Below are 144,179 nucleotides of genomic sequence, written 5' to 3'. Positions count from 1 at the left end.
TAGCGCACACAGAGACGTACCAACAATCCACCTTGACGTGCACAAATCGTCGGTGGAATCATAACAGGGAGAAGTAACAGTGGTGGAGAAAGAACCTTTGGCCACACACCATAAGTTGACTTATGGAGTATAGATCTTGGTGTACGTTTACAAACTGTCGCCACCACACTTTGATGGCTGTAAAAACAATGTCAAAAAGAATATACGTGGTTTTAACTAGCAACTCGAAATAAAAAGATTTGACACTTAACGTTATCGTAGGCTTCAGCGACCATAGTCAGCTAACACAAAAGTTTCTTGGTGCAGTACTGGGTCATATTTCCACTGATCATACAAACAATCTGGCCACGTTAATAGGGACTTCTACTGCGTCGTGGAGGAAACGGTGGTTTGATCAGTGATATTTACAGCATGACACAGTATCATACCCAAAAAATTTATTGTTAGTGAATCTCTTATTTATTTTCGGGTACGCGATTGCAGTTTCAATACACATTGAAATCATGCTACTGCAGCATGCCGTCAGAGGTGGCGAAGTCAAACGGTGCAGCCCACTAACAAAGTGATGTACCGTGCGGGAATTCGTTTTCTGCCTTTGAAGGAGAACAACTACGCAACAACCAAAGCTGATTTAGTGGAAGTCTAAAGTAACATCATGTGACACAACTGACTGGTGTTTATGATGCTCCCATGTGGCCAAATACATACAAATGACTACAAAGTGGCAGGCCATCAGTGAGGGAATGGGAACCCAAGAGAAATTGAGACCCATGTGCAACTGCAGCGACAACTCAAGAACAGAAATTAGTCATGGATGTTTTCAGCAGACCGACCGATGTGGACGAGCGGTTCTAGGCGCTTCAGTCCGGAACCGCACTGCTGCTACGTTCGCAGGTTCGAATCCGGCCTCGGGAATCCCCTTCGGTTAGTTGGGTTTAAGTAGTTCTAAGTCTAGGGGACTGATCACCACAGATGTGAAGTCCCATAGTGCTTACAGCAATTTGAACCACTTGTTTTCAACATCGATTATTCGAAAATCACAAAGGTCACTGATTGTTGTGTTAAATAACTGGTTATGCCTATTAAGAATTCCCACCAAACTGAGAAAACAGTGATACTCTTGAGTTGTTTTAGACTAATCCAATAGGGTTCCTTAATCGTCCAATCACAACAGATGAAGACCGGCTGCATTGCTATGATTCTGAGACAAAGTACCAAAGTAAGTGAAACATGAAAAGGAGAACACATAAAAATCATCAGGCAATGTGAATGCTTTTTCGCAGTGCCGCAGTATGGTGCTAATTGGCTATGTGGTGACGGTCATGCCATCTCAGAAGCATATGACAACATTCTTTGAAGACTTTTGGGGTAAAGTATCATTGGAAGCTGCTCTATACAGGACACTATCACACATACTGCTTCTTTGGGCTATCAAAATTTGTCCCATCTTGCAGTATACACACGTGACCCAGAACCCGCTTCGGAAGCTTCTTTCAAGACATAGAGAAGCCATTTGCCGGCCGCGGTGGTCCCGCGGTTCTAGGCCCGCAGTCCGGAACCGCGCGACTGCTACGGTCGCAGGTTCGAATCCTGCCTCGGACATGGATGTGTGTGATGTCCTTAGGTTAGTTAGGTTTAAGTAGTTCTAAGTTCTAGGGGTTGATGACCACAGCTGTTAAGTCCCATAGTGCTCAGAACCAGAAGCCATTTTTGTGCCATGCGTTATGAAGATGGGGCTATCACTGAGGCTTCTACAAACAGTATTTCTACCATTTTACCTATCGCTGGTAAAATATTATCGTAACTGAACAGGTATAAAAAAAGCTTAAAATCTCCAATCCTCACCAAGTTTTTATGGTAGCAGCTCGAAATTTTTCTAGGTTGTAATTAAAAGATTATGTCTACCACTCAATCTTTATGCGGGTCTGTCGAGATGAGAGGATGGCACGCCATCACTTAACTGTCCTGGCACGGTCTCCACTGCGAATGCGCCTGATTGCCGACGCAGGCGCAGTGGCGAACGTACCTAGCGCCGGATTACAGGGGGAAGCTGCGCCGCTCGCAAATTGCATTTGTTCCGGTCGTCTGGTGCGCGAGACTGCGCCGCCGCGTTTCTTCTCTGATGAAACGAAATTCTCATCAAAAGGATCGCAAATTCAATATTGTTGCCAGCCGCCCAGCCGGCGCCGCCCTATCGGCGTCGCGGCGCACGGCGTCGGAGTTGTTTTTGGTCTCGTCAGCAAAAAATTCGACGCTCAAAGAGCAGCCTTTTAATCGCGAAATTTCAGGCCTGCCCCAAATACGCGGCCGGTGTAATATCATTTCCTTAGGGGTTGCCCTGCTAGATTTCCCATTGCACGTAAATGTGTATTTACTTATGGTCCACTAGATATCGCTCCCTTTGGGGATGGTGTCCTATTCACAGGATCGGCTAATTTTAGTAATGGAGGGTGATTGGTCATTTATACGGAATCCTCTCAGTGTTCAGGTGAAATGTTTGGGCTAGTTGTGACGTTTCAGGCTTTGGCCTACCATGGTGGGTGACATCGTCACTTCTAGATGCGTTTCAGTGCGTTAGGGTCATTCACTGATAAATAAGTCAAATTCTTTCAAAAATTTATTTTAACAATTCTTGCCTGTAATACTAATAAATAAGGAAGAATAAACCTTTAGGGATATTAAATAATCTCTCAGTAACAAATATAATTTATTATCTTACAAAATCACAAAAATATTAAGAAAACACAAAAAATAAAAATAAATCAAAGTCTTGGAGCGAGTGGCTGTAAAATGGATATCCTTTGGTCACAACAACAATCGAGATCACAATAACATTTGTTTATTATGACTGGTTTCGGCTCGTGTTAAAACATCCTCACATGTTTAAGCCCCTATGGGTGGTGCTGGCGGCTGCCCGGTTTTTCGTGGCTACCCCGATCGTACACTGCATCACGAGAAAAAAAGAGGAGCCACCAGCACCAACCACAAGGGCCCAAGAAAGCTAACGTTGGCTTTAAGATAAACCAAAGCCGGTCGGAATAAACAAATGTTACTGCCGTCTCGACTGTTGTAAAAACCAAAGTAAAGCCCCAGATCGCTGATCTCCACGGACGGTGTTGTCCAGATTTACGAAAATGGAATTCGTTGAAGGGTTCGTCACGCCACTTCTGCAGAAGATTTTATAGCAGTGTCAAGACCACATACGCGCTGCTACATGGACACGGGAACACCCACTTAACACACATGCACGTGTCGGCAGTCCATTGCATTCAGTAGTACTGAAAACAAAGGCTTCCGAAGAGGAGCAAAATGGTCTAGAACGTTTACCGACAACGGTAGGAGGGCAGTAATAGAATTCATAGAAGAATGGCAAAAATTGTCGAAGAGCACTGTATGTCCGTTGGCACATAGGATTCTAGGAACGATGCCGTTGGCCGCTGGTGCAAGTTCTGGAAAGGCACAGATAATTGCCGACACCGTTTTCCAGCAGCTGGATGCTCCTGCTATTGAAGACGAGCGAGTTGCTGTGGCAGACATTGCCTCAGCGATCCGACTGATCGTCGGAATTGCTATGCATATTCCACGCACTCCGTACACTTGTGCCGTTTTTCGATGAATTTCAGTTCCCCGCACTAATTTTTCTGTAATAAAACGCAGTACAATCCTTCGACGCCGCTCTCTCCCCTTCTTCTAAAACCTACATATCTATGCTTCCAGCAATACTGAGTGCTCTGGACGGTCGATGCATGCCAGTACTAGCTGTGTCGTCACTTGGGTGTGCGCTCATGTCCCACTAGCGGCAAGGTTTAGGTTTTCAGAGGTCTTGTAGGGTCCACATCTTCTTCCGCACGCAAAGACGTAACGATCCCTCCAGTGGTTCTCATTTTACAGCCACAGGTTCATTTACTTTTGAACGAGCCTAATACAATTGCTTTGGTCTTCGGTCCGAAGACTGGTTTGATTAGCTTCCCATGCTTGTGTCTAGTTACATGTCTCCTTATCTGTACGTAACTGCTTCAACCTACATCAATTTGAACCTGCCTACTGTAGTGTTCTCTCCTTCTACAGTCCTTATCACGTATACTTCCCTGCAACAAGAACGGTATTATTCTTTGAGGCCTCAGGTTGCGTCGAACCAAATTATTTCCAGTCAAGTTGAGCCATAAACCTCATTTTTCCTGTCCTAATTGATTCGTAAATTCTTCATAAGTTACGTGATTTTATCTTTAGAACTAAATTCCAAAACCTTGTAACCATTCCTTATCTGTACTGTTCATCGTCAACGCTCCACATCCATATAAAATTATTATCCAGACAATTACTTTCATAAAAGACTTCAAAACAGTAACATTTATAGTAGCGTTTTCCGGGAAAGTTTTCTTTACGACTGCTAGTTCTTTCCACTTCTGTCGGTGTCTCTTATTTTTCTGTGGATTTAGAAAAGACGTTCGAGTAGTATCATTGATCAGTATCCTTGTACATTTTCCTAGAAATACCTAATTTAATTCGGCCAGACACCAGTAATCTTGATTTATAGTCATTAATGTTCATTTTATAACTTCTTTTAAAGACCCTACGAATTCCATTCATCTGATCTTCGAAGTCTTTTGCCATCTCTGATACAATTAGCGTAGACAAATCTAAAAGTTTCTAATTTTCTCCCTCAGATTTACTGTTATTCCAAAATTTGTAGTTTATTGTCAAGAGATACCATGTTTAAAATCATTCGACATATCGACTGCACATTTGCCAAAAATCATAACCCATTACAATATGAAATTTATTTCTGAAATTCAACTTCACTGTTATACAAATAAATACACTACCTTGAGTGACGTGTGGAAACTTGTGCTGAACGGGACTCGAAACTGGCTTTCTCACTTATGGTAAGCAGGCGTCCTACCAAGCATACTCACAGACTGAACCAAACCTCCATATGTCACACACTTATCTATCTCCTCTCATAGATCATTAATTCAATAACAATCGTACATATCCCGATTCCCATGTAGGTTTTGCAGCCAGGACAGAAATAAGTCATAGCCTATCGTTCTCATTTTTCTTTTGGCAGTACATATATACTTATTACAGCTAATAAACAACATTATTTCCAGCTAAGATTGCATGTTGAATTACACCGTCGGGGGAAAAGAAAAACGCAACAGCAAGAAATTTCTCACGTAGAGTAACGAAATTGTGGGAATAAATTTCTCTAGGTAACATATTTAAATAATTAACACTGCAAGACCACAATATAGCTGCCGGATAAACCATTACAAATGTGAAATTCTTGTTCATTAATGACTGGTGTAACCGCCCGAATGTTGTGTACAAGCATGCAAACCTGCATGCATGTATTGTGAAGTACTGGTGCCGGGTGTCAGTTTGTGGGATGGAGTTCCATACCTGTTGCACTTGGTCGGTCAATACAGGGACGGTTAATGCTGTTGCGGATGACGCTGGAGTTGTCCAATGATGTCCCGTAGCTCCTCGATTGGAGACAGTTCTGATGACAGAGCAGGCGCAGCCAACATGTCGACACTCTGTAGAACATGTTAGGTTAGAACAGTTTTGTGAACGAGCGTTATCCTATTGGAATACACCCCTTGGAATGCTGTTCACAAATGTCAGGACGGCGAAATCGCATCCCAGACCATAACTCCAGGTGTATGTCCAGTGCGTCTAGCACTCATGTTTGTTGCAGGCCTCCAACCGGTCATCACTGGCACCGAGGCAGAACCAGCTTTGATCAGAAGACACAAGAGACCTCCAACCTGCTCTTCAATGAGCTCTCGCTTGATACCGCTGAAGTAGCAAAGGCGGTGGTTTGGGTTCATTGGAATACAAGCTAAAGCACGCCTGACTCAGAGCTGTCTTTGAAGTAACCGATTTGTAATCGTTCCTTGTGTCGCTGTGGGGCAAATGAAGCTCAAATTGCTGTTATCAGAGGCATATGCCGAACAGGATGGTCTTCCTTCTCGGTAGTGCCACGTGGCCGTCCTGAGTCCGGTTTTCTTGCCACCGTACATTTTCGTGACCACCGCTTCCAGAAGTCGTGTACAGTGGCTACGTTCCTGTCAGATCTTTCTGCAGTATCATGGAAGAAATATTCAGCTTATCGTAGCCATATTACACGACCCCGTTCAAACTAACTGAGGTGTTGATAGCAGCGTGTTTGCCACCTCAAGGGCATTCTTGACTGACAACTCACCACGTTCTACGTCAAAGCTAACTAACGCTCACGACGCTGATATCCATCCTCATAGTGACGGTTCTAACGCCACTCTGATGCGACCTGCGCGAAATTTGAATAGACATCATCTGTCAGGTGTAGAAACACGTCATCAGCTTCTTCTTGGTACTGCGAGTTTTTCCGTTGATGTATAATTACACTATTATTTGATAACGATATCCTGACCGTATTAAAATGAAAAATATATTTAATCTCTCCGACGACTGTGGCCGAGCGGTTCTAGGCGCTTCAGTCTGGAACCGCGCTGCTTCTACGGCCGCAGGTTCGAATCCTGCCTCGGGCATGGATGTGTGTGATATCCTTAGGTTAGTTAGGTTTAAGTAGTTCTAAGTCTAGGAGACTGATGACTTCAGATTTTAAGTTCTATAAGGCTTAAGGCCATTTGAAGAACTTCTTTTATTTAATCTCCTATAATATCAGAATATTTCAAAATATTTCTTTAATCTGTTGGATATGTACGCTCCTGTCTTCTTACGCTGGCATTATTAATCCGAATGTATGTATAAAGGCAGATATATGTATAAAGGCATTTACGATATAGGACGCATTACTTACATCTTAGGAAGAAAGATTTGGGGCGTGAAGAGCTCTCGACAACGAGATAAGTAGAGACGGACCACAACATCGATTAGCTCAAAAGCGGAAATGGAAATCGGCCGTGCCCTTTACGAGGAAATCTCTCCTGCATTTGGCTTATGCGATTTAAGGAAACCAAGAAAACCTGAATGTGGATTGCCATACTGGGAGTGGAGCATCGATCCTCGGACACGAGTGCCTCTATCCCAGCACTACTCGTGCGATCCTGATTTATGTAGCATCAGCATACAGCGAACGTTGTAGAGACTCTGGCAGCTCATTTACGTTAATTATTTCGAGTTACTTCTAATTTCTCTCGTTTAGCGTAATAACTTGTCACATTAAAGATTCGTGATTTTCTACGTCGACTGAAAATCGTTGACTCCAGGGATTTAGTAGGAAGACGTCAACGATAGTCTCCTCATATATGCTACATCCATATTATATTTTTTGAATTAAAGTCTCTATGCCTGACTGCAACACAAACCTTAGCAAATATGGTTTCTTTGTGTCATTTGTTTTTGTTTATGCATGTTCTCAGTAGGTGGCAGCATCCGTTTCAAAAAAGCTTTTTATCACATTTTCAGCAATGGTTCGAGAAATATGTAGTATTTCTGTTTATTTATAATAATGTGACTACGAAGTGTTTGGCGGCGGAGTGCTTGCATAAAAAGTTCTCGGTGTACTTGCCGCTCCAAATTTGGATAAAATCTCGAGCTTTCGATGACTACCTCCGTCATCTTCGTCAGGGGTGAGACTGACTGTCGTGGACCGTTTTTTCTCCTTTATTGTCATTTCCATTCCCCATCAGGGGCGGGCTGGCAGCAGCATAAGCGCTGCTCTTTACCCAAGAGACATAAATAGACAGGAAGACATTAAGAACAATATAAAGGAGATAACATGACGTGATATAGAAACAAAAAAGGCAGAACAGAAGCAAAGAAGGCATACAAAGCGGTGATTGTAAATCGGAGATAATAACCTAAAAAAGTATTTTATACAAAAATACCACACACTACATTAAAAGGCACCAGGCAAAGTACGGCCGGAGCATAAAAGTTCGTAGAACGAGTAAAACAGCCACATGACGGACAGCGTAGCAAGGAACTTCCATGGACGATAAACAGGTCGAGCACACAATTAAAAACCCACATCACTAGATGGCAATAACAATAGTGGACCGGTGAGACTTCCGCTTTCATGATCAGTGGACGGCTTCTCATTGGCTGGATGACGTCACGGTGAAAACGGTGCGTACGGAGGTGGCGGCCTCTATAGATTTGGTTTGCGCGCTTTATCCAGCGTTGCTTGCAGCGCCATCCATCGCAACAGGCGGAGAACTGCGTGGAATGTAAGAAGTCTCCCTCTGCGCTCTTTCGTTATCAACTGCGCGCTTTCATGCATTGCTGAGTGCATATCCGGAGTCTCTGTTGAAATTATTTTCACATAGTCTAATTTCAAATGCTTCCATGATGACAGAGTCCCAATAGTTTGAAGCGTGAGCAAGTATTCTTCTTTCATCGAATAGGATCTTATGTTTATTTAACAAACGATGTTACGCTGCTGCTGATTTTTATAGATACCTGTATTTCTGGTGACGCTGATGTTCCACCCAGCGACCGGCAAGAGTTCTCATAGACAGGCCCACATAATTTTTGCCACATTCGCAAGGAAAGCTGTGAATTCCCGGTACTCTCAGGCCGAGAATATCTTTCGCAAGTCGCAACATTTACTTAATCTTCCTGGGTGACCGGAAGACTGGTCTGATTCCCTGCCGGCTCATGACCCTACCGATGTTGCTGGTCGTTGCACCGTAGAATGGTAGCCCGGCGAAGTGTCGGTCCTCTTGATCTGTTCGAACAGCATCCTTCCTAGATTTCTTCGCCAGAGTAGATCTGATATCACGATCAGAATATCCATTTTTTTCTGAATACCATCGTCAGATGGTAAATCTCGGAGCCGAGATGATCCTTGTCCGAAATAGTCCTTGTTCTGGGTACCAAGGTATTCAGCATAGCTCTCTTCTGAGCTGGGTGGTGACAATTACGTGCGTTTAGATATAAATCTGTATGCGTAGGGTTAATGTCCGAGACGTCCATCTGATTTTCATCGTCACGTCATCCAGCCAACGAGAAGCAGTCCACTGCTTACTTTTAGTAATGTTTACAATACACTGAGATGACAAAAGTCATGAGGTGCCTCCTAAAATCGTGTCGGTCCTCCTTCTTCCGGGCGAAGCTGGGGCAGCTCTAAGTGTATTGGACTAAACAGGTCGTTGGAAATCCCCTGCAGAAATGTCGAGCCACGCTGCTGCTGCAGCCGTCAATAATTGCGGAGTGTTACCGGTGCACGAACTGACCTCTCAATTACGTCCCATAAATGTTTGATGGGATTCATGTTGGAAGATCTGGAGAGACAAATCATTCGCTCGAACTGTCCAAAATGTTCTTCAAACCTGTCGCGAACAATTGTGGGATGTGACATGGAGCATTATCTTCCATAATAATTTCATCGTTGTTTGGCGACATGCAGGTCTATTAACCATAAAAATTTGGTTGTTGTTTGGGATAATGAAGTCCATGATTGGCTGAAAATCGTCTCCAAGTACCCGAACAGAACCAATTCCCGTCAACGACAGGTTCAGTTAGACCAGAGGTGCCAATCCATTCCATGTAAACACAGCCCACACCATTGTGGAGCCACCACCAACTTGTACAGTCCCCTGTTGACAACTTGGGTCCGTGACCTCGTGGGACTACACCACACTCTAACCCTACCATCAGCTCTTACTAAATGAAATAGGGACTCATCTAACCATGCCACGGTTTTCCTGTTGTCTAGATTTCAAACGATATGGTCATGAACCCGGGGTTGACGCTGCAGGAGATCTCGTGCAGTTAGTGAAGGCGCTTGCGTCGGTATTCTGCTGCCATAGCCGTTTAACAACAAATTTAGCAGCGCTGTCCTAAAGGATTTAGGCGGCTATTTCTCTCAGTGTTGCTTGTCTGTTAGCACTGACAACTTAACGCAAAGGCCGCTCCCCCTGGATTGTTAAATGAAGGCCGTCGGACACTGCGCGGTCTGTGGTACGAGGTAACACCTGACATGTGATTATCTCTGCACACTCGTGACACTGTGGATGTCGATGTATTGAATTCCATAACGGTTTCAGAAAATATACTATGCATCTTGCTCCAAGTACCAGCCCGCGTTCAACGTCTGTTAATTCAAGTCGTGTGGCCATAATAACGCCGGAAAGCTTATCACGTGAATCACCTTGCATAAATGACACAGTAAAAACGACAGCTCCGCCAATGCACTGCCTTTTTGTACCTTGTGTACGAGGAACTACCATCATCTGTATACGTGCATATCGAAGTCCATGATTTTTGTGACCTCAATATACGTCGTACTTTCCTACTAAACTCTACAATATCGAATAAGTGATTGTTTATTACGTGACAGCACTATAGAGACACAGTTTTCCAACGTAGCGCTGGGTCTATTTTCGGCATCGGTATGCTGTTTCACATTCTTTATACCAGAATATGAAAGAGCATACCACTGCCGAAAATACACCCAGCGCTACACTGGAAAACTGTGTTGTAATTTGTAGATGTTTAATATTTATTTTTCCGCCTGTTACACATGTTTCAATTATTTTCCGATGTAAATGGTATTCTGTCAGTGCATCTAAAATTTTGAACGGTCAAACCAATATTTTTTTTTAAATTTTGTATTTTATTCTTATTTATTCCCAGTAGAGAAATCCAACGACGTTGCTGGCCAATGTAGAGTTTGGCAAGCCACCCGGGGTGGCTGAGCGGTTCTAGACGCTACAGTCAGGAACCGCGCTACCGCTGCGGTCGCAGGTTCGAATCCTGCCTCGGGCATGGATGTGTGTGATGTCCTTACGTTAGTTAGGTTTACGTAGTTCTAAGTTGTAGGGTACTGATGACCTTAGCAGTTAAGCCCCATAGTGCTCAGAGCCATTTGAACCATTTTTTAGAGTTTGGCAAGCATTAAGACAACCAATACGAACATTTCATTCACCAAATCTAATATCAGGACTGACGAGAGTAACTACAATTAACCCAGTGAGCAATGAAGTATCATTTCGTGAAGAAATGGTTTTCGATTATAGGACGAATGGGAGCGTGGTATTGAAGCAACGTTTCATGAGAGTCAGACATCATCTTCAGACGCTGAGGGGTTCCTATGGGATGTAATCTTGTAGGTCTACTGAACCGCAGCCTCCTCTGAGATAAAGTGTCAGGTTGTGCATCCATATCTGTGGTGGTTGTAGTTGGAACCGGCTTCGAATCCTAGTGTCGGCTACCCAATTTGTCCGCTGCCTGCGCCACAGGATCATTATTCACATGACATAATTCAAAACCTTTCGAGTACATATACGTAAAGCATTCCGTGTCGTCCTAGAACACATAAGACGTACTTTAACTGTTTCTTTGAGAAACGAGTTGTCAGTTTTTTCTCATTTACGGTGTATAATACGGTCCATTTCTTACAACCTCTTTCTTGAGGGCACATTACACTTCGATCTTCTTAGATTTTTCACGATTGTGTATCACAAAATATATACTTAATTTCCATCGAAAGAAATTTACATTCTCTAGTTTTATTTCACCTTTTTATGTGTGTGAAACAAGTATTAATAACGTTTTGCTCTTGATTAATGTTCACAATTATCTTCAGGAAACACACAGAGGCTTCGGTTTATATATCCACGTTGTTAATGACAAACGATATAATCATGAGAGGTGGTATTCTGTCTACAGAAGTTGCCTCCATTGGTACGTAGTTAAAATTCATAATTTCCATTTTTATTACATATGAGGAATGTCAGCTGTGTGTGACGGAATAATGCGACTATTGACATCTAATGGAAATTGGACTACCTGTTGGTGCGTATGCAGCGAGGCAGTGTGGCATTCGTTTCAATTAATGTCGGTACGCAGCCGTGTCTGCGGGCTATTCACTGGCCAGGTACCCGCTACACACACGATGGCTCGTTGATTACAGCGCCGAAGTACTACTGGCCTTGCAGAGATTCGTAGCTCCTCATGTCAATCCCTCATGCCACAGTAATTAACTCAGACTCAGGTATTGCGTTCTGCAGACGCTGACCTAGAAATCGATAACTGTAGCACGAAGCGAACGTCAATTGTTTCTGCGCTTGCTTATTCGTCATAAACTGAACGAACGCGGTAGGAAAAACAGAAGGAAACAACAGATCAAACCACATGTGCTAGGCATTGTCGTAATATTCCCCCTTCTTTTAAAACTGATTTTCGCGTTTTATATAGCTTTGCTGCAATAGAACAATTCCTTCATTTATTCTAAAAATTAGTGGTTGTGTTCTATGGCTACATATTAAATTACTGGAAGGAAATAAAAAATCAGCCAGTGGCTAAAATTAAAAATTGTTACTAATTGTTTGTACATGATTGAGCTTCTTCTTTAAAGTCCTATTGTAGGGAAGCAGCATAGTCACGCCTTATAAAATTCACATCAGTCTTTCCATTGTGTGCCAGCCTAGTCCGCTGTAACTAGCTCTGACGTCATAAATATTGCGCAATACTTTAAAATGAAGTAAATGACCTGAATCGTTTCTAACATGTCAGGAATAATACAAAATCAGTATTTGTTGGATATCAGTTCAATAACTTTAACCATTTTCGAAATTTGGATGTTTTTCTGTAAAAATCATTGGCGCAACCGAAAAGAGCTAGAAACTTAAAAATTTATATTTAGGTTTCTTTTGCGTAATAATTTAGTAGAAACAGTATTCTGGATCTCACAAATGAAAATTTTAGTTGAAATTTATGATTTTCTGGTTTTTCTCTTAGAAATTAAGGAAGCAAGATAGATTAAGTAGGCGAATAAATAAAGCTAGGATGTTTAAATTTAAGTAGAAGGCAGATCCGCTATAATCATAAAAATGTGAAAAGTTTCAACAGAATAACTATAAAATTATAGCTGTTGCGTATCTCCAAAGAGCAAGTTCAGAGCTCGTCTACTGCATGTAGTGTAATTAAATTATTTCTCTCGCCCAAAATATTTGACTTAGCCACGTCAGACTTTTACTATGATTACTTACTCGTGTGCTGATTGCACAATTAAATTGAAAGCTTCATCGGCCATCAGCAAAGGAAGCAATGATTTATTCGATAACTTAAAGTGGTGCATTACTAGCCCAGCAGCTAGTTGGGAGAGCAGATTTGATCAGGCGTTCCCTTAGCCGTCCGCACCGCGGCTTTATAAGTAAGAACGCTGCGCGAGAGGAGGAAGGCCCCAGTTCTCTCCAGACGCTGATTAGTGCACCACCTCTGCCGGGTGTCGCGTCGCGTCGATATCGTTGATATAAACAGCCTCGGATGCAGTAATAAGTTACTTGGGATACGTGTAACCATGAAATCGTTCTCGAGTGAAGTGCTAATGTTGGGATGACGTTAATGATCCATCTTTAGTTTGCGTATGTCGTATTTTCATGTGCCGCCGCAGGACAGACATTCTACCATTATGAGCGTGGCGTTTGATGAACATTATCATCAAATTCTGGCGAGCATTCACTTAAACATTTAATTTGAACAGTTATAGTTGCATCAGCGCATTAGACTCTGAACTGCTCTGGTAGTTGGATTGTGTGGATTCTTTTAGGTCTGTGACTTTCAGAATATAGTGAACATTTTAGAGAGAATGGTCTTTGATTATGAATACCAGACAATCTCCTAATTCCTCAGAGCAATAAGCTGTAGCTATAAATGTTTTTCTCAGGTGAAGTGGGCGCTAAGAATTCTAATTACAGACTTCACGTTTTGCTAATCACTTTCTGGTTGCCAATATTGTACTTAGGGAGCCAGTGTTGCGAACAGCAAACAACAGCATTAAATAAATAATAAGAACATTTAACAATTATTCCACCCACCGTCCCACATATGGTGCATCGGCCGGAAAGCAAACTGAGTAAAAGTGAAAGCGATTTTTAAATATTTGAATTCGGAAGTGAAATGCGACACGCAACTGACCAATGGAACAGTGATAGACAGTGTTACGCGTGCATGTGGACGACGCAATTGGATTAACAACGCATCTGGATTGTCGGAGCTGGCGCTGAGTCTAGCTGCACTGCTGGCATCGCGAGAAGCCAGTCTCGCCGCACCGCAGTCATCCGTCGGATCTACCGGAGCCACGTCTGTCGTTGCGGGCTAGCCCACAACACAGCAGTTGTCGAGGTGCCGTCTGCAGTTCAACGCGCCGCGTCACATCAGTAATCCTGGTACGCCGCGCCGGCAGCGCCATACGTCGTGCAGAAGGAACTAAGTTAAGCGAAAAGCTGTTAAAACTATCACTAATCTGCACTACAAGACTGTCGGCGATGGATCCGCAAAAAGAAACAGAAGTTAAACCTAAATCAGGACCTATGTCTGTTGAAGGAACTGTAAATTCAGACAACGATTCAACTGAAAATATGCATTAAAATAGTAATGTTAAAGCGAAATCCGAACTAGTGTCTCCTGACAGTAGTGTGAAAAAGGGCAACGATTCAATAGTAGAGACCCCTGTAGTAAAGCAGAAATCAGAAAGTGTTAAGTTATAGGATGATAGTTTCTCTGATGAATTAAAAACGAAAGTCATCACAAATGGTAGAGTTTAAAAAGGAGAAGTTGGATATGACTGATCAATCAGAAGTTTCATTTAGTTTTGATGATTCTGGTGTTAGAGCTAGTTTTTCGTCACCTGAGTGTGATAAAAAGCCAGCTAGTGAGCAACCCCAAGATACTGGAGCTATTGATTTAAATGTAATACTACAAGCAATAGCTGCCAGTAAAGCAAAAATGTCAGCCAGTAATGCTAGAATGACAGCTGAGTTAAAATCTGATATAATTGAGGTAAACAACAGGATTGTGGCCAGCTAAACCAATTTTAATAAACGGTTTGAGGCAAGGGACAATAAATTAGAATCCAATAAAGCTTAATTATAAACATCCTTCAAGACTGGCTGCAATAACTTGAAAGAGGATCTGGACAGTTTAAATTATAAAATTGATTACAACCATGAGGATATTAAGAAAAAGGTTGCTCAACAGTTATCTGAGATGTATAAAACAGTAAAATCCGAAGTTGCTTAGGTTCGCAAAGACTTACAAATGGAAGATGCGAAGCTGGAGCACAAGTTAACAGAAAAGATCGAGGCGGAATCTGAACTGTGCTCAGATAGGTTTAAAGATAATAATATAAAAGTAAACATATGTCAAGCAGAAGTAGACGCAATCAAAACTGATACTACTCATATTGTGCAAAGAGTAGATAATATTGAAATGAGAGTAGAAAATGTTAGTACTAACATTGCTAACATTGAGAGTAAAGTGGCTTCAGTAACTTCTGGTAATGGAAGTATGCTACAAGTTGTAGCTGCATATGGCGCTTTTATCGGGTGTCGGCAACTCTTGCGGTTCGATCCAGATAAAAATATCCAGCCGCTAGATTTCTGGAACGATTTTGAAGATGTGATTCCACCAACTTGGTCCGAACGAGAAAATCTCATTTATTAGAAGCCATTTAGCAGGTGACGCCATGCGTTGGTCAGCTGATGTTATGTTGAAGTGTAAAACATTAACGGAATTTAAAACAGTTTTCATTAATGAGTATTGGTCTAGCAATAAGCAAAATGAAGTGTTGAGAGAATTTTGTTGTGGAAAACGCTTCAATGCAGGCAAGGAATCTATTAAAGAGTTTTCCAGGTCATGGATCTCACGTTTGTCACATTTGGCCGAAAAGTTAAACCTGAAATGATAATACTAGGTCTTGAAGCCAACTGCCATGGTATTAGCAAACTAGAATTATATCTGCCCCTAGAGACAATCTGGATCGTTTCATTGAATATTTGGAACGTGTAGAGCGTGTGGCTGCCAATGAGGAGCAAGCACATAATAACAGAAATGCTAATAATACTAGTAGTAATTTTAAGAACGAGCGGAATGGCAATGTAAACATCAGAACAGTAGGTGTTCACCATCCTAAGAGAGGTAGGAATTGGAGAAATAATTACCAGAACCAACAATGGCATCCAAATGATAGTAATTTTGTTCCTAACAAAAATGTACAAGTAAACAACAGTGTTGAAAGCAATTCTGTGCCAGTTAACTATAATGCAAATAAAGATAACAGTAGCAGGCAGAGGCTAGAAAACTAATTCCCGTCTATGAGGATATTGGCGCTCACCAGGCGGTTGCTTTTCCTAAGCCAGTAATTAGAGTAATTAGTATGACAGATCAGAATACTCAAATGAGGATTCGGATGATGGGTCGGTAGCATCCAATGATACTGCAGAAATATTAAACCACTCACAGTATTTGATAGATACCGTGTTAGAGACGCTTTCTAAGTGGGAAGAGAAAGAGAAGACGCAGCAGTGTAACGGTAGGGAAGAGGTACAAAATACTGAATTGTCAGATGAAGAAGCAGAAGAAATTCATGCTTATATTTACGATGAGGGTGATGTGCTCTTATCTAAAGCGCCTGTGCAGGATGTTGATACAGAACTAATAGATTTAGGACAGGAGGTAAGTGAGATTGTAGAGGACAGCCTGTTGTGGGTCGATGAACCCAGTAGCTGTGACCAGTTGTCACTTGTGAAGGAACCCGACGATAATAGTGAAAGTGGTTTAGCTGTAACTAGTGTTATGCCCGGTCTGGAGGCGCAGAGTCGCTCAGACTACAGTAATTTGGGTCATGTTCAGCAAACTAAATGTAATGAAGTCGTGCGGTGTTTCGATTTAAAATTAATAGACGGACTGGAAAAGGCAGCTGAAAATGTAATTCAGGAAACCCCTACGCAATTTGGCCTAAATGTAATGAAGACAGATGTCGATCACTTTAGTTGGAGACAAATCCAAAAGAAACTATTGGATGAGTTTGAGGAACCACCTGTACAACCTAGAATAAGCCACCCTATAATAATAGTGAACATGTTGGGTATCAATGTACGTTGTCTCTTAAACAGTGGAAGTGAGGTGAGTGCGATATCTCAGTCCTTCTTTGATGCATTACCTAGTAAAGACAAGCTTACCGTAATGAGAGTATCAGGACTAAGAATAATTGGTGCTACTGGCAAGGTGTCAAAAACGGTAAAACGAGAAGCTTTGCTGCCCTTTAACATTTATGGTAATTTAATTGATCATCCATGCTTAATTGTAAATAATCTCAGTATTGAGGTTTTAAGTGGCATAGATTTCTTGTCAAAATATCAGAGTGTTGTTGACTTTGAAAGAAGCCAGTTATAATGGTCTTGCCGATAACTGGAGTAATTACGGTGCCTTTTATTGATAAACATATAGTAACTAATGATGAAACTTGGGAGCTGCCTATACGAGTTCTGAAAAATAGGAGATATTGGGACGAAGGTGTTAATCTTAGTAAAAGTAAGCTAAACACAGAAGAAGGGGAAGAAGCAATTATTTTGGACAAAATTCTGTAGGGAGGAGGTTGTTCTGTAACCTCTACACAGTGTGGCAGCTGTGCAGTCCCAGCTGGGTGAAATCTTCTTTTCCATTTCAGGTCTCACTCTATCTTCATCTTTCCTATCCACCAAAGTTTCGACTCCTTCTTTGCAATACAAAAATTTTCCGTCATGGCAATCAGGACATGAGTTCTGTAACCATTCTATCCACCGATTAGTGAAGAAAATACCTAATGTGACATACCTAACAGTGACATAAACAACAGAGAAGTATGGTGTAATTAAGATACAAAGGTATTTGAGTAACAAGTATGTATAGAACCCTGGTAATATTATAAGTACAAAGTTGTTGTTTTATTGGAAATGGTCCACTAACAGTAATTTAAAAAGATATACAAATTCGTGTACAAGCAGGATCTGAATTGGCAGTGAAACCTATTGTATGCTGTAGACCTAACTAATTAATAGTAAAAGAGATTGCTTAGTGTTATGAAAAACATGCAGGTAAGTTATGAGAATGAACTCACCTAGTGTAGCAAGGAATGGCAGTGTAATAGAATTGAACAGTGCTTGTGGTTGAGACGTGAAGGACACGTCCTTGAAATATTTATAAGGTTGTAGCTGGCCGTTATTTGGTGTAGTGTGTGACAGGACACACCTACACGTATTGAGGTTATGAGTTGGAGGCGTGAATGCGACCATAGGTACCCTTATGTAAGATGAGACAGAGCAGCTCATTGTGTCCTATAGGTTTAAGGAATTTAGCATTACGCTCGGCCATAATTACTTAATGCACTTTGATGGTAGGTCGAGAGAGACTACCTGTGGTTTCAGCATCCAAACAAGTGGAAATGGATTGCAACGTGAGCAAACTGATCTGTTGCAATACACTATAGATGTGAAATAAATGTGCTATCCTATGTGTTAAATGTTAATAGAGTGAGTGTTAAATAAGTACATACACTAGCAATATAATTAAGTAACGTAATGGCAGACGTGAAACATTATTTATAGCTCAGCATAAATACACTTCGATGAAGTAAGTGCATAATTGCAGATGTGGAACTGACACAGCAGCAGAGGACCAAAAAGTGGATTTAGTGGTTAACTAAACGTAGTGTGTTTTGAACACTCAGAACTGTACTGTTACCACAAGTTACTCACATGTACAAAGAGGCTGAGAAGACAACTGCTAATCAAATATACTCATACTATCTCTAAGAATAAGGTAATCGAAGATGAGTCAGTTAAGTAAATAAAATACAGATTTGTCAGGAATGTACCGAGCTTTGGTTCAGTGTTCCGGCCCAGAAATAATAAATTGAGATTAAATAGGATTTATGATTGTATGCCTTGAGCATAGATTTTCTCTAGTACGTGACTAACGGCGTTGTGAGTCATTTGTTTACCGATTTATGACAGTTAAGTAACCATGAGAGTAAAATTGAAAAAGTTCTGTTAACTTTGTTCCAGTAACATATTGAAAGATAAAATGTATATATCCCCATTTCATTGCGACCCACCCTTAGATATTAAGTGAACAGAGTCTGAGGCACTCTTTTTGTTTGTTCTACAGGACAAACCAGATAATGGCAGCCTGGTAGCTGCGTAAAAGCGTGGAGTGACTTGGACACAACTCACAGTGACCCCTCCCCTTTCCCCATGTAATTTAGAGAGAACGTAAAGGACGCACCCCATAGCTTCTTCCCCTCCTCTACCCTTGTAAATGGAATTGTGTTGAACGCCAGCCAAAGCGGCTACGACCACGTGTGTAAAATTGAAATTGGCATGATTTGTGAAATTTTCTTTCAGGTTTAGAAAAGACTGCTAAGATATAATTATCTGTTTATGTATCATGAATAACTGTGTTATTTTCTTTGAATTTGTGTATGTAAAAATATTTACTGACAATTTAATGGATTTAAGATTTTCATAATTTTACATATATTTGTGTGTTTGTCTGTCTAAGGCAAGATGTATGCCAAAGTGTTTCATTGATTTGGCTTAAATTTTGAGCGATAACGTTGCTTAAGAGGCAGTGAACATGCCAGCAGTTTAAATAATTGAAGTAGGTAATAAGTTTTCTTTTAATATTTCTATATGTTTACATTTGAATTTTAATTTTCAAAGGGAGGTAAGCTGTACTTTTGCTTCCCTTTTTGTAATTAATTTTTTTTCGTTTACATTCAAAAAACTGAAGTAGAGGGTGATGTAGGGAAGCAGCATATTCACGCCTTATAAAATACACATCAGTCTTTCCATTGTGTGCCAGCCTAGTCCGCTGTATTTAGCTCTGACGTCATAAATATTGCGCAATACTTTAAAACGAAGTAAATAACCTGAAACGTTTCTAGCATGTCAGGAGTAACACAAAATCAATATGTGTTGGATATCAGTTCAATAACTTTAACCATTTTCGAAATTTGGATGTTTTTCTGTAAAAATCATTGGCGCAACAGAAAATAGCTAGAAACTTATAAATTTATATTTAGATTTCTTTTGCGTAATAATTTAGTAGAAACAGTATTCTGGATCTCACAAATGAAAATTTTAGTTGAAATTTATGATTTTCTGGTTTTTCTCTTAGAAATTAAGGAAGCAAGATAGATTAAGTAGGCGAATAAATACAGCTAGGATGTTTAAATTTAAGTAGAAGGCAGATCCGCTATCATCATAAGTGAAAAGTTTCAACAGAATAACTATAAAATTATAGCTGTTGCGTATCTCCAAAGAGCAAGTTCAGAGCTCGTCTACTGCATGTAGTGTAATTAAATTATTTCTCTCGCCCAAAATATTTGACTTAGCCACGTCAGACTTTTATTATGATTACTTACTCGTGTGCTGATTGCACAATTAATTTGAAAGCTTCATCGGCCATCAGCAAAGGAAGCAATGATTTATTCGATTTATTGGTACATTACTAGCCCAGCAGCTAGTTGGGAGAGTAGATTTGATCAGGCATTCCCTTAGCCGTCCGCACCGCGGCTTTATATGTAAGGATGCAGCACGAGAGGAGGAAGGCCCCAGTTCTCTCCAGACGCTGATTAGTGCACCACCTGTGCCGGGAGTCTTGTCGAATAGGTATCGTTGATATAAACAGCCTCGGGTGCAGTAATAAGTTACTCGGGATATGCGTAACCATGAAATCGTTCTCGAGTGAAGTGTTAATTTTGGGATGACGTTAATGATCTAACTTTAGTTTGCGTATGTCGTATTTTCATGTGCCACCGGAGGACAGTCATTCTACCATTAAGAGCGTGGCGTTTGATGAACATTATCATCAAATTATGGCGAGCATTCACTTAAACATTTAATTTGAACAGTTATAGTTGCATCAGCGCATTAGACTCTGAACTGCTCTGGTAGTTGGATTGTGTGGATTCTTTTTGGTCTGTGACTTTCAGAATATAGTGAACAGTTTAGAGAGAATGGTGTTTGATTATGAATCCCAGACAATCTCCTAATCCCTCAGAGCTATAAGCTGTAGCTATAAATGTATTTTTCAGATGAAGTGGGCACTAGGAATTCTAATTACAGGCTTCACGTTTTGCTAATCACTTTCTGGTTGCCAATATTGTAGTTAGAGATCCAGTGTTGAGAACGGCAAACAACAGCATTAAATAAATAATAGGAACATTTAACAATTATTCCACCCGCCGCCCCACACTATATAGGCCTTTCTGCGTGTATTACAAATTCTCATATACCGAAGACTAATAATATTTCACAGATAATATCTACTTTTGTTTAAGCCTTCACCACTTTTAAGGGTCATATAGTCACGATGAGTGTGTGTTTCACTTTTCTTATATTCAGGATTGCATTTAAAACCGCACATGTAACGTAATATGAGCACCGAGCAGTGAGAAGAAAAACGTACGTCTTTCAAGATATGATATGAAAACCTATCAACCACTAACGTGCAAATATCTTCTTTTCACACATTTTAATGTTTCTCGCCATTACCGGCTTCCAACGTTTTGTTCATCATAAAATGGCAGCTGGGTATTTGCAGGGGTAACTGCTTATCACCTGTTCAATGCTTTGAATTGTAACTGTAAGTACACATTCTATACGTTTACCACAATTGCAACTTCAGTTTATCCTCTATTTTCATTATCTTTCCGGTAAAAAATAGCACTAAGAAATATTTCCCTGTAGAGCACCATGGAACTCACGGTACTCAACACCAGAATAACAGTCGGCTATATAAATACAATGGATTCGCACGATAATTATGAAAACTCCCAGAAGCGTTTATGGCAAGAAATAATAAGCCAGACGACATACGTCTTGAAGTTGGTGGTTGGTAGCTGTTTTTATACCTCAAAACAAAATCAGACAATCCTCATAACCTCTATTAACAAAAATGCCGTAAATCATTTCTTACTTTGGTTTGGCAACAGAATAAAATAAAAATGAGTGGAACATGTTAAAATAACGTAAACAAAGGTGCTATTGTACATTTCAATATATATTTTGTTTTCCAAGACTTAACAATCATCGGTGACTGACACATGTACTTACATAGCCATGTGCACAATGTGCTTTTTAATTGTAAACTGTTTATTTCCGTCAAACCTTTGCGTAATATGCTACATTTTTCTAGAAATAGGACAGCTTCGAATGTTCAAGTTATTTAACAAAAATTTTTCATGACAGCAAAGCCTGTCTAAACCAGTTAACAAAAATAAATAAAATGCTATCTTGGCTTTAGAAAGTTTTTTACCAACTAAAAGAGATCGCTCCTTCTCGTTTCTCATCAGCCTTTTCAATGAATATAGAAATACTCTATGTTTGCTGCCATAATACATGACAGGTTTGGTCATTACAACACAAGGCAAGCGGAAGTGGGTTTCCGGCCTAGGATTTGTTTCTTTTCAAAACCGTAACTAATAACGAACGAAAAAAAATGCAGAAATACCCTCTAAGACCAGACAACAACGCACGATGTAGGAATAGTCGGAATGTAACAGAAATCGGTTGATGTGATATACACAATGTGATCAAAAGTATCCGGACGCCCCCTAAAACATACGTTTTTCATATTAGGTGAATTGTGCTGCAACCTACTGCCTGGCACTCCGTATCAGCGAACTCAGTTGCCATTCGACATCGTGAGAAAGCAGAATGAGGCACTCCGTAGAACTCACGGACTTCGAATGTGGTCAGCTGATTGGGTGTCATTTGTGTCATACGTCTGTACACGAAATTTCCACACTCCTAGACAGCCCAGGGAGCGTAACGTTATAGCGGGCATTATCATCCTTAAATTCAGCCCAGGATGGCTTGCCATGAAGTGGAACATAACGGTAGACTATCGTCGACGTACCCTGTGGTGTAAGAGTGTTGCAGACAAGAAACAAGGGGTCCTCCGATGAAAAAGGCATGCCTGAGTGGCCGTGTGGTTCTAGGCGCTACAGTCTGGAGCCGAGCGACCGCTACGGTCGCGGGTTCGAATCCTGCCTCGGGCATGGATGTGTGTGATGTTTTTAGGTTGGTTAGGTTTAAGTAGTTCTAAGTTCTAGGCGACTGATGACATCAGAAGTTAAGTCGCATAGTGCTCAGAGCCATTTGAACCATTTTGAACCGATGAAAAGAAATGGTGCCTCAGATCACCACTCCTGGCTGTCAGACTGTGTGGTAGGCGACGTCAGGTTGATCGCTATCGCATCGCTGTTCAGACCTGGAATCTCACTGACTGGAGAGAATTTTCTTTAGTGATGAGGCACGCTTCGAATTTGGCTCCGACGAGCAGCGAAGACGTGTCTGGAGACGCCTCTGACAGCAGTGAGATACCAACTTAACTGTCGCCCGCCATACGGCCCAACAACCAGTAGTGATGGTCTGGAGTGGCACTTTCTTTCATAGCAGGACCTCTTTTGTTGTCATCTGCAGCATCCTTACAGTACAGCGGCCCGTCGACGATATTCTACGTCCCGTTTCGTTGCCCGTCACGGCAAGCCATCGTTTGCTCACATTTCAGAAGGATAACGACCACTTGCACGAGACGAGAGTTTCTACTGCTTGTCTTCGCGCTTGTCAAACCCTAACTTATTTAAATTAGATTTCCAGTTCTCTCTTCAGTTGAGAACAGTTGGAGCAATATGGGTAGGGCCCTGCAACCATGTCGAGATTTTGATGATCTAACACGCCAATTGGACAGAATTTCTCATGATATCCCTCAAGAGAATATACAGCAACTGTATTAGTCAATGTCAAGCCTCATAACTGCTTGCATAACGGCCAAACGCTAAAATTGAATAACCCATCCAATTTTTTCTGAAATTTTAATCGTTTGTTTGTCTGTACATGTGATACACATATACCAATTTCCGAGCCATTCGGATAATTCCTTTTTCTTGTCTCAGAATATGTACTGACATTGGGGAAGTTAAATAGAAATTGTTTCTTGTAAGTAATGACACATACCTCGTATACAAGGTGTCCTGTTTATCTTGACCATCCTAAGCAACTGTTTGTCCACATGCAAATTACAAAATGTTTCAAGCAAATGTTCTTTAGCCGTCAGGGGGACATTACAGGGATTTATTGTCTTGTAATCACTTGGTTTCAGGCCGTAAATTATCAATAGGTGCTCGATCTTGTTGAAAGATCCAGTCGCCAATCCAGTCGCCATTCCCAAATTGCTCTTCAACAGTGGGAAGCAAGAAGGTGCTTAAAACATCAATGTAGACCTGTGCTGTGATAGTGGCACGCAAAAGAACATTGGGTGCAAGCCTCCTCCATGAAAAACACGATTACACCATAACACCACCGCCTCCGAATTTTACTGTTGGCACTGCACACGCTGGGAGATGATGTTCACCAGGCATTTGCCATACCAACACCCTGCCATCGGATAGTCGCACTGTGTACCGTGATTCGTCACTCCCCACAACGTTTTCCCACTGTTCAGTCGTCCAATGCTTACGATCCTGACACCAAGACCTATTCAAAAATGTATCATAGCGTACCATTCACTAAAACACAACGTTATTAATTACCTGAAACAGCACTGACGATCACGCTCCCGGCCCTCAGTGCAGGTACTCGGCGTAATGGAACACTTCCACGTGCTGACGTTGACAGAGGACAGATGTAAACATAAGTAGAATGCGCACCCGTCATTCCGTCAAGTACTGTCGGTTGAAGAGTTCTGTGAGTAGAATATACAGCAACGAAGATAAGGTAGAAATGCTACTCATCTTTGGGTATGTGAGTTAGCAGAACAGTAATTGCAATACTGTTTTCTTATGTACGGGTACATTAGCAAAGTAGTTTAGTCCTTTGAAATACTGTTGTGTAGAGTAGGCATACAGTAACGGCTATCCTTCCTACAAACTGCATCGACATAACTATTCTTTTGTTATTGTTGTTGTTATTGAAGGTAGGCGAAATGCTACGCAGGCAGCGGAACTGTACAGAGAGCGATATCCTGGCAAGAACCCACCTTCACGATGGATTTTTTTCTCGTCGTGTTGCAACGCTTCAGGAAACGGGAAGTTTTAACCCACGACAACGCAATCGTCGTAGCACACGTATAGACTAAACTGCCGAAGTTACTGTTCTCGCTTCCGTTGCTATGAATCCATTTGTGAGCAGACGACTGCTTGAACACGAGATTGGCATTCCGAAAATCAGTGTATATCGTATTCTTACAAGTCACCGGTTCCATCCTTACCATGTACACGTACATCAAGAATTGCATGGGAATGACTTCCAGAATTGTGTACAGCTCTGTAAGTGGGCACAGTTGCAAATACTCGCCAACCAGAACTTCTTCTCCCATGTTCTGTTTACCGATGAATGTTCCTTCTCAAACAAAGGGCAGGTAAACACAAGGAACATGCATTATTGGTCCAGCGGCAACCCACGATGGCTTCGACATGTGCAATATCAGCGTCAATGGAGAGTTAACGCCTGGTATGAGTTGCTTGCTACTACAATTATTGGGCCTTATTTCATAAGTGGTAGTCTGAACGGCACAGCAAATGCCAACTTCTTCAGACGAATTCTTCCTCCTCTTCTGGATGAAGTGCCTATAAGAACCAGAATGCTTATGTGCTATCAACACGATGGATGTCCAGCACATAATGCCTTGCGTCCACGTCTTGTTCTGAACCGAAGGTATCCTGCCAGATGGATTGGTCGAGGAGGAACAGTCTCCTGATTTAAGTCCTCTGGGCATTTTTCTTTGGGCATGCGTTAAACATGTTGTCTATAGCGATATTTCAACAACCCCAGAGGACATGCAGGAACGTATCGTGCTTGCTTCTAATTCTCTTCAGAAGCATGTAACGCCGGAAATGCATATCCTCCTATTTTCATCTATTGTACTATTATTTTTTTCCTTGTTTTGTTACCTCAAGATATGACATTTCTGTCTCTTTATATATTGTAATTGTTTTACTGTTTATATATATATATATATATATATATATATATATATATATATATATATATTTATGCACTCATGTCGATGTATAATTGGTTTGTTTCGTAAACACTATTTGTATTTTTACGCTGGGTCTTGCTTAGGGAAAACTGCTATCAAACGATTACGTCGACAGGTCGTGTGAAGAATCAAAGCGTGTAGGATCTTTGGTAGTGTTAACTCTGCCGCGTGGAGCGCGGGCAGAACAGTGGGAGTCTGGCGGGAGTAGCGAGTGGGGCAGGTGTTGTGTGACGCTCCCGCGAGTTGCCGCGCTTTCGGGGTTTGGCAGCATGTAATTGCGCTCGACTCGCGATGATAGTTTCTGACATGGTGTCGCGGACGGGAAGCATTAGCTGGCGCACATCAAGAGCCCGTTTCGCCTGGTGACCGTGTCGAGAAGAAGGCGTGTCAACATCCAGCTTCTGCAACAGCGACGGCCGACAATGAGTGACTGTCGCCACCTCCTCGATCGACGGCTTCAAACTTTCAATCAACCAACAAGGAAGACTAAAAGCACGTAAAGTTTCAGAACTGTATGGCAGACCTCAGCTTTTCAAATTGTTCCATTTGCCTCGCAAAATTACAGCAACTTAGCATGAACCTTTGTTGCTCATTGTCCCAATTGCATTGCCAAGCAGGGTCCCTTCCTTTTCCGAAATGAACCCGAGTGTCGTTGAAATTCAAACGCCAGCATTAAAATAATATGATTAGATTTCACTGCTTTAATTTCAAAGTTCAGTAGCTGGCTACAATATTTAGGTTACACGAGCACAAATTTAGAGTGCGAGTTTTGTTAGCATATTTTAGCTTACCTGTGACTGCAGCTCAGCTTGGTACGTACTAAATTTTACTATTGTTAATAGTTCAGAATCATTTAATTCAAGTTCAAAGTTAAATCTCTTGTTTCTAAATTGCGTAGAGTCAAGTTGCTTTTGAAATGATTGTTGAGGTAGTCCAAGACTAACCGTAATTTACTGGATTTCGATGTGCTTCAGAAAGAAAGCTCACTATTAACTTCAGTCACTAAATTAACTTTCGATTTTCCGGTTTTATTAATTCTTTTGCTAAATGAAGTCAGAGTGTAGCGAAATTTATTACTTCTGACAAACTTTCAGTTTTCACACTACACGTGTCAACCTTCAGTTGCCACGCTTCTAGTGTTAATTATATGTGTAATAACCTTTCCTTTTCAGTTACTATAGTAATTGTCCTTAGGACTGGCGACCGTGATTTCCCCCAAATCTCAAATATCTAATTACCGCTAGTTAATTGTTAACGTAACGGCCGCACATTTACTTTCTTTATTAACTTTACCCCTTTTCAAAATTAATTTCCACCAGTTTCATTTGCATTTTTCCTTTCATTTAGATGTAACCCTTTCCTCCCTCTTTACCGATAGATTAACTTCGGTGACGATTCCTTTTTCCCAAATTTCCATTAGGTACACGCGGTTTAATTTTTCACTGTCATTAAGGTCGATAAGTGAGGGGGGAGGTTACACGTGGCGACCTGGTGACAGGACAATCTTCAAATTTGAGGTTGTTCTGGACACGAATTTTGCATTGTGCAAATCTCGTAACAAAGTACTGGTTACGAAATGGTCGATACGTCAGCGAGAATATTCGTGTGAGGAATCCTAATTAGAGTTGAGATTTTGCATTTGTATTGAAAATTATTAAAATGAGTGAAGGCAACAATTACCAAAATTTGGTAGACTTGGATACGGAACAATCGGTCGAACAGTGGGAAACGCGCACAGCGGTACCCATTGTTCCGGGGCAGGCGGCTAGCATGAAAGATGCGACCGCCGAAACGCAACAAAGAGCAGAAATGGAATTCCAGACTTTAGAAAATGTTTCGGAATCGGAAGTGAAAATCAGATGCGAATCCCTTGATGACGAATACGGGGGGACAATGAAAGAGGAAGCCGCTACGGAAGTAAAGCAGGTGGTTTCCGGGAATTTAACTGATTTATTGAATGTTTTGATTAACGAAATCAAGAGTCAATCGGCAGAAATTAAAGATCAGGCTGCCAAGCAAGAAGCTCAGGCTGCCGAGCAAGCAGCTCAGGCTGCCAAGCAAGTAGCTCAGTCTGAAAAAATTGAACGAATGCTAGACAATCAGAACAAAGCTATTAATGTTGTTAACAACAATGTTGAAGTTGTTAACACAAAAGTTGATAAAATCAAAGACGATATTGTCGTGATTAATACCGAAATCGGTAACCTTAAACAGGAAATGATAGGCGTTCAGGCGGAAATTGCGAGCATAAATACTCGTTTTGATTCCGAAATTAGCAGAATCGAGAAAAGTGTAGGAGACGCAGTTGCTCCGATCATCGAGAATAAGGTGACGGAACAAATTCAATTAGTGAGAAAAGAGGATCAACAGAAGGTGGAAACTTTAAAGGCTTTAGTATCCGAAGTAGATACCAAAGTGACGAAGCAGGTTAACACCTGCGAAGAGAAAAAGAGGGAAGTGGAAACGCTTGCGACAACCACTTGCCAAGTGATTACGAGGGTGTCGGAATTAGAAAGGAAACTTGACGAAAAACAGAGCTATGTGCCAATCTGTGCACATAGTTCGGAGTTGTTGACGAAAGAGGAGCGGTTTGACCCCTTGAAAAAAGGCGGTATACACCCGACGGATTTCATTAAAAATTGTGAAAGAGTTTTACCCAGATCATGGACTAATGAGAGAAAAATAAATGCGGTTATTGATGTGTTGGCTGGTGATGCCAAGCGTTGGGGCCTAAACCTCAACATTACGAACCTGACTTTTGACGAGTTTAAAAATTTGTTTCTGGCTGAATACTGGTCAGAGCAAAAACAGAGAAGTGTCTGGCGCGAATTTGTCGTATCGAGGCCTTTCGATGCAAATTCGCGCGGCTCGATGAAGGAGTTTTGTGAGGGCTGGATCCGCAAGTTGGAATATTTGCGTGATCGCCGCACGGAATCCGAAATAGTCTAGGAACTCTACATGAAGCTTCCAGATGATACAAAACGCTATGTAGGAAGCAATTACAGGACAATCAATGATTTCCTGGAAAGAGTTGAGGACGAGGACAATTGGCGCAATAATCGCGACAGTGGTAGAGGCCGTGGTAACAACAACGGGTACCACAGCAACCACACCAACGATAACCATGGGAATAATGCATACCGCAACCATGGCAGCAATAACAATAATGGTTCGGACCGTAATGACAATCGGTACAATGCGAATAATAACAGGAATGACGGAAACCAGTATCACACTAGCGTGATACGGGCTGCGCAGAATAGTAATAACGCCAGAGGGTGTGACCAGCCGCCTCAGCAGTATCCGGGGAGCGTATCTGCTGGGACGAGACAGGGAAACCATTAGCCGCGCCGGTGAGGGGCCGACCTGGCGTGGAGAAATTTTGGCGGCCCAATAACAGGAGAAAACCCAGGTGTCGTCGTTATGAAAATTCCGTATGGAATAATCAACGGCGGGAGAGTGTGCCAGTGTTAGGAGAAAGGAGTGCGCCCACAAGTAGTAGATCAGCTGTAGACACGGCAGTAGGAAGTACATTCACTGTCAGTGAGAACAATTTAAGTAGTGTTCCGGAAATCGATTATAAAGTGGCAGCTGTAATACCCACAGCGGAACTGGAGATTGAGTTTAAGAATGATTCGCAAGTGTTGAAAGAAGATCAGATGTCGGATAAAACGTCCGTCATCGAGCGAGGAGATGCAGAGAGGGATGAGGTCTGGTTAAGGCAGTTCGGTAGCTTATACGACGAACTAAGAGATTATAGGGGCCTGTACGGGAGAAGTGTTTATGGGGAGCGCGGGCAGGATTTGCCGCGTCTCGTCCCGCAGGAAGATAGTGATTGTGAAGTGATAGAAAGTTCTGGCCCTAACCGGCAGACTTTACTAGAAATAGTTGATGTTAATGGGGAGCACGAGCAAGATGCGTCGTGTTTCGTCCCGCAGGAGTTGAATGTTGAAGTAGTAACGGAAAGTTCTGGCCCTAACCGGCAGACTTTACCGAAAGTCATACTGATAGAAGTAGCCGACCCATCCGACGCAAACTTCCAGTTTAAACGTTGCGGGAATATTAAGGAGAAAGATTACGAAAATTTTAGTGATAGCCGGGCACGATTGGTAGAAAAGCACATAGATTACAGCGTGTATGAGGTTAGAGCTGACATTATACAGTCAGACGATAGCAGTGTGGGTTGCGCAGATCCAGAGGAAGTAATTTCAGATGCTACTGGGCACATTCCTCCAGGTAGATTGGCAGATGAGATCAATCTGACCAATGTGGAATCAACGAATGTGACAATTAGTGAATTGATAGCAAAGCAACACTCACTAGTTGACGAGTTACAGGTATTGGAGGCGACGCTACAGACTAAGCCTCAGGACAAACGTGTTGAAATTAAAACTGTATGTGAACAGAGGCTGAAAAAGCCGCCAGATAAACCGGATTTAGGATCAAAGCCGGATGGTTTTTTCTGGAATGACCTGGATATAGACGAGGATTTACTGTGGGAAAATAAAGAAACAGTCGAGGACAAGTGTAGACAGATAGTAGTGTCTGTTAATATGCACGACCTACAACTAAACGTGTTGATTGACACCGGTGCAGAATTGAGTGCTGTATCTGGGAAAATATTTGAGTTACTGAAAGACAGACCTGGCATCGTAGTTATGCCAGTAACAGGAGTGAAAATTATCGGTGCTACTGGGAAGGCCAGTAAACCGGTCACAAAACAGATTTTTGTCAACTTCGAGATATGTGGGGCACGATTTGAACAAGAGTTTGTCGTCGTGCCAGACTTAGCTACGGAAGTAATTATCGGGTTAGATTGGCTATTAAAGTAGCGTGCAGTGATTAACTGCGAAAGCAAAACTTTGACATGTATGTCACTAGATAAAACAATGGTAGTTGGTTTTGACGAGGCAGGAGACGGTGTGCATAGGCAATACCAGCCTATACACATTGTTAACTGGCCGAATGACATTGACGTAGGTATGAATTTGAACTACTGTAATGTGAGGAATTTCGGCATTGACAAAAGTGTAGAAAGTGAATTGGAAGAGATAATCAAATTCCCTCCACGGATTGACATTAGTATTGGTGTGAAAAAAGATCGTTTGCGAGAAGTAATGAAGCTAAAAGCCGATGCTCGCATACGTCGTCATGACGCTAAAGCGCGTTTTGCTAAGTTTGCAATCGGAGACGTAGTACTTGTAAAAGCTCATGAGAAATCGAGCGAGATAGACCATGAAATCTCTAAATTTAAGTTTGTTTATAATGGACCATATAAAGTCATTGGTATACCTCACACAAATGCTTATTGCATAGAGTATCCAAGCTCCGGAAAACGATTAGGTATACGGAATATAGTAGACTTGAAATTGTACCAACCTAGGATCGATTAATACCACACAATGCGTAATTTGTACAATATGTAAATATAGAGTGTAAGATTTAAGATTTGCTAGATTGCCATGCTTTTGACTGACCAAGGTCATTAAAGAAGTTGTAATTAATAAGTAATTAATTTTGATTAATCAATTTAATTTTAATCAATTTAATCATGATCTAATCAAGTGAAAAATCCAAATGCTAGTTTAAGTTTTCAGCTGAGTCACAGTAGATTAAGGAATGTAAATATGATTTTGTAAATAGCTGTAAGATTCCATGAATATGTGTTCTACTAGTCATTGCCGATGTACTTAGACGCTGTTTTAAGTTTCAGGCTAGTACATGGGTGTGATGATGGACAGTGTTGAGTTATCCTCTGTGATAGTGTTTATGGACTCCTTGAGATTACTCGGGAGTGAGTTTTACCGAAAGAATTCAGTGAAACGGACGTTCTGGAAATGCCGTTACAAGGGCGAGAGAGATCAAGCGTGCCGCACAGGCGGGCGCAACAATACTGGCGGGGCGGAACCGCTGTCGGCTCTTGTGCCGCTGTCGGCTCTCGTGCCGCTCTCGGCATTCTTTGTACTTGCGAGTACGAAAGGCGGAATAGTTTTTCTTCCCGGACAGCTGATGTGAAAGAATTCTGCTGTCAATATTTATGTTTTTCTCGATCTACTGAATATTATTTTCTTGTTTAGCGTTAAGTAGATTCTCGTGACGAGAATATTAATTATGAAAAGGTTATATAAAATGTGTAGTCTATTTAATTATTTATTTGCGTATTTTGATCTACCTGTTTTTATGACCATGCAATCTAACTAATTTTGCAAATAGTATTCCATTTCTCATAGTGTTACGAATTTTAATGATTTTGGAATAGCTAAACCATTTTCTATATTTTCTATGAATTTCAATATGTTGTCGACCTGTTTTATTTTGTGCAAGGTGACAGAGTGGAATAAGATTAGGAGTGTCTCCACTCAATTATTATGGTCTAAAAATTGATTTATGATTAATTAGACGAATGCTAACTTTTGTTGATGTTTTGAGCATATGCATTTCCGCTGTTTCTTTTTTGGGACATTTTCTGAGTCTGTTTACGTTACACGAACATCCTCAGACAATGTGGGGCACGTGTAACGCCGGAAATGCATATCCTCCTATTTTCATCTATTGTACTATTATTTTTTTCCTTGTTTTGTTACCTCAAGATATGACATTTCTGTCTCTTTATATATTGTAATTGTTTTACTGTTTGTATATATATATATTTATGCACTCATGTCGATGTATAATTGGTTTGTTTCGTAAACACTATTTGTATTTTTACGCTGGGTCTTGCTTAGGGAAAACTGCTATCAAACGATTACGTCGACAGGTCGTGTGAAGAATCAAAGCGTGTAGGATCTTTGGTAGTGTTAACTCTGCCGCGTGGAGCGCGGGCAGAACAGTGGGAGTCTGGCGGGAGTAGCGAGTGGGGCAGGTGTTGTGTGACGCTCCCGCGAGTTGCCGCGCTTTCGGGGTTTGGCAGCATGTAATTGCGCTCGACTCGCGATGATAGTTTCTGACATGGTGTCGCGGACGGGAAGCATTAGCTGGCGCACATCAAGAGCCCGTTTCGCCTGGTGACCGTGTCGAGAAGAAGGCGTGCCAACATCCAGCTTCTGCAACAGCGACGGCCGACAATGAGTGACTGTCGCCACCTCCTCGATCGACGGCTTCAAACTTTCAATCAACCAACAAGGAAGACTAAAAGCACGTAAAGTTTCAGAACTGTATGGCAGACCTCAGCTTTTCAAATTGTTCCATTTGCCTCGCAAAATTACAGCAACTCAGCATGAACCTTTGTTGCTCATTGTCCCAATTGCATTGCCAAGCAGGGTCCCTTCCTTTTCCGAAATGAACCCGAGTGTCGTTGAAATTCAAACGCCAGCATTAAAATAATATGATTAGATTTCACTGCTTTAATTTCAAAGTTCAGTAGCTGGCTACAATATTTAGGTTACACGAGCACAAATTTAGAGTGCGAGTTTTGTTAGCATATTTTAGCTTACCTGTGACTGCAGCTCAGCTTGGTACGTACTAAATTTTACTATTGTTAATAGTTCAGAATCATTTAATTCAAGTTCAAAGTTAAATCTCTTGTTTCTAAATTGCGTAGAGTCAAGTTGCTTTTGAAATGATTGTTGAGGTAGTCCAAGACTAACCGTAATTTACTGGATTTCGATGTGCTTCAGAAAGAAAGCTCACTATTAACTTCAGTCACTAAATTAACTTTCGATTTTCCGGTTTTATTAATTCTTTTGCTAAATGAAGTCAGAGTGTAGCGAAATTTATTACTTCTGACAAACTTTCAGTTTTCACACTACACGTGTCAACCTTCAGTTGCCACGCTTCTAGTGTTAATTATATGTGTAATAACCTTTCCTTTTCAGTTACTATAGTAATTTTCCTTAGGACTGGCGACCGTGATTTCCCCCAAATCTCAAATATCTAATTACCGCTAGTTAATTGTTAACGTAACGGCCGCACATTTGCTTTCTTTATTAACTTTACCCCTTTTCAAAATTAATTTCCACCAGTTTCATTTGCATTTTTCCTTTCATTTAGATGTAACCCTTTCCTCACTCTTTACCGATAGATTAACTTCGGTGACGATTGCTTTTCCCAAATTTCCATTAGGTACAAGCGGTTTAATTTTTCACTGTCATTAAGGTCGATAAGTGAGGGGGGAGGTTACAAGCAACACTGAAAGCAGTAAGCAATTCTTTCATTCAGCGAGTGCACAAGTGTATCGGTGTCCAGTATCACCATTTGAGCACCTTTGAATGTCCCACTAGTGGGCAATGGTACAGGAGAGTCAATTTCGTGTTATGTTTTTACTTGGTTTTCATTTGTTTTGTGACAACTCCAGCAAGTGGACGAGTTTGTGATCCCGGGCTCAAAGTCAATGTTGTGTTATATTAATAAAGTAGTTTTTCAGTGAATGGTACATTGTGATACATTTTTAATATGTCTTTTGGAAAGGAAATTAATTACCGAATGAAAATTACAGGATGCCATTTGAAAAAGTCATACCGCTGTTCATGTCTTTTTAAAAAAACAAAGCTACAACGAAGGCAATCATGCTGATTGATGTCGCCCTGGTGGCGAAAGAACTTTTTGTTGAAACATTTTGCAATTCGCATCTGGACAAACAGTTTTTTAGGGTGATCAAGATAAATGCGACAACCAGTATATTGAAATAAAGGTATTTCTTTTCGTTACACGAAGATATGTTTATTTTAAAAATAAAAAAAATGCTGTAGAGTATATGTCACATAACATCAGTGAACATACAAATGGACAGTTTGCTAAGATTACCCAGCTATCGATGCATTTTACTTTTAGTGATGGTGGTACTAAAAGAATTTTACCAATTTTGTTATTGGCATCATACTAAGAGTGGTATCATATATACGGATATAATAGTCGTATATTGCAGCTGACAAGCAGCTCTATCCGAAATGTAGCAATTAAAAATTTTTACTATCAACAGCTGTTGCTGTTACAAATAAAGTAATACTTTATTCAATTTTTCTAGTTTAATATTCTAAGAACATTGTTAAAGAAAATTAATGATAATTTTGTTCCCCTTTGCGGTGCCAATATGGGCAATAGGGATGGAGATGTATAAAACAATAAGTGTGCAGCATACTTTTCGGAACAAAGGCACTTGGCTTGTCGCTTCGCACTTGACTTACAAATATCCGGCGCATCATTGAACAATAGACTACAGCGCGCTTGGTGCAGTCTTCGCCATGTGCCTATTTTATAGGTGCTTGAATATTTGAGCGTTTTTAGATGACTTCATGAATATCTGAAAACGGGGACGGTCCTGCGTGGACGAGGATATAATGAATGCCTAAACAGGGGTAGGCGTAGGACCCAGCTGCTCGCCTCTGCTAGAGGCAGTGTGCGCATTGTGGCGTATGGCGCATGCGCTGGGGACTGGGGGTCTCCACCCTGGCTTCGCGTACCCATGTAGCAAGACACCGGCGGACAGCAGTTATCAGCTAAGCAGTTTTGTCATATGATGACATGGTTGGAGACCGTGGCTGTTATTTGAAGGCCAATGTTGATGGTGTTGAGACAGCAACCAGCCACAAATTTATTTTAAGTTCTTTTATTCAAAGGGTACCGTTACCGGTTTCCAATCGTTATGATTCATCTTCAGACGGTTCACGCATTCATTACAACGTTTTTTTTTCACTGATTAACTATCGTGAAACGACGGTTTGGAGTGTTTGCTTTCATTACATTCGTCCAACAGACGTGAATGCATTTCCACCGCACTCTTGTCGTAAGGATGCGGTGGAAATGTATTCACATCACAGACCAGTCAATTACAGGGATTGTCGTGTAACCACTGCCCACAAGCCGTGCATTATGAACAGGTGCTCGATCGTGTTGAAAGATGCCATCCCTGTGTTGCTCTTGGGAAGCAAGAGGGTGCTTAAAACAGCAGTGTAGGCCCTTGCTGTGATAGTGCCACGCAAAACAACTGGAAGTGTAAGCCCCTTCCATGAAAAACATGACCACACCATAAAACAACTGCATCCGAATTTTACTGTTGGCACTACACAAGCTGACTGATGACGTTCACCGGGCATTCGCCATACCCACACCCAGACATCGGATACCACACTGTGTACTGTGATTCGTCACTCCACATAACATTTTTCCACTGTTTAATTGTCCAATATTTACGCTCCTTACACCGTCGTTTGGCATTTACGGCGTGATGTGTGGCTTAAAAGCAGCAGCTCGACCATGAAATCCAAGTTTTCTCACCTCCTGCTTAACTGTCATAGTACTTGCTGTGGATCCTGATGCAGTTTGGAATTCCTGTGTGATGGTCTCCGTAGATGACTATATTACACATTAGGACCCTCTTTAGTTGTCAACGGTCTCTGTCGGGCAACAGACAAGGTCAGCCCGTACGGTTTTGTGCTGTACGTGTCCCTCCACGTTTCCAATTCACTACCACATGGGAAACAGTGGACTAGGGATGTTTAGGAGTGTGGAAATCTCGCGTACAGACGTATGACACAAGTGATACCCAATCACCTGACCACGTTCGATGTCCGTGAGTTCCGCGGAGCGCCCCATTCTGCTCTCTCACGACGTCTAATGACTACTGAGGTCACTGTAAGGAGTACCTGGCAGTAGGTGGCTGCACAATGCACCTAATATGAGAAACGTTTGTTTATTGGGTGTCTGGCTACTTTTGATCAGATACTGTACTCCAGAACTGACTGTACAGTACTGAAGATGCACAACGAGTGTGTCTTGCAAGGAAGGGTTCCTGCACCGTGGAAGAATGCTGAGGTAGTCACAGTGAAGGAGAGGACAAGGATCCGACGATACCCAAATTCAATGGACCAGTTTGTCTTTCTAATGTCCTCGGCGTGATATTTCAAAAAAGTTATTATGCATAAGCTTATAAGACCAAAGGCTCATACACGGGATGAGCCCTCAGCACTACAGGTTTAGAAGGGGCAAGTAAAATGAAGACGCAATTACTAAAGCGATCTCGCTTGTGACTGATACTCATTCCATGCATGCTTTAACGATGATCATCAATATTGCTGGCGCTTTCGGTAATATCTGGTAGCCGTCTTCCTTTGTTTGATTTAGGGACTATGCCTCTCGGGCTATAATGGTAGACAGTAACAAAAGCCTATCCTTAGGGATCATTGTGTAGTCTAGAGTTTTTGGATGGAGCATTGGAATCCATACTACAGAACCTACAGGACAGAGGTAACGTAAGTGGACCGGTACCATTTGCAGATGAGGTGCTGTTCGCTCTAAGCGGTGACTCCAGTGGAAGAGGACTATAGAAGACCAATGTAATGAAGCACTCTTTGCACTCGAAAAAAGGCGTCGAAGTGTCAAAGAGTCACTAGAACCTCGCGAAACTGTATATATTCTGCTGAAAGGACACCGATTAAGAAAGCCTACTACAGAAATAAATAAAGAAAAAACACAGTATACTAGATATCTTGGGGTATTCCTGGCGGAACGTCGTAATTTCGCACATCATATAGAGGAGGCAGGAAGAAAAAGTCAAACTTGATGAACAAATTTATAACTGAAATGATAATTAAATGGACACCCTAGCTGCAAACAGGCGTAGATGTACTTCGTTGGGGACATGTTGAAAATGTGTGCCCCGACCGGACCTCGAACCCGGAAACTCCCGCTTACATAGCAGACGCTCTATCCAACTGAGCCACCGCGGGCGCAGAGGATAGTGCGTCTGCAGGGACTTATCCCTTGCACGCTCCTTGTGAGATCCACATTCCCAACATGTCCACACCACTACATTCGTAGTGCGCCTAATAGATGTTTGCCCATCATACTCATTACTCGTGGCAGATTAATCTACCAAGTCCCGTACGAGTTCGGGCATAGCGTGTGCGTTCGCACAAGAAGATCAATGGCCGGGAAGCCATATTTAACTATATATGCAGCCATATTTAACTATATAAGCAGGAGATCCCGGGTTCGAGTCCCGGTCGGGGCACACATTTTCAACATGTCCCCAATGAAGTACATCAACACCTGTTTGCAGCTAGGGTGTCCATTTAATTATCATTTCATTTCTAGCAAAGCTGCATGGTCATCCACGGTAACTGTTCTTTCGGGAACAGATACTACCGTCATATAAATTTAAAACTGTTGCAAACAGTCAATTTCAGCTGCTCTTGTAAGCAGTCAGAGCATATCAACAATTTACACAAGCATCATCAGCAGGATGCGATGCGAGCGTTTTGGATCATACACTGCAGTTTGTGAAGCCAGTCTCATTAATGAGAAGGGTTCAACAAGGGCTGCTGGTAAGATTATCGGGGGCTTTCTGCACTGCGCCGAAGAATACATTGTTAGCATCTCTAGCTATATGCCAGTTGGGCATGGAAGTTAGGAAATGTTAAAGAAACACTATCAGATGGAAATACGAAGGATACTCGAAAGAAAGTTAATAAGAGGCCATGTATTAGAACTGGGGTTAGATGTATGGGGCATTTCAGGCACATCTCCCTAATATCAGTGAGAGGTCCCTTAACCCATAGAGTGGACAGACACATAACCTGACCGCTCATGGCCTGTATGATACGTATCTATACAAAATCAAAGGCAGATGAAAGATATTTGCATCTGCAGTGGTGTTGGCCACGCAGGACACACACTGTGGGACTGTACACTCGGTAGGTCGCCGCTAGTAGTGGCCGTCAGGCATTGAAGATGTGGATCACACACCAGCACTGAGCAGCGAGTCAACCTGGCACATCTCGGATAACACCGCAGGGGCAGTATCCAGGACGGCCAAGGAAGACTTCACAAGCCACCCAACCACATGCCAGCATGGTTGTTAGACAACATACTCTGTAGATGAAGAGAAGACAACTGTGGTCAGCGACCACCTAATGAAATAGATTCTCAAGAGTTTATGTTTCATTCCTGAAAGCGATAGCAGAAGTGTGGATTCTGAGACGTAACAGTGAACTGTGGAATTGCCTGTTACAGTGGAAACGCTGGTGACATGCTGCCCTACGTCCAAGGAATCAGGCAGATAACGGGTTTTCAAAGAGGTAGCATGAGGGTGGATCAAATAACGGTAACAACCATCTACATTTTAAATGTGCCAAACTAAATGAACGAAAGCAGAGCAGATTCTCTGTTCTGTTAGTGGTTAGGTAAGTGGTTAAGAGTTCTCCTGTATTTTGTAGTGTTAGAAGCGTTTGTAAAATAAGTATTGAAGTACTATAACGGGCGCTCAGAAAGAAAAGAGCCGAAGTCTGGAAATGAGCAAACCGGTAACAGGAGGGTAATATCATGGCGTGTGTAACGAGGTGTGGTTGCGACCAGAGCGTGGAAGTTCACAGCCATTCGCTAGAGGGCACGCGTGCAGGTCATGTGTCTATAAAGAGCTAGCAGCAGCATGCATCAATCGTCCAACTTTGCCTCACATTGCAAATAGTGACATGGAGACGTCAAAAGAAGAGCAAAGAGGTGTTGTTCGTTTTAGAATAGTGGAAGGAGTCACAAGTGTACGGCGAACACAGCTTGTCCCTTGCAAGGGTCATGGCGTGGCAGAAGCGCTTCAGGGAAGGATGGGTGTCATCAGTCAATGACGCACGGTCTGGAGCACCACACTGCATTACCGACGACATCGTCCAGCTGGTGGATTCACTCATTACCCAGGACCGCCGAGTGACAGTGAAAGCTATAGCCGCTGTGGTCGGACTGAGCGCCGGAAGTGTTCATACCATCATGAAGGAACGACTGCACTTGCGTCAAGTGTGTGCACAACGGGTACCCCGCAGTCTTGAACCACACCAGGAGACAAGTTGAATAGCCCACTGACTTGCTCATCTGCAGCGCTGTGCTTGGGAAGGAAATGCGTTCCTGGCACGAGTGGTGGCTGGAGATGAGTCATGGTGACAACACTTCGAACCAGAAGCAAAACGACAAATTCTCCAGTGGAAGCATCCAGGGTCACCACCACAAAAAAAAAAGCCAAGGCCATCCACACGAGTTCAGGTAAGGTTAGGCTGACGTTCTTCTTTGACCAATATGGCCCTCTTCTGATTCACGTCTTGCAGCATGGGACAGCAATGAATGTCCAGCGTTATTCGCAAACCTTGACCACGCTTCGCCAAGCGATCAAATCAAAACGATAAGGCAGTCTCACCTGTGGGATCACTCTGCTCCACGATAATGCAAAGCCTCATACGGCCAACACAGTCGCGGCACTCCTGCAGAAATTCAAATGGGAGGTTCTCGGGCACCATCTGTCTGGACCTCTCTCCCTGTGAATATGCCATTTTTGGTCACCTCAAAAAGGCTCTCAGGGGCAAACGATTGACCTCGGTCGACGACGTCCAACTGTACGTGCGGAATTGGTAAACATCGCAACCCCGGGAATTTTATGAGACAGCGATTCACCGTCTTGTGTCACATTGGGACAAGTGTCTCAACAGCCAGGGTCATTACTTCTAACATACAGGTTCTGGTTTCTGTAATTATGCCTCCGCCTCGTTTCTTTTTGAACGCCCCTTAGACCGTATTATTAAATACTAGAATCAAATAAGCAATATATATATATATATATATATATATATATATATATATATATATATATATATATATATATATATATATCATCTCTTCCCTCCTTAGGGGCCTTGGTCAGCAAGTTGCTGAAGGCGGATTGAAGCTACACTGTCGGAATTGCTGCAATCTCTTCCAAAATTTTCTGCTGCTGTTCTTGAAGACTTTGACGGTTGTTGCGATACACCTTCTATTTGAGGGCTGTCCGTACAATGTAATCGCACACTGACAGATTACTGCGCCGGGTGGCCAGCTAGGACTACGACCAGACCGACGTCAGTTAACAGCTCTATCAGGTGTGAAGACTGTGCAAATGTGTTGCAAGTTTCGGCTGGCTACGTGGGCAATTGCCTTATTCTGTTGGAAGTAACTGTAGATCTTTTCCTCCCCCGTTAAAGATACCAAAAATTCACGTCCAAGCGTATGCACTCAGCCGAGTCACTTTTATTTGCCCATCCCTGTGTATACAATTATCTAAGAGTATGTGAATTGGTGGTCTTACACTAGCTTCTTCGATAATATGCAGTAATTGCGAAGCGTAAATACAATGACAGAAAAAAAAATCGGAAAACCAGGGAGACGTTGTGCGACATGAAAGGAAGTTGGTAGGCGCTTTTCTACATGATTTGCATATCATATATACTCAAATTTCGCCCCAATTGCTAAGAGGGCGCTAGTGGTGCCACTATGAGGATGCAAAACAGATTTACTGAAAATAGATACCAATATCACTGAGTCTGAATAAGGACTTGTTATAGGGCTGCTGGAAGTAGGATTTTGCTTCTGCGTTATTGCAGATATAGACTTGGCATGATTGTAGCCACTGTACATGAGTGGTGGCAGCGGTGGTCATGATAATGTACGGGTGCATGAAGGCTTGGCTTCGGATATTCACCTGGCTCTACCGAGGGGGAAGACCACGATGTTCGACATATGGCACTGGCAAATCGTACTGCACCTGCTGCAGCAAAATGAGCAGCAGTTGAGACCACAGTGACGCAAAGAACTGTTACACATCGGTTATTTCACGTCAGCTCCGAGCCAGAAGCTCTGTGGCATGCATTGCACTGGCCCCAAACCACCGCCATTTGCGACTTTATATGTGTCAAGCAATAGAAGGCACATGGAAGGCCGTTGTGTATCGTGATAAAACCTGCTCTGTTGTGTCTCTGTGATTGTGAGGGCTGTGTGTTGGTTGTCATTTCGTATGACAGCAGGAGCACTCTCATTTTATCCCACGCACCATGACCCGCAAGTTATTTCGTCAGTCTAATGACTCTAGCTGTTTTGTTGACGTTTAACGAGCAACATTCCAGGAGGTGTGTACCAACAGGATAATTCTGCCCACATAACCGCTGTTGCAACCCAACATGTTGTACGGAGTATTGAGATGTTACCTGAGCCTGCTGGATCACCCGATCAGTCTCCAATCAAGCGCATACGGAACATCCTCTATTGACTGACCAGGAATAAAAGGCATGAAAGTACGTAGCACAGACTGACAACCGGCACCTATAGATGACAACACACGCTCGTTTGCACGTTTGTATCCAACATCATGGCGGTTACATCGGTTATTAATGTACCTGACGATGGTGGCCGCTGTGGCCGAGGGGTTCTAGGCGCTTTAGTCCGAAACCACGCGGCTACTACGGTCGCAGGTTCGAAACCTGACTAGGGCATGGATGTGATGTTCTTAGGTTAGTTGGGTTTAATTAGTTCTAAGTCTAGGGGACTGATGACCTCAGATGTTAAGTTCCATTGTGCTTAGAGCCATTTGAACCATTTTTAGTAGCAGAAGTTCACATTTGAAATGGCTTATCTCGCATTTACATTAACCTGCGATATTTCAATTTTAACCACATTAATGTGTCACCTAGACAAAAGTATTAAAGAAATTTTTTTACTAAACTTTAATTATTTTTTGGTTTTGGAAATTTTTCCCCGTCAGTGTAAATAAATGCTACTGGGATACTATTGACGTCTGTAACCCGAATTCTTGGGTAACCTCTGATGTGCTGCGGCCCATGCGTCTAGCACTGATTGTCGTCCCAAGTTGAAACTCAAGACATGCTGCCAAATAAGACGGCTCTGCCACTGCTTATTCCATATGCAAATTTTGGACGCAGCACGCGAGACAGAAGATAATGTCCAACTCAGTATCAGTCAATACAAATTTCGTATGTGGAGAGGCGAATATTGCTAATCTCCGCGCAGCCCATATCCTCGGCAACCAGCGCCCGGCATATGAAACGCAGATATTCACAGCCAAACCCTTGCTTAATGGGATTTACAGTTAATAAGCATTCCACAGGCGCTAACTCAGTCGAAATTGTGATCCAGTAAACGAATGGCGGATTATCCAGATACTGAGGTCCGTTAATTAAAAAAATATCAATTTATTGGCTACAATTATTAGATGTTGAGTGGCTGCTAAGCTTCAGATTAATGTGACGGCTACGTGGAAGGACGATTATCGGCATAAAAATAATATTGTAGCAGCGAGACAGCGTTATTCCTGCGTTTCCAAAGCATTCTCATTTCCACTAAGTCCCTTTCTTTGGTCCATCTAGCAGTTAAAACGACTGACATGCCATTGATAAGGATAGAGTTAAACAGAAAATTAATGGAAAGTTTTGTGAGAACTATGTTTATTATGGTCCTAATAATGCAGTGTAGCACAGTGGCCTTTGGTGTTCAAGTTTACGTGTAAGACGTAATCTCGATATGCCAAAGGTATAATGCAGCCTCATCCTATCCTTGTTCTTAATTTACTCCGTACACATATCTTTGATGGCTTAAAATAGTTGTTCCGAAATATCATATGTAACGGTTTTTTGCTTTATTAATATTGTACGTGCTATTTTTGTAATTGATTATGTAAAAGTGTCAATGTATGATTGATCTTCTTTGTAATGCATTTCTGACATACGCTGTGTAAAACTCGATGTCATATGCAGCACTGTTGTTCGAACTCAGATGCAAGAGCTATACTGTACATCGATAGTTGGGAGTCGAACAGTGACATACGGTAGGAGTGCAGCGTCGTGGCGTGAGTGCAGCTGTCGTGTAATCGTGCTAGACAAAAGCACGCGAATATTTATGGCCGCTTTTGTATTTTCGATCATGGTACAAGCAAAATTTTGACATGGACTTTATGAAACAAAATGTTAGACTGTGAATACTTCGAGCTTCATTGAATACTATAAACAGCAGTGACAGCGCTTAGGTGAATGGAGTGAGCTTTTGATGGTTTAGAACCGAACTGTTTTGTGAAAAATTTAGTTGCAGTAACTAATATAGTTTCACTTTATTACCTTTTGAGTAACTTAACGACCTACCGAGGTCGTTAAGACTTTAACTGTCGCCATTAATAGTTTAAAACTGTTCGTTACGTGTGGTAACGTTTTTTGCCAGAACTGTAATTTCGCAACCAAGATTGCTAAATGCAGACGGTCTATTAACTTCGCGATCGGCCAGTAAAACTGTATTGTATACTGTTTTAAAACTGTGTGCGGGGCGTGAGGAATAGAAATTTGTATGTAAGGAACGTTTCAATCATACACAAATGAACGTGGATTTCTACGGCAACAACTACGTCTAATCGGCTTGTGACCAAAGGGAAGATGGAAGATAATATTACCGCTTGGAGAATCATATACCAAGAAAGAGGACAAATCCATTGCAATTTCATGACTGATGGGGCAACATTAATTCCGCCGCCAGCATCACAGAACCGCTATTGACGTCACAAGCAGGGAAGGTGCAACGACACGCTATCTCAACCTGTAAAGACTTAAAGCATTTCAAATAGATTTAATGCAAATTCTTTTTCGTTTGTGATAAATTTTCTCAATATTTATTATCCTTAGAAATGAATATAATTTCAAAAAAATGGCTCTGAGCACTATGGGACTTAACTTCTGAGGTCATCAGTCCCCTAGAACATAGAACTACTTAAACCTAACTAACCTAAGGACATCACACACATCGATGCCCGAGGCATCGTTCCAGACTGTAGCGCCTAGAACCGCTCGGCCATTCCGGTCGGCGAATGTAATTTCAGTGTTGGGTGTTTGCTATCTTCGTTGACACTGTTGACACACAACTATTAGCAGTTATTGCTATTTAGTCCTATAATCCTATTAATTTATCTTATTGTGGTTGTTATTTAAAACGACCTCTGTGGCCGAGCGGTTCTAGGCGCTTCAATCCGGAACCACGCGGCTGCTACGATCGCAGGTTAGAATCCTGCCGCTGGCATGGATGTGTGTGATGTCCTTATGTTAGTTAAGTTTAAGTAGTTCTAATTCTAGGGACTGATGACCTCAGATGTTAAGTCCCATAGTGCTCAGACCCATTTGAACCATATTTGTTATTCCGTATGTTATACGTATTACTTTTGTGGTTTGTATTTTGATGCATGGGTGTAGTGTTTTTATTGTACGCCACTAAATTCTGAGCGCTGATTAATTATAGTTATGTGGCTCGTCCACTATTGGTGCTAGGCACGCTATACGTGGGAACTTGAATTTTACAGCTGACAGCAACCTGAAATGCGTTTACATTCGATAAGACCTCATATTACGGCATACACATGATCAAGGGCGACATTATTTGGCTCTTACAGTTACAACTGGATAAAATTATAGCAATTCCCTAAATTATTTACAAATGTATTTACGGGAGTTTTCGTGTTTCATGGTCTTTTGATCTTTGTTGCCAAACTCTGACGTGATTACTTTCATTAAGTTTGGAAGTAAACTGGGTTCTTTTCGGTTTAGAGCCGCGCTGGGTAGCCGCGTGGTCTAGGCGCCTTGTCACGGATCGAGTGACTGCCCCCATTGTAGGTTCGAGTCCTTCCTCTGTCATGGGTGTGTGTCTTGTCCTTAGTGTAAGTTAGTTTAAGTAGTGTGTAAGCTTAGGGACCGATGACCTCAGCAGTTTAGTACCATAGGACTTACCAAAAATTTCCAATTTCAGTTCAGAAAACCGAAATTCAGTGTGAAAATTGAGCAAAGTAGATCTCTGAGTACTGTTTTTTTCACATATAGTTCAGTTCGTGACAGGATGAGGTAAAGCAGCATGTTATGGCTTAATTTCATTACACTGCAGCATCATTTTGTTCTCTCCTCCCCCCCCCCCCTCTCTCTCCGTCACTCTCTCTCTCTCTCTCTCTCTCTCTCTCTCTCTCTCTCTATCTATCTATCTCTCTCTCCCTCTCTCTCGCTATCACTCCGTTTCTAAACACTGTGTCCTCCTTAAGTACATTTAAGCGCGTTTTCCCAGAATATAAACTCAAATATTTTTACTAATAACATACTCGTATATATTAAAGTACTTAATATATTATATTAAATCTATTATGTTATTTAGTCTTTCATTGTTATTAGTTGAAAAGAAAGATTAAATAACAAAAGACAGCAATAAAATACATTTATTGGAATACAGATCCGGCGGGATGATCGAGCGGTTCTAGGCGCTACAGTCTGACCTCAGAAGTTAAGTCCCATAGTGCTCAAAGCCATTTGAACCATTTGGAATACAGTGTTTTACCAGATAATTGCAATTTTGTTTTTGCACTGTATAGCTGGAATCAACTCAAACAAATAATGATCCTCACTTCTTTCATGGGGCGCTCAGTATAAAATTAATTGCGTAGGATTCTTCCCCCTACCAACAAAATGACCTATAAAGATAAATTTTACTTGGTCATCGGATAGAACTGTCCAAAATTATTCTAGAGCGATATTAGCTATATCGATATGTATTAAAAGGGACTGTAGAAAACGAAGAATATTTAATACTCCAGTGGCGAGTCGTGTGCCGCCCCGCCGCGCTCTGCCTGCGCCGCGTGGGGTAGCCGCGTGGTCTAGGGGGGCCTTGTCACGGTTCGTTCGACTCTCCCCGTCGGAGGTTCGAGTCCCCCCTTGAGCATGGATGTGTGTTGTCACTAGCGTAAGTTAGTTTAAGTTAGATTAAGTAGTGCGTAAGATTAGGGAACGATGACCTCAGCAGTTTGGTCCCATAAGAACTTACCACAAATTTTCAAACGTGCACTGCCTGCTGCCACTGTAAAACAAAGACAGTCAGTACTGGAGTATGACAGAACTGGAGTACTGGTTATTTTCTGTGTCTCGATCTTGCAGTCGAGTGGCATCGGCCTTTACGTTGCTTCAAGAGTCGCGTAGCATTCACTACAGAAATGTGTGGCTTGTAAGGAGCTGTTCGACTATTGTACCCCATCACTCTTAGCTCCCTATGCACAGTTATTGTGTTAGGTTGACAGCTGGAAGCATTTTGGAATTCACGAGTAATTTCTACCGATAATTTCATGGGATATTTACAACCATTCTTCGCAATGCTCGACGGTCCATCAACACATGTGTTTCTGCCACGTCTTGGCTTAGCAGGTAGTCTAGTGCTTAGCATCACTGTCTCTGTATCGCGGGGTCCCGGGCTCGATTCCCGGCCGGGTTCAGGATTTTTCTCTGCCCGGGGACTGGTTGTTGGCGTTGTTCTCATAATTTCATCATCATCAGCATTCGTGACAGTGGCTAGACTGGACTGTGAAATACATTGAACTGTGTAAGAATTGGAACATTGCACGGGCGCTTATGACCGCCCAGTTAAGCTCCCTACAAACCAAACATCATCATCACTGGCTTAGCAGCGGTTGCTCCTTCGCATCCGCAGTCGACTGGAAGGCTCTGGATGTTTGTGGTCTATTTGTTGCTCACCTGACCTCCAGTGACCACGTTCGAGGTCACTGAGCTCCCATGCTTCACACATGTTTACCGCACAGATAAATCTATCAAAATTCCCCAATACGGCCTATTTACTGTAACTTTCTAAATTAATCCAGCACACTGTACAGAAACCATGAGGGTTTAGCGGTGCCGGTTGTTGCGCTGAAGTACCCTAGTTCCACTAACGCACAACAGGGTGATGCGCGCTTCACCCAGCGCTGTTGGCTGCTATTTCTGCGGCTTTTAATTTATTCCCGCGGTATTCCTGCCGCGATCACCCACAAGCCCGCTGGATGTACCGCTAGCGTGTTTCATTACGTTAATCGCTTTCGCTTGTACCCCGAAAGGTGCTGAATGAATGTAGTGGCCATCACGACCGTAAAGCTGCCGGAATACGCAGCGAACAAGCGGTCGCAGAGCTCATTTCGGCGCCAAAACTGCCGCCGTATGGAGATTGCGGTTAGCGCCGACACATTTTTCTGGCGCGATGGCCGCCTGCGTTATTTCAGTTGGTGGACTGAGGGGGATGAAAGGGAGGGGTGGAGGAGAGGGGAGGAGTGAGCAGAGGTGCCTAATTTGGCGGCAGTCGGCATACGCGACGGGCTAACTGGAAGCGGCGGAGATCCGGCGGCCTATTGTGTCTGAATGCACTAGCCACATACGCACAGGTTAACGCGCCCCGTTGTATCAACACATGCGTGCATGTGTGTCTGTTCGTTTAGAGCTCTGTTCGGCAGTCGCTGCAGCCACCCAAGTCTGCCTGCGGTGGCAAAGCGTTGCACGTGTATTACTGTTTCTGCAAAGCAGGTATAGTTGCTGAGTTGAAGCTTCAGCACTCTGATTCAGATAGGCCACAACAGTGAGTAATTTGGTAACTACATGTGGAGGTACAGGGTAAAGCAAAATTCTCGACGCGTACTTCGTAAAGCGATTCCTCTAGATTTGCGTCTGTTCTCCGCAGGCCGCCTGACGGTGTTCGGCGGAGGGTACTTCTGGTACCACTAACAGATCCCTCCTCCCTTTCCTTATTCCCACAAATGGTGCTCGAATGTTTGCCGGTAATCCATATTTGCTCTAATTTCTCGAATCTCCTAATTACGATTTAGCGAGACATATGTGGGTGTAAGTACGAGTATTATGATGTACGCCTCTTTCCTGAGCGTACTCTCTGGCAATATCAATTTAAATTTTAAATTTGTGGTAAGATCTTATGGTACAAAACTGCTTAGATCATCGGTCCCTAAGCGTTCACATTACTTAGTCTAACGTAAATTAACTTACGCTATGGACAACTCACACACCCATGTCCGAGGGAGGACTCGAACCTCCGACGGTGGGTGGGGGTGGGGATGGGGGGGGGGATTCGCGCGGACCGTGACAAGGCGCCCCAGACCACGCGGCTACCCCGCGCGGCCCATTTCAATCGCAGAGGCGTGGGACTTAGGGAAGGCAGGAAAAGATGTGAACGGCGCTTAATCAGTTACTTTTGGTTCCACAGTAAACACATTCGCTTTATTTAAGGAAATTATTTTTTAAAAACAATCAGTTGACTGTAACACAAACTACACTGACGGCTGATGGCCTTATTAAGAAAGAATTCAAATTATTTGTCGGCTGAAGGCCACGAGCAATACTTCAGAACAATTAACAGCTGAAGGCCCTGAATTAGAAATGAGGAAGACAACTACATGTTAAAAATACCAAAATAATTTTTTAAACGATCATTAAAAAATTGAGCGTAACACAAGCTACACTGACGGCTGAAGGCTTTATTACAAAGAATTCGAATTATTTGTCGGCTGAAGGGCACAAGCAATAGGAATAATTTAAACAAAATATAATTTTTAAGCAATTGGCACAACTGGACCAAATAAAGAAGGGAGTGATCCACAGACAGTGCTCCAATGATCGACCTGAGAAAAGTCCCTACAGCTGCTTAAGCGGTGAGAGAGGCAGCCAAGTGCTATTTTCACCTAACAGGATGGCAACTCAAACTAGGGATAGTTTAAACGCCTATCAATGCTCTTACCAAACCCACCTAACGTGTGATAACCAGTACAACGACGGAATAATACAAGCGAGGACGAAGTGACACATCGTATTGCATCTTCAAAATCAGGTGTTTAAAACATCGAAAGACAAAATGAACCACTACAACCAAGGTAGACAAAAGAAACCACAATCCACGCCGCAATCAAGAAGGCTGTCGAACTACACGTCACGCCGGACGGCATTGGCAGGACGAGGAAAAGTACACTGCCGCAAAAATACTCTAACCTCCAGGGCAGATAACTGGGGTGTTAGCGGCCACTAGCAATAATAAAACAGAATTCAAAAACTAGTAACAGGCAGTAGAAGACGGCTAATCGATTCTGCCAACTCGACACGCTCCACTTGTTGCTGTTCATCTCACAGTGACCCTGCTAGCAGCAGCGCACGAACAGCGTGATCACAAATAGTGGAAGATTCATTACTGGATTAATGTTCACTCAAATCATCGTCTTGGGTCCGGTGGACAATGAGGTTGGTGCCCTCGAAACTACAGCCCCTCGATCCGGCAATGCCTGCATGCTGCCAGTGGTCCTGGCACCTCGCACTGCAGGATCTCTCTGCTGCTCCGTCCCAACAGAACTTCTGACACACCCGATCCGGAAAACACTTCACGTCCTTCCAGAGATAGTATGGGTACTGGATATCGGTAAACTCTGCTGCTGCCACTCGCGGACAGACAACGCTAGCAAACGCCAGTAAACAGAAGAAGAAAACGAGACGCCACTATTATACGATGCCAACCTACCAACGGCACCAACGCGAGCCGCACACGGCTCACCTCTCTTATACCATCTGTCACTGGAGATATAGAGCATCTCCGTAACGCTCTCACACTGACTGATATGGTTAGGAGTGTGTGTGTGATGAAGAGTGAAGTTTGCTGGGAGTTTTACTGGACTAGTTCCAAGTTGTTATTTATTACTTAGCGGTAAGAGCGATTTCGCAAACATCAATCAGGACCCAATTTATTAGGCATTTACATTTGGTCACATTAGCACATTTAAAGAAATTTTTGATCTTGCCAGTTAAAAAAATGACAAATTACGGCAAGTGAGGTAGAGTGACCTATAGATAGCGAGAAGAATTTACTTGTGAATTATAAATGCCTCTTCTCAAAAATTTCCGTCCTTCATACTTCCTCTGAGTTATCACAGATGACGTGTCACTGATCTCATTTGCACTAAGACCGCATTACACGCGAGATGTCAAGTAGTTTCCAACACCCTGAGTGGAATGTTCAAATTCTGAACAATATTTACCAACATGCAGTCTTCTGTAGTTGTTGTCCCCTGAGCTGAAAACTGCAAGCAGGTCGTGAGGCTGTAATAAGCTGTTAGCGAGGAGCTCGTATTGCATAAATAAATGAATTTTGAATTGGCATGTTTAGACGGTATGCCACTTCCTTTTTGTTAGCAGAATACGAGAAAATACAAAATTTTAGTCCACTTTATTAATCACAGATTCCCATTCTTCACCCTTTCATAGAAAATAAAATAATGAATTGCGTATTTGCGCAAATACTGTTGTGGCGTAGGTTAACAGCCACGCCACTCGGAAGTAGCCGAAAGGCACGCGTTAACTCACGCAGGCTAGAGATAGGTCTGAAACAGGATACGTAATGAATGCTATAAAGAAAAGTACGTAGCTGCTGGAATACTTAACTTTAATCCATCCTTGTTGTACATCGCTATTGACGATACAAGTGAGACTCTGTAGATTCAGGCAATAAACTACTAATGGCGCCTTGCTAGGTCGTAGCCATTGACTTAGCTGAAGGCTATTCTAACGATCTGCTCTGCAAATGAGCGAGGCTTCGTCAGTGTGCATCGCTAGCTACGTCGTCCGTACAACTGGGGCGAGTGCTAGTCCGTCTCTCGGGACCTGCCGTGTGGTGGCGCTCGATCTGCGATCACTGACAGTGGCGACACGCGGGTCCGACATGTACTAATGGACCGCGGCCGATTTAAAGCTACCACTTAGCAAGTGTGGTGTCTGGCGGTGACACCACAAATACTATGAAACTGTTCTCAGTTACATACCCAAATAATCAGAGGTCACTAGTTAAGTTCTTAACTGATACTGACCAAAAAAGACAACATGTCGGTCCTCCGAGACTACCGAACCAGCTCTGATCTTACAGCCGAACCACTACACTCCCCCCCCCCCCCCCCACTTCCCCCGGCTACTCGGAGTGGCCGAGCGGTTCTGTTCTAGGCGCTTCAGTCGCAGGCTCGAATCCTGCCTTGGGCATGGATGTGTGTGATGTACTTAGGTTAGTTAGGTTTAAGTAGTTCTAAGTTAGAGGGAACTGATGACCTTAGATGTTAAGTCCCATAGTGCTCAGATGCCATTTTTTTACTCGTCCAAGTTGGCGCGATCCGAAGATCACCGAAGTGCTTTGTCTGGCTTTTCATTTATCTATTGTTTATTATTCTGTTGGTAGTTAATACTTTTGTAGTAATGAAATGATGGCCTGCTATTGAGAGATGTTTATAAGAAAGGGAGGTGAATTCACTGTTTTCCTTTTCTAATAATAATTGTAGAGGTTTACCATTATGGCGTGCTACTTCGGAATGCAACAGCCAATCGCGGAGGACGACTACAATTTAGGCGGTCTTACAAACGATACCCGTACAGAACAAACCCCCTGCCACCGGTGTCTCACACTGAATTACGTCAATTCCCCACAGCTGAGATGTTCTAAGAAGATCTTCTTGTAGCTTAATTTGATGGTTTTAAAGCCATAAATATTACAAACGTAGTTCTGCGTTCGTTTAAAAAACTCTTCCACACCCATATTAAAACAAACATTAAAACATATACCAAAATACACTCCTGGAAATGGAAAAAAGAACACAATGACACCGGTGTGTCAGACCCACCATACTTGCTCCGGACACTGCGAGAGGGCTGTACATGCAATGATCACACGCACGGCACAGCGGACACACCAGGAACCGCGGTGTTGGCCGTCGAATGGCGCTAGCTGCGCAGCATTTGTGCACCGCCGCCGTTAGTGTCAGGCAGTTTGCCGTGGCATACGGAGCTCCATCGCAGTCTTTAACACTGGTAGCATGCCGCGACAGCGTGGACATGAACCGTATGTGCAGTTGACGGACTTTGAGCGAGGGTGTATAGTGGGCATGCGGGAGGCCGGGTGGACGTACCGCCGAATTGCTCAACACGTGGGGCGTGAGGTCTCCACAGTACATCGATGTTGTCGCCAGTGGTCGGCAGAAGGTACACGTGCCCGTCGACCTGGGACCGGATCGCAGCGACGCACGGATGCACGCCAAGACCGTAGGATACTACGCAGTGCCGTAGGGGACCGCACCGCCACTTCCCAGCAAATTAGGGACACTGTTGCTCCTGGGGTATCGGCGAGGACCATTCGCAACCGTCTCCATGAAGCTGGGCTACGGTCCCGCACACTGTTAGGCCGTCTTCCGCTCACGCCCCAACATCGTGCAGCCCGCCTCCAGTGGTGTCGCGACAGGCGTGAATGGAGGGACGAATGGAGACATCTACATCTACATCTATACTCCGCGAGCCACCTTACGGTGTGTGGCGGAGGGTACTTATTGTACCACTATCTGATCCCCCCTTCCCTGTTCCATTCACGAATTGTGCGTGGGAAGAACGACTGCTTGTAAGTCTCCGTATTTGCTCTAATTTCTCGGATCTATTCGTTGTGATCATTACGCGAGATATATGTGGGCGGTAGTAATATGTTGCCCATCTCTTCCCGGAATGTGCTCTCTCGTAATTTCGATAATAAACCTCTCCGTATTGCGTAACGCCTTTCTTGAAGTGTCCGCCACTGGAGCTTGTTCAGCATCTCCGTAACGCTCTCGCGCTGACTAAATGTCCCCATGACGAATCGCGCTGCTTTTCGCTGGATCATGTCTATCACTTCTATTAATCCAACCTGGTAAGGGTCCCATACTGATGAGCAATACTCAAGAATCGGACGAACAAGCGTTTTGTAAGCTACTTCTTTCGTCGATGAGTCACATTTTCTTAGAATTCTTCCTATGAATCTCAACCTGGCGCCTGCTTTTCCCACTATTTGTTTTATGTGATCATTCCACTTCAGATCGCTCCGGATAGTAACTCCTAAGTATTTTACGGTCGTTACCGCTTCCAATGATTTACCACCTATGGCATAATCGTACTGGAATGGATTTCTGCCCCTATGTATGCGCATTATATTACATTTATCTACGTTTAGGGAAAGCTGCCAGCTGTCGCACCATGCATTAATCCTCTGCAGGTCCTCCTGGAGTACGTACGAGTCTTCTGATGTTGCTACTTTCTTGTAGACAACCGTGTCATCTGCAAATAGCCTCACGGAGCTACCGATGTTGTCAACTAAGTCATTTACGTAAATTGTAAACAATAAAGGTCCAATCACGCTTCCCTGCGGTACTCCCGAAATTACCTCTACATCTGCAGATTTTGAACCGTTAAGAATGACATGTTGTGTTCTTTCTTCTAGGAAATCCTGAATCGTATTTTTTTCACTAAACGTAAGTGCGGAACCGTATCAAATGCCTTCCTGAAGTCCAGGAATACGGCATCAATCTGCTCGCCAGTGTCTACGGCGAGACGTGTCGTCTTCAGCGATGAGAGTCGCTTCTGCCTTGGTGCCAATGATGGTCGTATGCGTGTTTGGCGCCGTGCAGGTGAGCGCCACAATCAGGACTGCATACGACCGAGGCACACAGGGCCAACACCCGGCATCATGGTGTGGGGAGCGATCTCCTACACTGGCCGTACACCACTGGTGATCGTCGAGGGGACACTGAATAGTGCACGGTACATCCAAACCGTCATCGAACCCATCGTTCTACCATTCCTAGACCAGCAAGGGAACTTGCTGTTCCAACAGGACAATGCACGTCCGCATGTATCCCGTGCCACCCAACGTGCTCTAGAAGGTGTAAGTCAATTACCCTGGCCAGCAAGATCTCCGGATGTGTCCCCCATTGAGCATGTTTGGGACTGGATGATGCGTCGTCTCACGCGGTCTGCACATCCAGCACGAACGCTGGTCCAACTGAGGCGCCAGGTGGAAATGGCATGGCAAGCCGTTCCATAGGACTACATCCAGCATCTCTACGATCGTCTCCATGGGAGAATAGCAGCTTGCATTGCTGCGAAAGGTGGATATACACTGTACTAGTGCCGACATTGTGCATGCTCTGTTGCCTGTGTCTATGTGCCTGTCGTTCTGTCAGTGTGATCATGTGATGTATCTGACCCCAGGAATGTGTCAATAAAGTTTCCCCTTCCTGGGACAATGAATTCACGGTGTTCTTATTTCAGTTTCCAGGAGTGTATTTAACAGACGTGCAACGCTTCAAGTAGCCCTGGTGCAGCAAGTACTCTAAAATTATTACTGTCGAACGGTTACCAAAATAATCACCTGCTGATCGTCATATTACACTCTGAATCATAATAGCTCTTTCATATACATGGTACCCATCTGTACACACTCTCGTTGCAACTATTACACAAAACATTTCATAAAGAAGCGAATGGAGGCTCCTTCAATAACTGAAAAAACATCAGGTTTGCTTGCATCACTTAAGTACGTACGTAACGAAACCCCACACTTGCGCTAGATACAATTACACTAACACATACTAGTCCAACAAGACATGTGCCCTGTCATGGTGACACTTACCGGTCGCTCTCTTCCGCCCTGGAGGGGAGGGGAACCCGTTGCCAATCCCGAACTACCCCTGGCAAACAGGTGCATCATCGCTGCCTTCATCCCAAATTTATGTTGGCACTAACCAACCTACAGGGTAACCACATCTCTGCCTTGCCACTACCAGCAGATGAACTCTTGATACGAACTCGAAGTTAATTAACCCAGGACAACGTAGAGGGATTAAGGAATGGAACTGCATTTATCTGATTACTAATGAAAAAAACAGGTAGTCCATTTCTTCACTCGCGTTTTAACATTTCTTAAATTTGGAAATATGATGAAAGTTTCTCAAATATCAATAGTGTTCAATATAATGCGACGGAACAAGCTAATTATAATGAAATTGAACTTGCTGTTACCTCTCAATCTGTCGCCTGTGCTCGCGACACGGTCCAGCTGTCACACCTCGATGATTACATACATAGGCTCACTACTCACAAGCATACTCCAACCAATAGAGGGTTGTCTTCCACGTCTCCATGTAGACTGTGAGACTGCATATTAGGCGACGCTGCTCCACTTCCGTCACGGGCACATATAACACTCGCCACACGGGAGTTATGACAAGATCCTCTGATACTGATGGCAGAAACGTTTCAGAAAAGGCTCACCAACCTAATGATCCCACGATGAAACGCGCCATTCTTCATCGGATCTTGTCTAATTCTTCTCACAAGTCAAACAGGTAACAGACCCACACTGACTAGCAATACTCAACATTCAGGCTTTCGCCAACCCGAACTCTTCCACCGCATTTCCACAAAGTATACAGTGATTCACCACTGCAAATCACCTCGTTTACAGTCATCCACCGTGTCCTCAGAGAGCGGCTGCATGTCTGAATAAAATCTTCTCGGTTTTCATGACGCGTCAACTGGAAGAATATTCTCGAGCTTTCGATGGTTATCTCCACCTTATTCGTCAGTAGTAAAAGGATGGCAAGCTTTCTTGGATGTTTTAGTTGAGCGGGAAGCAGGAAGAGGCTTGGTCATTCAGTGTACAGGAAACAGACGCACTCTCATCGATATTTGAACACCGATTGTTTTCACCACCCTGTAAACAAGAAAGCGGTACTGAACGCGTTAGTACAGAGAGAAAAAGTTATTTCTGACAGACTACCTACAGTCTGAAGTCCTGAAGTTGAGACACGTGGTCAGAGAGAACGGTAATGGCAAAAGAGACATTTCAAGCGCTTTCAGGTGCCATGAACAGAAGAAGACAAGCTGGTGGCTTTCGCCGGCCGGTGTGGCCGAGCGGTTCTAGGCGCTTCAGTCTGGAACCGCGCGACCGCTACGGTCGCAGGTTCGAATCCTGCCTCCGGGATCGATGTGTGTGATGTCCTTATGTTAGTTAGGTTTCAGTAGTTCTAAATCTATGGAACTGATGACCTCAGAAGCTAAGTCCCATAGTGCTCAGAGCCATTTGAACCATTTTATAACTCACGTGATTTCACGTGACTTTTTTCGACGACTTTCCTCAATGCTCGACAGTCTGTCAGTACTTGACGTCTGTCCCGCCTTGGGTTAGCCGGCCCTGTTCCTTTACTTTCCCACTTCACTGTTACACCATCAACAGTCGAACTGGGCAGCATTAAAGGCGATGAATTATCTCAGATGGATTTTGAGCCTTGCATGGCTCGCCGTCCCACCATTTGGTATTTTACACACTGTTTTAATGTATTTCCATCTCACCACGTTGATTTAGATTACTGGCGCTACTGAGCAGCTGTTTTGCCTGTAGCGCGTGTCGATATATACGCTCTGATAGAATCTTTGCTCGGCTGCTATTACTTCCCTGTCATCTGTCGTGGAGTTGGTCCGAACGTGCGAGGAGGAGAGTTCATGGCGGCAGTTCGGATGGTGAGTTGGGCCCTGGCAGTCAGCTGCAACGCGTCTGGAGCACAGCCCGGTCCAGCCAGTCGCTGGCTTGCAGCAGCAGTGAGCCCTGCGTGGACATCGCTCTCCCGACCGTTGCCGCTACACATCACTGAAGCCGGACCTGACTTTTGGTGGATTGTTGGTTGGTCGGTTGGTCCGAGGACATCTCCGTGCGACGTGGTCGACTGGGCCCGCTGGCGTTCTCTGCACAGTGTCGGAGTGTGTCTGGAGTTGACCAATCTGTACGAGCATCGTCGCTCGCCGACCCAGGACCTGAAGGTTGAGTGGTTTTGAGCATTACGTTGTTGGTTCCGGCGTTGCTGTTGTGGAGGTTCTCCTGTGAACAGCAACGAGTGAAGTGCTCTACATAGCCGCCGTCAGGTGGAATGGATCAAATTAATTTATCCATAGTTAAGTGCACGAGCGGAATTTTCTGCCTTGTGGCCATTAGTGTTCTGGTTACCTACCCTAGCCACTAACATAGTTTTAGGCAGTGTCTTTTCCACACCTGTTGTTGTTGCCCAACATGGTGCTTAGTTTTGGCATCTCAGTTCATTTACGCTTTTGTTTGGGGATAGTGATACCCGTAATTTTTTTGGGGCCTTGAATTCTCGTGGCAAGCAAGCGGTTGGTCGGTCGGTCCGTGACTGACCATGAGTTGGGTTTGCACGTACCAGGTGTAGTTGGACTCACCACCTGTCTCGCCTAAGTGAAAGAGGGCAGACCGACCCACTGGAGACTCCTGGGTACCGTTCTCCTAATTATCCTTTTGGCAGTCTTAATGTTGTTGTCATTTAACTGTATTTTATATTTTTATTTCGGCAAGGTTAGCTGTGGATCTTCAGCTCTGGAAACATGTTCTCAGAGTTCCCTTCAAGTCCAAACATTATCGCCTTCTGCTCTTGAAAGGTTATAGTAATACCCTATGAAAGATGTTACAAGTTATAGTGAGCCTTCCGCCGTTGATGTTGCATAAGGAAATTTTTAAACGTAATTTATAGTTTTACCGATTGTTACTATATATATATATATATATATATATATATATATATATATATATATATATATAGAAAGAGAGAGAGAGAGAGAGAGAGAGAGATCCTTAATTTGCAGAATTTAACCTTGCCTTTGTTTATCTCTTTCTGTGCACCTTGTGGGCCATCGGCCTTGTTAGCATCGTAAAACATAGTGGCCCTCTGCCGTCAGTAATCATCATAATATATTTGGAATTCTGAAGGTTTATTTCGGCGGCCTTCAACCGCTCCCCATGTTGATCTCATATATGTATACGATTTATCTTATTCGTAAATTTAACTGTGTGTCATGTCTTTTCAAAATTGAACTTGTTCTAAAGCATCTGTTTGGAGACCTTCAGCAGCTAAGCAAATTTCTTTCTTCCAAAAGTGTGTTTGTGAACTAAATGATAATAAATTACAATTGTGAAATGAATCTTACCGCATCTCCCTTGGCCATTTCCAAAATCCTAATTACCTGTTAGCCCTGCTTGATTTAACCGGCCGCGGTGGACAAGCAGCTCTAGGCGCTTCAGTCTGGAACCGCGCGACTGCTACGGTCGCAGGTTCGAATCCTACCTTGGGCATGGATGTCTGTGATGTCCTTAGGTTTGTTAGGTTTAAGTAGTTCTCAGTGCTAGTGGTCTGATGACATCAGATGATAGGTCCCATAGTACTCAGAGCCATTTTGTGAATCTGCGTGATTTAGCTGGAGTTTCAGATTTGTTAAACGGGTGACATCCAATGGTTAACTCACGTTCGAAGTCACTGAGCTCTCCTGTGGACCGATATTGCTGGTCCTGCTTCTCTAGTACTTGACACAGTGTCCGCCTCCTTTCATGCTGGGGTGTTCGCCTGTCATGGCGTTTGGTAATCGATTTCGCATTATATAGTGACTTCTGGACACTACTGCTGGGAAAAGCATGATATTTAAAATGCCACCATAGCTCAACAACTGAAAGTTGCGGTGTAATACATAGCCACACTACGCCGCTATTGTCTTTGAATGCTGGATATATGTTTTCATTTAAAATAATTCTCGCTTTCGGTAAATAATCCTGTTATTATAAACAGCACATATTTGTTTATAAGACTCAAACTGCGCCATAATTGTCTCTTAATGCTGGAAATATTTTGAATAGAAGTGGTTTCCGTTTTCAGTAAATAATAGTAAAATCACGAACAACGTACTTGCTCATAAGATTCATGGCCAGAACGATGTTTTATTGTGGTACGTACGTTTTACAAAAGGGGGGAAGGAAACATAGCAACTTCTATGCTTTAATCTGGATTCAAAGCTTTATTACAGTGTGGATGGTTTCACTTTTTATGTTTTATTGTTTATGTTCTTATATTTAATGTATTATGCAGTTTTATTTTTGGGTATCTTTTATATTATTACTCTTCTTTAAGAAATGAACAAAAAACTTTGTATATATGTGGTACTACTATACCTTCTGGCCAACTTAAGGCATAGGACTGCCCTTCAATTGTCGTGTATGACACACTTACTTGGGTAAGAAAGAAGTCGTTTTTTAGTTGGAGGCTCTTTTTATTCGAAACAACGGCTTCAGTTCATTGCGCCGTGGTTAAATAATTTTGTGCCGTTAGGAATTGTCATGAAAAAGCACACAAAACTCACGTTACGTTTACAGCACACCTAAAGCGGCCTAGAAATAAATGCATTTAATGACGCTTGGAGTGAAAACTCTGACGAACCAGGTTAACCTACGTTAAGATTGAAGCCATGTGACACGAAAATGTGTCTCGTGTGACACGGAACTGTGTCTTATGTTATTTTATAAGATAATCTGACAATGACTTTGCCTGAAACGCGTAAATAAATAAATTTTTAACATGTGGTCTGTTGTTATTGGCGAACAAATAAAGTAGATGGCGCATACCACAGGAACAGCATTGTCATAACTTCAACTTGATAACGTGGTAGGTACGAGTGATACGATAAGCATCAAATTAAACTCCTCGTAGGCTGCTCTCAGTAATTGTTGTACCGTTATAGCATCCTTCACCTCCTCCGACACGCCAGCTATGGAATTCAGACCCACTCACAGCCCCATAAAAAATGCAGCTAGCCGACGCTATCGCACAGTGCGCCATTTGGCGTGGACCGTAATCCAGAGCTGACTGCCGGGACAGAACGGGGAAAAAAGTGCATTAGGAGTAAGGCTTGTGGTAATTAAATGAATATTTCAGCACATATTACCCACATAAAATTTGCACAGTTGTGGGTCGGTTCTGGCAGAATTCGTATCTTGTGGGATTTTAATAAAGCGCAAAAGACGAGGCTTTAACAAATGATGGAACCCTATTAATGAGCGTCAATAATAGTGAAGATAATTCCTTGGCTCGTTATCATTATAATATACAGGAAGTCATAAATCTTTATTGCCTCTATAGTGCATGGTATGAAAATATTAAAATACAAATTAGTAGCATTAAAAGGTAGCTGGGTTACAAGCTAAAAGTGAAGGTAAAATCATATTATTGTTTAAATTTAGCTCTGAATGTGTAACGGCTTTGGTTACGGTTACAAAGTATGCTACTTCGCAATAAATTTTTCACATCGTTAATATAGTTCTATAGTTACAATGTCTGTCAAGTGCTACACAATGATCAGCCAGAGCATTACGACCGCATATCTGCTATCGATATAAACTCGTCCGGGCGACAGCAGCGTCACCTAGCGAGGAATGACTGCTAATCAGACACACGCACGGTGCATGTGGTACCAGTGAGCGTGCTGTCCGTGTGACGAATGGGGAAGGAGCGCGCGATCTATCTGAGTTTGACCAAGGGCAGATTTTGATGGCCCGGAGGCTCGGCACGAGCATTTCGGAAACCGCACGACTTGTCGGGTGTTCAAGGATTGATCTGGTGAGTGCCTTCAACACGTGGTGAAACCAAGGTGAAACCACTTCGAGACATTGTTGGGATTGGGCGGCCACCCCTCGCTACAGATGTCGGATGTCGTAGGCTGGGCAGCCTAGTAAAACAGGATAAGCCGCGAACTGTGGCGTAACTAACATCATATTTCAGTTCTGAGCAGAGTACGGGTGCGTCCAAACACAAAGTGTGGCGAATATTCCTGACCGTGGGACTCTGCAGCCTAAGGCCCATGCATGTGTCAACGTTAACGACACAACATCGGCAACCTACGACTGAAATGGGCACCTGACCATCAGTACTGGACGTTAGCGCAATGGTGGAGAGTTGCTTGCTCTGACGAATCCCGATGCCTTTTTCATCTCGCCAAGGGAACTGCTCCTTAACAGCTGTACCGCAGGACGTGGCGGCTGCTCCATAATGCTCTGGGCAACTTGCACGTGGACGTCCATGGACCAGTGGTGCTCGTGCAAGACACCATGAAGGCCAAGGAATATCGTACACTGGTTGCAGACCACATGCGCCCCTTCAGCGGCACTTTTCAACAAGATAACGCGTCATCTCACAAGACCAGGAGTGTGATGTAGTGGTTCGAGGAACACAGTAGTGAGCCCCAATTGATGTACTGGTCCCCCAACTCGCTAAACCTAAACCCATTGGAACACACCTGGCACGTGATTGAATGTGGCGTCAGAGCTCATCGTCGCCTCCATTCCACCCCCCCCCCCCCCCACCACCACCTCCACCATCACCACGGAATTTTCCAGAACTAAGTGACATGTGTGTACAAAAATGGCACCAACGCCCTCCAGCGACTTACTAATATCTCATTGCTTCCATGCTATGACGCGTCACCGCTGTTACCGATGCCAGGATGGACATTAACTATGCGATCAAAGGTATCCTGACACTTGGCTGAAAATGACTCACAAGTTCCTGGCGCCCTCCATCGGTAATGCTGGAATTCTATATGGTGTTGTCTGACGCTTAGCCTTGATGACAGTTTCCACTCTCGCATGCATAAGTTCTATGAGGTGCTGGAAGGTGTCTTGGGGAATAGCTGCTCATTCTTCGTGGAGTGCTGCAACGAGGAGAGGTATCGATGTCGGTCGGTGAAGCCTGGCACGAAGTCGAAGTTCCAAAACATCCCTAAGGTGTTCTACAGCATTCAGGTCAGGACTCTGTACAGGCCACACCATTACATGGTCGATATCGTCGTGTAACACTCCGCTACAGGCCACGCATTACGAACAGGTGCTCGATCGTGCTGAATGATGCCACCTCCAAACTGCCCTTCAACAGTGGGAAGCAAAAAAGTGTTTAAAACGTCAATGTTAGCCTGTGCTGTGATGGTGCCACGCAGAACAACAAGAGGCGCAAGCCCCCTCCGTAAAAAAACGCAAGCACACCATACCACCACCACCTACGAATTTTACTCTTAGCACTACACGCTGTCAGATGGATTACACCGGGCATTCGCCATACCATCACCCTGCCATCGGATCGCCACATTGTGTATCGTGATTCCTCACACCACACAACATTTTTCCACTACTCAATCGTCCAATGTTTACGCTCTTTACACCAAGTGAGGCGTCGTTGGGCATTTACCGGCGTGATATGTGGCTTATGAGGAGCCACTCGACCATGAGATCCAAGTTTTCTCACCTCCTTCCTAACCGTCATATTACTTGCAATGGATCCTGATGCAGTTTGGAATTCCTGTCTGATGGTCTGGATAGATGTGTGTCTACTACACATTAAGACCATCTTCAACTGTCGGCGGTCTCTGTCAGTCAACAGATGAGGTCGGCCTATGGGCTTTTGTACTGTAGGTGTCCTTTGACGTTTCCACATCACTATCACGTCGGAAACAGTGGACCTGGGGATGTTAAGGAGTGTGGAAATCTCGCGTACAGACGAATGTCACAAGTGACACCGAATCACCTGACCACGTTCGAATTCAGTGAGATCCGCGTAGCGCCCCGTTCTGCTTTCTGATGATGTCTAATGATTACTGAGGTGGCTGGTATGTAATACATGGGAGCAGTTGCCAGCACAATGCACCTAATATGAAAAACGTATGTTTTCGGGGGTGGCAGGATACTTTTGATGACATAGTGTATGGGCTGTTACATAGATAGTCATAAAGTATGGCTGATCAGTGAATCAATAACTAATTTCATATCTTTGACGGTTCTGTAATAGCGTGCTGTAGGCTGAATCCAGGAAATACTCATTTAATTTACGATAACCAGGTCATTCAGTTCTTCGTGCATTTTACGTGTCCTGGTAAAGTGTCCTGCCAGACGTACAGTATTCTCCGCTCACGATGTTCCATCCTTTCATCACGTCGTACAGATTTTCTTTCTATGTGTTCCGATGTTTTCCCCTCGGATTAGTCCAAAGGCAGAACTCTTGACTTTCCGTTCAAAGATGAACAGAGTCTCTTTATCCTTCTGGTAATGTTTCAAGTTTCTGTCCGATATAATAACACCGGTAGGCTTTAAGTTTGATCTTAATTGGCTGGCTTGTTGGCAACGAAATTGGCTTCAGACTGAGGTAAGTTATAGACCCAGTGTCAATACCTTGATTACTATCTTCTTTTACCTTAAAGCCTGTTGAACAAGGTGACAAGGTACTTAAACTTATCCCACTCTCCAGTCTTACTGCCTAAGTCCACTACAGCTTGTGCCATCTCTTCCACTTTCCCCTGATCTGTAGCAGCTGATTTCAACACAACATAAAATATTTTCCATGAAACGCCTTTTGTAGTAATTGGAAAGAAACTGTCCTAAATGAGGAACGTCTTCTACAAAACAGCAGCTGCTCATCGGCAACAATAACTTACCACCACAGGATATTTAATAGCTACTGATATACAGAGCGTCAGAGGGAGGAAGTGATTACGCAGCTTCCAAAGCAATTAGAAACGGTGTAAGATTTTTAGTGATAGAAAAATATTTGTAAAGTTGTCATCAACGCGCCGGTCGGTTAGAATACCATAGTGCCTTAGTAGACGTTGTCCTATTGGAAATGGTATTTTGTTGCTTTCCTCCGACCACTGAATAGTCTCAGCCAGTTATTGTAGGATGTACAGTATAACATGGACTGTGAATCTGCGTACTACTTGATATGTTTAACATTAACGAACATTGCCAGAGATGAAAGAAGTGGTAGATGAAAATCCTGCGATTGACTCGGATAAGTCATAAACAAGAATTCTGGTAGCCCATCATTTAAAGATCGGGAAAAACTGCCGTTCTCTCCTATATACGAAACACTAATATTTAGAAAAGGAAGCATCTTAAATGAAATTATCTTCAACCTTAATCATAATTCTCACTCATATCTAGAGAGAAGCATAATCTGCTTGTGAACTTAGTAAATATAGGTAAATGGAAAAGATGAGTTGCATTTTATGTTTTCTTAAAATACTTGTAGATGTATTAAACATTTTTAAAGTGAAAGTGCAACTCTTGTTACTTGACAAACATCTGAATTTTTTAGAGAATTGTAGTAAATCATGTTGTTGTTGCAGTCTTCATTCCAGAGACTGGCTTATCATATGCAGCCATCTCCATCTACGCTAACTACCGAAACCCACAGTCGTTTGAACCTCCTTACTACAGTCACAGTTTCACGTCACTTTGCAATGGTTAATTACCCCAGTTCCCTCAATTACCATATCGTCGATATCCTATCAACCGATCCCTTTTTCAGCCAAGTTTTGCCTTTTTTTCGTTTCTTACCCAGTCCTGTTCAGTACCTTCCGATTAGCTATTTTAAATCAAGCTGACTGGATAATACTGTAACGATCAACTCGTAGTTTTACTCAACCTCTAAGTTGAATGTTATATCTCGATATTTGACAAATTCCATACAATCAGTTTCTTCCGTGTCGATCATCGGCAAGCGACATTTTCCCTTATCTTTGACCCCAATGATCGGCTTTTGTTATTGCGTCTGCTATGGTAGTGTATCTGAAGATGTTCTTTGGCCTAGCCACTGACGTGTTTACGTGCATAGTCTTTGGCCATGATTTTGTAGATTTTGAAGGAATATACTATTTCTTTCTTCCTAATCCGCTTGTCACTATCGAAAGGATTATGCGTTCTGTATTATAGTGTGAAATGGTATGCTATCGAAAATAATTGCTTTCATACACTCTGATGGAGAGAGAGAGATAGAGAGAGAGAGAGAGAGAGAGAGAAGGAGGAGGAGGAGGAGGAGGAGGAGGAAGAGGAGGAAAACATCCATTTACATGGCGTGACACCTAAAACTCTGCCACCTCATAAGTTTCCGAATTGAAACAAAATGCAAAAAGTGCATTTCACCAGGGCTGCGCCTATGTCAGAGTCTCACACTAATGGCCAGTCATGCACAATCCGTAAACGTAAACAAGCATCACGTTCAACACAAAGTTATTTTCTTGTTATTGAAAGTGATGCTTGTTAACACGTACGGATTGTGACTTCCTGGCCTCCTTTGTGTGAGCCTCTGACATAAGTGCATCCCTGAAAATTGTATTTTTCACATTTTGTTTCATTTCGGAAGTATATGAGGTGGCAAAGTTCAGTGGGGCACCCTGTGTATACAGGGTATTTATATGTGTTTTATTAAGTCAGGGTTCCTCTCATGTGGCGACTGTAGACAAAAGTAACAGTTTTGCATTATTACATGTGGGCGAACCAAGCTGCCGTGTTCAGATCTTATTTGCTCAGATACTGAATGTTGTGGCAGTGTGGCTGTCACGTGTATGATTAAACGGGGTAGTCTCGTTCTATTCATGATTTTTTCTCGCGATCGGGTAGTTCATTCACCAGACACACTGTGTCCTACATGATTTCCCAGTTTCCAATGAAGAACTGATTTTTGTGTGGGTGTAACAGAGACAGCGCGTGTTTTATGTCGCTTTAATCGATATGAGCTATGCAGATTTTACTTGTATGAGGCACAATAATAATCCGAGTTAACTTAAATCCTTTGCCTTTTATTTTGGATCTATGTCATTCATGTATTCAGTTAAATGAAGCCAGACTTTTGCGAGATAATACATACCAGCCTTGCACGAATGCTTTGGTCGTACTAACGAGTTAAATATTTCTGGGGTAAGTTTAATTCATATTTTATTCAACACCACCTTCGCTCGTCACGAATATTCAGAATTAGCTACTCCTTGTGCAGAGTGACAACTATTGAACTACATGAAATAAAACCGTCACAGCTTCTGTACGGTTTGCGTTAGGACGCTGAAACTGCACGGTTGGCCCCGGCGCATAATGGGAATTTTGATGTGAATATGATTTGGCTTAGCGATGAAGCCCACTTTCATTTGGGTGAGTTCGCCAATAAGCAAAAGTGGGAACTGAAAATCCGCATTTTGCGATCGAGAAGTCTCTTCGCCCTCAACGGGTTTGGTGCACAAAGTCCAGTCACGGAATAATCGATGCGACATTCCTTGGTGGCACGGTGGCTACCAAATGGCACGTGAAGGTTTTAGAAGATGATTTCATTCCCATTATCTAAAGTGATCCTGATTTCGACAAGATATGGCTGATGCAAGACGGAGCTCGACCCCATCGAAGCAGGAGAGTGATGTCCTGGAGGAGTGCTTTGGGCATCACATTCTGGCTCTATGGCACCAAGAGGCCATTGGCATGGGCCCTGATTGGCCGCCATGTTATCCGAATGTGAACACATGCGACTCCTGTTTGTGTGGTACAGAAAAGGTAACGTGTACATCAATAACTCCAAAACCATTGCTAAGCTGGAGACTCATTTAGGAGGTTGTCGACAGCATCGTTGTTCCGACACTTCAGCGGATCATGCAGAATTTCCCTGTTCGTCTGCGCCACATCATCGCCATTGATGGCAGCTATATCGAACATGACGTAAACTGAAATCGAATGCCTGTTGTCACGCTTCCATGTTCAATAAAGTGTATGCACGCCCTAGTTTGTAACTAAATTACGCTTTTTTCGTATAGTTCAACGTCTTGCCGCAGCGGCTACACCGGTCCCCGTGAGAGCACCGAAGTTAAGCGCTGTCGGGCGTGTTCGGCACTTGGATGGGTGACCATCCAGGCCGCCATGCGCTATTGCCATATTTCGTGGTGCACTCAGCCTCGTGATGCCAATTGAGGAGCTACTCGACCGAATAGTAGCGGCTTCGGTCAAGAATACCATCATAACGGCCAGGACAGCGGTGTGCTGACCCCACGCCCCTCCTGTCCACATCCTCCGTTGAGGATGACACGGCGGTCGGATGGTCCCGGTAGGCCACTCGGGGCCTGAAGACGTAGTGCTTCGTATAGTTTAACAATTTTCACCATGTATGAAGCTGATTTCAGGTAACTCGAAGTAAGCCACCTGAAGAACTTCTCTAGGGGGAGGGGGCGGGAGGGGGGGGGAGGACATCACGTTCTTATTGCATATTTTCTGATGCGATAATAATATCGTCATGGCAAAAGGTACGTTAGATATGAATGCACCAACTGTAAGTAGGCTGTTTAGGTTTTTATGTTGGTAACGCCATGTAGCGCTCTATATGAAAATCACTGGCTGTGCTGTGTGCAGTCTGTGGCTGGTTTGCATTGATGTTTGCTATTGTAGTGTTGGGCAGCTGGATGTTAACATCGCGTAGCGTTGCGCAGTTGGAGGTGAGCCGCCAGCAGTGGTGGATGTGGGGAGAGAAATGGCGGAGTTCTGAGAGCGGATGATCTGGACGTGTGTTATCGGAGACAGTACATTTGCAAGACTGGATGTCATGAACTGCTATATATATTATGACTTTTGAACACTATTAAGGTAAATACATTGTTTGTTCTCTATCAAAATCTTTCATTTGCTAACTATGCCTATCACTAGTTAGTGCAGTAGTTTGAATCTTTTATTTAGCTGGCAGTATTGGCGCTCGCTGTATTGCAGTAGTTTGCGTAACGAAGATTTTTGTGAGGTAAATGATTTGTGAAAGGTATAGGTTATTCTTAGTCAGGGCCATTCTTTTGTACGGATTATTAAAAGTCAGATTGCGTTGCGCTAAAAATATTGTGTGACAGTTTAGTGTTGACCAGAATAGGTAAAGAGCGAAATGTCTGAGTACGTTCAGTTCTGCTCAGCTGTTTGAAAATCAAATAATGTAAGAGGTTTATCAACACAGTAATTCATTAATTTTTCTAAGGAGGCGTTTCATACAACTTGGACTCAAATGGGTCAAATGGCTCTGAGCACTATAGCACTTAACATCTGAGGTTATCAGTCCCCTTGAACTCAGAACTACTTAAACCTAACTAACCTAAGGACAACACACATATCCATGCCCGAGGCAGGATTCGAACCTGCGACCGTAGCGGTTGCGCGGTTCCAGAATGAAGCGCCCAGTATCGTTCGGCCACATCGTCCGGAAAACTTGGACTCATATCTAATTAATTACGGAAGACCTAGATGTTCGGCAGACTCAGTCTGATTTCAGGTCCACCAACGTTAGCCAGGGGGCCACAATAAATTAATTCAGGTAGTAAATACAACGTCCTTTGCGGCATTTAAGTATCGGTGTACGAGAATCATTACTGAGAATAATCAGGCTGCGTCGTATTAAATGATGCTTATTTATTTTTGTTGTATGGTCAAACATTATGTGAGACTCAATCAACACCATGCATTGCACTTTAAGTTACAGACTCAATCCACACCATACGAAGTATAAAATTTATAAATTTCTTATGAATTTTCCTGCAACAAAGTGATATATCGTCGCTTGTTGGACGAAAAAGAAATAAATAGTTAAATGTGGTTTATTACCCTCGTATTGGGTGATGCTTATATTTAATGGTTACAGTGTACGCTCTCTCGTCGCCAACATCAATATACGGTACGATCACAGCCGATAGCACACGATCGACCAGCAATAGAGGCGAGTTCATTAATCATCGCTTCACGTCAAACACGTGCTGGCACGCATCGCTGAATTCACCTTTTTTTACACCATTCCCAAGATACAAATCTGCGAGTGATAATTCACAGCGATCGACTGAAGGGGCACAGAACAGGCGGTCAGATCCGTTTCACACGTGGCGCACCGCTTGTCGGATTCGGAGCTGAATCATGTGTGAAACAGGTCACGCAGCTGATCGCCTTTAGCTGGCAATAACATTGTTAACGGAACGCGAGATGCAATTTGCGAAAATGGAGGCAGTGGGCCGGCATGATGACTGCCCCGTGGTGGCTTGGCTTGTATAACTTGTGAATCAGCTTTGGCAGTCTGCCGCGGGCTGGAAATTTCAACAGCCGCCCTCATAAATTGCCATTCTCTCTCTCTCTCTCTCTCTCCGTGAAAGATTTATAACGCTGGCTCGGTAATGTAAATTACTGTATTGCTTCGTGTTACCGATTCTTGGTGCGTGCGGAAAAAATGTCCGTGGAGTCAGCTATAAGAGATGTTCATTTCGGGAAGAACACAAATAACAGCGGAATCTGGGACTGGTTATGAAAATTACTGTATTGCTCCTTGTTACCGATTCTCAGTACGTGAAGAAAAAATCTGTATCGCATCAGGAAAAAAAGACTGGTAATTTGCTTTTATCTCTTACTCTTTCAGAAGAAGGGAAGATAAATCTGAGCATTTCCTGATTCAGGAAACCACAATTTCTGCCCCTTTTACGGGGAAAGAAGTGACAAATATAAAATGAATGTATTCTTAAATAGTACCAAAAAGTTGAGTTAAGTCGTTTTTGTCTTTTCTGTTTTGGCAGTTCTAAAAGGCACGTTTGTTCACTGCACAGGCTGATGAAATATTTACATAAAACGCGATGCTCAGTCGATTTTAAACATGAGAGTTTGAGAATACAAGTAAGATACGATATACACTGTTTAGCTTGATGTATATTACATGTAACGTCCTTAATAAAGCCTTTATAACTTTTAATGTACTTACCGGAAATAGTTTGTAAAATGTACAATGATTTGCCTCTCTATCATTCTTCCACAACAGGTGACATCAATATTTACAGAAATTACGCTGGCATTGCTTATGCGTGCGTGAGGCGATTTTTTCCACAATGTACGCACTCTATGAATTGATCGATGAGGGGATACGGACCAAAAAAGATCGAGAGACGTTATGTCCGAAAATGCATGGTTTCCATGCTAAAGACCATTTATTCAATCATACTTTGTTAAAGAGACTGCGGTCTGATAGGCGCTGTACCATGCAGCCAGAGTTACAGTATGCGTGTTTTCATGCCTAGCGGCCGGTCGCTGTGGCCGAGCGGTTCTAGGCCCTTCAGTCTGGAACCGTACAACCGTTAAGGTCGCAGGTTAAAATCCTGCCTCGGGCATGGATGTGTGTGATGTCCTTAGGTTAGTTAGGCTTAAGTAGTTCTAAGTTCTAGGGGACTGGTGACCTCAGAAGTCAAAGCCCATAGCGCTCAGAGCCATTTGAACCATTTTTCTCATGCCTAGTGCACTCTACTGCCATGGTAATTTTGGGTCCGATTCACGTCTACTGCTGACTCACCTTGTAGTAGATGTGACACAGCGCTGTACACAATGGTTCCGTATTGGAGTCAAGAATCTGCCGACATGGTGTTTACTTACTGAAAGGCAAATGGCTAGGGGCGGCGGGCAGAAAGGTTGTATCAGGACACCTATCCCCGCCGACAACAACCACAGCATTCAATGTTTGCAACAGTGTTCCGCCGGTTGCCAGACACAGTGTCGTTTGAGGATGTAGAATACCATTAAGGACGTACCCGAAATGTTCGGACACAGTCTTGGAGGAAAATTTGATTAACGATGTGGAAGGTGACCGTCATGTCACTAACAGATAGTAGGCCCTCCGGTAAAGGGTAAACCAGACGACCGCGCGGAACGTTGTCCGGGACAATTTTTAATACCTTTATCACTTACAGCTTACGCAGGGCTTACTAGCGACAGACTTTCCACATCGGGAGCAGTTTTCTCACTGGTTTCTTCATCAGGTAACCACGATTCCAGGATTAGCGTCATCCGTCCTGTTCATAGCTGAGGCTACCTTTACGTGAATGGTATCTTCAACTTTCATAACAGTTATATTTGAAATAGTATGCAGAACTGCATGGTATGGTGACGGCCAATCATCAGCATCGGTGCAACCGGAATGTGTGGGCCGGGATAATTGGCGACCATATTTTGGGACCAGTCATCCTTCCACATCGCCTAACAAGCCCGACCTACCGGCGTTTCTTGCGGGTAACTTAGCCTCCGCTGCTAGATAAAGTGCTATTGATGATTCGGAGGGTTCCGTGGCTGCTACACGATAGTGCTCCAGTCCACTTCACTGTTAACGTCCGGATGCATCTCAATCGTGTCTTCCCTGGTCAATGGATCGGAAGAGGGGTCCGGTTACATGGCCTGCTGTTTCACCAGATCTTAACCTGTGCAAGTTCTGGTTATCGGGGCACCTTAAAAGTACTGCGTATGCAGAGCCCATTCAAGATGAGAAGACGGTGGAGCAGTGTTATCATGCAGCCTGTGACACTGTTCGGATACAGCATGGCCGATGTGAAGGTGTGGAATAGAACAGGCTATGGGCGTACGCATGCGTTGAGGTACATGGAAAACATTTTCAAAACATACTGTAACTGGGCTACATGGTTGGTTCAAATGGCTCTGAGAACTATGGGACTTAACATCTATGGTCATCAGTCCCCTAGAACTTAGAACTACTTAAACCTAACTAATCTAAGGACTTCACACAACACCCAGCCATCACGAGGCAGAGAAAATCCCTGACCCCGCCGGGAATCGAACCCGGGAACCCGGGCGTGGGAAGCGAGAACGCTACCGCACGACCACGAGATGCGGGCTGGGCTACATGGTATAGTGCATATTAGACCATATTCCCTATAACAACGAATGATTGAAGGTCTCTAGCATGGAAACCATGCATCTCCGGCCGTAAGCTCGTTAGACCTCTTTGGTTCCGTTGGCTCTCATCGATCAATCTCTAGAGTTTGTACACTGTGAAAAAAATCACCCCGGATATTGCCAAGTAAAATAAGGGAGAAAGAATTAGTCATTTCTTTCAGATGGTTCAGATTTTGTTGTGATGTTTAACGTAGGAACAGAAATAGAGAAATCAGTGCGTTAAGTTGCAATTTGAAGTGTCCGGTCACATTAATGTGATCATCTGTCAAAAACAACTGTTGCGAGACGTGCAGGAACCGCCAGTGGGGTTCAGGAAGGAACTGACGAGGGTATGGGGCCATACAGACCCCAGTGCTGTGGTCAGCTGCGCGAGGTTTCTCTGTTGATGGTCTATGGCAAGAAAAGCCCGATCGTGCTGATCCCACAAATTTTCGTTTGTAGTTAAATCCGGGGAGATTGGTGGCGAGGGGAGTACGATAAATTCATCCGGGAGCTTTTGCACGCAAGTGCACATCGAGTGATGTGACATGTTACACTGCTCAGCTGCGAGATCTAATGTGCCGACGAAAAATAAATTGCTTGTAGAGGTGGACTTTGTCCCAAAGGACAGATGCGTACCTGTGTTGATCCATTGTGCCTCCTAGAATGGCGAGATCATCCAGGCTACGCCACGATAACATTCCCGAGACCATAATGAGCCCTCCTCCGGCCTGGACCCTTGTTACAGGCTCTTTCGCTGAAGGAGAGTGTCAATGATCCATGTGAATTTGAGTCAACTACCACTATCGAAAAATACGGAAGTGCAAGGGTGAAATAATCTGACTTTCACTACTGGCCATTAAAATTGCTACACCACGAAGATGACGTGCTACAGACGCGAAATTAAACCGACAGGAAGGAGATGCCGTGATATGCATACGATTAGCTTTTCAGAGCATTTACACAAGGTTGGCGCCGGTGGCGACACCTACAAAGTGCTGACATGAGGAAAGTTTCCAACCGATTTCTCATACACAAACAGCAGTTGACCGGCGTTGCCTGGTGAAACGTTGTTGTGATGCCTCGTGTAAGGAGGAGAAATGCGTACCATCACGTTTCCGACTTTGATAAAGGTCGGATTGTAGCCTATCGCGATTGCGATTTATCGTATCGCGACATTGCTGCTCACATTGATCGGGATCGAACGACTGTTAGGAGAATATGGAATCGGTGGGTTCAGAAGGGTAATACGGAACGCAGTGCTGGATCCCAAAGGCCTCGTATCACTAGCAGTCGAGATGACAGGAATCTTATACGCATGGATGTAACGGATCGTGCAGCCACGTCTGCATCCCTGAGTCAACAGTTGAGGACGTTTGCAAGACAACGACCATCTGCACGAACTGTTCGACGACGTTTGTAGCAGCATGGACCATCAGCTCGGAGACCATGACTGCGGTTACCCCTGACGCTGTATCACAGACAGGGGCTCCTGCGATGGTATACTCAACGACGAACCTGGGTGCACGAATGGCAAAACGTCATTTTTTCGGATGAATCCAGGTTCTGTTTACAGCATCATGATGGTCGCATCCGTGTTTGGCGACATCGCAGTGAACGCACATTGGAAGCGTGTATTCGTCATCGCCATACTGGCGTATCATCCGGCGTGATGGTATGGGGGGCCACTGGTTACATGTCACCTCTTGTTCGCACTGACGGCACTTTAAACAGTGGACGTTACATTTCATATGTGTTACGACCCGTGGCTCTACCCTTCATTCAATCCCTGCGAAACTCTACATTTCAGCAGGATAATGCACGATCGCATGTTGCAGGTCCTGTACGGGTCTTTCTGGATACAGAAAATGTTCGACTGCTGCCCTGGCCAGCACATTCTCCAGATCTCTCACCAATTGAAAACGTCTGGTCAATGGTGGCCAAGCAACTGCCTCGTCACAATACGCCAGTCACTACTGTTGATGAACTGTGTTATCGTGTTGAAGCTGCATGGGCAGCTGTACCTGTACACGCCACCCAAGCTCAGTTTGACTCAATGCCCAGGCGTATCAAGGCCGTTATCACGACCAGAGGTGGTTGTCCTGGGTACTGATTTCTCTGGATCTATGCACCCAAATTGCGTGGAAATGTAGTCACATGTCAGTTCTAGTATAATATATTTGTCCAATGAATACCCGCTTATCATCTGCATTTCTTGTTGATATAGCAATTTTAGTGGCCAGTACTGTATTATATCAGTCTAATTTTGCACGAGATAGTCTAAACAGCTAAATATAATGCAAGGCAGACTCCACTAGGATTTTCAAATGCAGCTTAAAGGTGTTTTTCTAAACACTTAAAGTGCGTTATAGAGGAACTCTGAAGTAGCCATTTAAACTTAACAGTCAAAATTTATCCACATTAAAATATTTGTATTTAATTGTGTTATGTGGCTGTTGTTGACGAAGGATGTCGTGTATGACTTTCACAACTATCGCTATTGAAATTATTTGGCAAATTATTAATTCTCAGGGACACTGCATGATATATTTTGTAGCGATCTATCGATTTCTGGAAGTGCCGTTGGCACGATCAGTAACGCGGTCGGAAAACAGTGTCTGAGTATCCGGCTCTGTGAAACAATGAGATTCAGGTGCGGACTGTGGCCAAAGGGTGGACGCCGTGCTTAAAACGGACTAAGTAGTCAGTCTGGGGGAGTCGGCCAGTGACGTGCAGTGGAGCGCGGCGATGTGATAAGATGCTATGTGGTCGTGTAAAAGTTGAATACAATTGAAATCAGACTCTGCTGATCTCGTAGATATTGTGTTGATAAAATGTGCGTATTTTATTCATCTTATTGCAAGACTTAGACTAGATCTTAGAACTAGTTAAACCAAACTAACCTAAGGACATCACACACATCCATGCCTGAGGCAGGATTCGAACCTACGACCGTAACGGTCACGCGGTTCCAGACTGTAGTGCCTAGAACCGCTCGGCCACTACGTCCGGCGAAGGAATCCACACAACGGCACACCAAAAGCAGTTTCCCCTATTTTCTAAGAGTTTTGTTGTTGTTATGTTAATTTTTTCGTATCATTTCTTAATACTTCACGTTCCACACATGTAACTACTGTATAATGTATTAAATTAGTTTAGAACATATTGTTAATTTTATGGGGAGTAAAGTGCTACGTATTTTAGAAGTATGTATACAACTTGTGCATAGTTTCTGTACTTTGCCTGTCGTGCATCATACAGTAGCGTGCAAAGTATTTGTGACAAGCTCTTAGTTTACAGAGAGAGGCTTACGTTGGTTAGCAGTAACCTATATTATTCTCCCAGTTGTTGTACTCTTGGCGGACTATTGTTGACTTGACTATGAGCAACAATTGTCGGTCTCCTCCTTTACAGTTGAGTGCTTTTATGCATAGATACAGCATATGTTCTTTCTGTTTTCTCAACAGAAAAACTTTGTGTGTGTGTGTTAAAGTGGATATATCATCTAATAAGCCGGCAGACATAGTTGTTCATCTTACACACATATCTATGACTATAAGTGACATTACCTCTGTTGGTGTGTGAAAATCTAGTGTTCCAATACTTATTAGGGCATACAGAGAGAATTCCTCATGGTGTCCAGAAAGAAAGTGCAGGTGTGGTCGAAAACGGAAAACCACCCCTAGGCCTGACAAAATTGCACTTAGTAACAGTAGAATACTATTACTAACAAGAAGAGTAAAAGCCTTTAGAGAGGTTTATTGCCTACTGGGGTTGAAACTGACTCTGCAGCCATACGACTTACGCTTCTTGACTGTGGACAGAAGTCACGAAAGCCAATAAAAGTCGCTGATAGCACCTGCCACGAAGAAAAACTTTTAGCATGGGACATACTCACTGAAAATTCATTGTTCAGAGTTACAGAGCAAGGGAAGTCAGTGAGAGCTGAGCATCTTGAATAGACAGTAAAATACCCTCCAAAAATGTTTTGGCGTTTCATCATTGCAAGTGACCCTGGGGCGCCAGTTCCAGTTGAGGACATGATGAATTCCACCAGACACATAAAATCCTTAGGCGCAGGATTGTGCCATACTTACAGACCTTTGCAGATGGTGGAGGAACATGTCCACATGATCTGGCTCCGTGTGACACTTCTAAAACACTCAAGACCTTCGTGGAAGAGAACAACAATACTTCTATTAGTGGCCAGGTAATTCACCAGACTTAAATGCTATTAAGAATTAGTGGAGTATTGTGAAAAGTCGTCTTGGTAAAGTGGACTGTTCAACAAACGGATACATTTTAGTAAATGTGGTATAAGTGTGATTTCATAAAGGCGAACTACGAAACATTTCCTCTCACCTGGTCGAACCCACGCCATATCGTGCTCAAGAAGCTCATTAAAGCAAAAGGTGGGCACATCAGTTGTCAATATTCAGTTAGCTTGTAACTGTATTACGAGGGTTGGAACTTAAATAGTGGCAACTATTTATCCACAACCGATACAAAACAGTTACATGATTGCACCTGTTACTGTCCTTAAAAGTGGTCACCAGCGTTGTGTAGAATTCGTTGCCAGCGATGTGGAGGGCGTAGTATACGGTTAGCAGAGCCTGTTCTGTTGATTGTGCGAGTGGAGCGGTCTACTGCCTGTCGAATCTCTGGAACAGTTCTGAAGTGAATACCACGAAGTGGTTCCTTCATCTTCGGAATCAAATCAGAGTCACAAGGACTTCAGTCTGGGAGGTATGGTGGATGGTACAGTACTTCCCAGTCTCATCGACCGAACACAGCAGCCATACCTTGAGCTGCATGCGCCCGCTCATTGTCGTGCAAAATGATGGGTGGGTTGCGCAGAGAGAATTGCCGCTTCTTTCGTCGCAAAGTTGAAACTGCGTCAGAGCTCCAGTATGGTGAAAGTTATGGTGATTCTCGTGTACGACTGTGATGGTGTTATCGTAAAGCATTACGTTCCTTCATGCCAGACCGTCAATGCACAGTATTAGTGGTCGTTTTTGGAGCATCACCTGCGACCAGCTTTGCGAAAGAAACGACGACACTTTCTGCGCAACCCACCCACCATTTTGCACGACAATGCGCGGGGGCATATAACGTTAACTGTGGCTGCTCTGTTCGGTCGATGGGACTGGGAAGTATTGTACCATCCACCATACTCCCCGGAATTAACACCATGTCACTTAGATTTGATTCCGAAAATGACGGAACCAGTTCGTGGCATTCGCTTCAGAACTGTTCCAGATATTCTACAGGCAGCAGACCGCTCCATTCGCACCATCAACAGTACGGTATAATGCGCCTTCCATATCGCTGGCAACGGGCTCTACACAACGCTGGTGACTACATTGAAGGACAGTAACAGGTGCAAACACGTAACACTTCTGTAGCGGTGTGAATAAATAGTTGCCACTATTTAGGTTCCAACCCATGTATAAATGTAGCTACAAAAGTACACACTTATGGTTTAAACTTCTTCCACCACATAATTTGCAAACAGCTGTATAGTACCTTGAAAAACAAAAACATCACTTACCATGGAACATGTAACATATGCTAATTAACTGAATTCCTTTGTTGTCCTAATAATTTTACCTTTCTCGATACTTAAAATTTGTGTTAGTCTACAAAACTTTGATTGTGAAATGTATTCGACTTTTAACTGGTTTTTGGTAGTTCTTCTGCTTAATTTGATTTCATTTCTGATTATTATTTTCTTGATTACAGTGTTTTCAAATTTCGGTCGAATATTTGTTCCTATGTACTTGACCATATTCTAACCTGGAACGTGTTTTAATATTTGGAGCACATGGAAAGTAAATATCATCACTTAAAAATAGAATAAAAATATCCTAAGACTCTGTTACAGTGTTGCCTGGATGCGAAAGTGAGGAAAGTGTGCTAAGGTCCATCACTGTCCCCTACAGACCTCCTTTTGTTCCTGTACTTCAAACGCTATAACATTTTGCACGACGTGCTTTGTACATAAATATTGCGTGTTCCATTCTGACTTAACTAATCGCATATTTTGGGAGCAAATATATGTTTTCTAATTCAAATGTTCTTGCCACTATTCTTCTAATTCCAACAATATTACGCCACTTTGCACATTGTAATCGGTACTAAACCATTTAATATGCATTCTGTCTTCGGTAAAGATAGCCATTTTCTTGAGTTGTTTCTAGGATAAACATTTCATTATAGTATGGTGATCAATTCTCTCTGTCTTTCTATGCGTGCTTTTTCAGAACAGAAGGCAATCAGCCGCTTCAAAGGGCACCCCTCCCCCTAACAACCAGGATAAGTTAGAAATATAGTATAGTCAGGTGTTTTTTATTTCCTTCAAAAACACGATTTGAAGGTTGGTATGATGTAGGTTCTTATGGCTACTTACAAACTGTTCTCGAAAATATCAAAATACTCCATACTGTTGAGTCTAACTGCCCCACACAAATTATCGGATGGGCACAGTTACTCGCTCGATTTGAGGTTCCTCATTGTGTATAACGTAGGACTGCTTTACGTGTTGCTATGCTAACAAAAGTGCTCCGAGTATGCTCCTTGCACACAAATCAAGCATTAAACACATTTGGTTACACGTAATTCATGTAAGTTCAGTTGTTTATTTGAACTTGCCAGTTTCACGTAAATCAATTAACGCTAGCAATACGAAAGGGGGAAAGAGATAACTTAATGCTATCTTTTGAAAATATAGTTGTGTAATTTATATTTTAAATTTTTTAAAAAATATTGTTCCCAATGATCTCTTATACCAGATTTGGCAATTATTTTGAATTTTTCAGTGAAACAAAACATAAAACCTTAAGTGTTGGTAGCAAATATGACTTTTCACAACAAATTTCGTATTCAATTCTTTCAAGTTACGTATCCTTCTTACACATCTACATACCTTCAAAAAAAACTTAATGATAGAAACTTAATGATAATTAACTAAATCAGCATTATTTTAAAAAATTGTGGTGCTCAAAGCGCACACCTACTTCCTGTGTACATTTTAGGAAAGTGCGTTGGAACAGCTAAAATTGAACTTTTCTTCTTCTTTTGCTTGTGCCTTTGCCCCGCAGTTTTTGCAGGGTCGGCATGGCTACAATCGGATTTGGCATTGTTAATTTGAAGGGGTGGCCAGATGCCCTTCCTGCCGCCACCCCGTACCCCTCAAGGTGGAATCAATGTACCCCAGCTGTCTGTGTCAAGCGTAAACCGTGTAATAGTGCGCACCTGTTTCAAAAGTCTGTAAGTCGTGTAACTGAGGCGGGACGTGGGGATCGGCCTGATATTCACCTAGTGGGATGTGGAAAACCACCTAAAAACCACATCTAGGCTGGCCAGCACACCGGCCCTCGTCGTTAATCCGCCTGGCGGATTCGATCTGGAGCCAGCGCGCCTACGCGAGTCCAGGAAGCTGCGCATTAGCACTCTTTTTTTTTTTCAGCTAACCTGGCGGGCTACGGCTGAAATTGTACTACGAGATATTTTCAGGTTCTGGACAATTCTTATATATCGGTGCCTATCTAAAACGTATCATGTTAGTAACAGTAAACAGCAATTAACATAATTTGCTATTAATAGTCAATCCCAGTACAAGTACGTCGTGAAAGATAAGTCTCTCCTGATCTAGGTCATACCCTATAACTGTGTAGTCATATCGTGTTACTATATAAACTGATGTGTATACACTGACTATACGCCAGGACACTTCAGTACAGGACATAATTAGGATTTATTGTAGCATGTAATCCGTTTTCAGGACTGGGCCAAGGAGCTTAAAACGCTTATCGTGCATGTGAGATGTGGCAAATGTAACTAATTATTACATGCGTTTATGTAAAGTCTTTAATACTCCACAAATTCGTCATTTCTCCAAAACACAGCGTTCTCCACGGATAGATTGTGAACGTATTATGAATGAAATCATCTGATCAGGAACAGTTATTTCGCAATTTAGGAGCGAAAACTGATATTCTACATTGTATGGAAGAAATACGTCATGCGAAAAATTTCACTACCCTGAAAATCCGCATTCATCTGCCGATCTGGTACCCAGTCCTAAATAAAAGCAACGAAAGCTGGAGGATATGGAAGAACCGGGGAGGACAAAGTGAGAGGGAGGGAGCGACACAGGAGAAAGGTGTAGGAAGACAAAAGCACAGAAGTCCGAAAAGAGATCGCGAAATAAAAGCAGCAGAATGGCATGAAAAGGGGCATTCGTCCGCATCTAATTAGCAGCCGAAAGCTGGGCCGGTCGCGTAATGGTACGCCCGTCAAAGAAAAGCCCCGCCGGGTTACGTCCTACAACCACCGCCCTGTACTCCGCCCCCTCCTGACCCCCCCCCCCCCCCCACCGCTAACACCCCCACCCCCTTAATACTTCCGCGCGCGTCACGGTTGCGTCTGTCATCCTCTCCCCCCTACGCCACTCGAACACGGGGGAAGGTAGCGTGGCCGCGCGAAATAGCTTCCATAATGGCGTTGTTTAACTTTTTTCGACTTACGGCGCCAATTGATGTCATAATGGAGGAGGCAGCAAAGGGAATACTGCTTGCCGACTCACTCCCGTGCGTAATTAGATTTCTCCCGGCCGGCAGCTCAGATGTACAGAATAGGACGGGAAAATAGTTTAACGTCTCTTGAAGACTTTTAAACCTGATTACTGTAGTAATTACAGGCAGCTACTGCGAACTTTAACAGCCAAGTCACGAGACTTCCCGTCCATATTGCGATAATTTCGTTCGTCGTCGGAGTAAACTTTGTACCCAGAAGTCATGTCTCAAGGCGTTTAAAAACTTTGCAGTAGGTGTTTCCACCCTTTGTTCGCGTTCCGGTAAAACCCGAATATCGCTTCAAACTTTCTGCGAGATTTCTCAACGGCATATTTCACAGCTAATTAGATTTGTTTCTAATTAACTAAGAATACAAAAATGCATTTTTGTAGGTATTAGAGATGTTGTCGAAGGTATCTGGTCTTGTTTTGGAGTCATTGTGAACCTGCTGTTCAATTTATCCCCTTAAGCAAGCTAATAGTGTGTAGCGTAATGCATGTATCACAACATTTGAAACAGCTTGACAGCTCATTCATTCACATTTCTAATCAGTAAAGGAATCCAAAAGAAGACTGAGAACCTCTGAGATGATGATAAATTTGGCCTCAGGAAAGCCAAAGGCAGCAGAGAGGCAGTATTGACATTACAGTCTCAGTCACCCCAGAAAAAGTTGTTCGAAATCCCAAACTGCGAGATACACACTGTTGGAAAAGAAGGAACTACTGAAAAGGGTCTGTAAAGTCCGGTTCATTAGTGTTGTTAAGAAAGAAGTTCCCTGTACTTTCAACCTACAAATCACTCTGTGTATTATTTGTCTGAGTGGTCAACAAACCTCTGGAAGAGGGATGTGTCGGATTATTCAATTATTTTTATGTTAAAACCAGCAACCCGTTTCCTATCCCATCACTCGAATGATTTTTGCGATTTTTTGATGTGAGAATATGATGGTTTGGATCCAAATCAAAGTTATTTGCCCGAAGTCAAAGGCTTGCCAGCCTAGAAAGTAATTTTGTAGATTAGTGAAGGAAACATGATCGTCAGTCCTCAGCGATATGTTACTATCTAACATAGTAAATTGGACCCCTTCGAGTAACGGAACCCTACCCCAACCGCCACGGCGCACGGGGAAGACACTTTGTCTGAGCCTTTGGGTTGCAAGAATGTAAGATTTCTCTAAGCAGTATTCTGACTAGATATCAATCAAAGCTATCGGAATGTCAATTTCTAAATTCCCACCTATGTTTAAGGAAGTGTTTTGCTTTCGATTAAGATTTATTTCTTGAATTATGAACAGCTTAGTTTATTCATTATAAGCTATCACATATCCGTTATGGGTAGGTTTCTTCGACTTATCGCATTTCCGAATGTAGATTATTTCACGGTGTGAATGATCGCTTTTATTGATTTTGGAACCGACAACAGACTTTGGTGTGTAGGTCCCTAACGTCATGCTTAAAGCGTGACAAATCACTACAGTCTGGTTTATTATGAGAAGAAATCGTCTTGAGTGATATTTTGCAGTAAATTCACGAGCTTTCACTACCTTGGCTTCGTGCGGCGACCAGTGTTCACCTTGGCCTTCACTCGCTTCCCAAGGATATTACTCCAGTCTCGCTCTTTCGCCTTCAGTTGCAGGACCTCCACACTGAACTTCGTGATAGTACCTTTGTGTACATTAATGGCTGTCGGGTGTGCCTTCATCATTGGCACCAACATTTTTAGATATCAGCATCCTGAGCACTGCTCAGTATTTACAGCGGAGCTCTTCACCCTGTATCAGGCCACGCAGAATATCCGGTGAGAGGAGTTTTTGAATTGCGTCGTCTGGGACGACTCCCTCTCAGTGCCCTTGAAAGCCTCTCCGTGCTATACACCGTCCGTTCCTTTGGCAACAGGTCCGGGAAAGCTGTGCCTTTCTGACTCTTGATGGAACCACTGTGATGTTTGTGTGAGTTCCTCTTCACGTCGGTCTGACAGGGAACGAGGCCGCTGACGCTGCTGCCAAGGGTGCAGTCCTAGTACCTCAGCCAGCTAGTTCATACATTCCCTATGTGTTGCCGTCTGTCAGCAAGTTGTCACTTTGGCATCACCACTGGTCCTCCCATCATAGGAACAAGTCTCTCCAAGCGGCGTGGACGACCTCCTCTCGGCCATCTCGCCGTGAGGAGATCATTTTAGCCAGGTTGCGTATCGGGCACTGTCCTTTTAGCTATCGCCAATCGCCATTTGCTAAGTGGTGCTCCCCCACCACTTTGTGCTCACTGCTCACAACCTTTGACGGTCCACCATTTCCTGACGGAGGACCTTTTAGCGAACCACACGTGGACTGTCGACCGCGTTTTACTTTTTAACCGAAATAGCAATATGGCGCAGGCCATTTAATTTTTAGTTCAGAACCTTCGTTTCTCTATCGCGTATTTTATAGACCTTTCCCCAGGTCACTAATTTTAGCTGTCTTCTCTTCCGTAGATTGGGATTAAGATATAGTCGTTTTAACTCCTCTCATTGCCTTCGTGTTCTATAGTTCTGACATGGGCGCGTATGACCATAGTTGTTTTTTTGTGCCTTAACACAAAACAAAACAAACATTTTCTGAGAATTTGGACTATCTGGGTTTTTTTTCTTGGAATCCAACCTGAGGCCTTTTTGTGTCGGTGAGGCCACCAGGTATTTAGTTCATGGCATACTAGTAATACCATTTGCCCTTTCACAGTACAGAAAGCTACAAGCTGAACGATCTCCTACATATGGATGGAAGTTTTCCACCGTTAAGGATAGTGTTTGGGTTGTTTTGGGGGAGGAGACGAGACAGCGAGGTCATCGATCTCATCGGATTAGGGAAGGATAGGGAAGGATGTCGGCCGTGCCCTGTGAAAGGAACCATCCCGGCATTTACCTGGAGCGATTTAGGGAAATCACGGGAAACTTAAATCAGGATGGCCGGACACGGGATTGAACCGTCGTTCTCCCGAATGCGAGTCCAGTGTGCTAACCACTGTGCCACCTCGCTTTTTCGTCGTTAAGATTTTATCGATTTTAACGTATTTTGTTAAAAAAAATCCAGGACCGGGGCTGATCATATCTCTGGTCGTTTTCTTTGCGATTCGTTAGATCTTGGTTATGCAACTGATTAATTAGTGCTCACAGTTCTCCTACTGTGAATGACAGAACGATTCTTAATGCGCATTATTCCTTATTTACTGATTGTCCGAATTTCCTTTCCTCTCTCGCCAGCAGGATAGTTCCCACTGATTATAAGATTGAAGAAGTCAGATTGTCCGGCCATTCGTTTGTGTCACGGAGCCCTTAATTAGTTAGATTGTTCAGATCTCTTGAACTTTGTCCTATGGCTCTGTTGACTTAATGTTGTGATGAAATAAAAGACCTACGATTTTATAATGAAACCCCTACTTACCACATAGCTGATGCTTCCCATGTACCTTCACCTAAGCATCTGTGTAGGTAATGAAGGATCAATTACTCAAATGGTCCTGAGCATTATGGGACTTAACTTCTGAGGTCATCAGTCCTGTAGAACTTAGAACTACTTAAACCTAACTAACCTAAGGACATCACACACATCCATGCCCGAGGCAGGATTCGAACCTGCGACCGTAGCGGTCGCGCGGTTCCAGACTGTAGCTCCTAGAACCGCTTGGCCACCCCGGCCGGCGATGAATTACTCTGCGGGATTGTTGTGAAAATGGTTCTCTGTGAAAAGCTGACAAGAAGAAGGGACAGAATGATAGGATACGTGTTAAAACTTCAGGGAATAACTTCCATGATATTAGCAGGAGCTATAAGGGATGAAAACTGCGGGGGAAGACAATGAGTGCTGTATTTCGAAAGATAATTATACACGTTAGGTTAAGTGCTGACGAAGCTGCCACGGAGGGAAAGCAGCAGCGGGTGGTCAGAAACAGTCAAAAGACCAATTACTAAAAGATGGTGTTAGACTAGTAAACAAAGGTGGATAGTACTTCGTACCAATACATCGATGTTTCGTCGTATTGCAGTCACATACGGAGCATAGCTAACTGCCATAGGCAGGGAGATCACTCCACATTAAAATAATTTGCTAAATAACAACTTCTCTCAGAAATAGTCCTAACATGAAGAATGAAGATTATGGGACTGTACTTCTGGTGCGTAGTATTGGAAATGAGTGACGGACTGAGGAAAAACCGAGGAGTAGAATTTCGAACTATTAGAAATTGGCTGCAGGATGCTGAAAAATAAGTGAGCACTGAATGCGTCGGTGTGATTTGAATTCCCTGCCTACAGAGCACCAGCGTAAGTTACCATTAAAATTCCATGAATTTGGAGCAGTCTAAGTGGTTAAACATTTGAACTGCACAGTCAAAATACATATATGTACTAGTGAAATTCGTCATAAATAATACACCACAATGTTAGGAGAACAATGAGATGCAAACATACAACACTAGAGGAAAAAATGACCTAATTCCCTTTGCTAAAGCTATCCTTGGATCAGAAAGGAGTTTGAGTATGCAGCGAGAGCAAACTTTAATCATTCTCCCAATATACAATCACATAACACATCTAGCAGGCAACAAATCAAGTTTTAAATGCAACCTAAAATCATTTCTCCTAGACGACTTGCTCTATTCATTGCACGAGTCTCTAATCACAAGGTGGTAGCTTGTAAAAAAAAAAAAAAAAAAACTTTTTTTCAATTGTACTTGCATAAGGAGTATTAAAAAATATGTTCATTGATGTTAACAATAATCACGCATTCACATCTTACAAACTTAATCATTTCACGAAATTCTGATAACAGAATCGTTCAAATGATCTGTGGGATATGTAACTATCTAGCTGATTGACTGACTAGTTATATTTCTAATTCAGTGTGGAATGTCATGTAAGCTAGACACCCTAATGTCTTAATTAAATTGTGTAGAATATTAAAACGTTTGTCCATGTGCAGTCGCGTTTAGCGGTCGGAGAGACGTTGGTCACGGACTACTGCCCCTATCCAGCCGACAACTGGACCCCACGTGCCTCTGACACGACTCCCTGGAGGCCTGCAACGGACTCCAGTGGCCGTTAAGCAGTTGGAAGCTTCTTTTGGCAACACAGTAGCTGAAGACTTCCAGAGAACTAATTACATAGCAGACTGGTTCTACACGAAATTTTGAGTTACTACTTTAGCCAGTACATACTGATGATGCGTTGACAAGTTAGCAGTAGTTCTAGGAAATAAGGTGAAAGAGTATTCAAGGCAGACGATTTTGAGTCGTGAGTCTGTTATAGATTTGTTTCACATTCGCTGACACGTGGGTTACACGTCAGTTTATTGTGTTATGTGTATCATACGCTTCGCATAAATGAACAGAAATAATTAATATACTGACAACAGATTGTTATTTCAAAATAAAGATCCAGCTTCAGATTAGGGAAAGAATTTGCTGTAGCACTGTTTATTTTTGCATTAAGCAACTTGAACAAGGTCATGCTCCCGTTTCGGATACAGTTGTTTCTAAAGAGGGAGTCTACAGACATAGCAGTACGGTGTTACCGGTCGTCTCATATGAAAGTGCTCATTATTTACTGGTGAAGTGTAGGGGACATATTGCTAAATAATATATAATTACTTGGAACATATTCTGATAGTTTCTGAACTTTGAATTAGACTGTAGCCTTCAGAGGGAAACGCTGTCCCATTTACTAGTAAATAGAAGATTAAAGCTGGGATTGCATTTAGAAAACGCACTGATATTAATGTGTGTCATGCAGAAACTCACTCTTTTACACACATGACCGTGATATCAAGTTAAAATATTAACAATGACACTGAATAAACTTGAGAACCTCGATGGAACTCTATGAAGAACCGTGTCCCGACTGTTTTAATGTCCGTGGGAGCTCACAGGTTGCAGTAACTTCACTGTAATTGTTTGTTGAATAAAAGTGTCATTTCTCTCTTCACATTGCGTATTTCTTTAAGTTACCTCCTGTACAATACTCTAACTGCACTTTCTACGTATTATACATGTTTCTTCGAGTTGTGTTACTCCGCAGCGACTCAGCATACAACAGTTACTTTTGCCCTTAAATTTTAAACACCATTGTGCATCGTACTGAAACCTAGTTTTATATTTTCCCAAAAAACTGACGATGTCCATATCGAAATCAGGCTCTATTCTGAAATTACAAAGGAACAGTGATATGCTTAGGCTTAATTTTTTGTGCGCCATCACTCTATGGACTTATTTCGTGTTAATCTCCGTCTTTTCTTACGTAGTACTAAACATTTCACCTCTACGTAATTATCAAAAGTTATCCTGTGTCCCGTGTACAAAGGCCGGCTGGAGTGGCCGAGCGGTTCTAGGCACTACGGTCTGGAACCGCGCGACCGCTGCGGTCGCAGGCTCGAATCCTGCCTCGGGCATGGATGTGTGTGATGTCCTTAGGTTAGTTTATCGATCTGCTTGTGATGATGATGATGGTGATGATGGTTTGTGGGTCGCTCAGCATGGTGGTATTCAGCGTCCGTACAAGTTCCAAATATATCCATTTCCAGTCTCGGCACTTCCCGAACGGTGATGAGACAACACAGACATCCAGTCCCCCGGGTGGAGAAAATCCCCACCCAGCCGAGAATCGAACCCGGGACCATGTGTGGGATGTGTCGGGGAAGCGTCTTGCAGTATGTCCACATGCACCAACCACCTTCCACCAGTTGTCAAAGGCACTGATGGTCCAATAAGAACATCTTACCAAACTCGTGGCCGGCAAGAGAGCACGTCGCTAAATACCCATCGCCGTCCATGGTGGTCACACGCCCTGTATCCCACCGTCTGTAATGTATCATGAATAGCCGCGACTTCAGTGTAGTTATTGTCTACGAGTAAACGTGCCATGCTTTTTCGCCTCATTGTGTGTTTCTTTCGATTGCCTTTTGTGGTCTGCTGTAGTACACATGGCCCAAGTTCCATAGAGCTAGGTTACTTAGCAGTGACACATCATGCGAAAGTTTCTTTCCTCCATAAGTTTCGCACATCAGTTACGGTCCACTGCACGATTTAAGTCGCGACAAAGCCTCAGGGAAGTGAGCCTGCTATAGCAGATGTTAGAATACGGAACTCATTTACAAAAGAAGGTCAAGCCATGTAATATTTCTGCTAAGTCGACTGACGAGAGTACTTTAATGGATGATCTGACTACAACGTGGCCAACTTTCTTTCTACACCTGCCGAGTGCTGCATCACTAATACTCTTAATGTCAATGGTTCACCGAAACGTAATTTTCTTTTTCGTTAAAATCACTGGTGAGGTAATTGTTGTTGTTTGTTAGTCGTCAGACTTTCTGCTAACCTGGGCAACGAGTAATTAATCATTCCGGTATATATCTTTCGTACTTCATTTGCAATATGTATTAATTTAAAATCAGTTTACGGAGTAACAAGTAGTGTATTTACATCGTCTGAAACATTTATCATATGTCAGCCCCGCTGCTGACTTGTGTCAAGGTGAAACATGCTGACCGGAAGCGCCACAGCGCCGCAAACCTGTTCCCCGGAAAAGGGAAGTCCGCGAGTGGGTCAGCTGACGTCACGTGACCCCGCGACTTCCGGCGGGTACACAACCGGCCACTCGTGGCGGCCGACGGCGCGTGCGCAATAAATCGAGCCGTGGCGGGAGAACGCAGCCATCAACAGTCGCGACGCGGTATCGCAATAAAGCATAGGAATCCAAACGAGTAATTAGCCAATAAAGTTATTGCCGGCAGAGGCGATGACTGCGATCGGCCGCCGGTGTTCCGATGAATCACGGACGGCAGAAGCGCCATCTCGCGACCGGATAATATTTCAATTTATATTCCAGGAACGAGCCAGTCCCGTGCAGGTACTGTGTGATTACCAGCTGCTATTACGGGCGGCATTCGGGCGCGGAGCAAAAAGTGATGGATGCCGCACCGTTTTCATTGCCCGGCACTTCCCGTCCCACCGGCTTCGCGTCGTTCGAGCACACCGCCAGAAATCACTCAGCCCTGCAATAACATGCGACTTAATTCAAAACAAATTTCTCTCTGTGACGAGGGCGATTGAAAAGTGATTCCGGAATTTGTGGCTTCGCCCGATCGGGCTCTTGTTTGTCACCATTTGCGTGCAATTCCGAAACTACACCCCCCCCCCCTTTCCCTCACCCACCTCCATCAACCCCTCCCCTCACTTCGTACTTACAAATGAAACATTATTCTGTCTCGCAGAATTATCTCTGCTCTGGAAAAACATTGAGCCAGAGCGTGTCGAGTAAAGCATCTGTAATCTGCGTGGGAGCCGAAATACAATGCGTACAAATTGCGGCCCTCTAAAGAACGAAAAAAATCGTGTAAGCGTCCATTCCGAATAATAAACCCACTCTGATATCGAAGTTTACTTTTGTCTTTCGATATCAGAGGTATCTGCATAAAATGCACTCCCTAATATTCGTATCTGTAAATATCGGAAACCATTAATTTTCAGATATATTTTTAAATATACTCGTATTTACGACTATTAAAATACTGGAATATGCGAGTACATCATGTTACTAGAATAAGCATATTTCAAATACCACCCGCCTCATTTGTAATAGCTAATTCATCGCCAGCAAATATCCGCAATGGAGATAAAATGTGCACCGTCCCAGAAGCACACCCATGTTAAACAGCATAGCTACATACTAGGAAGTAAGCTAAATTTATTACAATACAGAGGAAACTAATAAATTATACTTACTATTTTCAAAGTAATTCCTAAGTTTTTGGCAACGTTGCTACAGGACAAGGAGATGTTTCACTTGCGAGTGAGACAGTTGCGAGAGAAAATTTTACTGTGGGACAAAGAAGTGTTCTGTGGGGAGATGATAAGTGAAGAAAACAATGTACGGTGTAAAAGCACAACCTTTCAAACATTTCATGAGGTCCATAGGTCCTAGAGGCAAAGAAATTTATGTCCGACTGGGAAATGCTCTCATCTCTGAAATCTTCCTTGTAAGAAACAGAATTACTAACGAAATGCCGATGCGAATAACGTGATTGGGGAAATCGAAATCTGCTGTCTAATGTGCCAATAATTCTTTCCTGAACTTTATCAGAAAGGGAAAGAAAACTTCATCTCTATTTTTATCGTCCAGCATTCCATCTTCCTAATCTCCACCTGCTTGCAATTAAAAGAAATTTCCTTCTAATTTGATTCCAGTCAAAGATACTTTCCTCATTCATACTGTTACTGCTACTATTTTTTCCTTACTGTTCCTAGAACGACTTACACCTTTATTCGTCATTGTGTTAGCCTGTATTAGCTTAGGATTTTCAGAACCATCAAATCAATTTTTTACCCCGACTGTTCCTGATTCGTTGCTGTATACCGAAGAGCTGTTGAAAGTATTTCTTAGTTCTACCAGACTTTTGTTTTTGTTTGGTGTCAGCCAACCACTTACCTTATTGCCTTATTATGCTATTTATTCTCGAGTTCGTGCAAGGCTGTACTTCATCTGCGTTTCTTCTTTCCAAAGATATTTTGGTTGACCCTCCACGTTTTCTCTATCTCATCGCTTTGATCCATCCTCCATTATAATAATTTCATATTCTTTTCCCAATTTCACAATTCTCTTCATCGTAAACAGCACTTCTTACCCCCAAGCAGCGAAAAGTGCTCGATCATCTTATAACGATTCTGTCGGTATTCCTCCAGGCCCGTTGTATTAGATCGCAGTCTCTTCTTACATTTCCAACAAGCTATCCGTACAGAGAATCTCATTAAATAATTCCTCAATGGATACTACTATGAATTTTTTAAATGAACACATCGGCATATGATTGTATTATTGTTTATTTAATTACAACCCAGGCTTCGGCCTTTACAGTGCGTGAGATTATGTCATTAACATATATTGCAGGACACAAGCTAAAAATTGCATATAAATTTTAAAAAAATACTGGCCTTCCACGAAATGCTAGATGTAAAATCACCATCTTGTGAAAAGATCAATAAACAATAGTGGGAGCACGTCACGTTTGGTAAAAACAGGTTTGCTTTGCTTTTAAATGATGAAAACATGTTCTGGAATCGTAATGATCATCTCAGGTGCATGTTTTATCTGTTATATACCAAAGCAAAAACCTGTTTTTACTAAATGTGACGTGCCGTGCTCCCACTGCCATTTAATGATCTTTTTACAAATGGTACAAATGACTCCAAACACTATGGGACTTAACATCTGAGGTCATCAGCCCCCTAGACTTAAAACTACTTAAGCCTACCAAACCTAAGGACATCACACACATCCATGCCCGAGGCAGGATTCAAATCTGCGACCGTAGCAGCCGCGCGGTTCCGGACTGAAGCACCTAGGACCGTTCGGTGATCTTTTTACAAGATGGTGATATTTACATCTAGCATTTCGAGGGCAGCCAATTTTTTTTTTTTTTTAATTTATGGCCAATTTTGAGCTTGATGTCCTGCAATATATGTTAATGACATAATCTCGATCACTTGAAAATGGCATAAAAGGCCAAAATCTGGATCGTAATTGAATAAACAAAAATACGGTCAAATGGGGGTGTGTTCATTTAAAAATTATTTTATGAATATTGCTCAGCAACATGAAATATTGTTTACTATGATGACTGTCTCGGATGAGAATACCGATACTTAAGAGAGTCACGAGTTATAATTTATTCGAACACTCAGTAAACATTAACACTTTTATAATATCTAGCATATTAATCTACGTGCCACAATTTGCTACCAATCGTTTCTACACTGAAATTTAGCAACGACCGATCGCTGTTCCGACACACTGTCAGAGCAATAAGACGGCTACCAAGCAGTACCGACTAAGGCGCTATCCAAGCTCGCCTCACTCCGTCCTGGCCGAGAACCCAACTGCGACTCACTCGCACCACAACAATAATCGATCTCCACCGTATTGTCAACGTGTAAAGATTACTTTTACTGGAAGGCACGGCTACAACAAGCTCAATGGACAATCTCAATATGGCAAATACATTCCCATCTGAGGATACTGTACCCTCCCAACATGCCTACTAAATTGTATTCGTCCGCTTTTTCTCATACTAGTATCTTGCTTTTGTTTTACAGTATTTCGGAGACGGACTTAGGTTAGAATATAGACTGAAAAAAGATAAATCTATGTTTATGGAACTTTTAGATTCAGAGAAAGCTTTTGACGGGGTTGACTGCTATATACTTTTTGAAATCCTGAAAGTTACGTGCAAAAAATACAAGGAGCCAGAAGTTATTTACAGTTTGTACCCAAACCAGATTGTTAGTTTAAGAGTCGAAGGATACGAAAGCAGGGTAGTAGACAAGAAGGGAGTGAGTAAGGGTTGTAGCGTCCCTGCCCTGTTACTGAATCTGTACACTTAGAAAGCGGTAAAGGAAAACCAAGGAGGTATTTCGAAAGGAAATTAGTTCAGGTAGAAGAAGTAAAAATTTTGACATAATGAAATGAAATACCTACAGCGGTCGTTTTGATGTTATTTTATTAAATTGAAACATTTTTCGGTAACTCAATACACTCTCTACAGACCTTAACTGACGCTGAGGCGGTGAACTCCAATCGTATAATGTGATTCCATCAGTGTCCGACATCTATGAATTGGCGTCCATTGACTAGTGTCAAACTATTCAACCCGTCAGCGTCAGTTAAGGCCTGATAATAATGTACTCAGTCACAGAAACTGCCTGCAACTAAATGTCAAAATGACCGCTGTAGGTGTTTCATTTTATTACGTAAGTAAACGGCCGAAGTTCCCTAGACAATCGACCATAAGGACAGACGTACAAAAACCTAAAAATTTTGAGGTTCACCAATGTCATTGTAAGTCTGCAAGAGACAGCAATGGCATTGGGATAGTAACTGAACCGAATGGGTAGTGTCTTGATGAAAGACGTACGTTGATTTTGGTATCTATTTCATTAATTGTATAACTCATTAACTTAACTACGTAACATATTAATTTTTCGCCTGTTTTTAATTCAACTAATACCGATGCTTAGACGAAGTGTCTGTGTAACCAGTGTTTTATTTTGTTTTCAAGTGCCTGTTGTAGCCACCAGTGTCTACCCTTTGTTAACAGCTGGCTGATAGGACGTATTGCTGCTCTGCCGTGTTGGAGGAGGGGCAAGGAGCGTACGTCAGCTTTAATGGAACAACATCAGGACGGACACACTGAAAGATACGGTCAGAATGAACGTCGACATTTTCCTGTGCGGCCTGCTTGACTCGTGAGGTGTTCGCGAATGAAGAAACGAGCTTTGCCGCCGAATTTTTGTGTGAGACGTTTCATAGGCTCTTGGAATCTCTAGAAAGAAATTTCTAGATGGAAGTGACATCTTTCTCTTTTAGCAAGGGCGCAAAAAATATGTGTTCCTAAGCTTCTTCTTCGGGCCCGGATTGCGCTAAAGAGCGACGCAGAGAAGTGTTACAGTACGTTGGTTATATAGGACTGCGAAAAGATAAATGTTAGCATGATAAAGCCATTGCAAATGTCAAATGATGGTACATTAATAACCGGCATAACAGACAGAATGTTGAATGCAAGCATGCAAACGTGTATGCGTTGCGGTGTACAAGTGCCGGATTTCAGTATTTGGAATCGAGTTCCATGCCTGTTGCAACTGGTCAGTCAGTACAGGGACGGTTAATAGTGGTTGTGGTTGACGCTGGAATTGTTATGCTATGATGTCGACATGTGTTCGATTAGAGACAGATCTGATGTTCGACCAGGCCAAGGTAGCATGTCGACACTCTGTAGAGTATATTGGGTAACAACAGTGGTATGTGGACGAGCATTATCCCGTCGGAAAAAATACCCAGAACAACAACAACAAGAACAGTCTTCTAATGCTTAGTTGGTTGCTTTTTCCATATTCAGGGTGAACCGGAACTCTGCGACGATTCTCTTAGAGGTTGTTCTGGGGTACCTTCTGAGCATTTTGGGCTCCGGCGTATTATTAAGGCGTAGTAATGCTATTATGATTTACCTTGTTGTCCAGCAGGTGGAACATATTCGTGAATATTCTGAATTTCACCACCACCTGCACTTCTCTTATATTTTGTTTTGAAATAAAAATTAAAGTTCCACTGGTGTTGATATTTTCTTTAAATATTTATAATTTATTCAGCCTATTGCCCCAGTTATCCCTGTTTCTGTAAAATTTGTAAAAGTGAAAGAGTATGGTATGTGCGGGTAGCAAATTGTGAAACACAGAGCACAGTGTACAGCAACAAACCCCGGCTGCAAAAGTACTGTGAAGTTACTACAGTAACAACTTTTTTTGACTAAAATGTAGGTTTTTTGTGACGGGAAGGCTGATCGGTATAATATGGTGTTGCATTTTTTGTGCCAGGGAAGCTTATCGATCTGAGTCGAATTCAGTGATACATTCTGTAGGTTTCATAAAAAATTTTCGAAGTTGATTTTTCCCTGTTGTGACTGTTTTAATTTCCCGAGCGTGGTCTTTACAGCAGTATCCACCGTGAGTGGCGTAAACCTCGCGCATGGCTTGCCTAGTTGGTGCTGGTTTCCGAGGAGGAAAAAGTTGTATATTTCAGGATTAATTACAGGAGATATTGAAATATGTGGAACTCAAACCAGCCAAAATGCGCAGTTTGTTTTCTATAATACGATGTCTCCGATATGAGGATGACACTTCTCAACAGTGTGATGCAAGAGTATTTAATATAGCGGTAGAATAATTACCTACGCTGTGCCTTCGCTGCGGGAACAGATTAGTTCGCCATTGCGCGGCTCTTCCACTGCATTCAGGCAACTCACGCATGAAATGCACATCACCACCTCTTCATCAGTAAACCAATCAGTACTGCGGCCTACCATGTTAAAGGACAGGTAACATTGCCAGACAAACAGACCCAAGACAGAGCCGAGCTGCAATAAATACAGACTAGATGGAGAACAATTAAGTGGGCATTTCGACAGCAGGAAATGTGGTGAGTTTCTTTCCAAACAAGACATATAACGCATAGCGTCGTCACTTGCCTGTTTCGCAGACATTGTCAGTTTAATACAGATAAAAAGGTGACTGGGTCAAGAAAATAAACAAAGTGTTGTAACTCAGTAACAAGCCGCTGGAGACCTCAGCTCACATAGAACAAAATACTCAGAAGGTATCCCTGAACAACCCTGGACGATTTGTCGTTGGAGCTATAGTTCACACATGAATACACCGGGTGTCCCTCCTACGAGTCGTTACGTGCGTAATTTAGGGTGTTTAGGCATATATTTGCAATTTCGTTTTCACAATATATAGCTGGAGTCAACGGAAAGCGTTGGTTTGTGTCCCATCACAAACAAAGTGGATTTACAGCAGCATTTGCCTCTGCCATTAGCTCGCACTGTCCCAAATTTAGTGCGATGCTCATTTCATCGATATGTTTTAACAAGCACTGTAAAACAAGGAGAATAGCCAGTACTCCAGCAGCGGCTGAGTAGCGCTGCTGCACGCCGATGGCTGTCAGCTTGGGCCGTTGCAATACGGGAACGGCTTCCGGAATATTTCATATTCTGCATGTCATACTGCCCTGTTAAGACATATCGAAAAAAGGAACATAGCGCTAAAATATTTTGGGCCCGCTCTACCCAATGGGAACGCAAACTTTCACTTTAAAAATAATTTTGTTTGTAATGGGAAACCATCGCTCTCCGTTGATACTGGGCGTTGCATGAAACACTCCATGAGGAGCATTTATTTTAGCTGCCTCCAGCTACATACTGCAAACTCTAAATAGCAAGTATGTTCCGAAACAATGGAGAAAATGTATCTGAAATCTCTTAGGAGAGACAACCAGTACATATACAAGGCGTAACGTGTGTAATTGCAGATGTTTTTATGTGCTGATATGAACACACTTCAGTATTTTAGTTGTTTTCTTTTCTCTGCATCGACCAGTCTTCCTACAAACACGCCACAATCTTGATGAAGTCGTGTGTCCGGCACAGTCGTTATTGCACCACCAAGTGTACTGCGTCTCTCAATATGGACTGACTGTTTCGTGTTCACGTGTCCACACTTGAACACCTGACCAGCTGTCCAGAGAATATAACAGTTCACGACTTCCTATTGCCACATATACTTGGAGGTAGCACCCAACCTAAAAACGTATGACTTGTAATAATATAATTATTTGTCTGTAAACCAAGCAAATACTAATGTAACGCTGTTAAGTAGAGTCTGTTCTGTCACCAATAAAAATATCTGCACTTATACCCTGTGTATAGAGTGAAATAGAGAATTACACCAACAGACTTTCAGAGGTCGTAGGAAGGGTCAAAATAAGAAAAACTGTGACAAGAAAACATAGGCTCCAAAATGCATTCCTTAAAATCAATGAACACATTCTCAACACCGCTACTGTGAAATACAACTCCTGTTCTGTGTGATGCCTCTCTTGCACTGAAAAAGTGCTTATAGCTCCGTAAATATGTATTTTCATAGCCGATTTTTTCATGTTTTGGTCGATACTACATCCTTCCATAAAATGGAAAGCAAAAAGCTAGCAACAGAAGAACATGAAAACAGCAGAAGAACATAAAAAGATGAAAAAGTGCTCTTAGATCGCTCTTAAGGTATTCAGTGCAGAGCCAACGTTTACTAGACACTTTTTCTAGTGTTCGACCATAATGCCATTTCTGAAAGTTTGCTGGTGAAAGTTTCATTTACCCAGTAACCCACCATGAATTACGCAGTATCAAATAATTTATTATATCATTACCATGAGCTGGATGAGTGGGGGCTCCTATCAAGAAAGAAGAGTATGAGACAGCACTACAGGACCTTAGAAAAAGTAAGGCTCTGGGAGTTAAGGACGTACTAGGAGGACTTTTATAAAGTTGGGTGATAAGCGAAGATAGGATTTTATGACTTGGTATCTCCTATTTACAAATCTGGTGAGTTACCTTAAGGCTTCCTTAAATGCAAGGACGTTTGAATAACACCGGACATTGAGATTTGTGTGCCATGCATCGAAAACAGTTACCAGAATTATGCTGGTAAGACTGGGAAAAACAAACAGTGGGACAATATTCTGAACATCAGTACGATTTTAGAAAATGTGTGGGAACAATAGGATCAATATTGTCACTGAGAGAAGTGAACAGAATCAACTAAAGATGGACAAGAGTACATTCAGAGTATTTTAGATCTTGAGAAAGTATTTGACAGTGACAAGTGGAATGTGTTATTCAGTATCCTTCGCCAATCAGGAATCAGTTTTAGAGATAGAAGTCACATATCACATCGACATACGTGAAATAGGGGTAGTTCGCTGTCATCATAAAGAAAAATCTGCTAGTAGTCTAAAGGGAGTACGGCAAGGTTGCTCCCTACCCCATATTTATTTAATCTATACGCACAGAAGGTAGCCTACAGGCTGAGAGAAGAGGTAAAGATAGAAGTAACAACTCATTGAGATACGGTAGACATACTGAGATTGAGGGATGATACAGCACTAGTTGCAGAAAGTGAAGGAGACCAGAAAAAGTACTTAATATAATTAATAGAATAATGGAGTAGGAATCGCATATGACAATATAGACAGATGCAACAGATGTTCTAGTCTCCAGTAGAAACAAAGAGAGCAAGGCAGTGGTAAAGTAGCAAAATGAAACGCTTGAGGAAGTAAACGAGTTTAATTACCTGGGATGTAAAACCACAAGTGATGTAAGCTACAAAGAGGTGATATGCATAACAGCCCAGGCAAAGAATGCTATTAATAAGAAGAAAAATATATTCACTATAATGGCTAAAAATCAAACAAACAAATGTTGATGACTTATGGGAAAAGCGTGGGAAGCTACAGAAGCGAAGTTGGACGATAGGAGTGAGGTAGCAGAGCAGACTCGCTGCATTCGAAACGTGGTGCTGCTGAACAACGATGAGACTCTGCTGGAGAGAAATGATCACGTACGAGGAAGTTTTCATTAAGTTTTGATCAAGAGAGGAAAGTTACTTCCAGAAACTCCCATAAAGAACAAGGGCTCGGGGGTAGGCCATATATTCCGACATGCTGGTCTACTGAAAACAATAATTGAGGGAGCAGGAGCAGACAGGAATTACATAGGAAGAGGCAGACTGAAAAAAAGAGATAAAGAAGGATGTGAATTGTTCTTCGTTAAACGGAACTGCAACGGAAAACGGACAAGAGATAAGAAGGGTAAAGAGTGAGAGAGAAAGAGAGGGTGGGAGGGGGTGGGAAGAGTGAGCAGGGGGCAAATCATTTTCAGTGATTCTTGTTCAGAGCTAGCATTTAATATCAGTTTTTGCACCATTGAGATTCTGGGTTTACGTTTCTGACTTCTGCGGCGTCCCTCACCACACTCAACTAGCTGAGTGCAAAATTGGCATCAACCGAGCTGTGGTGGCGGCTAGCCTGGGACACGGTGTGGGGAGTGGCAGTGCCGCAGCCAGGAGCCAGCAGGCTGGAGGCAGCGTGTCGGCTCTCGGATCGGATCCAATCTGGCTCGCTGCCTACAGAGCAAACACGCCGCTGCCCGCCTGCGTATCACGTCCGCCCCGCGGCCGCCGCCCAGCAGCGCTCCCTGAATTACAGAGCCGCCCTCTGCCCCCTACTGTCACTGCGCTATCTGCCCAGGTGGTCCCTATCGACTTTTAACTTGCGCAGCTGAGCCATCGTTCTACGGTATAAGTAGAATAAAAGTCCCTGAAAATATTTGCGGAACCTCAAGATAGGCAACCCACGTTACATTACCTGCCCCAGTAAGCAATAACGTAAATTGGGTTGCCTATCTTAAGGCGCATGAAATACACTGGTTTGCAGAACTTAAGGACGAATGTAACTTTTGCCTGGTACGTCATTGCAAAATAACACAGCTAAATGAAACTTGGACCACACGCAGGAAGAACTGTTACAGTACAGTACAGGTCAGAAGGTAACATAAAGAAATACACAATGAGACGAACAACAATGACACTACTACTCAGAGACAGAAATTACAGTGAGGTCATCGACGTTCACGGATATTACAAGGGACAGGAGATAGTACATAATAGTGTCTGCGACCACAGCGAGCGGCACTGAATTCTCTGCAACGAGCTCCCAGTCTGGCGACGAGGTTGGTGAAGAATTCTCGTGGCAAGGTGTTCCATTTCCATTTCTCCACCAGCGCGGGTGATCCCTGGTGGATGCTCGTTGGTGAATATGGACATCTCCAGTACACCTCTCCATTCCAAACGTGCTCGATTGGAAATGCACAGGGCCTTTTTCCCGCGTGCATTAACAGTTGCCACCTCCCACCATATTAGAGTATGTTCATGCATAGTCAAACATGATCGTTGTGGTGACCCTGTTGTTGGAAGGCAAACCCACTACACCCACCAGCCAACGCTATTGTGACACTATACTCCATCCCCGTGTGCGTTTTTGCTAGTGTGGTTTAGGCCATGGGTTCATTTTTATGTATAACAATACTGAACGAATTGCGCTGGTCGAGGACGTCTTGTAAGGAAAGCATATTCGACGAATGAACCGGCCTACCCGTCCGCTCTGTTTAAACCAATCAAGCGTGTATTGGATGAATTGGGGAGACGTATTGCAGGTGTTCGGGGGATCAACATAAATCACAGTGACTTCTTAGTGAGTATTTTCTTAGAATGAAGGTATTATTTCTGTATGTTTCGTTTCATATTCCATGCACTTACTTTCTGCAATACACTATACCGGTTCATTCATGGTCCAAGTTTTATGGAGCACTATTATTTCATGCGGGAGTTAGTTTCGTTCTTTAGCTTTGCACAGAACTGTATTTTCCGTACCAGTTTCATTTTGCCTAACCTGTCTAATACCGAGAGAGTCATTTGGAAACTTTACTGTTCGTGTTATGCACACCATGAAACAATGTACCACAGGGATGTGTATTTTAGGTCAACTACTGGTAGTAACATACAGAATGAGTTAATGTTCCATAACAAATAGTTCACTGTTTACATTATAGAGACGGCTCATTCATAGCCCCCAACCTTTCCACTCTACTTACTTGTTTTGCTTGACAGTGAGGTGTCCAGATGCTAAATAGACAGCTGTGTAAATTACAATACACAGAGTGATATAATTTCTACAAGAACCCTGTGCAGGCAGGTGCAAATCCTAGCACATTCATGGGTGCAAGACATTAGATTTTGTATACAGGGTGTCCCAGAAATGTGGCCCCTAACTTCTACGAGGTGTTGTAGAGGATGTCTTGAGGAACAAATCGACGATAGGAACCTGAGGCCAGAAACCCCATCCAACGACGCTACGCAGCGTCAAAGTAACAAGCGTCAGCACCTGCCACGAGGCCACCCCTGCAACAGCAAACGTGACGTTGCACACTGACAGACCGTAGGCGACGTTCTGCAGTGTTGTTTTTACTTAGTTATCGCGATTTATCGCCACGATCGCTAGTAGATAAGATGGAGGTAGCTGCTGCTTGGACAGGTCTTGTCTCCTACGAATGAGATGCTCTGTTGCCTTCGTGGATGACAGTTTTGGACGTGTCTTTCCACCTGCAATTTATTTTTCTACTGGAAACCTGTAAAAGCTCCAATATTTTTCGGTACACAGAATAAAGATAAACTGCAAATGGAAATCCGTACGCGAAACCGTCATCCACCGCGGAAACACATCATAGTATACAAGGCTCCTCTACACAGTAGCTGGCTCTGTTTTCTCCACTGACGATCGTGGCAATCAGTCGCAATCGCTCAATAACATACAACATTGTGAGAAGTTACGCCTATAGTCAGGTTCGCTGCCGAGATGGTGGCGTAGTGGCAGGCGATGGCACATAAACTTCGATACTCTGTGGCGTCGCTGGGTAACATTTCTGGACACGGATTTGTTCATCAAGGCTCCTCCTACAGCCTTTAGAAGTCTGTCGAAACGTATCTAGGACGCTCTTTATATTCAATGCATCGGGAGGAACTGAGTTTCACATGCTCTTATAGAGGAGAAATTAAGTTGCCGTGCATGATCAATTTTTGTGTCAGAAACTACCAGCCCTTATGCAGAAAAGCAACGGATGTAGTTCATGCGGAACAGGACACTAAATTGTTCTCTAAGCCTCATAGATCAATATATGATACTAGCGTTTGATGAACGATGGGCTAGTCGAAGAGGTCCAGTAGCACTGACACGCATTCCTCATTTTCATTCCTTACATTTCACGCTGTGAGAACATTTAAAAATATTCTCCACGTATCGACAAGGTGTTCACGTCGGAAGAGCGTGTATCACATACGTATGACGAAATCAGAGGTGACTCTTTGAGTCCTTCAGTCCTTTTCAAATGTCGAAAAGATGATACAAGCTGGGAATAACTGGGATGAGCAGGAAATCTAACAAGCGTCTGATGTACCAAACAGAGGATAAATTATGGCAGTGAAATGAATGTGGTCAGAAAATCAGGTGAATGGATGACCCACGGAAGCTCTCTACTGGATTTCATTGATTAAAACCCATTGGCGTTTCCTATGACAAGTGCGGAAATTCACATACAGCGTCAACGCTTTAAAGAAGTACCAGACAGTCGAAGCAGTGTGACGCACAACTTGAACTATTTCCCAAAGAAAAACATTCCTGGCAATTTCATGTGTTTCTGTGAACGTTCTGTATGTTGTATGCAAGTCCTGTGACTGAGTTTGTGTGTTTGTGTTTGTGTGTGGGTGTGGCGGGGGGGGGGGGGCGGGCATTAAAATAACCATCTTAGCTTTTCTGTATATTATTAATCCAGCCTCCAAACGAGAGTGACAGATTACATCGCTACAGATAGGGTTTTTTATATGATTATTTGGCTGTTAACTGGCTGAAGGGAAATAACAAGGTGGCACTGGTTGAACAAGACACGTACTAGCGAAACATTATTTCAAGGAAACACACCCATCGGAGATGCTGGAAAATGAACAAAAGATCCAGAACAGAGCGTACGCTCTGGTCCAAGTACCGCACAGTCCGCTCACTTCTAGGCACTTGGGGTGTTTCGCTGTGTGTAGGTCTGTTCTGCCCTTGCTCCGGGACCACGTCTTCGGGTGTCTCCGCAGACAGAGACGGCAGAAAGTGGCGGGACGCTTGTGTGGGCGGCTGCGGTGCGTCCCCTGGGGGCTGAGGCGGCCGGACGCCCTGTATGTCGGCTGTAATTCACTTACAGCCAGGCCGGGCTGGCCGCAGGCTGTCTGCGATCAATTCGGCCGCCTTCAGCACCGCCATGCCACCGTTCCCCGCAGGGGCCGTTCAAGGCTACCGCCTTCTTACCGTTATCTTGCGGGGATCCAGTACCGCCATGGGAATTTATGCTTTAGCCGCGGTAGAACCGTAATTGCTGTACTGTTCGCTGCTTGTATCCAGTAAGATACTGCTCAATCCCTGTTGACAGTCGCAAAACAGAGTCCAACGAATTAAAAATTTTCGTAATCTTTTCTTTCTCTCTAAGACGGTATTTGCTAAATCGAGTCGTTCTAGCCACGGAAAAGTGTTGGTAACATAATGCTTAATTGCTGTACCAAGGTCCAGTGGCAGTACAGACGTGGTGCGAAAACGCAGTATAAGCAATCAGGAGGCTAGGAAGAGAAGCCATGTGACTTCTAATCCGCGTCTACCTGCGAAGAGTCGCTTCTGAAATACACTTTTTCGTATTTTTTTAACACTGCAGCGAAGATGGCTTTGGCAGCAGTGCCCAATTTTCACTGTTAATACTTCACACAAAACATTTCGCTGATTTGTTTCTTAATTGTTTCTTTAATGGATCATACAGTATATTAGTTTTTCTGTAAAACATTTCTTCTATAACAGCTCTCCTTTTTTTACCTTGAATGCACTTAATGTTACTGGTAATTTTCCGTTTCGGTAGCTGAAATTATCTACTTGTTGCAATAAGTCAACACAAATTTCAACTATTATCTAGGTTGATTATCATTTAGAAAACATTGCCTTGGACCTTTCCATACACCTCACAGCTGGTATTCACGTATTTCAACACACAGGTTGTCAACAAAATCCACCATCACTTCTAAAACTCTAAACGTGGAAGCTACTGGTGATTGAGCATCGTAGTTTGCGGTAAAACGTTTATCAGTTTTTTACCCCCCCATGCCTGACGTTCTGTGTGTGACCCACTTACCTGTCGGAGAAAATCAAGGCGATATTCGAGTTCTGCCCGTATACGGGTCAGCACTGCTGCAACAACAGATCTCACTGATTCACTAATTCGCGAGCGAAGGGAAGCAGCGTGATTTCACTGGTGTTGTGTGCAAGTAGGCTAATCCTCGACGTAACTCAATAAAAATAAGTCTGATCGCATGGTATCTGGAGCGTGCGGGGCCCATGTGACGGGAACATCACAACTCCTCCACCTCTCGGGAAATATGAGAAAAACCTACACATTCGAACTTCAGCGCATGGGTGCACGTTCAAGCCCAAAGATGCGGTGTTGCAGCTCTTCAGTCTATAGTAGTAGCAACTGTTCCAGCATCTCGAGATCTCCCGAAGTGATTTCCTCAAGTGAATAAGATCTTAGGAAAGTTTCTTAGGTTTCAATTTTGAGCGATCAGTCTTCTGACTCGTTTGATGTGGCACTCAACGAATTCCGCTTATGTGTCATACTCTTCATATGAGAGTAAGTCTTGCAACCTACATCATAAATTATTTGCTAGATGTATTCCAATCTTTGTCTTCCTCCGCAGTTTTTACCTTCTACAGCTGCCGCTAGTACCATTGAAGTTATTCGATGATGTCTTAACGCATGTCGTACATGCTCAGAAGTTTCTTCCTCAAATTACGGCATATGTTTGATACTAGTACATTTCTCTTGACCAGGGATGACCATTTCGTCGTTTACAGCCAGTTTTTTATATCCTCCTTGCTCTGTCCAACTACTGCTTTATATATTCTTGCCTCTGCATCTTTTCCTAGATTTTTGTTTTTTCTAACTGTATCAGTTAAGTACTCTCTCACTTTGCTTGCCTTTACTACTTGTTCTCTAACTTCCTTTTGACTTTTCCACTGCTTGAAAATTCAATAACGAGGCATTTAAACGTCATTGCCTGTTCAATAATTCCAATTTGAATGTAACTGATTCCATATATATGGACATACAGTGGCCTTTGGAACAGATGTGAGGATATTTGGATACTTTACTACCATGTTAAATACTTATAAAAGTTTCTGCATGTCATCTTCACTGTTTGGTAGCAGAACTGCAAAGCAAATTATTTTATTTCTTCGTTCCCCTTTCTATGACCACTGTCTGTCAATACGTTTAGCACCTCGACCATAACTATCACAAAGTAGCGGCCTCAAAGAGTCATTCTGCTTAATGCGACTGTTAACATTTATACAGCTACTTAACCTAGAATGAAGTTTCACCTGGATTTAGTTATTGGAAAAAATATATCCGCCTTTTTTTTTCTTGTTAAGTTGGAAGGAGTGGTGCAAATGTAAAGAAGCTTTACCACATCTGTGAACTAAATCCTGGCGAAAGTCTTATGCATGTTAAACAAACAATCATAAGCTGATCTGTTTTATTCAATAGACCTCTCTAAAGCCTACCTAAGAATGAATACTTCACCTATGCAAGACCTGCCGAATCTAAAACCATACTGTTCCTCTACAGTCATCATAATGTCCTTAAATTTACATCTCATTATTTTGTTGTTTTACTTCTGACCTGAGAACATTTATCCCCCTGTAATTGGAAGGGCCTAACTTATCTCCTTTCTTGTATATGGGAATAGTGATACACCTTCTCCAAATGCAAGTAATGTCTAACTCATGAGGGCCCCACACAGTCAATACATCCATGTACTTTCAATATAGGATCCGTTTTGGGCGCTCATAAACATTATTGTACATATTTATTATTTCCAGTTTTACTCGGCTTTCAGTGATTGATTCTTGAACATAAGGGGAAATCTTCAAAATTTTGTGGGTTTCTTAAATTTGGCAGCTCAAACAGTAAGAGTTGAAAGAACATGTAATGCTTGTCATAATTTAACAGATCTTTTGGGAAGAATTCGATGTATGAATCATAGCTTTCAGCCTCACACATTTATCTGAATTTTATTTTGTGTTTCAAGTGAAATAAAGCATGGTAATTATTAATGTACAGCATAGGTACACAAATCTACAAACAAAAACAAAGTGGAAACTTGATTTTTTCTGGAAGTTCTCCAGAGTATTATGTTTAACTGTAGCAGTACCAAGGTATTTCCGAAAATCCATGGTACCAAGAATGGGGGGTACTTCATTTTCACCAAAAAAGAAAAAAATTAAAACAGAAACAAAATTTGTTAACTGTTGGTGATTTACATTAACAAAATACTTTTTAAGGATGTGTTTCTGTGTATGTGTGGTCCAGTACCTAAAAATACCTTTTAGCACACTCTCAGCAGTACCAATGCTCTTTCAATAATGTGTACTGCTTACTTGATGACCACAAAAAAAAAAAAAAATAATTCAAGTTTCCTTCATTGTTGCTCACTTTCACTCTCAACGTACATTTTATAAGTGATAGCGATGTATAAGTAAGGCCCTGAATCTCGAAATCCGCGTGACCGCTACGGTCGCAGGTTCGAATCCTGCCTTGGGCATGGATGTGTGTGATGTTAGGTTTAATTAGTTGATGTTAGATTTAATTAGTTCTAAGTTCTAGGCGACTGATGACAGAAGTTAAGTCGCATGGTGCTCAGACACATTTGAACCATTTTTGAATCTCGAAATATTGAATATGACATTTAGTGGGGAAAGTGAAGCCTGCTACTAAGACTTATAGTTCTGTGTTATATTTAGCACAAACTGTAAAATATATAAGAAATCCGTTAGAAGAATACATTAGAAACAATAAAAATACTTAAAATATAAAATAACTGACCAGATGACCATTCCTTCAAAAGGGTACACCCTACTGGTATTTTGAGGGCTACAGCAGACTTTTAAAAACATGTTGCTGTCATAAATTATGGTCCAAAAGTTTAGTTAGTAAAGGTTATTCTTCTTCTTTAAAAATGTATTTAATTTTCAAATTTAAGTGAGAAGTATAGTCTACTTTCTAGTTAACTGTTGTGAGACAGTATACAAATTTTCAGCCCTCTAATTTTTAACAATTTCTAACCATGTGTACCAGACCATCAAAAAGACAAACTTCAGAGAAATTCAAGTTACAGCTAAACCTTGTTTCTCTGCGTACCGTGCACACATCAATCCATATCCATATTCATATCCACATTTATCTTGTTTTTGGTGTTGTTCTCCCTCCCTTTTATTTTCAAACTTCTTCTCCTTAGTCTTGCTGTTTTGGTGGCCTCCAACAATAGTTTCTCTGTTTCGAAGGGTCTGCAGCGCTCAGTGGCTATACAGGTTTTTTGCACGGAACCGTAAGTATTCCCATCAATTCCGTAATGGTAAATACTGACAATGCACCATCACTGGAACATAGCAGAGCATTCAGCACACCTATTTTCAAAGTATTTAGTCCAACCAGCACAGTTTTTGGTATCCGTTCCAACATACAAGCATTAAAACTCTCATCTGTGTTTTAAGTTCTACCAAGTGAACACTTCTATTCTCGTGTCACTAAGACATTAGGGGCTAAAAGTCAAAGAGAAACAGGTGAGAACAAAATTCGGTTTTTAACAGAGATGTCTGCGTGACATGATGGCGTCGTCATGTCTGCAGGTACCTTTAAATTCTTCTAACCTTAGGGCTTTCTTCGGTACAGTTTTCTCGAAGCAAACTTCTTCTTTTTCAGTGAACTACAGAGAATTACTTAAGACAAAAATTCCAAATAATACATCCTTGACACTTACCCACGTACTAGTCACGTTAAGGGGGGTCGTTCGTGAAAGTGAACTGAATTGTCAGTTTTCAGTTTATTGTGTATTAGCAGAACGCATGGACAATAAGTTCCGAAAATTTCAACGAGGAAATCGCATCCGAAATACCTGAAAAATATTTAGCTGAGTGACGCAACGTCCATCCTCAAACCTTTGATTAGTTCAGTCGGAATCCTGCCTCCACACAATTACTGTCCTTCGGTGACTCCGTAACTTCTTCCAAGAGATGGAATGACAACATCATTAATATACCCTTGCAGTCGCTAGTAGATCGGTATGAGATGTGAACACTAGTGTGAGACTGGCGCAGTGGTCGGTGGTAGCTCCCCTGCCATTGCCGTGGGCGTATCCTGGGAGCGGAGCGGTCATCCTGACTTAGTGGACAGGCCGCCAGATGGGAGAGGTCGGCTGGCTAGCGGACTGGGAAGGGGGAGGGGGGTGGTGGAGAGGCGCAACTCACGTCCTACCGCAGCAGCTCTCACCAGCTCGCCGCTGCCTGTTCTCTCTCTCTCTCTCTCTCTCTCTCTCTCTCTCTCTACACATGTTCCTGTGCGTTCGTCTTGATTCATTTCACTTATTTTCTTTTACTCCACAAATTCCATCATCATCTTCCTTCCAAGCATTAGGCTGTTGTCTGTTCTCAACTCACAAACAAAATCATTCCCATCTTTTTCGAGGCCCTCCAATATTTCATTTGCCATTCGGCTTGTAGTTCAGGATCTTTCGAACAATTATGTGAGCTGACATTCTCATGAAGTCTTGTCTCCAATCTTCATGCTTCACGAAATTTTTAATCCTTCATTCATGCTGAAAATATTTAATTCTCTCCTAGATCTTCGTTTCTAGTCATGTCTCTTCTTGTGCATCCCTTCCATAGAATAACACAGGAACCGCTATTATTTTTTTAGTTTCATGATGGTCTCTTTGTGTACTTTACTGTCCAATGTTCTGCTAGTGGTACCACAGACAGCCTGGAAATTGTGGATTTTATTTTCAAGATCAGAATCAAAATCAGAACTTACAGCATAGCTTAAAAATAAATTTGAGACACTTCTTCTAGAACTGAACTATCCAAAATAATTTTTAACTTGGCTGGATACCTTCCTCAGGATGACATTATTTATGTTTCGTTGCTCAAAATTTTAAAGTTGCACCTCTTGCAAATATCGTTCAACTGTTGCACTGATCTTTGGAGGTCATCTTTTATTCTTTTGAATAATAACGATCTAGTCACCAAACAAAAGTACATTCAGGTATTCACCATTCGTTAACGTAATTCCAGTGTTTACTTAACATTTTTGTTTGCGAAGAATGAAGTCAGGAGTAGGTGATAGTCCACGCCCTTGTCTAACACTTTGGTTAATAATTATTCCTCCTAATCGGTTCCTATCAGCGTCTAGTTTTCATTATATCTATCAGTTGATAAGGATATCCACTTTCAGACATAATCTTCCATACGCTGCCAAGGCTCGCACGTTCAAAACCCTTCTCAAGACCGATAAAGGATGTACGAGTTTCTATATTAAATTTATTCATTTTCCATAATGTTTTTAATTACAAATATATTTTTTATGAATGAACAATGTGATCTAAATGTATTTCGTTCTTTGAAAATGATAGCTTCTGTGATATTCTTCACGCAGTCCTTGATTATCTTAGGGTATAGTTTGTAGCCAGTTGGGTTGTTTTGGGGAAGGAGACCAGACAGCGAGGTCATCGGTCTCATCGGATAGGGAAGGACGGGGTAGGAAGTCGGCCGTGCCCTTTGAAAGGAACCATCCCGGCATTTGCCTGGAGCGATTTAGGGAAATCACGGAAAACCTAAATCAGGGTGGCCGGACGCGGGATTGAACCGTCGTCCTCCCGAATGCGAGTCCAGTGTCTAACCACTGCGCTACCTCGCTCGGCTTTGTAGCCAGTGTTTACAAGACTGAGGCCACGATAGTTTTTACCCTCATTATGTTTCCCTTGTCTGAAAAGAGAGATTAATTCTGCTGTATACCAAGGGTCTGGCATCTTGCACTTCGTCCAACAATCATTTATTAATTGTAAAAGTCTTTTAGCTAGTGGTAACCCTCCACATTTAATTTGTTCTGCATTTAATCCATCAGTTCCAGTACGTATATAAGAACAGAGCTCTTCTTATTCAACAAATGTAACAGCCCGCAATGAGCCGAAGGAATGAGTCCTTCGAATGTTAAATGAAAGAAACACTGCAGTAAAAAATTAAGCACGTGCGAGAAAGAGGCTAAGGAAGAGGAAGAGGAATCAAAAAACGACTTTTCCCCTTTTGCTGGCCCAATAGTCGGAAAGACAGGCATATTCCTACGATAACGTGGCAACCAGAGAACTTCGCTCGTGTCAAGAAAGAGTAAAAGCCTTCCTTGCAATTTTAAAACCGATCTAGGTCTCCGAAAGTCCGTGATGTACCGCATTTCACGCGCATGTTTCACGATTTACCGATTTACGTGAGGCAGATTAGCAGCACAATCGAAGAGAGAAGTGGGGAACGTGAGCGACACATGCATGAAACGGTAGGGGGCTAAGAGCTGGGACCGGTAAGGTGCTGATGGTAAGGAACATCTTCCAACGTATTTATTTACCATATAAGCCGAACACTACATTACAAAGACGAGTAATACTTATTCGCCCTACAGGCCAAGTTAAGCACAACGAGTAAGAATTATTATGTTCTGGGCTATGTCCCAATGTTAGTAAAATTTTTAAAAAATGTATATAAGAACAGAGCTCTTCATTTTAATCAGTTGTCCCAAAGTCAGAAAAATTTAAAGAAATATAAATAAGAACAGAGCTCTTTTATATAGTCAATTGTCCCAAAATTAGTAAAATTAAAAAGTATTTCTATATAAGAACAGGGATTTTTTTTAATCAAATCCATACAAATTATTTAACCTTCCTAATCATTAGAAAGTCGCCGCAGAGGTACTTTCTGAATTGAACAACAGTTTTACAACATGATGAAACATCTAAGATCTCAAGATAAATCAATGCCTTACTTCTAAAATTACGAACAGGATCACTAACAAATTATCGGCTGTTACCAGTTATTTAAGGCAGGCAAGTAAAGGGGCTGAGGCAGATCAATTAGGAAAATCACCTTAACCGGCTCGATTTCGCTCGACGTCCCAGACACCTGCTCGATTCAGTACTGATTTCAAAAATGCACACGAAAGTATGTCAATTTTACATAATACCAATTAAAGCAGGAAGGAAAAGCGGGAAAAGTAAGAGAATAGAAAAAAGTGATTGGTACAGTGGTTTATAAATCGGAGGAAGCGTTGGGCAGCAGGAAAGAATATGTGAATTACGTACATGAGACTGCTAAAAAACAACGATATTGAATCAGAAGAGGTGACGACATTTGTACACGAGGACAAAGGATGATGCGGCTTGGAATGAGAAGCGGAAAGGATGTTATGAGAGATGAAGATAATAAGGCAAGTGGAATTGATGCGTTACCAGTGGAGTTGTTTAAGGGCCTTGGAAGTAGGGGTGTGAAAGTGATAACTTACCTATGTAATAAAATATACAAAAATGGTGAACGGCCGATGACTTTCTCACGACAGTAATGATACTGACTGAGAAGAAGAGCAATGTCGAGAAATGTATTTTAGATCCGTAAGTTTGACTTCTTATGCAGCAAAGATCCTACTAACAGTGATAAATAGAGTAATCGTTAGAAGGCTGGACAATAGTATTTGAGAGGAGCCGTATGGGTTTAGAAGAGGGTAAGGTACAAGAGTTGCAGTTGGACTGTTCAAAATGTAGATGAGAGATACACAGAAAGAGTAAGAGAACTTTATATTCTTTCCATTGACTTAGAGGTAGCCTTTAATAGAGTGCAGCGGAACAAATTAATGGTCATAGTGAGGAAAAATGGTGTCGAATGGAGGCACACAGATCTGATTACGAATCTATACGTACATCTTAAAACACGAGTAGAGATTGGGTATGAGACGAGAGAGGAAAGCTCTCTACGAAGTCGCCAATCAATGAAGCACAATTGGGAAAGGGAGAGAGGCTTGTCTGTTCTCTCTCCCCAATACTGCTTAACATATATTTGGAACTAATTATTCAGAAATGTTTGTAACGTAAAATTGGAGTACGCGTTCGTGGGAGGATGATAGAATGTATTCGACTTGCGGATGGCATGGTGTTACTGAAATGGAAAGAAAGAACTACAGCTGGAATATTAAAAGAAAAGATCTCAGAGGAATTCAAAGTGCTTCATATGGAGTGTAGTCTTAAACGGAGCTGAGACATGAACACTGAGGAAAATTCAAATGGCTCTGAGCACTATGGGACTCAACTGCTGAGGTCATTAGTCCCCTAGAACTTAGAACTAGTTAAACCTAACTAACCTAAGGACATCACAAACATCCATGCCCGAGGCAGGATTCGAACCTGGGACCGTAGCGGTCTTGCGGTTCCAGCGCCTTTAACCGCACGGCCACTTTGGCCGGCGAACACTGAGGAAAGAGGAAGAAAGAAGAAGCGTCTGAAATGTGGATTTGGAGGAGAATGGAAGAATAGGATCGGTATACAAAATGAGAAAGGAAGAGGTGTTGAGAAGAGTTGGGGAATAGATACAAATTTTAAAGTAATCTCCGAGAGGAAACACAACTGTCTTGGACACTGAATGAGGTTATTTAGTGATCGATTCTGTGGAAGGAATAGTGAATGGAAGGTGATGGAGAGGACGCAGAAGATACCAGATGATGGACAGTATAATGAGAGCAGTATAATGAGAGAAAACAAGTTGTGGGGAAACGAAGATGGTAGCCAATGACAGGGCTGCATAAACCTGGCCTAGGGCGGAAAATTGATGATGATGATGACAGAGCCGGCCGCTGTGGCCGAGTGGTTCTAAGCGCTTCAGTCTGGAACCGCGCTGTTGCTATGGTCGCAGGTTCGAATCCTGCCTCGGGCATGGATGTGTGTGATGTGCTTAGGTTAGTTAGGTTTAAGTAGTTCTAAGTCTATGGGACTGATGACCTCAGATGTTAAGTCCCATAGTGCTTAGAGCCATTTGAACCATTTTTATGATGACAGAAATGGCAAAGAGCTGAAAGACCCCAAACATGTCAGACGAAATAAGAGCAATTAACTGAGTTCTTTTTGACCCACAGGCACCCATGGTTAACTGAGCAGAATTTTCGTAAGAACACAAATTAAAACACAGACCTTCACTGGCAATGAAAAATACGAAAAAAATTGTAATCCCGGAAGTGCGCACACCAGTTGTGTTGGTAAAGAATAATATTAACAGGCAACGAAAATTTAAGAAAGGCTGAAAGCTATAAAATACACGCATCAGTAGTGCCGGTAAATATCAAGAATTTGCAAAATGGTTCAAATGGCTCTGAGCACTATGGGACTCAACTGCTGAGGTCATTAGTCCCCTAGAACTTAGAACTAGTTAAACCTAACTAACCTAAGGACATCACAAACATCCATGCCCGAGGCAGGATTCGAACCTGCGACCGTAGCGGTCTTGCGGTTCCAGACTGCAGCGCCTTTAACCGCACGGCCACTTCGGCGGCTAAGAATTTGCATTGAGAACTCTTACAAACGAGTAACCGCTAAAGACACAGTGATGCTAATCCAAGTTCAAGTCATCAGGCAAAACAGGACTAAAAATGCAAGCCAAATCAGCTCTCTGTTGCAAGTAGTTACTTTAAAATGAATCCCTTTCGAGCTAGTGAAGCATCGTCAGAATTTCTTAGACTATTTAAACTGCACTTGTCACAAAATAGACAGTGAATGGAGCTTGACTGCAGCCGTCAAATATACGGTTTAGGGTGTCAAAGAATTTATGAAGATACGCCTCTATCACGAAACGCGTCGGTTCTAAAATAAATACCTCCAACAGAGACTGTATTTGTATTTGAACACTGGAGATACTGTTGTTGGAACAGGCCTGAAATGGAATGAAGAAGAATATTTATTAACGTATAACGAAATTCAATAACAAAGCACTAGGTATCAAGGAACTGTATGGGATACTGAAGTACATGGTACTCATTGTGTTGTGGATTGGCAGGAGAGCCAACTCACGATTATAGAGGAAGCCGAAAGGCACGCGTTTAAACTCACGCAGGCTGGCGTGAGGTCTGGAACAGGACGAGGAAATTAGAACTTAGAAAAACGGACGCAGATGGTGGAATACTTAACTTTAATCCATTAATGTTGAACGTAGCTCTTGTCTGTACATTATTTACAATATCAATAGTAACTGAACATGGCGCCTTGCTAGGTCGTAGCATAGCCTTCAGCTACGTCATTTGCTAACTATCGCCTCGGCAAATGAGAGCATATTTTGTCAGTGAACCATCGCTAGCAAAGTCGGTTGCACAACTGAGGCGGGTGCTAGGAAGTCTCTCTAGACCTGCCGTGTGGCGGCGCTCGGTCTGCAATCACTGATAGTGGCGACACGCGGGTCCGACGTATACTAACGGACCGCGGCCGATTTAAAGGCTACCACCTAGCAAGTGTGGTGTCTGGCGGTGACACCACACATTGTATGTCCGCCACCCAAGGCAGGAGGATAAAGGGCTAGTTGAACTCCAAAATATCGCTTAGTGCCCCCGCGCTAGGGAAGCACCAACTCTTCAGTAGACGTAGGCACGCTACCCAACTGAAACACGGTTCATGGAAATTTGGCAAGCAGACAACCACGGCTAACAAGCCCAGGCTGCGATATAACAAGACTCCTTCCGAGTTACTCAACCCCCAGAGGACATACCGTAGCGTGAGATGCGCCCAGACTTAAACCCCGCTCGACGCAGAACAAAAGCTCCACCTTATGAGACGACAGAGATACCGCTGCTAAACCGCAAAGAGACTCTAAGAGGTTCCACTAGCATCGACATCGATACGACCGCGCGAGCTGCTCAATCCTATCACAACAATCAAGCGACTCACCTTTCTCAGAGCGCTGCCTCGCCATATCTAATCGTGAAATATAATATGATGAGAGCAGTCTCGCGTTGCATATTCCAAGCTTCTAGGACAGCGCAGTTAAGGAATCTTTCGAAATCAATACGTCGGAATACGTAATTAACAGCAACGGAGCTTTCAGCTGAGAGAACTGGCGTTTCACGGGATATCTGTACTGCTCTGAAAAATCGAAGGGCTTAGTGGTTATCGGAAGTAGAACTCCAGTGATCAGTATGGACAAATGAACGTACAGCAGATAGGCAAAATAATGTGAATAGTGATAGTAATGGGATGGTTGTGTTTGACGGTCACCGTGCGACTGCTACGGTAGCAGGTTCGAATCCTCCCACGGGCATGGATGTGTGTGATGTCCTTAGGTTAGTTAGGTTTAAGTAGTTCTAAGTTCTAGGGGACTGATGACCACAGCAGTTGAGTCCCATAGTGCTCAGAGCCATTTGAACCATTTTTTGTTTGTTTGACGGTCAACAAGGCAGTAAAGGCACGTGTCAAGCTAAACTATGCGTGTTCAGCACGGACTAGGCATCAGCGCAGGTTGTTTACGAGTAGTGCACTTTCCGCATTTGCTTTCAGAGGCCGAGGTTGATGTGCAACGGAAGAACTAAAAGAGTTTCAAAGAGTATAGATTGTGGGGATCCGATTAGCTGGAGCGTCAGTAACCGAGGCAGCCACCTTACTGAATGTTTCAAGAGAAACACAGCAGCCTATACAAAACGTAGAAAGACATCATCGTGTAAACGTAATAGTGGGCGCAAATAAAAACTAAATAACAGAAATCGTCGTACGCTAACACGAATTGTGTCAAATGGTTCAAGTGGCTCTGAGGACTATGGGACGTAACTGCTGAGGTCATCAGTCCCCTAGAACTTAGAACTACTTAAACCTAACTAACCTACGGACAACACACACATCCATGCCCGAGGCAGGATTCTAACCTGCGACCGTAGCGGTCGCGCGGTTCCAGACTGTAGCGCCTAGAACCGCTCGACCACTCCGGCCGGCGGAATTGTGTCAAAACAACACAAAACTACAGCTGCTAAAGTGACTGCAGAGCTCAATAGCCTTCTTCGACACCCTGTAACTATCGACACTGTGCGTCGAGAAATCCAAAAATCGAATATTCATGGACGAGCTGCTATACCGAAACCATTAGTGACGTCAACCAACGCAAAGAAGCGTAAAACATGGTTCAGGAGCATAAATCCTGGATGGCTGATCAGTGGAAAAACGTCATTCGGTCCGACGAGTCAATCTTTTCGTTTTTTCCAACATCGGGCCGGGTTTACGTCTGGAGAACGCCAAAAGAACCGTACAATACTGAATTCTTGATCCCAACGGTTAAGCATGGAGGTGGAAGTGTGATGGTGTGGGCAGTCATATCATTGTATTCTGCTGGTCCCATCATTACTCTCAAAGGCCGTGTCCCAGTCACTGTGAACCCCATGATTCAAATGTTGTTTCCCGGCCATATTTCAGAACGATAATGCACCCGTTCACACAGCCAGGACACTACAATCGTGGTAAGAGGAGCATGCAACTGAACTGCAGCGTCTTCCCTGCACCAGCACACTCCCAAGATTTCAGCGTTTTCGAACGCTTGTGGGTGGTATTGGAACGCAAACTCCGGAGCAGATTTCCGCCTCGTCACTACAGGAGTTAGCAAAGCCTCAGATCTAAGACTGGCGTAAAGTTCCACTGGAGACTGTACAATCATTATATGTCAGTATTCCGAGAAGAATCGCAGCTTTATTACGTGCAAATGGGTGTACAACCGCTTGTTAATAAACCATTCGCACGTAAGTACAATTGTTTAGATTATTTTGCCCACCCTCTATAAAGTAGTTTTGATTCTACGTTAAATGTGGCTACTCCTTGGCGTCAGTGGATGAGACCAGTCGGTACGTACAAATGCATTTTTCATTTTGCCATAGGCTTCCAGACTGGATTTTTTTTTTTTTTTTTTTTTTTTTTTTGTGGTCTTCAGTCCTGAGACTGGTTTGATGCAGCTCTCCATGCTACTGTATACTGTGCAAGCTGCTTCATCTCCCAGTACGTACTGCAGGCTACATCCTTCTGAATCTGCTTAGTGTATTCATCTCTAGGTCTCCCTCTAAGGTTTTTACCCTCCACGCTGCCCTCCTATACTAAATTGGTTATCTCTTGATGCCTCAGAACATGTCCTACCAACCGATCCCTTGTGCTACTCAAGTTTTGCCACAAACTCCTCTCTTCCCCAATTCTATTCAATACCTCCTCGTTAGTTATGTGATCAACCCATCTAATCTTCAGCATTCTTCTTAGCACCACATCTCTTCATTTCCAAACTATTTATCGTCCATGTTTCACTTACATACACCTCGTGATGACTGGGTGTTGTGTGATGTCCTTCGGTTAGTTAGGTTTAAGTAGTTCTAAGATCTAGGGGACTGAAGACCGTAGATGTTAAGTCCCATAGTGCTCAGAGCCATTTGAAGCCATTTGAACTTCCATACATGGCTAAACTCCATACAAATACTTTCAGATACGACTTCCTGACACTTATATCTGTACTCGATGTTAACAAATTTCTATTCTTCAGAAACGCTTTCCTTGCCATTGCCAGTCTACATTTTATATCCTCCCTACTTCAACCATCATCAGTTATTTTGCTCCCCAAATAGCAAATCTCCTTTACTACTTTAAGTCTCTCATTTCCTAATCTAATTCCCTCAGCATCACCCGATTTAATGGATGTTATAATAGTCTTTTCCTTTAAAGCAAATAATGACTCTCTCGATTATAGACTGTTCTTGAAGCGTAATTCATTGTTTTCGTTGCAGCAGAGAAGCAATAACCGAGCACGGCCAGCAGGTAACAACTGTTGCATTAAACGCAGGCGTGGGCCGTCGTTTTTATTTCCGCTACCTCGGCCGTCACCGATTCGCCAGTTGGTCGTCTCGCGCCGCGAGTCTATTAACCGAGTATATTGTTCCACCCTGCGCAGCGCCGGTAACGAAGCTCCACAGTAAATAAAAGAAGGATGGTCCGGCGGGATGGCGCCAATTATGAGAGCGACGCCAGCGCCAGTAATTTCGGACGGGGCTCGCACGCCGACGACGACAAAAAGCCGCGGGGTCCGAGATAGGGGTGAGTGGGGGAGGTGGGGGGGGGGACGTGAGGTACGGACGAAGGCGCGCACGCGAACGCCCGAGACAAATTGGAGAGCAAGCGGCTGCTCTACAGACAAATTGAAAAAGAAATAAAGAAAGAAAACAAAAATATAAGACGGCAGCGTCGACGCCACCCGCGTGGAGTGGCTATGGTACTCGAGGAGGGAGGAGGGGGATAGCTCGGTGCAGGTGCGGAATTAAGATGGTCGCCGATGGTGAAGGGGCTGCTGGTGACGTAACAAGCCAGGCAGCGCCGTGGGGCCCGTCCTCGTTAGCCTCTGAGCGGTCCGTGGACGCCCGAAGGCGCTCCCGGGGCAGCCTTTTGCGGTTTCTTCCCAGAGATCCTGGAAACCGGCTCAAAAGACATCACGTCCTAACAAGTATCAAGCTCATGCTGCATAAGTAAAAAAAACAGTAATCTCAACACACTGTTAGCGTATTCGTCCACTGCACAGTGGTGATAACTACACCACTGGCCATTAAAATTGCTACACCAAGAAGAAACGCAGATGAAAAACGGGTATTCATTGGACAAATATATTATACTAGAACTGACATGTGATTATATTTTCACGCAATTTCGCTGCATAGCTCCTGAGAAATCAGTACCCGGAACAACCACCTCTGGCCGTAATAACGGCCTTGATACGCCTGTGCATTGAGTCAAACAGAGCTTGGGTGCCGTATACAGGTACAGCTGCCAATGTAGCTTCAACACGATACCACAGTTCATCAAGAGTAGTGACAGGCGTATTGTGACGAGCCAGTTGCTCTACCACCATCGACCAGACGTTTTCAGTTGGTGAGAGATCTGGCCAGGGCCGCAGTCGAACATTTTCTGTGTCCAGAAAGGCCCGTACAGGACCTACAACACGCGGTCATGCATTATCCTGCTGCAATATAGGGTTTCGCAGGGATCGAATGAAGGTTAGAGCCACGGGTGGTAACACAGCTGAAATGTAACGTCCACTGTTCTAAGTGCCGTCAATGCGAACATGAGGTGACCGAGACGTGTAACCAATGGCACCCCATACCATCACGCCGGGTGACACGCCAGTATGGCGATGACGAATACACGCTTCCAATGTGCGTTCACTGTGATGTCGCCAAACACGGATGCGACCATCATGATGCTGTACACATAACCTGGATTCATCCCAGAAAATGGCGTTTTGCCATTCGTGCCCCTAGGTTCTTCGTTGAGTACACCACCGCAGGAGCTCCTGTCTGTGATGCAGCGTCAAGGGTAACCGCAGCCATAGTCTCCGAGCAGATAGTCAATTCTGCTGCAAACGTCGTCGAACTGTACGTGCAGATGGTTATTGTCTAGCAAACGTCCCCTTCTGTTGACTCAGGGATCGAGCCGTGGCTGCACGTTCCGTTACAGCCATGCGGATAAGATGCCTGTCATCTCGACTGCTAGTGATCCGAGACCGATGGGATCCAGCACGGCGTTTCGTATTACCCTCCTGAACCCACTGATTCCATATTCTGCTAGCAGTCATTGGATCTCGACCAACGCGAGCAGCAATGTCGCTATACGATAAACCGCAATCGCGATAGGTTACAATCCGACCTTCATCAAAGTCGGAAACGTGATGGTACGCATTTCTCCTCCTTACACGAGGCATCACAACAACGTTTCAGCTGGCATCGCCGGTCAACTGCTGTTTGTGTATGTGAAATCGGTTGGAAAATTTCCTCATGTCAGGACGTTGTAGGTATCGCCACGGGCGCCAACCTTTTGTGAATGCTCTGAAAAGCTAATCATTTGCATATCACAGCATCTTCTTCCTGTCGGTTAAATTTCGCGTCTGTAGCACGTCATCTTCATGGTGTAGCAATTTTGATAGCCTGTAGTGTACTTTGTCACAGCCTCAACTTGTTCTATATCAGCCATTTATATATTCTTTATAGTGGGTTACCCACGCCTATATTTAATGAAACATTATTGGATTTATTAAATTCGTCCGTTATTTTTTCAAGAATAATCGCCACTAATCTTAATGCATTTGTCGCCCTGTATCGCCTTCATAGAAAAATGTTTGCTGTTGGCTGCAGATCCATGATACTACCCATGCGTGCGCCTCTTCGAACGAAGCAAATCGACAGCCACAAATGTCTTTCTTCAGGACTCCAAAATTCTGGAAATCGCCTGTGGATAGTTTCGGACTACACGGAGAATAAGAAAGGGCTTCCGAGAGAAACTTCTGCAGCGTATTCGATCCAATATTGGTGACATATGGACTGAATGGGACTGTGGTGCTCTGTAACGAACAGTAGAACACATTATTAGCGAATTCCCAATAAGGCCGTTAGAAGAGGATAGAAAGACTTCGTAAAGGCTTCTCCAAAGATTACTGTATGGCTGTCTTCCATACACAGCTAGTTCTGTTGTAACGATGACGTTTGTATCTATTTTTAAAGTTCACTTGTTGCAATTTTGTATTTTTTTTTTGTAATGTCTGCAATGTTTGTGCCTTTTTTTTACTGTTTTTCATCGGCCAATTTGTTCTGAATTTTTATCTTTCGCAACACAACTTAGTCAGTTAGTACATTATTTCTGCGCGGCACGTAATTTAGAATATAAGCTTCGTAAGTCAGTGAACGCTTTCAAATGAAGTAGTGTACTACCTAACATATCACAAAAAGACGACGAAACAAATCGAGGCGGTGCTGTGTTTGAGAGGAGTGGTTCGTGAACACAAAGGAAAAGATTGAAAAATTTATATTTTCTAAATGGTGTAGCTCAAAGAATGAGAGATGTAAGTCCACATAATGCTTACCATACGTTAGCAGATCCTTCCGGAACATTTTGACGTACAAACAATTGCTTTTGGTCTGGTATTTTTTCTGAATTGTACGTTTGTTGTGAGTGAAACAAAGAATGTTAATTATTGATGCACAGTATAGGTACACATGTCTCGAAATAAAAACAAAGTAGTAGCTTGATTTTTTATCAAGAAGTCTTTAATCTTTTATGTTTGAAGTAGACTTTTAAATTTTGTTGATATCATTACGGTTTGAAAAATTTTTAACAGCGATTATCAAAAATTGCAATAATTAACTCAGAGTTTCAAATGTAAGTCACAAAAATATTCTACTTTTTAATTAAGTGTGTATTAGGAAAGTACACAAAACTGCGGCATTTTATTTATAATAGTTTTTATCAAACGTTTACTGAACTTCTGGGAAATTGAAAGTCAAGATTGTTTTCCTATCCATATCCTTATTTATCTTGATTTTGGTTTTGTTCTCCCTACTTTTTCTTTTTCAGACTTCTTCTTCTCGTTCTTGTTATTTTGGTGGCTTTTTTTTTTTTCTTTTTTTTTTTTTTTTTTTTTTTTTTTTTTTTTTTTTTTTTGACACTGCACCATCACACCATCACATAGTAGGGTATCCAGCTCACCTATTTTCAAAATATTCACTCCTAGCAGAATAGTTTTTTGTATCCGTTCCCATATACAGTCGTTAAAACTCTCATATCTGTTCTGAGTTCTAACATGTACTTCCTTGTCTAATAATCTTGTGCCACTAGGACATTAGAGATTAAAAATTCGTAAAAAACAAGTAAGAAGGAAAAATTTTGTTTTGAACAGAGCTGTCTGCGTGACATGGGCTCCTCGTCTTCTGAGCAGACACTTCTGAATTCTTCTATCTTTTCGTCTTTCTTCGGTACAATGTCCTCGAAGTAAACTTTTTCTTGTTCAGAAAAGTACAGAGAACTTTTTAAGACAAATATTTTAAAATATCGACTTTTCGACACTTACTGACGTACTAGTTCCTTAAGGGATTGCACATATATTGCGAGGAGTCTTGTTCAGATCCATTAGCAATAATCCAGATTTCGGCTACACTGGATGCTTCTTCCTGTTAGCACCCATAGCAGATTTGTTTCCAAATTTCTAGTGTAGCATCGTTAATGGCCACATCGTTAATGAGTGTATCGTTTACGGTATGTTAAACTTCGGTTTCGCCATGTTTCCAGTCAGAAGTGAAGAAGTCTCACAATATTTTACGCTTTTTCACCATACAGAAATATCCATAATTTCCGTTTTCTCACGACTGCATGTATTCCAACTATTTCACCGTGAAGTATAACACATCCTCTACCGATCGAGCCAACAGTTTTCAGCGTAGGTATTTTTGGCAAAGGCAGAATGCTCTTATGCCTAACAAAATCCCACAACCGGCTACCACAGAGGACACGAGAATGACACAAATACCGTTTCATTGGTCGAAAGGAAAAACATTGACAACTACGGGGAAACTCCAAATATGTATCCGGTAAACGCAGTCGTTGTGAAACGCTTTGTCATACGCCGTTCACTAAAGCCAGTTTAAAAAACGGGAATACACTGAGTGGCCAGTACTACAAACAGCATTACTTATTGCAGGCTGGGCTGCAGAAGTTGGGGTGGGGACAGAGTGTGAGGGAATTAACAGGTGGCGCAGTTCTGCCAACATCAGCGTCAGCTGTACCCCGTCCGACACTTTTATTTATTCGTTTTACTCCTATCGTTCGAGAGTCGGGAGGCCGAAAACGCTGCCTGCGAGGAGAGGCGGGAAAGAGAAACAATCCGTGCTTGTAATTTGGCGGCGACCGGTTCAGCTGGTAATGAATTGCTAACGGTACAGCGCACCCTAATTAGTACAGCATGGTGCGCCGTTGCGGGCCCGCCATGGTGTGGAGCGGAATTCCGCAGCACTGATTGCTGGAGAAAGAGGGCATTCTGCCGAAGTGAAATCGTCCAGGAGTTAAATATTTCACAACTAGCCTCGTGCTTTGGGCCACAGTACTGTTATTCAAATACACAGCGTCCAAGTATGTGTTCCGCCGATCAATTGTTCTGCTGGTACGAAACGTAAACTGCACGCTGACGTAGTATGATCTAATTTCCATGTAATTCATCAAACACTACCAATTTAGTGACTGGTCTTCCCCATATCTCCACGATACACGTACGGACAACGAATCACCCAGCCCAGTAAGGTAAGGCATTCCAACGCGCAACGGTTTAGACGTTCGACGCATTCCAAGAACTGCTTTGGGTATGATAATATTACGGTGAACGGCAAATACCGACTGCGAGAATCGGACGTTACTTGCTACGAATGCATCTCTGTGCTTTACCGAACAAAAGATTTGTTTTTTGGGACTCTTTGTGAAGGAACTGGAGAGATCGGACGTGTGAGAGGAGGAGAGAGATTCAATTGTTGTGAGACGCCATTACGGTGTATAGTAGATGTTCAAATATTTTTTTTGCACAAAATAAAATCCAGTAACTAACATAAAGTATTCAAGGTGTGTATGTCTCCATACCGAGACGTAGATCGCTCGGAGGTGAAGTTTGGAAAGACAGTGAGAACATGCAATTTCCACGGTCAGAATTCGTCGAGAGGTTATCTCCGAATTAATAAATTTTAACTTGCTAAATTGTTGGACCTATTTTCCAGACTCATGAAACAACGTAGCACACAATTGTGCCGAACGAGCTGCGTAGCGAGTAAAGGTTTTAGAGATTTCAGGAATAGCAGATAACGACGAGGAATTTCCACGAGATCGCCGCTGCGGAATACGTCTCTTGCTCTCCTGTAGTATTTAAAACGGAATATTTATTTTCCAAGTTTCCAGGAAAGGTAAAAGGTAATAAGGAACTAAGATAAACCAACTGCCGGCCGCGGTGGTCTAGCGGTTCTAGGCGCGCAGTCCGGAACCGCGCGACTGCTACGGTCGCAGGTTCGAATCCTGCCTCGGGCATGGATGTGTGTCATGTCCTTAGGTTAGTTAGGTTTAAGTAGTTCTAAGTACTAGGGGACTGATGACCACAGATGTTAAGTCCCATAGTGCTCAGAGCCATAAACCAACTAAATACAATAACTATACAAATAATTAAAATAAAAACACACATGAAGAATGTTTATAAAGAATATTTTTAATCAACTGACCAATAATAATATATTAAACCGCTGTACGTCCATCTAGATTTTTCTCCGATTTTGCCCCACATCACTCAAGGTAATTGCCACGATGGTTGCTTTCAAATCTACAGATCCCGTTTTTCCCAACTTTGGACATTACTTGGCAGCGGAATGTTAAATACTAACCTTCCAGTGTATGAAGTCAAGAGTTGTTTGCTTGAGAGTAATATCGGCATTTGAGGGTAGAGAAGCAAAAGTGTTAGCAAGAAACTCGCAGAGCTACGTGAGTAACCTCCAAATACTAATAAAAGCACAACAAACATACACTAACGATGTTTTCATGGGCTATCATTCAAACGAACCATACAAACTTTCTATTGTTACAAGTTACATAGATTATACCGGTTTTTGTGACTGTAATAAAAGTCTTATTAAACACACACACAAACACACACACTCACGCCTATGCACGCTCACCAGTCGAAAAATATAAACACACACAGAGCAGTAGCAGACGCTCTTGTTCCCTCCAAACAGAAAAAAAAGAGAACGCATCCCGCAATATCAATACAAAGTACACGAAATTACGAGATGGCGGTGCACCGCTACAACAAAAAGACGCGAAGATATTAGTGTTAGTGAAAGCGCTATGTGCTTAACTCTACGGCATAGGTGCAGAAGAACACTGAAGAGAGACGTAAGGAAAAAACCGTCAATAACGATAACAATTCAATACTGTTTATAGTCGTAACTGAAAGCATGCAAACTGTTCATGACTGTGACATGCAAAATTGTATGAAAAGTTATATTGTTACAGTGGCTATTGACGGTGCTACAGAATTAAGCGAAACGCGTTTGATGTTTTAATACGACTGTAGTCGAAAAAGGCGACCGGGGAAAAAAACTAGCCGTAAAACAAAGAAGATGACATTTCTAATGTCACGGCGTTATTACCAGGCTCAGAGCCAAGTACGAAGACTTAATATTAAATAAAGAGGCACGAAGCCAAGCGACAAGGCTTTTGATTTTATAAAGGGGCACGAATCCGCATCTATGGTTTGATATGTATATTTTCTTTTCAGTGCGCAAAAAATAAATCAGTTATACAGTGCACAATCAAGCAGTGTTAGCCAGTCCATCTGTAGAACTGTTCGAACAGCAATGAAATAAGTTACGTCATCAAACTAGTCCTCACCGTTAGAATAACTTCAATTGGAGCCATAAAGTAACAGAAATGCAAAGAAGACTCGCGTTAAGACATGTGTTACAACTAACGTTCGTATGCTATTCCAAGTTTGTATATGAAGGTAAAGACAGAAAAAATGATTTGTCTGCAGTAAAAAACAAAATGGATTAGCGAAAAATTCGGCGCACCTTCGATTGCTACTAACAGTCACGTACAGTAGTTGAGATACTCTTTAAGTTGTTGACGTAATAAGACCACTGAGTGAAACTCCATTAGACATATTCACTTGTACCCTTTAAAATTCTAACCGAGCACCATTCAAATATTCATCAAATTTTCCCTGATCCACATTATTTGTTACTTTTAGACAAATTATTTCACAGAAATTGTCATCACTTATTTTCGATTTTTTTTTCTTTCAATGTGTGTTCAGAAAGTGTAAAACGTAATGTACTGCGCAAAAAAGTATCACTTTTTCGATACCCCATTATTGTCTGCCATGTTGACATGTAAGTTTGAAATTTGGCTCTGTAATGGTGGCATTGTGACATCATCAACCACATTACAACTCACGTGAACTACTGAGCTGTGGATTTTTTTTTTTATTCGCACATGTCTACAATACGCTGTTTGAAGAGTTGCCGGGCCCGAGGGCGCTGTGACAGGGCGCCACGCTTTTGTAGCGTTACACAGAAAGGCTGTAGGCACTTTTGGGGTTTCGAAAAAGTATATATTTAAATGCCGATTCATATTGTATTATTATTATAAATATATTTATCAATAAGATGCAGAGTAGTTTCAGTTTACGCTACAGTTGTAAACATTCCACAACTTTTCTACATTTACATGATCAGATCGGAAGGAATGCCTCTCTTAAAGAGGCGTTAAGAGCATTTTTATCAGTTTTTATAAATAGATATACTTTGCGTTTCTTTTTGATGGTTGTAGGTGTTACAGTATTCAGCCTAGCAGCAACTGCCTTGTGTTCGCTAATCCCTGTATTCGTCACCATGGTCACTATTCGTCTAGGATTATTTGTTGCTAAGAGGTCAAGTATGCTTTCGCAACCATTTACGCTTCGAGTGGGCTCATGAACTAATTGTTCAAAATAATTTTCTGAGAAAGCGTTCAGTACAATTTAAGATGATGTTTTATTCCTGCCGCCTGCTTTAAACGTATAATTTTTCCAGCATATCGAGGGTAGATTAAAGTCATCTCCGACTATAATTGTATGAGTGGGGGTACCTATTTTAAATGAGACTCAAGTTTTCTTTTAGCTGTTCAGCAACTACGTCTTCTGAATAGCGGGATCGGTAAAACGACCCAATTAATAGTTTAATCTCATTGTCAAGTATAACTTCTAGCCATACTACTTCGCAGGAACTATCTACTTCGATTTCACTACAAGGCAAACTACTTCTGACAGAAATAAATACTCCACCACCTGGTGATTACTTTCCAGTAATTAATTTTTTCTTTCAATTTTATGCATGGTTTACCCATTTTTATTCTACGTTTAGTTATGAATATTCGCACAATAATTCTCCCTGAAATAACTAATTACGATTTTATTTCTTACTCCGGTTACTTTTAAATAATTAAATCCTTATTATGGAAGTAGACCTCACGCTGATCAATCTGATTCTCCATTTATCCACCTCTCACTTCTTTGGGTATGAAAATTCGAACAAAAACATTGCATGATATCACTAATTAAATTTTTCTTAATTAGCCTGATTACTTCCTAGGAAATGAATATTTCCTTGCAAAATCTCTCGCCGCTAAATATAAAATCTATTTTTTCCGTTTCCCGTTCAAGGTTTGGCTGTGAAAGTACAGATAAAAATCCATTGTCTAATTTCCAGGGAGTCTTGGTTTCGATCTGCTCAAGTTTTTGATTTAAAAAAAAACTGGGAATTATTTCCATTATTAAGAATTCGAACAATTTCTGAATCCCCAAAGAGTTTTAAAACTATGGAAGCTTGAGTCAATAGATTCAAATGCTACATAATGTCATATTGCGTCTTCTTACTATGGTTAGTTCACGTATTGAATCTGCATCAAATAAATATGTCGTACTCAAATAAATATGTCGTACTTCGCATAACGAATCTAAATACGCTGTCCTTAACGGTCAAGCTTCAATATTGAATTGGGTATTGGGGATCGGAAAGGTACATTCATCTGCTTCTAAAAGATATCGACATATGCAACCAAAAGAAAAAGCCACAGTCCAGAAGTACCTGTGTGGTGTAAGGGGTGGTAACGGTACCACATTAGCACCCAACATCGCCACGGTTCTATCCAACACTCCTGCTGCCCTGTCGTACGATGTGAAACGGCAAAGGGTCCTTCTGAGTCCCGCTAGTTCCGTGAAACCCTCGGTGTCATCCGCGCACCTTCGTCGAACAAAGATTATAATGCACCGGCGCGACAGTCAACTGAGTTGCCGCTCGTCACTGAACTAGCACCTGCTGGCCGGCCGCAAAATCTAAGGTGTGTCCAAGTGGATGCCTGTAATGCTAGCGCACAGTAATCAGTAACTGGCTGTCACTGTACAGCTATGTTTTTAAAATGCACCGAAGTGTGTGGGTCACACCGAGGGCACTGTCGAACGGTGATGTCTCAGAGGGATCATTTGTGTGGTTTTATTGATACATGTCACAATGTAGCACATAAGCTACAACCCCCATTCATCCCCCGCCCCCCCCCCCAAAAAAAAAAAAAAAATCCCGAGATCATGCCACAGGAGCGCACGAAACAGGACGGCTGAAAAGGATAAACACCCCTTCCAGCTTCGGACCTCATTGAGACTTCGTCGAGAGGCGTTGAACGGTCACCAATTGTTCCACCCTGTATACCACTGCAAAAACTGTGGTCGCCCTATAGTCCAAAGCCCTATAGTCCAAAGCCGTGCAATCACATGCGCTCCAGGCCTACAACGTTCTTGGAGATGGGGTCAATCGTCCGTGAAGAATGTCACTCTGTTGCTCGTTACATTGTGACTGCGAATTATGTGGTAATTAGTGCCCCAAGATAAGGGGTGTTTTCATTGACGCCCTTTCTGACGCACCTGAGACCCTTTTCGTTTCGATTCTGAGTAGCACTGTGTCTGAAATTTTTTTCATCGACCACCTATAAGAAAAGAGTGGGATCTTAAGACTGGGTGTACTGACTACGACCTCCATCGCAGAGCCATTAAAACAAAAAGCTGAAAATTATGTGGGTAAGAATTGGTACGAGGACCTTTCCATCGTGTGACAGGTCTACGGTTGCGTTGGGTGGAACTGTGGGCAACTTAAACGAACTCACACCTCATATGAACTTCCGAGCTCTGGCCTTGTTTACTGGTGTGTGAGCACCTTGCTCTATGTGAAGTCGCAGGGCACCACGCTTTTGTACCTTTACACAAGCGGGTCGTAGGGCCCTGTAAACAAAATGTAAAACGTCTGCGTCTAGTGGGAGACAATTACGAGGTTTTGGAAAAGTAACCCATTAACTGCCTAGCACAGAGTACAAAATTTGAGAATGCTCATGCATATGGTTCAGTCAAAATATGTTAGCCCTTCCACAGTTAAAATATCTGCTTGTAACTTTGCAAATCGATATGGCTGGAACGAGCACGTGAGAATTATGGAAGGAAATTCGAAAGGTCGACTTTGGTTTATTGGAAGAATTCTGGGAAAGTGTGGTTCATCCGTAAAGGAGACCTCATATAGGACGATAATGTGACCTATTCTCGAGCACTGCTCGAGTGTTTGGGATCCGTAACAGGTCGGATTAAAGAAAGACGTCAAAGCAATTCAGAGGCGGGCTACAGATTTGGTGTTCGCAGGTTCGAACAACATTCCAGTGTTACATAGATTCTTCGGGAACTAAACTGGGAATCTCTAGAGGGAAGGCGACGTTCTTTCCAAGGAACACTATTGAGAAAATCTAGAGAACTGGCACCTGAAGCTGACTGCAGAACGGTTTTGTACCCTCCGACATACATTGCACGTAAGGACTACGTAGGTAAAATGCAAGAAATTAAGGCTCATACGGAGGCACATAAACACTTGTTTTTGCCCAGTTCTCACTGTGAGTTTAACAGGAAAGGCAATGACTAACAGTGGTACGGGGTAGCCTCCGCCATGCACCTTAAGGTGAATTGCGGAACATCGATGTAGCAAAAACATAATTTTCTTATAAATTTTTTATAATGAATTTTCTTTTTTTCAATGTGACTAGCCATAATATTCTTTCGGATAGTGGTCCATCATATTTCAGCCTATGAATATGCATGTAAGATATTTTTTTCGGAATTTTTTACTGTTTGGAAAAATCACCAAGTGACAATATTGTAAGGTGGTGAGATTACGTTGATCTATTTCCATGACTACCTTTATAGTAAAATACAACAGCTGATCTGTGGTTTGACTTCCGCCATGGATCAAACCATTTGTACCAGCCACCGTTACAGTGGGGATAGCGGTAGGGGAATTCAGACCCTTCAAAGGAGACTTCCTGGGCCGCCTTGATTAGGCGGGACCGAGCTCAAGTTGCAGAGGATGATGGGGATGGGGAGGTTGGGTGGTAGGTGGGAGGGGGGGGGGGGGGTACGTGGTGGCGGTGGTCGTTTGATGTTCGCAGCAAAGCGACAATAAGCTGGCGCTCGCCGAATGCCTGCAGATTAAAGCGCACCGTTAAGGGATTCCTCCGCTCGCGGGGCTAATTGAGAATGTAAACACTCGTTTCCTCGAGGGGGCGTGGCGGGGGAGGTTCTCGGACGTGACCGGGGTGCCGCGGCACGGTAGCCACCCCGACGGCTTCCGGCTACCGTCTCACTTCTTTCATTAAGACTGCAGGCCCGAACAGATCCGCTCCGCTCTACTGCGTAAACGGCGCAAAGTCTAGATGTATAGCCCGCTGAAGCCGAGTGCCAGATGTTATTTCTGCTTGGTATTCGGTGACACGATTTTTCTTTTTTGTTCAAAACATTGCTTCATCTCGCACCCGTATTTGCATGACTCCAGGATATTTGTTCATTGTTTCTAAAACTTACTATCTCGGTAAGATATAAGAAAAAATGTCCACCTATTTTTCCTTCTTGGGATTACAACTGCAGTCACAAATCCAAAGTAAAACGCACTAAATCATTTATTTAACGTAGTAAAATTCACGTCTTTTCTGCTGAGAAGCAGATTCAATGGATCATACCATAGGGGTTTTATGGCACAACAGTCTGAGTTAATTTATTTTGTAGTGTTCCCGACCAGTTAAGACATCTTCGGTGAACAATAACTTTTGTACCAGAATGAAATTTATACTCTGTAGTGAAATGTGCACTCATATGAAACTTCCTGGCAGATTAAAATAATGTGCAGAACCGAGACTCGAACTTGGGACCCTTGCACTTAACGGGCAAGTGCTCTAGAGCAGTGGTTCCCATCAGGTGCTTCGCGAACCCCCAGGGGTCCGCGATATATGCCAGAGAGGTCCGCAAGATGTTATTAGAATAAAAAAAAATATTAAACGTATTTCGTAATATGGATTCAAACGTCAGATTGAACTCATCTCATTAAGAACTGAAAGTTAAAGCTAACTCGATTGCTAAGGCTTTCGTGGCCCTTTGTTGACAAACTGCCTATTGGCTTCTGTCTCTGGTTCTTCGGCCGACGTTCATCTAATGCTTTTAGATGAACTTCGGGTGAAGAACCCGAGAACGAAGCCAACAGGCAGTTTGTTAAAACTAACTGTATACTGATGTAGTACTCTGTTGTTACTGTATGTTTTCAAGTAAATAATATCTTGTATGAAATTAGTGTTTTCTTATTTTTCACACATGTCTACTCAATCTAATCTCAAGTGTAGTAGACTTGAAAGACCAGTACATTCAGTTTTAAATTTTTCCTGTCATTTTCAGTTCACACTCAATTTTTAATTTTTTAAGGCGTTTGTGATACTAAACACCCAGATTTGAAGACAAAGATTTTGTGTAGTAATAAAAAATTTAACAATAACAATGATGGTTAAATTGAAAAAGTTTTAAGCTCAATATTTTTTCAATAATGAATATGTCAATGTTTTTTCTAAGTACCAAAAATAGAAAACGTATAAAAAGACTCTTAACTTGGCCTTTTTAGGTACTTGATACTGTCATACGACAAGGTACCAATAATGCTCAATGAGGGGACCCTCGAGAAAATTTTGTTGGGAACCCCTGCCCTAGAGCATTTGCCCACGGAAGGCGAAGATCCCGAATTAGAATGTCAGTCCGGCACACAGTTTTAATCTGCTAGGAAGTTTAGTAACTTGATATTCAGCCATCGCCCTACACCAGTGGAATCATGAAGGAGATCCAAGCAAACAAATCGGAATTTTGACCATTGAAGAAGTCTGAAGAGTAATTTGATGGGAGGTGACGACTCAGAAAGTATAACCATCAAGGACATTGCACAGTAGTGGGCACTTCGTACCAATGTTATTCACTCACTCTCCTATACTCTTTGCGTCTGGAAGGAGAGTAAAATGACTTTGTGACCTCATTTACCTTGTTCTGATAGACCTTTCATGAAATTTGCGACTTGGAAAGAAAAACCATCTCAGATTAGCCTGGATAGGCTTACCGATTCCTTAAAATTACCCGACACACGTCGATAATAGTGCCACCGTTCTAGAAATTCCCATCCATATTCACTCAGCATGTGACTCACAACGACATTAGAGCTACAAAAACTAAATGGGAAACTGGTGCCATTGCCTGAAGGCTTCCTAATGACTGATTTTGTAAAAGTACTTAGTCTGTTATTCATGATAAAGAAACTGAGGTAGAAAACACATAATACATAGAGGGTATAATGGGTATGATATAAATGCAGATATTTTTATATGTGATATCTTAATATGTACACACATCAGTATGTTGGTTTGTTTCCTCTACATGGAACAGCTTTCCCGCAAACACGTCACAAACGTTACCACCAAATGTTTCCTGCATGGCTGAAGCTGCACCACCAAGTGGACTACACCCATCATTGAAGACCTAGGTTTTTTGCGTCCCATGTCTAAACTTCAACAGCTGACCTGTTGGCCAGGGGAAGAAGGCATTAATGGCTTGCTCTTGTCACATGTACTTGGAGGTATCAACAAATCTAAAAACTTCCTACTCCTAAGAGCTGTAATTATTAGTCTGCAAATGAAGTAAATACTAATGTAATGGTGTTCAGTACTCTGTCCTCAGTCACCAGTAGATCTAAGACTATGTGCACGTATGCATGTTACGTTATATATGCAACGTGTATAAGTTCAGATATATATATAGTTTTTTTTCTTCGTTCTCGATTTTACAATCTTATTGTTCCCTCATGATTCTTGTATCTATTTAATATTTACCGTTTTTCCCTATTTCTTCCTGTTATCTTCCTCAGAAGTTCGAGCATCTTACACCACATTAAATTGTCTAGGTCAAAGAATCTTATGAGAGCATCTTGATTTTCCTTCATTCTTGCTTCCATTACAAAGCGCAAAGACAGAACTAGCTCCCTGGTGCTTTTACATTTAAAGAAGGCAAACTGATCGTCGCCGAATAGATCCTCAATTGTTTCCAATATTCTGTACATTGTTGTTGTCGGCAGACTGTACGCACGAGCTGTTAAGCTGACTGTGCGGTAAGCCACGCACTTATCTGTCCTTGCTATCTTTTCCCGAAAGTCTAGATTTTGCACAACAGCTTCAATAGCCGCTAGGTTGCCACTTTCACCAACGTTTCTACAAATTCCGGTGGAATGTTATCTATCGCTTCTGCCTTATTTGAACTCATTTCTTCTAGAACTCTAATACTGAATCCCCTACCTCTTCCATATCGACTCCAACTGTATTGACCCACCCGTAAATTTATGTTGAAAAGACAAATAACATGCAGTGGAAATCTGCGAATAGTCTCCACAACTTTATTCCGTTCAGAGGACAGAAAACGATCACTCCCGTCGGTTCGAGTTTGGTACATACAGACAGCGTGACATTCACAACAAAATGCTGTAAATTTCCTATTCGCTAAACGAACACAGTCATCACTCACGAACAGTAAATTAAGGTATTTCATTGTCGAGTCGGTACTGTCAAACTATGGGGCCAAACAGAGGCATTTATTTATTGACTTCCTCTCGTGCGTACTCTTGCAATACTGTTGGCTGCTTGATCAGACATTTTGACATCATTGCATCGACCTTACTCGTCGCCAGTATCAAGGAGACGCTGCCTGGCCCCTCACGAAGCAGCCTGCCAGAGAATTAAGAACGCATCAGACCACAAACACTGGCGGTCTAAAAAGTTTCGCTCCTGGTGTGAAGGCTGGAAGAGTCGGTGTATGCACGTTGTCTGTTCCGCTGGGGGGTAATGGACATCCGCTGTTAGCATGGAGAGGCTCTCGACCGTAGTTGCGAGTAAGCAACTTGCGCAACTCCCTCTGTGGAAATTTCCCCTGAATCCGCAGCTATCTTCCCCCGCGAACTGCTAGACCCAACCGCATATACGTGCACCAGCTGTTCGATAACTCATATACAACTAATTAAAAACTAAGACCGGTTATATTTTCGTCACTTTATGTTCTTTACAAGGGCTCATTCCAAAGTTTGTGCAGATATCGAAGTCGCCGGTTAGGTGGAGCAGTGGTAAGACAGTGTAGGGAAGGAAGTAGGTTTAAATGTTACCTCCAAGATAACGTTCGGTGCTATGTCTATCTGTTAAACGCTGTTCACAGCTTAGAAGGCGAGATACCTGTGGTCTTCCATCACCTCGCGTCTAACTCGGAAGGGACAGCGGGGCCACACTGCAATATTAACAGACGCCTCCGCGCAATCGTTATTAGGCTCATTGTTGTTGCCATAGATTATTTTTAATATTATTTTTATAAGACGTTGAGGAATTCCATGTAATCATCAACACCTACACGGTTCAATTACATTATTGTAACCACCACCAATGTTCGACGCCAACGTGATATAACCACTCACAGATGGCAGGTGGCAGCACTGGCAATGGAGGGTATATAAAGCTTTCGGGCGAGACGCAGAAAACAGTACAGTTGTTCCTATAACACGTCCTAAAAGGCATTATTATTGGTTTAAGGCCAATGATAAAGCATTTCCAAAACGGCTAAGTTTCTTAACCGTTCGCACGCCGCCGTGGTTAAAGCATACCGTCAATATCGCTACCCAAAACCGAGATAGCAGTGGTGCACTATGGGGTATAGACGACAGGGGTGAATGGCGGCTGCGAAAATATCTATGAGCGAAGAGACTTCCAACTGTTGAGCAACTGACAGCCCAGATGATCCAATGGGTTACCAACAGCGTCTACTCAACGACAGTTTCTCGACTTTCGAATGGCGTTCGACTCAGTTCCGCACCGTCGCTTGCTGCAAAGAGTGCGCGCTTACGATCTATCCGATGACATATGTGGTTGGATAGAAAGTTTCCTAACAGAGAGGGAGCATGGTTCATGGTTCACATGGCTCTGAGCACTATGGGACTCAACTGCTGAGGTCATTAGTCCCCTAGAACTTAGAACTAGTTAAACCTAACTAACCTAAGGACATCACAAACATCCATGCCCGAGGCAGGATTCGAACCTGCGACTGTAGCGGTCTTGCGGTTCCAGACTGCAGCGGCTTTAACCCCACGGCCACCTCGGCCGGCAGAGAGGGAGCAATATGTCGTCTTGAACAGGGTGACTACAACAGAAACAAGCGTAACTTCAGGTGTGCCCTAGGACAGCGTAATAGGTCCTCTGCTTTTTACTATTTACATAGTCGACCTGGTTGATGGTATTGACAGCGACCTTAGACAGTTTGCCGATGATGCTGTAGTCTACAGGAAAGTAGTATCACACGAAAGTTGTGAATAAATCAATCAGGATTTGCAGAAAATGTGTAATGACTGGCAGTTATCTCTCAATATTAGTAAGTGTAACCTACTGTGTACAACAAGGCGAAAATTCCCATTAATCTACTGGTACAAAATAAATGTCCAGTCTTTGGAAGAGGTAACGTCCGTCAAGTATCTGAGTGTGACTATTCGAAATGATCTCAAATGAAATGATCAAATTTTACAAGTAACTGGTAAGGCAAACTCTAGATTGCGGTTTATTAGTAGAATCCTGAAGCGATGCAGTCATTCAACAAAGGACATAGCTTACAATACATTAGTTCGGCCAGTCTTGGATCATTGTTCGTCTGTATGGGAACCTTACCAGTTGGGTCCGCTAGAGCGCTACAAAACTCATAGAAAGTTTGAAGTTGGAGACACTTGCAGATAGACGGCGCGCTAAACAGAAGTGGCTGCTCACTAAATTCCGAAATCCGATCTTCACCGAGGCAAAAAAAAAAAAATGGCTCTGAGCACTATGGGACTTAACATCTTAGGTCATCAGTGCCCTAGAACTTAGAACTACTTAAGCCTAACTAACATATGCACATCACAGACATCCATGCCCGAGGCAGGATTCGAACCTGCGACCGTAGCAGTCACGCGGTTCCGGACTGAAGCGCCTACAACCGCATGGCCACCGTGGCCGGCTTCACCGAGGTTGTAGAGCAAATATTCTTACCACCAACTTTCAAATCGCACAATGATCACCATTCATAGATAACGGAAATACCTCGTACTGAGGCATTCAGACAGTCGTTTTTTCCTCACGCAATCCGCGAGTGGAATAGAGGGGGCGAAATATGACTTTGGCGCCAATTGTGCCCTCCGCCACACACCGCTTGGTGGCTAGCGGAGTATAGATGTAGATGTAGGTGTAGATGTTAAGCGAACGTTGCCGCGTATGGGTCACTCCAGCAGGAGCAACGTTAATGAATTCACGCTGACTGCTGTTCATCAGCGACGTCACTACTGCAAGTGAACTTCCACTGAGTGGCGACAGGTGGCCTTTTCAGGTTAATCGCGTTTTTGGCTACGTCGGACAGATGGCCTTTGGACTGTACGGCTCTGCAGCAATCGTCGGAAAACTCCAGGCCAGTTCAGGGAGCGTTAATAGTTGGTTATATCATTCATAGATAATTTGAACAATGCTGTACACATGATCTGCGTTAACGTTAATTAACATATTATTATCTTTACTCCTTCTGGTGCAACTACACGGGGTTTTATTTATTAACTTTTTTTTCAACTGGCTACTCGTTTTCAAGCAGAAATTCGTCAGTGTGAGAGAAAGAGCCGTCCAGGAGAAACGATTTTAAACGCGATTTAAAACCTCCTTCGCTATCTGTGAGACATTTTATGTTACTAGTAAGTAATAACAAATGTATGTTGCTGTGTATTGAACTCCTTTCTGAGCCACTGATAGCTTTAACAATGGGGAATGAACGTCATTTTTCCCTCTAGTGTTGTAGATATGAACATCAGTGTTCTTCTGAAATTGTGATGGATTTTTTATGACGAATTTCAGTATCGAATATTTGCACTGTGACAGCGCTGTTGAAATGACTAATTCCGGGAAGACGTATTTACTTAACCCCTGTGGGTGAACACCACATATTATTCTTTCTGCTTCCTTCTGTGCAATCTGTACTTTGTTTCTAAGTGATGAGTTACCCCAAAAAATCATTCCGTACATCATTATTGACTGGAAATTGCAAAATATGTTAGGAGGTTGATATGTTTATTCCCACGATCAACAATTATACGAAGAGCAAAAGTAGTTGAACATAATTGTTTGAGAAGCTCAGTGATATGCTTCTTCTTCTTTAAGTTCAAGTTTTGATCAATATGTTCACGCAGAAATTTGGATTTTACTTTTTGTGGCAACGTCTTATGGGACCAAACTGCTTAGGTCATCGGTCCCTAAGCCTACACACTACTCAATCTAAGTTAAACTAACTTACCCCATGGACAACATACACACCCATGCCCAAAGGAGGACTAGAACCACCGACAGGGGCGAGCCACACAGAAATTTTGAGAATCTCATATGCAACTTCATTAGTTGGTATAACTCTATTTATTGTACAGAACTGAATGCAGCGCCTTTTTCAAATGTTAGGGAGAGTAGATTTTCAGACAACAACGTAGTAATTCTTTGGATAATGTTATTGACCAACTCTTCTCTTACCTTCTCTCTAATGGTATTTATTATAGCACTATCGTCCAAGAAGGGGTAAAAATTTTGCTTGACGAATCTTAATTGGAATATCATTCAGATATATAAGAAATAGGAGTGGACTTATTGTTGAACCCTGGGGGAATGCCTTTGTGATCTTTCCGACACTGTTTCCATTATTCAGTACAACATTTTGCATTTTGTTTATTAAGTATGATTTAAACCAGCAGTGCATAAAGCGATCAGTTCCCTAAAGCTTGAGTTTTCCTGAGAGCGTGACAAGATCTACATGATCAAACGCACTGGAAAGACCACAAGAAATAGCAACTGGCTATACATTATTGTTTCAGGCTTATACTATTTGGAGAGTGAGTGTTCAAATAGCACTGGCATAACAGAGGATGGGACGGATTAAGGATTTGTAGGTGTGGAGGATGGTAGAGGGGTGCAACCCCCATGTCCGGCCGGAGAGGAGTTTGTGGAGTCGGAGGCAGTTGTGGGCTTTGAATTGGATGGAGCGGAGATGAGGGATCCAGGTGAGGTGACGGTCAATGGTGAGGCCAAGGTAGGTGAGGGTGGGGGTGAGGCGGACAGGACGGGCACAGACAGTAAAGGAGAAATCCAGGAGCCAGAAGGAGCGAGTGGTACGACCTACGATGATTGCCTGGGTCTTGGAAGGGTTGAGTTTCAGGAGCCACTAGTTACACCATGCAGCAAAAAGGTCAAGGTGATTCTGGAGAAGGCGTTGGGACCGTTGGAGGGTAGGAGCGAGGGCGAGGAATGCGGTGTCATCAGCATATTTATTGCAAGAGGTGTACTGGAGGGGGGGGGGGGGTTTGGGGCGTATCTGCCGTTGGTTGGTGGGTTGGTTGTTTGAGGTTTAAGGGACCAAACAGTAAGGTCATCAGTCCCTTGTTTCAAATATACTCCATTCTGCTAATGGGACATCTCAGAAAAGTCAGAACAATAAAACGGAAAATGGGAAAAACGTAAAAGGGCAGTCACGCTGTCATTGGTAAAAAACAAAATGAGGGAAGTCGGCAAGAGAACGAACCCAACACTACGCTGAAGCAGCATAGGCAAGACCACCTGTGACTTAAAAGGTACAACTGCTATAATGCAGAAAGTACGTATGGGAGTAGAAAGACTAACCAAGCCTTAAAAAAAAGGGTAAAAACAGAGTAAAAGGGGAAGAAAAGAGGATTCCGGTCAGGGAGGTGAATCGGGAATCTTTGAACACTGGGTGTCTCCCACTGTAGGCAAACACTCACCGCCCTGCCCCAACACCAGAGAGAGATTAAAAACTTTAAAACTGAGAATAAAAACCACTCTCCCGGAGGAAACCGAGAACCAGAGAAACCATCCGGGAATCGTCAGCCAACATCAAAGGTAAAGTGTGGGGGAGTCTGTACTTAGCACGCAGAGCCAAAAGAAGGGGGCATTCAACCAAAATGTGGGCCACTGACTGGAAGGCTCCACAACCACATAGCAGGGGTGGCTCATCACGCAAAAGAAAACCATGGGTCAGTATGGTATGGCCAATGCGGAGACGACACAGTGTGGTCGAGTCCTTTCAGGAGAGGCGAAAGGAAGAACGCCATGGGCCCGGTGTCACGTTAATTGCACGAAGTTTATTAGACAGGGGAGTAGCCTCCCAAGAATCGGCCCATGACTGTGCGAAGTGGGATTTGATGTGAAGCCGTAAATCCGCTGCAGGAGGGGTTACAGAAAATGGGGGATAAGTAACTGCTCCCCCAGCCAAACGATCAGCAAGCTCGTTACCCGGGATACCCACATGGCCAGGGACCCAAAGGAAGTCAATGCCGGCTGAAGTGGCCGTGCGGTTAAAGGCGCTGCAGTCTGGAACCGCAGGACTGCTACGGTCGCAGGTTCGAATCCTGCCTCGGGCATGGATGTTTGTGATGTCCTTAGGTTAGTTAGGTTTAACTAGTTCTAAGTTCTAGGGGACTAATGACCTCAGCAGTTGAGTCCCATAGTGCTCAGAGCCATTTGAACCATTTTTTGAAGTCAATGGAACAAGCAGCACGGTGAATATCAGCGAGATGGTCATGGATGGCAGAGACCAAGGGATGGCGCGAAAAACACCAGTCAATAGCAAGAACGCCACTCATTGAGTCCGTACATAACAAATCGCGGTTGTGTTGGGGAAATTGCCATCAATTCCGCAGTAAACACCCCACTTGTAGGTGGCAGCAGATGACTTTCCGTTCCAACAGAGGACGTGAAGGCATACCCAACATGATCAGCAGATTTAGAGCCATCAGTGTAAAAAACAACAGCATCCCGAAACTCCCATAAAATTTGGCGGAAAAAGGAACGGAACACCACCGGGGGGATGGAATCTTTCGGACTTCGGTGGAGATCCATCCGAATTCGAGGCCGAGGAACTAACCAAGGAGGGGTGGAGGGGAGGGAGCGAGGAAGACAGGACAAAGAAGGAAGCTGAAAATCACGGCAAAGAGATGCAAGGCGCAGCCCATTCGGTAAACCCGCCCGAGGGCGGGAGTCGGGTGGGCGACGTCCATGGTCTGGGAACAGGATAGAATAGGAAGGATGAGTGGGAGAAGAACGGATAGTGAGGGCATAAGACACCAGAAGCTGGGACCGCCGAACAGAAAGGGGGTGGATCCCAGCTTCAACCAGGAGACTATCAACAGGGCTAGTAGGGAAGGCACCAGTGGCCAAACGGATACCACGATGGTGGACTGGATCCAGCAAGTGCAGTGTGGAAGGAGCAGCTGAACCATAAACTTGACAACCATAGTCCAAGCGAGACAGAACTAGAGCATGATAAAGACGGAGGAGGAGGGAACGGTCCGCACCCCAAGAGGATTGGGCAAGGAAGCGAAGGACATTGAGTTTACGGAAACATCCTACCATCAGGTGTCTGATATGGGGCAGCCAAGTGAGCTTGTTGTCGAAAAGAAGACCCAGGAAACGAAACTGTGGAACCACAGGCAATTGTTGTGCAGCGAGATAGAGCTCTGGATCGGGGTGGATCGTAGTACGGCGACGGAAGTGGACCACCCGCGATTTAAAAGGAGAGAAATGAAACCCACGTGAGAGGGTCCATGCAGAGGCACGCCGTATAGCCACCTGGAGCTGACGTTCTGCAGATGCCATCGAGGAGGAACTAACCCAAATGCAGAAATCATCCACATACAGGGCAGGGGCGACCAAGGGACCGACAGAGGCCACAAGTCCATCGATAGCAATGAGGAAAAGAAGGACACTCAAGACAGAACCCTGTGGGATGCTCGTCTCCTGTGTCCGTGGAGAACTAAAAGCAGTACCAACTCGAACTGTGAATGACCGATGGATCAGGAACTGACGGATAAAAATCGGGAGTGGGCCCCGAGGACCCCACTGATGAAGGGTAAGTAAGATGTGATGGCGCCAGGCCGTGTCATAGGTCTTGCGAAGGTCAAAAAACACTGCAACCAAATGGCGGCGCTGGGAAAAAGCCTGCCGAACTGCGGATTCCAAGCGAAGTAAATGATTGATTGAAGACCGTCCCTCTCGAAAGCCACACTGGTAAGGCGACAATAGATCCCGAGATTTGAGGACCCAATTGAGCCGTTCATGTAACTTATAAACAACATTGGTCAAACTAATTGGCCGATAGCTGTCAACAGATAGGGGGTTCCTACCAGGCTTAAGGAGAGGAACCACAATGCTATCCCTCCACTGAGAAGGGAAGTCACCCTGGAGCCAGATACAGTTAAACACCGGAAGAAGATGTTGCCGTTGTGGAGCACTGAGATGAGGAAGCAGTTGGTCATGAATGGAATCTGGGCCAGGGGACGTATCATGAGAAGAAGATAGAGCAGAAAGAAATTCCCATTCAGTAAAAGGTTCGTTGTAAGATTCTGACTCACAGGGGGTGAAACATCAGGTGTAAGCTTCAGCCAGCTGTTTTTGATGAAGGAAAGCAGCTGGATAGGAGGCTGACGCTGACGCCACTGCAAAATGGGTCGCAAGATGTTCTGCAAGAACTAATGGGTCCGTACAAATGCCATCTGGGAGGTGAAGGCCTGGGAGGGTGGACTGCCGATGGCAACCTTGGAGAGAACGAAGTGTAGCCCATACCCGTGACAGAGGGACAGTAGAACCAAGGGAAGAAATGAATCGTTCCCAATATATCCGCTTACCCTGTTTGATTAAATAACGGGCTTTAGCATGGAGGCGTTTAAAGGTAGTAAGGCTGGCTACAAACGGGTGCCTCTTAAAGTGTTGCAAAGCTCGACGGCGATCACGGATGGCAATGACAATGGCCGTACTCCACCACGGGGCTTGCCGGCGACGAAATGGTCCAGATGAGCGCGGGACAGCAAGGTTAGCAGCGCGAACAATCGCGTCAGACACGTCACGTAGGGCGTCATCAATACAACCCGACAAAGAGGGAGAAAACTCAACCTGTGCAGTGTGTAGAGGCCAATCGGCGCGGTGGAAAGACCAACGAGGTAACCTGTCCATCGGGGAGTGGGAAGGGAGCGTGATAATCAACGGGAAATGGTCACTATCACAAAGGTCGTCCTGTGGCGACCAGTGTAATGAAGGGAGGAGAGAGGGAGAAGAAAGAGAAAGATGAATGGCAGAAAAGGTACCATGACCGGCACTGAAATGAGTAGGGGAGCCATCATTAAGAAGGCACAGGTCGTGGTCTGCAATAAATTGGTCTATAAGAAGACCTCGTCTAGATGGAAAGGCACCGCCCCACAAAGGATGATGAGCATTAAAATCCCCAAGGAGGAGGAAGGGAGGAGGAAGTTGCTGAAGAAGGGTGGTTAAGGCAGCAGGTGTAAGAGTCCTGTCCGGAGGGAGATAAGGATTGCAAACTGTGACTGCAGAGTCGAAGTGGACCCTAACAGCAACCGCTTCCAATGTAGTTTGGAGAGGAATCCACGTGCTAGCAATGTCTGTACGGACCAACGTACAAACGCCACCAGAAGCCCACAAGGGTCCGACCCGATTTCGACAGAAAACACGGAACCCACGGAGGTTCGGTGAGTGAGCATCAGTAAAATGGGATTCCTGGAGAACCACACAAGCTGCAGAGTAGGACGAAAGAAAGGATTTCAATTCCGGAAGGTGACGATAGTATCCATTACAATTCCATTGGAGAGCCACAGAACGATGGTTTAAATGAGGGCTGAACACGCTAAATCCATTCATGCCGCCGGGTCCCCACCTGTCACCGACAAGGAGGGGGCGACATTCATGAACGACAGGTCAGAATCCGGTTGTGAAGTCGGGGAAGGGACCTCCGGTGACACCAGAGGCTCTTTGTCCCGGGACTTATGTTTCTCCTTCTTTTCAGGCTGAGATCGAGGAGGGCTGTGTGGCATAAAGGAGCCAACTGCAGCAAGATCAGGAACAGAAAGCGAGCGGGCGACCTGGGGGCCGACAGACCGCGGCTCTCGCGGTCGCCGCGCGGCAGCAGACCTTTGACCTGGAAGGTGCCGGGAAGGGGCATCCCGGGAGAGGTGCCCTTGACCGGCAGACGCCGAAGGAGTGGGACACTTCTCCAGCTGGGGAGGGGGAGCAGCGCCCATAGGAGAAGGTGTGCGAGCCGCAGGGGAGGGGGGGGAGAGGGGTCCGGGGTGCGGGTAAGGAAGGGGGAGGAAGGGGTGAAGATGTAACCAAGGCGTAACTAGATGTCATGGACACAGGGTGCAGTTGTGCATATTTCTTACGGGCCTCTGTGTCGGTTAAACGATCGAGGGACTTATACTCCTTTTCTTTCTTATATACTGGGCAATCTGGTCAACGTGAAGAATGACTACCATGACAATTTACACATACAGGAGGGGGAACACAGGGACACCCCTCATGGAGTGGACGTCCACAATCACCACAGAGAGGGGCCTGGGAACAGCGAGAAGACATGTGGCCAAAACGCAAGCACTTAAAACACCTCATAGGAGGTGGGATGTACGGCTTCACATCACAGCGATAGACCATAATCTTAACTTTCTCAGGGAGGGTATCCCCTTCAAAGGCCAGGATAAAGGCACCAGTATCAATACGATTATCTTTCGGACCCTTCTGAACACGCCGAACAAAGTGAACACCCCGCTGTCCGAGATTGTTCCGAAGTTCCTCATCAGTTTGAAGGATTAGGTCCCTGTGAAAAATCACACCTTGTACCATATTTAGAGACTGGTGAGGGGTAATGGACACAGGAATTGTGCCAAGATGGGTACAGGCACGAAGGGCCGCAGATTGGGCAGCTGAAGCAGTTTTTATCAGCAACGAACCCGTCCGCATCTTGCTCAGAGAGTCCACTTCGCCAAACTTGTCTTCAATGTGTTCCAAAAAGAATAAAGGTTTGACACTGGTGAAAGTATCTCCATCAGTCCTGGTGCAAACTAGATAACGGGGGAAAGGTTTTGCCCCTAGATGACGGGCCTGACCCTCTTCCCAGGGGGTAGCCATCGAAGGGAAGGCCAAAGGGGGAAGAGAAGCAGCACTTGAGGAATCAGTTCCACGCAGAGAGACGGCCGCAGAAGAAACGGCCAGAGTTTTGGACCCATATGCGTTTCATCAGCATAGCGTCCGCCCTGATACCACCCACTCCGATCAGGGGCTCTCCTCATGGGCGCCACCCAGCCACAGCAAGGGCCGTCTGGCACGGCGGCCATTGCCGGGATTTCCAATGCTCCAGGATGACGAGCAACCACTCCAAGGCATGCATGAGGAGGTCACAGCTCAGGTATCAGAAGTGTGATCCCTGTGTGTTCAGGGGGCTCAACCAAAAGGGTACATAGCGACCACACCACACAGGCTGGCTACTGTGCTGGCTATGCACCCTAGCATCAGACAATGACGTGAAAGAAAAGGTGGAATGTACTAGGAGGGCGCACGTTGGAGACACTAGGTAAGGTGCTCTTCCCCAAATGGCTCACACTACGGAGGAGAAATTTTGTAATGGAGGTCAAACCCCAGAGGGGGACCAAGGAATGCCAAAAGGAGGAGATGATTATGCAACAAAGCTGGAGTGTAAAACCAACAGAACCAGGAGGATTGCGGGGGCCAACATAAGCAAGGACACCAATAGAGGGAGAGGAGAGGGCGAGGGGAAAGGAGCATGGAGGGGAAAGGAGGGGAAGGGAAAGGAAATGCAGCCCGGGAGAGAAAAAAGGCTGCAATGGCTCGGGGCCCCGTGCTCGCCACGCACGTATCCACAAAAGAGTTGTGGACCCCCTGGGGGGCATATCTGCCGTGTACACGAGGTAGAGGAGAGGGGAGAGGACAGAGCCCTGGGGCACACCTGCAGAGGGGCAGAAGGTGTAAGAAGTGGCATTATGGATGGTAACATAGGAGGGGTGGTGGGAGAGGAAGGAGGCCACCAGACGGATGTAGTTGATAGGAAGGGCGTAGGTTTGGAGTTTAAACGGGAGACCGGGATGCCAGACACGGTCGTAGGCCTTTTCGAGGTCAAGGGAGAAAAAAATGGCGGACCGACGGGAGTTAAGCTGGAGGGAGAGGAGATGAGTGAGGCAGAGGAGTTGGTCATCAGCAGAGAAGGAAGGTTGAAAGCCACATTGGGTGTTTGGGAGGAGGTGGTTTTGGCGGAGGTGGTGATGGATGCGCCGGGAAAGGATGGATTCCAAGAGCTTGCTGAACACCGATGTGAGACAGATAGGACGATAGGAAGAGGCATCGGATGGAGGCTTGTTGGGTTTGGAGAACATCAGGATTCGGGAGGTTTTCCGGAGATTGCTAGTGCAAGTCGCTCTATTTATACGTAAAAGTGCCACAGGCTCGCATGCGCAAGTTACCGTAACATGCGCGCCACCTGTCGATTCCAAGGCCCTCTACGATATTACTGCATCTATGGAACGCAAACGAATGCATGAAAAAAGTAAAACATGCACGCAGACGTGTCCAAAACAATAAAATGCTAAATTTCAATATTATAATTAAAATTACTTGTCGATCGACATGTCAGAAGCCATAAAAAGTTTTCTTTTGGTTGAAATTAAAACAATCAACGGGTCCCAGGCCTGATTCAATAAAAAGTTGCCATCACGATTAATGAGATTTTCCGCTAAACGTATTTCCACGGATTCCTTCACAACTGAATCCCAGAAGGATCTCGATGGGGCCAAGATTTTTGTGGCCGAATAATCCATAGTATGTCCTGTGGAAATACAATGTTCGGCTATGGCCGACTTGCTGGGCTGTAAAAGGCGAGTGTGGCGCTCATATTCAACGCAGCGGTCGTGTACTGTGCGTGTGATTTGACCAATGTAGGCTTTCCCACACGCGAAAGTTATTTTATAAATTCCAGCCTTCCGTAATCGCAGATCATCCTTGGGTGAGCCCAGAAGAGCACGAGTCTTTGCAGGTGGCCGGAAGATTGCTTCCACACAATGATTCTTTAAAATTCTGCCTACTTTCGATGAAATGTTCCCGACGTATGGAAGAAATGCTCTGGACTTAAACACCTCCTTATCCTCTTGATCTTGTGGGTGGTCACGTTTTTTCCTCCTTAAAGCAGTACTGACCTGATGTGCAGAATATCCATTATGTTGAAATACCGATTTCAAGTGCTCTAATTCGTCTGCAAGGCTGTCTTTATCAGACACGACATGTGCCCTAAGCACCAACGTTCGAAGTACACCCATAGTTTGTGACGGGTGATGACAGCTTGACGCCTGCAGGTACAGATCCGTATGCGTTGGTTTTCGATAGACAGAATGCCTCAATTACCCATCCACCCTGCGTTTAACCATGACGTCCAGAAATGGTAGGCAACCATCCTTTTCAACTTCCATCGTAAACTGAATGTTTGTGTGGATGGAATTCAGATGTTGTAAAAACCTGAAGATGGCTGTAAGGTTGTCAGTCGAAATATCGTGGAAAGAAGTCTATGAGA

The sequence above is a fragment of the Schistocerca americana genome, chromosome 1 (genome assembly GCF_021461395.2).
Source record: "Schistocerca americana isolate TAMUIC-IGC-003095 chromosome 1, iqSchAmer2.1, whole genome shotgun sequence".
NCBI lineage: Eukaryota > Metazoa > Arthropoda > Insecta > Orthoptera > Acrididae > Schistocerca > Schistocerca americana.
The sequence above is the reverse complement of the archived record's forward strand: the minus strand, read 5'-3'. Positions refer to the sequence as shown.